The following is a 144179-nucleotide window of genomic DNA, read 5'->3' as shown; positions in this document are numbered from 1 at the left end:
AGAGACGAGACACCACCGGACGCTAGTGTAGAGGTGCGGTGTGCACAGTGGCCTAAGGTTTGCCACTGACTTGCGCTGACTCTTTCTATAGTTCCCTATCCACATGCATAATAACAGAGGGAGGGGAATCTTAATAAGTCAGTCACCAGAATCATACATCCATCATCATTCACACATCTAGCAAGAAGAGTCTATACTAGCGCATGGCCGAGCGGCCATGCGGGCCTTTTATAGCCGTGTGCTGCCGGGACCTTCCAGATCTCTGAGATGGACAAATCAGATCAGGAGAAGTACCTGAGCACGTGACTCCCGATCTCCGATGGGAGATCGTCTCGTGAGCATGCCCAGTAGCGGGACGAGAGGACTTAGCCTCTGGAGTGGCTTGCTGCAGGACAGCCTGTGCTGCTATTGCTGACCCAGAGGTGGCAGCAACAACCAGTCCTACAGAGCTGGTCTGAGCAGAGCATCTGGGACGCCGAGATTGCTGTGCAGGCTCCTTAGTGGTCATTGGAGAAAGGGAGACCACTGGATGCAAGGCTCTGGATTCCCACTGTGCAGCTGCAGGAACCCGACACCTAACATCCCCTATTATACAATTTTGCTAGACCACACATTATTGATTATTACATTTTATTATTTTGGATGTGATATAGTGTGGTTTCCATGAGGATTTTGTAACATATTCCTCACCTGTCTGACATGAAGACAATCCTCTGATGTGCCCTGTAAAAAAACAAAAATAATAAACAACCATTTTCCTCACCTGTCTGACGAGAATATAATCCATATCTGTCCCATGAAGATCTAGAAGATTTGGAGAGCAGTCTCAATAGTAACTGCTCTCCACGCCAGCCGTCTCACACTGAGACAGGATTGTAATCATGCTCCTGCAGTGTGTAGTGCTGAGTTGCCATCAGAAAGGTCACCAGAGTTCATAGCTCATGAAGCCCGGTCACCTCACCTATGTCTCTGCAGGCTGCGGTTTTATGAAAGGCTAAGGCTGGTTTCACATTAGCATTTTTTAGCGCAGCGCATCATGCGCGTCCATGCGGCCATGCCATGCCCCCTTATGTTTAACCTGGGGGTGCATGGTCTAGCGTTTGCACATGTTTGTATGCGTGTTCGTGCACATGCGTTTTTTTGCAGTGTGAACCTAGGCTCACCAGACGCAACCTGTTGCATTTTTGGTCCGTTCAACCCGTGTCAAAAAAGCGCAAGCGAACGGAATGCGCCAAAATAACACATTAGTCTATGGTAACGCAGACGTGCACATGTCCATGCACACGCCTGCATTTAAAATCACATGCATTTTAAGAGTTAACATGGCTAGAAATGCATGCCCCTAAAAAAGCAAACGCATGCAAAACGAATGATGCATTTTTTGCATGCGTTTCTATTGCGCATGAAGCGTAGCGCTAAAAAAACGCTAATAAGAAAGTAGCCTAACAGACAGCTGCGGGCTGATATTAATAGCCTAGGAAAGGGACATGGATATTGGCCCCCTCCCAGACTAAAAACATCAGCAGTCAGCCTCCTAAGAAATGGCTCATCCATAAGATGAGCCAAATCTGGCACTTAGCCTTTTTCTTCCCACTTGCTCTGGTGGCGGTGGCAAGTGGGGTAATGGAGTTGATGTCAGCTTTGTATTGTCAGCTGACATCAAGCCCAGGGATTGGTAATGGAGAGGTGTCTATAAGACTCCTCCATTACTATCCCCATAGTAAGTTTTGAAATAAACACACAGCAAGAATAAAATCCTTTATTTCAAATAAATACACTGACTCCTTTATTTGAAATAAACGCAAAAAAACAGTTATACTCAACTTTACGCCTAATCCATTGATGCCCATTTACCCTGTAAAAGCCCAAAAACAATAAACAACCATATCCCTCATGTGGTGCCCCTGAGGCTTCAGTCACCACAGAGGTACTGCACCTTCTCCTAAGGTGTAGTGCCCCACCATCCAGGTAAGGTGGGAACTCCTGACCACGCTCCACACCTGCATTCCACACACAGGATAGTTCAGTGGGGTCACCTAACAGCTTCAGGCTGGGGGTTAGCAGAGCACCCCTCGTGGAACCCTGCTTTGTAACACGAGATGTGCTGGGAGGTGGGTGGAGTGAGATGATATAAAAGAGTGGGAAGAGTGAGAGTTAGTAGGTAGTTGGTTGGTTAGTTGGAGAGAGAAGAGAGAAGATGGGTGTCTGAAGGACGTGCTGCAGCAGGTCCCAGTGATCTGGGCTGCTGGCACGAGAAAGACCAGAGAAAGAGACTGATAAGATTGATAACCTAACCTTCCATAAGAGAGATAGAACAGATGGGAACGAAGGAGAATAGAAGGACGGTGGGAAGCTGGTTGAAGAAAGATAGAGAACCCTTCCAGTCCAGAGAGCGCAAAGGCCGGGGCCCGGTCCCCGAGGTTGATTGGATCTTTATGTGCGGCAAAAGACACCGGAGGAGCCTTGCTCCCATCATAGACTTGGGACACAACAGCAACTGAATAGAGAGCCGGGACGCAGTGAGGAGTCCCCGAAGCAGGCTACAGCTGTCTGTCATACAAGTAAAGACTAGGAACACCTAGAGAGAGGCATTCCAGGGTAACTAAGTACTGGAGTGCTTCGCACCTAAAGGCGCATTAGAGGAGTCGTTCAGTAAGGTACATGTTGACGGAGTGTGGAAGGGAGAATCCTATCCTGCCTGGAGGTTGGCTGGAGCCCTGACCTGGAGAACACAGTACAGAGGCAGGCAGTGGAGTGAACTGCAAACAGTGAGTAAAGCTTTGGAACTGCATACTACGGTGTTCTCCAGTTATTCCTGCACCACTACACCTGGGTACCAGCCTCCATACCATTCTGCACCTCCCCTCATCCATTGCACCTACACTGCCCTGGGACTACAGCTCCACCTGTGGGGAGCTACACCATCTTTGCTGCACCACACCATCAGTCCCAGCGGATCTGCATGCAGCGTTGGCTCAACATCTTACTTGCCAAACACCACGGGTGGCGTCACAAGTAGAGTTGAGCGAAACGGGTCGAAAAAATTCAAAAGTCGCAGACTTTTGTCAAAGTCGGGTTTCATGAAACGAAACCCAACCCTAGGATGAGGTCGGCCACGAGGTCGGCGACTTACGCGCCAAAGTCGCGTTTCAAAAGTTTGTTTTGCGCTCTTTTTCAGCCAATCAGGATCCACGGACACTGTGGGCAACGTGATGACCTAGGCACGGGTCACCAACATCTTTCAGAAGGGCATGCAAGTGATTGGCTTGCTTTGGTGGGCGTCACAGGGGGTATAAAAGGGCATGCACGCCATCTTACTTCTGCCGATCTTAGTATAGGGAGAGGTTGCTGCTGATTCTGTAGGGAGAGCGTTAGGCAGGGAAGAAGACAAAAAAACTGCTTCTGCTGCTAGCGATTTGGCCTGCACAACACACAAGTCACTGTGTGTGCAGTGCAAGGGGAGGCTATATTGTGGTGTATCAGTGGTGTTGGTTGTTGGGCTGCCTTTTAAGACTTCCTGACACGCTGGCATTGCTGTTTACCCACTGCTCCGCAAACTGCTTTTTTAAAAGCAATCCAATCTCCCTTATCCTCTAGTCACTTTTGTCACAGCTGTGCCATCGAGCCTGTCACATAGCGCTCAGATATCAGTGGGCCTCACACAATCCACAAGTGTCCAGTGTCCAAAAGTGTGCGCAGAGGATCAAAATCTCCATTATCCTCTCGTCACTTTGGTCACAGGCAGCTGTGCCATCGAGCGTGTCACATAGCGCTCAGATATCAGTGGGCCTCACACAATCCACAAGTGTCCAGTGTCCAAAAGTGTGCGCAGAGATTCAAAATCTCCATTATCATCTCGTCACTTTGATCACAGGCAGCTGTGCCATCGAGCGTGTCACATAGCGCTCAGATATCAGTGGGCCTCACACAATCCACAAGTGTCCAGTGTCCAAAAGTGTGCGCAGAGATTCAAAATCTCCATTATCCTCTCGTCACTTTGGTCACAGGCAGCTCTGCCATCGAGCGTGTCACATAGCGCTCAGATATCAGTGGGCCTCACACAATCCACAAGTGTCCAGTGTCCAAAAGTGTGCGCAGAGATTCAAAATCTCCATTATCCTCTCGTCACTTTGGTCACAGGCAGCTGTGCCATCGAGCCTGTCACATAGCGCTCAGATATCAGTGGGCCTCACACAATCCACAAGTGTCCAGTGTCCAAAAGTGTGCGCAGAGATTCAAAATCTCCATTATCCTCTCGTCACTTTGGTCACAGGCAGCTCTGCCATCGAGCGTGTCACATAGCGCTCAGATATCAGTGGGCCTCACACAATCCACAAGTGTCCAGTGTCCAAAAGTGTGCGCAGAGATTCAAAATCTCCATTATCCTCTCGTCACTTTGGTCACAGGCAGCTGTGCCATCGAGCCTGTCACATAGCGCTCAGATATCAGTGGGCCTCACACAATCCACAAGTGTCCAGTGTCCAAAATTGTGCGCAGAGATTCAAAATCTCCATTATCCTCTCATCACTTTGGTCACAGGCAGCTGTGCCATCGAGCGTGTCACATAGCGCTCAGATATCAGTGGGCCTCACACAATCCACAAGTGTCCAGTGTCCAAAAGTGTGCGCAGAGATTCAAAATCTCCATTATCCTCTCGTCACTTTGGTCACAGGCAGCTGTGCCATCGAGCGTGTCACATAGCGCTCAGATATCAGTGGGCCTCACACAATCCACAAGTGTCCAGTGTCCAAAAGTGTGCGCAGAGATTCAAAATCTCCATTATCCTCTCGTCACTTTGGTCACAGGCAGCTGTGCCATCGAGCCTGTCACATAGCGCTCAGATATCAGTGGGCCTCACACAATCCACAAGCATCCAGTGTCCAAAAGTGTGCGCAGAGATTCAAAATCTCCATTATCCTCTCGTCACTTTGGTCACAGGCAACTGTGCCATCGAGCGTGTCACATAGCGCTCAGATATCAGTGGGCCTCACACAATCCACAAGTGTCCAGTGTCCAAAAGTGTGCGCAGAGATTCAAAATCTCCATTATCCTCTCGTCACTTTGGTCACAGGCAGCTGTGCCATCGAGCGTGTCACATAGCTCTCAGATATCAGTGGGCCTCACACAATCCACAAGTGTCCAGTGTCCAAAAGTGTGCGCAGAGATTCAAAATCTCCATTATCCTCTCGTCACTTTGGTCACAGGCAGCTGTGCCATCGAGCCTGTCACATAGCGCTCAGATATCAGTGGGCCTCACACAATCCACAAGTGTCCAGTGTCCAAAAGTGTGCGCAGAGATTCAAAATCTTCATTATCCTCTCGTCACTTTGGTCACAGGCAGCTGTGCCATCGAGCCTGTCACATAGCGCTCAGATATCAGTGGGCCTCACACAAACCACAAGTGTCCAGTGTCCAAAAGTGTGCGCAGAGATTCAAAATCTCCATTATCCTCTCGTCACTTTGGTCACAGGCAGCTGTGCCATCGAGCGTGTCACATAGCGCTCAGATATCAGTGGGCCTCACACAATCCACAAGTGTCCAGTGTCCAAAAGTGTGCGCAGAGATTCAAAATCTCCATTATCCTCTCGTCACTTTGGTCACAGGCAGCTGTGCCATCGAGCCTGTCACATAGCGCTCAGATATCAGTGGGCCTCACACAATCCACAAGTGTCCAGTGTCCAAAAGTGTGCGCAGAGATTCAAAATCTCCATTATCCTCTCGTCACTTTGGTCACAGGCAGCTGTGCCATCGAGCCTGTCACATAGCGCTCAGATATCAGTGGGCCTCACACAATCCAAAAGTGTCCACTGTCCACAAGTGTGTGCAGAAATTCTAAATCTCCCCTGTCCTATAGACACCTTGTACCTTGTTTTACATTACTATATAGTTTGTTGGATTTTGTCTACATTTCTACCAAAAATGAGGAAGGCTGGTGGAAGAGGCCGTGGAATTGGGCGGGGGTTGACAGCTGGTAATGATGGTGTTGGTGGTGGATCTGATGGTAGTGGCAAGAGCAAAATAGGACCGAATGCAGGAGGTGCTGACCCTGCGTCATCGTCTGGCTACATAAGGCCTCTAACGCTTAGTTTTCTAGGAGTTGGCAAACCGCTTTTAAAGGCAGAGCATCAGGAAAAAGTTTTGTCTTACATTGCTGACTCAGCCTCCAGCTCTATCGCCTCCTCTTCTTCAGTTGTAAAAAGTAAAAGCACTGAGTCGTCATTGGAGGCTCATGTTCATGAACCACACCTTTCCTTGTGTCCTTCACCCCAACCAAGATTGAAGGATGACGCAGGCCATACTACTGATTACTCCATGGAGCTGTTTTCACATACCATGCCTGGATTATCAAGTGAAATGGTGAATTACCCAGGCCAAGATGAATCTGACATGGAGTGCACTGATGCACAGCCGCTGATGGATGATTCTGCTGGTACATTCACTCAGAGCACTACATTGTCCTCGCAGTGTACAGAGCCAGATTTTGACCCTGATGAGACTCAGGTGCCCCTTCCCGCACACTATACCACCATACACGGTGACACAGAGAAAGGTGCACATGACATAGAAGAGGAGGTGATGGATGACCCAGTTGTTGACCCAGATTGGCATCCATTGGGGGAAGAGGGTGCTGCTTCCAATAGCTCAGATGAGGAGCATCCACAGCAGACATCGACATCGCAACAGCTGTTATCTGGCAGGCCCGGAGCACTCCAAAGACTGGTTCCAAACATCAAAAGAGTTGCTGGACAGCTTGTCCAGAGGGTCAAAAGATCACAGCGTGCTAGGCCGCAAAATGTCTGCCAAAGTAGGAAGAGTGCAGTGTGGCACTTTTTTGAACAAAATCCTCATGATCAGGCCAAGGTTATCTGTAAGAAGTGCGCAAAGACCTTTAGCCGAGGGAAAAATCTGAAAAATTTGAATACCAGTTGCATGCTTAGACATTTAACCAGCATGCACTTGCAAGCGTGGACACAACACCAAACCTCAAGTGCCACATGTGCAACTGATCACAACGAAGGTAGTCAGCAACGCTACATTGTTTCCCCCACTGTAAGCCCACCGGTTAGCACAGCAGCAAATGTTGAGGTGTCGTTGCAAGACCACAGCAGTCAGGGAATCCCACTGTTATATCAACGAAAGACTGATTCTAGGCCATCAGAAAGAACACCAACTCCATCACCATCATCAACCCTCTCTCAGTCCGCCCTGTCCACCGCTACTTCCACCATATGCAGCTCTCAAGTCCAGCTCACCCTCCCAGACACTATGAGTAGGTCAAGAAAGTACTCAGTCTCTCATCCGCGTACACTGGGTTTGAACGCCCACATTGCCAAACTAATCTCGTTTGAGATGATGCCCTTTCGGTTGGTGGAAAGCACAGCTTTCCGCGAACTCATGGCCTATGCAGTACCACGCTATGACCTACCCAGTCGCCACTTCTTCTCTCGCAAAGCCATCCCAGCCCTCCACCATCATGTGAAAGACCGCATTGTCCATGCACTCAAGCAGTCAGTGAGCGGAAAGGTGCACCTAACAACTGATGCATGCTCCAGTCGGCATGGCCAGGGCCGTTACGTGTCCATCACTGCGCACTGGGTTAATGTGGTGGATGCAGGGTCCACAGGGGACAGCTGTGGTGGGACAGTGCTGCCTAGCCCAAGGTATAGGAAACAGTTGGCTGTAGGCGTTCGACCCTCCTCCTCCTCCTCCTCCTCCTCCTGCTCCAGAAGCGAAAGCTCGTCCACAGAGCGCAGTCGTACGAGCACTCCATCTGCAGCTGCCACTGTTGCACACGATGTGTCCCCCTATCGAGCAGCTAGTGGAAAGCGTCAGCAGGCTGTGTTGCAGATAATGTGTTTGGGCGACAGACACACCGCCGAGGTGCTGGCCGAGTACTTGAAGCGACAAACTGAGTCATGGCTGGGCAGTGTACATCTTGAGGCAGGCAAGGTAGTTAGTGATAACGGCCGTAATTTTGTGGCAGCCATAGCCCTTTCAAAACTTAGCCACATACCTTGCTTGGCTCACACCTTGAACCTGGTGGTGCAGTGCTTCCTCAAAAATTATCCGGAGTTAACAGCCCTGCTCCAGAAGGTGCGAAGACTGTGCGCGCACATCCGCTGGTCGCCTGTACACTCCGTTCGTATGCAGAAGCTGCAGCGATTGCTCCACCTTCCCAACCACCGCCTCATTATCGACATTGCAACAAGGTGGAACTCCACCCTGCACATGGTGGAGCGGCTGTGCGAGCAGAGGCAGGCCATAATGCATTTGTGGGAGGATACACGGCCAGGCACTTTGAGAGCAGACATGTAGTTGACAGGCATGCAGTGGTCGAAGCTGAAAGACCTTTGTAAAGTCCTTCAGTGTTTTGAGGAATGCACACGGCTGGTAAGCGCAGACGACGCCATCCTAAGCATGAGCATCCCACTTATGCGTCTGCTCATGCAAACTTTGACGCACCTTAAGGAGCAGGCGTCTGCAGCCAATGTTGATGAGGAGGAAGAGGAGGAGGGAATCCTTGATGACATTCAGCCATTGTCTGCTCAGGGACCTCTCCTGGACGAGGTGGAGGAAGAAGAGGAGGAGGAGGAGGATGATGGGGATGATTACTTAGGGGAGGAGGATGCATCTCGTGGGGCAAGTGAAAATGTTGGCGTGGCAAGGTCTGGTACAGGGTTTGTGCGTGACTGGAGGGATGTGGATTTGCCAGAAAGTGCTCCTCCACCCAGCACTCGCAGTGCATCATTGACACCGGGAACATTGGCCCACATGTCAGATTATGCCTTGCGGATCCTAAAAAGGGACCCCCGCATTGCCAAAATGATGAACGATGACGACTACTGGTTGGCCAGCATCCTGGATCCACGCTATAAAGGCAAATTACAAAACATCATGCCACAGGAGAACCTTGACCTAATATTGGCTAATAAACAAGCAACTCTGGTAAATCGGTTGCTTGAGGCATTCCCAGCACACAGCAGCGGTGATGGTTCTCACACGAGCCGTACGGGCCGGGGGCAGCTTGGCAGAGGTGTTCGTGGTGCACACAGCAGAAGTGGTGTTGGAGACAGGGGTTTCATGACAATGTTGTGGACTGATTTTTCAAATACCGCTCACACAACTGGTAATACTGCATCGATGGAAAGTGACAGGAGACAGCAGTTGTCAACTATGGTTACAAACTACTTTTCCTCACATATCGATGTTCTCCCACACAGGTCATTCCCCTTTGACTATTGGGCCGCTAAACTGGACACCTGGCCTGAATTGGCCCAATATGCCTTACAGGAGCTCGCTTGCCCAGCTGCAAGTGTGCTATCGGAAAGAATCTTCAGTGCAGCTGGATCAATCCTGACAGGAAAAAGGACCCGTCTGTCAACCCAAAATGTGGATGATCTAACCTTCATTAAAATGAACCACGCATGGGTTTCCAAGGATTTTGTCCCACCTTCCCCTGATGACACATAGGGTGACAGAAAAATGGCTTGCTTTGGTCCACCTCTTCCTGGTACTTCACCTATTTCGCCTTTTGCATCAGCTGAATGTCCAACATCAACATATGCCACTTTCTAAAACTCCCTAACTGTGCTGCCTCCCCCCCCATGGCCGGGGTCACCACCTACCGCACGACGCCGTGCGAGTGCCGTTGCCCTGGACAGGTGGGTAGGCCGACTCTTGGGCGCGGGCACTGGCACAGGGTCTCTCATAGTGCAATCAAGTGTCTCTGACGGTGGTGGTGCACACCCGCCGTCAGACACACCGCTGTACTATGAGGGGCCCAGTGCCAGTACCGACGCCCAAGAGTGGGCCCCCCTTGCTTGGGCAGGGCCCCAGCATTTGCAATCTTTACCTCTCCCTGCTCCTCCGCTGTGTAATCTGGGCCGTCAAATCCATACTGTGCCTGACACCGTCTGAGCCTGCCTCCTGAGACATATATTTTGAATGTGTACGCTATCCATACATGTTATCCGGGGATACGGTACCCTTTCTAACCTTTGTGCAATCACGTGCAATCCATACTGTGCCTGACACCGTCTGAGCCTGCCTCCTGAGACATATATTTTGAATGTGTACGCTATCCATACATGTTATCCAGGGATACGGTACCCTTTCTAACCTTTGTGCAATCACGTGCAATCCATACTGGGCCTGACACCGTCTGAGCCTGCCTCCTGAGACATATATTTTGAATGTGTACGCTATCCATACATGTTATCCAGGGATACGGTACCCTTTCTAACCTTTGTGCAATCACGTGCAATCCATACTGGGCCTGACACCGTCTGAGCCTGCCTCCTGAGACATATATTTTGAATGTGTACGCTATCCATACATGTTATCCAGGGATACGGTACCCTTTCTAACCTTTGTGCAATCACGTGCAATCCATACTGGGCCTAACACCGTCTGAGCCTGCCTCCTGAGACATATATTTTGAATGTGTACGCTATCCATACATGTTATCCGGGGATACGGTACCCTTTCTAACCTTTGTGCAATCACGTGCAATCCATACTGTGCCTGACACCGTCTGAGCCTGCCTCCTGAGACATATATTTTGAATGTGTACGCTATCCATACATGTTATCCAGGGATACGGTACCCTTTCTAACCTTTGTGCAATCACGTGCAATCCATACTGGGCCTGACACCGTCTGAGCCTGCCTCCTGAGACATATATTTTGAATGTGTACGCTATCCATACATGTTATCCAGGGATACGGTACCCTTTCTAACCTTTGTGCAATCACGTGCAATCCATACTGGGCCTAACACCGTCTGAGCCTGCCTCCTGAGACATATATTTTGAATGTGTACGCTATCCATACATGTTATCCGGGGATACGGTACCCTTTCTAACCTTTGTGCAATCACGTGCAATCCATACTGGGCCTGACACCGTCTGAGCCTGCCTCCTGAGACATATATTTTGAATGTGTACGCTATCCATACATGTTATCCAGGGATACGGTACCCTTTCTAACCTTTGTGCAATCACGTGCAATCCATACTGGGCGTGAGAACGGCTGGCGAGCTGTTAAGCAAGCTACAGCACCTGTCCAGACAAGTACAGGGATTCCCTAGCGAGGAGACTTATTTGATTGTTTTCAATGTTGGGACAGCAATTTTTGGGGAGCACTATACTCTGGAGAATGATAGATGGGGCCCACCATACACTGGAACATTCCAAAGGTGGACATCAGACACTGGAGCAGCATTTACAGGGCCCATTATACACTAGAGCATTAGAAATGGGGCCCATTATGTTTGGAGCATTATTTGGGCCCATAAGACAGTGGAGCTTCATCCATGGGGACGAACATATACTGTAGCATTATGTGGAGCTCATCATATACTGTTTCAAACATTATATGGGACCAATGATTTGTATGGAGAAATAGATGGGCCTCGTCATGAGATGTTAAAAGTGAGGTATTTTTCATTGTACTATACCGCTATTTATCTGCCGTATCGGAGCATGATGAGTTGTGGTATGTGTTAAAGGGGTGCTCTTTCGCCCAGGGCACATGAAAACCTGCAGCCAGCCCTCCCCCCCCACAACTTTAGCCAAATAACCCCCATTTTTCAGTGCGTAACTTGTATTATGAAGTTAATTAAGGTTGACAAGCTTAAGTAAGAAGAATTGATGCTTTTGGCATTCAAATGGGCACTGTAGGTGTGTTTCCTGTCCTCCTCTCACTGCCGACTTTTATTCCCCATTGACTTACATTGGGTTTCGTGTTTCGGGACGACCCCGACTTTTCCCTATAATCGGACGATCTTGCTCGACCCGACTTTTGGAAAAGTCGGGTTTCACGAAACGAAACGCGACCCTAAAAAACCAAAAGTCGCTCAACTCTAGTCACAAGCTATTCTAATAAACTTTAACACCATTAACATCCCCGCCATTGATATTGGGCGCCCAGGGCCATGGACCGGGTCACCGCTGCTGTGACACATTCCCACCTTGACACCGGCCCGGCACGAGTACCCCGCTGCCCTGGGTGTGCGAGGGCGACCCACTCACCTGTCCAGCGTGAAGATAATCCTCAAATATCCATGTCCCTTGTAAAAGACCAAAAATAATAAACTATCATATTTCTCATCTGTCAGACGAGAAGATAATTCACTTGTGCTGCGACGAGTCTAGCTGTGCTACATCTAGATGCTGTGCTGAACGTTGGCATGATGCGAGCGTTCAGCTTGGCAGCCAGCAGACACTTAGCTGCACATGCTAGCCAACATCAGTGTCCTGCAGTCATGTGAATAACATGAGCGGAATTCATAGCTGATGAACTTCATGTTAGGCGTCGGATTTCTGCATTTACTCCGCAGGGATCCAGACCCTCACATTCTGCAGTCTCCTGCTCATTATCTACTGCAGAGATTGCAGAGGAGATTGCCTTGCAGCAAATCTCTCCTGAGGCTAAGTCCTTCTGTCCTCCTACTGAACATGCTCATGAGACGATCTCCCATTGGAGATCGAGAGTCGTGCTCAGGTCCCGCTCCAGATCTCATTGGTCCATCACAGAGATCTGGAAGCTTGCGGAAGGTCCCGGCTGCTATAAAAGGCGCGCATGGCTGTATAGTATAGTCTTACTTGATGCTGTGTGTATGAGGACGGATGTATGATTCTGGTGAATGACTCATTATAAAACCCCTTCCCTCTGATATTACGTATGTGGTTAGGGACTGAGTCAGAATCAGCGCCAGAGCTCCTCTGCTGCAACATCCACTGCTTCTAGCGTCCAACAATGCGCTTGCGCCTTAGCCTTGTCATTTAGCGGCAGTGTCCATGCCGCGCTGCAGTAGCAGCCCCTTTGCATCCGCAGTTGCGATGCTCCGCACACGGTAGGTCTAGATGGACGTACTGCCGCCGTCTTGGGCTACCCCTGTTACCTGATACCGTGTGTGCGTTTTTACTGAGTACTGTGACCTCAACAGGCTCAGTCTTTTGTGTTTGTACTTATTTGGTATCTCTGTGACTTAACAGAGATTGCTCTGTGCACCTGGGTGACGTTTAACCCTGTGCGCATTACCGCCATATTGCTCCTGCCACCACTTAGCAGCGGTTATATCACCTACTGCACGGTGGACCCCAAGCGGCGAACGCACTTTATTATTATTTTTATTTAGTGCGTTCCGCCGTTCCTAACACTTCATTCATCTTACTGATGTCACCACTAGGGCATGCGGACGTTCATCGTCTATGAACTCCGCTCACCTTATTCACGTCACCACGAGACACTGATACTGCACTATGACGCGCAGTTCATTGTCTTTGCTAGCTACCAGGCTGAACACTCGCATCATGCCAACTTTCAATATGGCATCTAGCTGTAGCAGAGCTAGACTCGTCGGGGGAGAATTGGATTATCTTATCGTCATATAGGTGAGGAATATGGTTGTTTAATATTTTGTGTCTTTTACAGGGGAAAAAAGCTTCAGTGAATTAAAGGCAAGTATAACTTTGCTATTTTAATTTTATTTCAAATAAAGGAGTCAGTGTCTTTATTTCAATTAAACACATTTTAAACATGTTGATGTGCATAGTTATCTTCAATTTGACAGTGGACATCTCCCTAAATGGATCACCAACATACCATATGGCCAATACTGGAGAATACGAAAAAATTGTACCAGTGATTCTTACTTTTTGGAAGAATCTAAAATCCTTAATAAGCGGATACGACAGGAAGGTTACTCTAAAATATTGCTCCGTGATGCTCCTTTAAAATTAAATGTTTTTCTCAAGAGTATTGCATTAGCAAAAATTGAGGCAAAGGCAGTTGAAGAAAGCAATCCTTCTGAGCTTGGCAGGTGGAGTTTGGTGACTACATATAATCTATCTCATGTGTCTATTCAGAGTTTGACTAATAAATTTTGGTTCATAGTAAAAGGAGACCCTATTTTCTCTGGTCATCTCTCTGACAAGCCTAAAGTGATCTACTGAAGGAATCGTAATTTGCGCAATTTGGTAGCACCAAGTAATATGATAGTTAAACCTCATTCTTTGAGGGTGAATTCTGTTTGTGTTGTCACACCATCTTGAATGTGGTAAATACTTTTGCATCGAATGCAACAAACATTACTTATACTATCAGTTGCCACTTCGATTGTCAGTCGACCTTTGTTGTTTATTTTCTACAATGCACTTGTGGCCTGCAACATGTAGGCCGGACGGTACTTTTAGGGTTGTGCATCAGAAAGATCTCAAATTTTTATAATTGATCAGGTTGCTGACAATGTTCCTGATTGTTTGAGAAGTCTCATTAATAGAGAAAGTCTATTTCTGTTTTCACTGATTATGATCTTTATAATTGTGTATTTTGTAGTTATTCCTGTATTTTATTCAATTTTACTTTTTATTTTATTTTTATTATATATATATATACTGTATATATATATATATATATATATATTCATATTTATTTTTTAGCATTTAATTTATCATTATCATTTTTATTTTCATGGTTTTCGATCTTCTTTGGCGCCCTAAGAGTGCTTTGTGGGATTAATTGGTTATTGTTCCCTATTGGTGCATTTTCCTATAAATATGTCACTTCCCCCCTATGTTTTTTATTCCACCTGAGGAAGATAGTGTTCCGCTATCGAAACGCGTTGTGAACTGTTATACAGTTTAATAAAGGTTTGTGCCTTTTAATTTTATCTGTTTTACCCTTCTTGCCTTAGCGCTCCTAAAGACCGCATCATCTTTTTGCTTCCATGTTTATTTCAATTAAAGGACTTTATTTTGGCTGTTTTTTTGCAATCTTACTAAGGGGCTAGTAATGGGAGCGTCTAATAGAGGCCTCTCCATTAATAACCCCTGGGCTTGGTATTAGCAGACTTAAAACAGCTGACATAAACACCAAACCTATTACCCCACTCACCACCGCACCATGGCAAGTGGGAAGAGCTGGGCAAAGCACCAGAATTGGCTAAACTAATAGGTGCGTCTTTTTTGGTTCGGATGTGGGTTGCTATTTTTTTGCTGGGGAAGGCCAATATCCATGTCCCCTTCCAAGTCAGAGAATACCAAGAAACGGGGGCACTACCAAACTATTAAGGGGATCCAACCTAGACCTATAGCAGAGTAAGTGATTAACAAAGAAAAAAGGAATATGTCCAGGAAGGATGGGAAATCTTGAAAAATGAAATTCTCAAAGCACAGTTGTTAACAATTCCGAAAAGAGGGAAGAATAGGAAGCATTTAAGGAAACCAGGATGGGTGAACACAGAACTTAAGCACATGCTAAAAAGGAAGAAAAAAAGTTTATAAAATGGAAAGAGGGAGGCATATCTAAAGAAGAATATAATGCTGTCTGCAGAACCTGCAGGGCACAAATCAGATTATCTAAAGCTGAAAATGAATTGAGGCTTGCAAGAGATGTCAAAAGCAATAATAAAGGATTTTGGGGATATGTCAAAAGTAAAAGAAAAGTCAAAGATGCTATAGGATTTTTACAGGATGAAAATAATGAAATGGTAAGACAGGATGTTGAGAAGGCTGAACTTTTAAATTCCTATTTTGCATCTGTTTTCTCTCAGAAAGGAAATGTAACACCAACTGTTATTCTCTGTCCTATTAAGGGAATAGAAGAATCCAGGATATCTATAAACAGAAAGATAGTGAGGAAACACTTAGCTAACCTAAATGAATTCAAGTCTCCAGGTCCAGATGAATTACACCCCAGAGTACTGAAGGAGATAGCAGAAGAAATTTTTGAACCCCTCTCCATAATCTTTGAAAATTCTTGGAGAACAGGAGAAGTGCCAGAAGACTGGAGAAGAGCAAATGTTGTTCCTATCTTCAAAAAGGGGAAGAAGGTGGACCCAGGCAACTATAGGCCGGTGAGTCTGACTTCTATACCAGGAAAGATCTTTGAACAAATTATTAAACAACATGTATGTCAATACCTGGATAAGAATGAAGTGATCAAACAGAGTCAGCATGGGTTTGTAACTAATAAGTCATGTCAGACTAACTTAATTTCCTTCTATGACGGTATCACTGATTGGGTGGATCAAGGAAATGCTGTAGATATAGTATATCTTGACTTCAGCAAAGCATTTGACAAAGTCTCTCATACAATCCTTATTGAAAAAATGACTAAGTATGGAATGGACAAGGCAACTGTTAGGTGGATTCATAACTGGCTTAGTGATCGGACCCAAAGAGTGGTCGTAAATGGCTGCATATCCAGGTGGAAGAATGTCTCAAGTGGGGTACCACAGGGCTCTGTCCTGGGCCCTGTATTGTTCAACATCTTTATCAACGATTTAGATGAAGGAATTGAGGGTAAACTGATTAAATTTGCTGATGACACAAAGCTAGGAGGGATAGCTAATACTAGAGAAGAGAGAGAGAGGATTCAAAAAGATTTAAATAAACTGGAGAAGTGGGCAGCAACTAACAGAATGGTTTTTAACAGGGAGAAATGCAAAGTACTACATCTGGGCAATAAAAATGAAAAAAGCATATATAGAATGGGAGGAATAGGGCTAAGTGACAGCACATGTGAAAAAGACTTGGGTATACTAATAGATCACAGACTGAATATGAGTCAACAGTGTGATGCAGCAGCAAAAAAGGCAAATGCAATTCTAGGATGTATTAACAGAAGCATACAGTCTAGATCACGTGAAGTCATTATTTCCCTCTACTCCTCTTTGGTCAGACCTCATCTGGAATATTGTGTCCAGTTTTGGGCACCACATTTTAAAAAAGACATCAACAAACTGGAGCAATTTCAGAAAAGAGCGACCAGAATGGTGACCGGTCTGCAAACCCTGTCTTATGAGGAAAGGTTGCAGGATTTGGGAATGTTTAGTTTGCAAAAGAGAAGACTGAGAGGAGACTTAATAGCTGTCTACATATATCTAAAGGGCTGTCACATTGTAGAAGGATCAACTTTATTCTCATTTGCACAAGGAAAGACTAGAAGCAATGGGATGAAACTGAATGGGAGGAGACACAGATTAGATATTAGAAAAAACTTTTTGACAGTTAGAGTGATCAATGAGTGGAACAGGCTGCCACGAGAAGTGGTGAGTTCTCCTTCAATGGAAGTCTTCAAACAGAGGCTGGACAGACATCTGACTGGGATGTTTTAGTGAATCGTGCTTTGAGCAGGGGGTTGGACCAGATGGCCCAGGAGGTCCCTTCCAACTCTATGATTCTATGATTCTATGATTCTATGCCACAAAGCAGGGGATCACCCTAGGCAGGAGATAGCATAAACAATTCAAATTTTATTCAACACAGAAAAACACACAAAAAATTGTTAAAAACATAAAAAATGGTCAAACATATGACCCATATACACACTGCACAAAGCTCAGAATAGAGCATACCACCTACCGCTAAACACTCCACAATGGGAAAATGACCCCCCTCAAATAGAAATATTTAGCCATGCAGAAGGTAAAAAACACTCTCTGTGTAGTAAAGGTGGACAATAAATCAGCACATGTTCACATGTCCTGATCATTGTAGGAGGCTATTTCAGCCTATACCTTTCTCTACATGGGTTTTGCATATCGCTAATGTAAACATGAGTTGACCATTGTAGGAGGCTATTTCAGCCTATACCTTTCTCTACATGGGTTTTGTATATCGTTAATGTGAACATGTGCTGACCATTGTAGGAGGCTATTTTTGCCCATACCTTTCTCTACATGGGTTTTGTATATCGTTAATGTGAACATGTGCTGACCATTGCAGGAGACTTTTTTAGCCTATACCTTTATCTACATGTGTTTTGTATATCACTAATGTAAACATGTGCTGACCATTGCAGGAGGCTATTTTTGCCCATACCTTTCTCTACATGGGTTTTGTATATCGTTAATGTGAACATGTGCTGACCATAGTAACATAGTTATTAAGGTTGAAGGGAGACTTTAAGTCCATCTAGTTCAACCCATATCCTATCCTAACTTGCCCTAACATGTTGATCCAGAGGAAGGCAAAAAAAACCCATGTGGCAAACAGTAAGCTTCACATTGGGGAAAAAAATTCCTTCCCAACTCCACATACGGCAATCAGACTAGCTCCCTGGATCAACGCAATATTAAGGAAACTAGTGAATATATCCTGTAATATTATACTTTCCAAGAAAGGCATCCAGTCCCTTCTTAAATTTTAGTAGGGAATCACTCATTACAACATCATATGGCAGAGAGTTCCACAGTCTCACTGCTCTTACAGTAAAGAATCCGCGTCTGTGAGTATGCTTAAACCTTCTTTCCTCCAGACGTAGAGGGTGCCCCCTTGTCCCCGTCACAGGTCTAAGAGTAAAAAGATCATTAGAAAGGTCTTGGTATTGTCCCCGCATATATTTATACATTGTAATAAGATCACCCCTAAGCCTTTGAATCTCCAAACTAAATAACCCCAGGGTGTAATAACCTGTCTTGGTATTGCAGACCCCCTAGTTCCCTAATAACCTTGGTTGCTCTTCTCTGCAATCGCTCCAGTTCAGCTATGTCTTTCTTATACACCGGAGACCAGAACTGTACACAGTATTCTAAGTGTGGTCGCACTAGTGACTTGTATAGAGGTAAAATTACGTTCTCCTCATGAGCATTTATGCCTCTTTTAATGCATCCCATCATTTTATTTGCCTTTGCAGCAGCTGCCTGACACTGGCCGCTAAATGTGAGTTTGTTGTCCACCCATACACCCAGGTCTTTTTCAGTGACAGTTTTGCCCAGTATTTTACAATTAAGCATATAATTATACATCTTGTTTGTTCTACCCAAGTGCATGACCTTACATTTATCCCCATTAAACCTCATTTGCCATTTATCAGCCCAAGCTTCTAGTTTACATAAATCCTCCTGTAATATAAAATTGTCCTCCTCTGTATTGATTACCCTGCAGAGTTTAGTGTCATCTGAAAATATTGAAATTGTACTCTCTATGCCCCCTACAAGGTCATTAATAAATATGTTAAAAAGAAGCGGGCCCAAAACTGACCCCTGTGGTACTCCACTGCTAACCGTGACCCAGTCCGAGTGTGCTCCATTAATAACCACCCTTTGTTTCCTATCCCTGAGCCAGCTCTTAACCCACCTATACATATTTTCCCCTATCCCAATTGTTCTCATTTTATGTATCAACCTTTTGTGTGGCACCATATCAAAAGCTTTTGAAAAGTCCATGTACACCACGTCCACTGCATTCCCTTGGTCCATTCCAGAACTTACCTCTTCATAAAAGCTTATCAGATTAGTCTGACAGGAACGGTCCCTTGTAAACCCATGTTGATATTGGGTCATAAGGTTATTCTTCTCCAGATACTCCAGTATAGTATCTCTTAGAAAACCCTGCAGGATTTTACCCACAGTTGAGGTTAAACTTACTGGCCTATAATTTCCAAGTTCAGTTTTTGTCCCCTTTTTGAATATTGGCACCACATTTGCTATACGCCAGTCCTGTGGTACAGACCCTGTTATTACGGAATCTTTAAAGATTAAAAATAATGGTCTATCTATGACTGTGCTTAATTCCTGCAGTACTCGGGGGTGTATCCCATCCGGGCCCGGGGATTTGTCAATTTTAGTGATTTTTTGACGCCGCCGTACTTCTTGCTGGGTTAAGCAGGTGACATTTAATGGAGAATTTTTATCCCTGATCATGTTATCTGTCATGGGATTTTCTTGTGTAAATACTGTTGAAAAAAAGTCATTTAGCATATTGGCTTTTTCCTCATCCTCATCCACCATTTCACCCAGACTATTTTTAAGGGGGCCAACACTATCATTTTTTAGTTTCTTACTATTTATGTAGTTAAAGAATATTTTGGGATTATTTTTACTTTCTCTGGCAATGAGTCTCTCTGTCTCAATCTTTGCTGTTTTGATTTGCTTTTTAAAGAATTTATTTAATTTTCTGTATTTATTTAATGCCTCATCACTACCTACTTGCTTTAATTCTCTAAATGCTTTATTTTTGTCCCTTATTGCGCCCCTTACAGCTCTATTTAGCCATAGTGGTTTCCTCCTATTTCTAGCATGTTTATTCCCATACGGTATATACTGTGCACAGGTGCCATTCAGGATGCTAATAAACGTCTCCCATTTTCTTTGTGTATTTTTATGTCTCAGGATATCGTCCCAGTTAATTGCACCAAGATCATCTCTCATCCGTTGGAAATTTGCTTTCCTGAAGTTTAGTGTCCTTGTAACCCCTCTACTACACATTTTTTTAAAGGATACATGAAAACTTATTAATTTGTGATCACTATTACCCAAGTGACCCCCAACCGTTATATTTGATATGCGGTCTGGCCTGTTGGTTAATATTAGGTCTAGCAGTGCCCCCCCTCTTGTTGGGTCCTGAACCAGTTGTGAAAGGTAATTGTCTCTCATAGTTGTCAAAACCCTATTACCCTTGCTGGAACTGCAGGTTTCGGTTCCCCAATGTATTTCAGGGTAGTTGAAGTCCCCCATAATAATGACTTCTCCTTGAGTCGCTGCTTCATCTATTTGCTTTATTTGTATGCTTCATGTGCATTTTTGAAGCAGTGCAATATATGTTCTTAAAGGGGGTGATTTAAACCGTTTGCCTTTAATATATTCTTTTTTATTGCATTCGGACAAGACACTTTATGAGTTATATATCTCTATCTGTGGTGACTTATGGTATTAGTGTTAACTCTCTTTTCAGGTAATGAATTTATTATCCACCTTACCTTTACTACACAGAGAGTGCTTTCTACCTTCTGCATAGTTAAATATTTCTATTTGAGGAGGTGTATTTTTTCACACTCTGGTATGCTGTTTACATGGACCTAGGGTCATTTTCCCATTGTGGAGTGTTTAGCGGTAGGTGGTATGCTCTATTATGAGCTTTGCGCAATTTGTATATGTGTCATATGTTTGACCTTTTTTAATATTTTTAACAATTTTTTGTCTGTTTGTCTGTGTTGAATAAAGCAGCAGCTGTCGGTTTTGCTTGCGCTGGTTACCAAGAATAGAAGAGACCCCACGTCATTTCTTTTTATTTATCTATAGCACAGGCACCGGCTGATGAATACTCTTATCATCGTACGACTGCTCTTGCTACTATCAGCAACAGCAGCATACACTGATGAGAGTAGTACTCTCTGATCAGCTGACACCTGTGAGCGGCAGTAACCTTTTTACTGCCGGTCACAGCTGCTGGCTCACATGCTGTCATCTCACAGTATGGAAATCGCAGTTCTCTTACCGCCAATCAAAGACATTGATGGACGCGGAACTTTACTGTTTGGGGTTGCCCATCACTACCTTTAATCAATGTGCAGCCACCATGAAAAAATTACAAAGGTGTCCTAAAACACATGATTCTATTGGCATGAGTGCTGCTTGTTTGTAAGTTGCTGTTAGTAGAGTACACAGTTGTTTGGGACCTTCATTGTACAGCAGGGAACATTGGCTAGCAATTATCTGCATTTATAGAGCCTGACACCTGAATGAAAATACCAAAGATACCACCACAACCACAGGATTTACTTCCCCCTCTTCCTGCCCTACTACCCCTGGTCCAGGCTATGTGCACATTATGTTCCTCATTCATTTTATTTGTGGATTTTTCCACTTCACTTTGTAGTTGTATGTTTCCATATTTTTTGTATTGATGATCTCTGTTCACTGACGATTGCGCACACAGCACAGGCACCTTATTATATATTTTTCTGAGTCATGCTTTACTTATGATTATAATCATGTCTGCTATACTGCTGTTGACACTTGATATTCAAACAATATTTTGCAGCCATTAATTATATCCATTGATTTGGTTTTGTTTTTTTATTGTAATGCTTGTCAGTTAGAGGTTAGGGACTATTGGTTTATTATAACCTAATTCTGGGATTTCTCTATGGTTTTTTTTACATTTTTATTGATTTTATAGTTAATTATTCTTTTTGTGCTTTGTTGTCAATAAACTATATACTATTTTTTTGATACGTGACCCTTTGTATGCACCTTTTCTTGTTTATGAATCGTAATTAGCCTACATTTAGGGTTTTTTTATATCCATTATAGTGCAGAATTTATTTTTTGTTTCTGTTTACAATGAATGAGGCACTTCCAATAACAATATTTTTTTGTCCGGCTCAAAAGATCATTTTACTTGATGAACAATCATTTTGCTCTTTCATCGGGTGATTGTCAGCTTGATAATAATGAAACAAGCGTTTTTTAACAGCTATCATTCATGATTATCTGTGCAGTGAAAATGCTGCCTAAAGGAAATCTATCACCAGGTTTATGCTACCTCATCTGAGAGCAGCATAATATAGGCAATGAGTCCCTGACTACAGTGATGTATCACTTACAGAGGGAAAAATACGTTTTTGATACACTGTCGATTTTGCAAGTTTTCCCACCTACAAAGAAAGGAGAGGTCTGTAATTTTTATTGTAGGTACACTTTAACTTTGAGAGGAAGAATCTTAAAAAAAAAATCGAAAAAATCACATTGTATGATTTTTACATAATTAATTTGCATTTTATTGCATGAAATAAGTATTTGATACAATAGAAAAACAGAACATAATATTTGGTACAGAAACTTTTGTTTGAAATTACAGAGGTCAGACGTTTCCTGTAGTTCTTGACAAAGTTTGCACACACTGCAGCAGGGATTTTGGCCCACTCCTCCATACTGATCTTCTCCAGAACTTTCAGGTTTTGGGGCTGTCGCTGGGCAACATTGAGTGTCAGCTCCCTCCAAAAGATTTTCTATTGAGTTCAGGTCTGAAGGATCTTGAAATGCTTCATACGGAGCCACTCCTTAGTTTCCCTGGCTGTATCTTTTCGGTCATTGTCATACTGGAAGACCCAGCCACGACTCATCATCAATGAGGGAAGGAGATAGTTGGCCAAAATCTCTCAATAATTGACCCCATCCATCCTCCCATCAATACAGTGCAGTTTTCCTGTGCCATTTGCAGGAAAGCACCCCAAAAGTATGATGTTGACCCCATCATGCTTCATGTTTGGAAGGTGAATTTGGGGTTATTCTTATCCTTCTTCTTCATCCAAAAATGGCGAGTGGAGATGATAGCAAAAAGTTCTATTTTTGTCTCATCTGACCACATGGCTCCTCTGGATCATTCATATGGTCATTGGTCAACTTCAAACGGGGCTGGACATGTGCTGGTGTGAGCAGGGGGACCTTGCGTGCCCTGAAGGATTTTAATTCTGTTACAGTAATGTTTGAGACTGTGGTCCCTGCTCTCGACCATGTCCTCCTGTGTAGTTCTGGGCTGATTTCTAACCTCTCTAAGAATCATCCTTAACCCACGAGGCGAGATCTTACATGGAGCCCAGACTGAGGAAGATTGACAGTCGTTTTGTGTTCCTTCCATTTTCTAATAATTGTGCCAACACCTGCTGTCTTCTCACCAAGCTGCTTGACTATTGTCCTGAAGCCCATACCAGCCTTGTGCCAGTCTACAATTTTATCCCTGATGTCCTTATACAGCTCTTTGGTCTTGGCCATGGTGGAGAGATTGGAGTATGTTTTATTGAGTGTGTGGACAGGTGTCTTTTATACATGTAATGAGTTCAAAAAGGTGCAATTAATACAGATAATGAATGCAGAGTAGGAGGGCCTCTTAAAGAAAAACTAACAGGTCTGAGTGAACCAGAATTCTTGTTGGTTGGTAGGTGATAAAATACTTATTTCATGCAATAAGATGCAATTTAATTATGTAAAAATCATACAATGTGATTTTTTGGATTTTATTTTTAGAGTTTCTCTCTCACAGTTGAAGTGTATGTACAATAAAAATTACAGACCTCTCCATTCTTTGTAGGAGAGAAAACTTGCAAAATCAGGAGTGTATGAAATACTTACTTTCCCCATTGTGGTTTACTGGGTGTAGCAGATGAGATAAAATCAGAGTTCTTAGATGTAGCAGAGCTCAGAACGCTGACCCTGCCCACATCACAGCTCTCTCTGTACATTGTCTATTGACACTGAGTAGCTTATGAAATGAACGGGCATGGACGTATCAGGGTTCACGTGCACCGTGGTCCAGGCAGTGATAATCTCGTAGTGATAAAACCTTCATTGTAAGTAAACAGCACTCAGCATAATAAATGACACATCGACAAATTCAGTTTCTCAACTACTACCTCATGCTGCCCTCAGATAACATAGCAAAAGCATGCTCACAGATTCCCTTTAAGACGCCCTTCTGTTAAAGGCTCCAGAGAACAGACTTCTCAGGAGCAAACTAAAACAACCCAATTTTATTTTGTAGTTTACGGTGACTTTACTTTGAAATTGAATTGCCCTCTCTATCTTGCATATTTCGTTTATGTTACTTTTTAGTGAACCTCTGTTGTCCTTCCCTACCCCATAAACAGTAGCCACTACCTTCAGCTCTTTTAGGATTAGCAGTACCGATATGTTTTGACTCTTTATTTCTGATGGCAGCTTTATATTAATACTGTGTTGCCTAAAAATGCAAGAATACTTGTCAAAGTAAGAGACAGGGAATTTTTATTTGTTATTCAAGGCCATATTTTATGTAAAACTGGCCCAGATTAGTCACTTCTCTGGCTTCCTAAAAAGTGGCTACCTACCCAATGTTACTAGTTACCTACCATATACCCAAAACACCCCTGCTCCCCCCTAGAATAGTCTTTGCAGTAAGTGCCATTAGATCTAACGTGAAGAGGAGTTAATGGCAGTGCTGGAAACGCGTTGTACTTTGCATTTCGTGACTAAATGTTAAATGCATGGTAAATGGCTATAAGTTGTTTCTGAAGGCGATATTCTTGCTAAGTAATCATCTGTGTCTGTTGTTCCATCTCTTCTTAATAATAAGAAATAGCGTGTTTGCAGTCTGGGTGATATTACCCTCAGGCTAATCGCAAACAAGAGATGGAAATGCCGCCTTGTAAAACATCACTCAATTGCTAAAGCACTGAAAGTAATGAATAAATAATCTGGACTAAGGATATTATTTCAAAATATCTATTCATTGCTATATATCAATTCTTTGCCAATTAATCCTCACATATAACCACTTGTACATGATTGGATATGAGAGCGGAGAGATTGCATCACTGCCGCAGATAGATGAAGGCATTCTACGCATCTTTATATAAATAATGCTCATATAACATAGTGGATTTTGCTTCTTCCAAACTCAATCCCCAAGAGATGATCTTAGGGATCACATCTGTTTGTTGGGGAGTTATTCATTACATGTGTCCACACAGCATGGATTATATGTGTCCACATGGTATGGGCACATCGTATGGAGAGAATCCACTTTCACTTGTGAACATAATAAGTCTTTGGCTCTGATTCATCAAGTTGTTTTCTGGGGGAAAACAGCTTGAGAATGTCAAAATACTTTTGCGTAGCTTGTAATTGATGCTTTTACCCCTGTCCTGGTCAGGTCGGAAAACTTTTTTAAATGTGGGTTGATCTCAGCTAAGAAGGGGCCTGGCCAAGAGCGGCCAACAAATTCATCATAATTTACATCTGTTTACACGCCCATGACCGAAATACATTTCTTGGATGGTGAACGGCAGCTGAAATAGGGGTCAAATTCATTAAGAGGAACGGTCCTCTTAAAAGATTTGGCAAATCCGTCTCCAGAACGCTCTTCACATACAAAATGACAGTCTTGATGGATTGGGACTTATTACCGTCACATATAGCTTTTTAGTTCTACCCTATTCTACTATTTCAAAGGCTCCCGTTATTCTAGTCTTCTAGTATTGTTAGTGTTCCCCATAAACCAGGACCTACATGAGATGCCTCAAAGCACTTCCAGGTTCCAAAATGGTGAATTTGTCACTTAAAGTGACTCTCCACCCTGGTACTGAACAGTGTCTATACATTTTGTCATGTAAATCAGCTTACCAAGTGTCTTTCACTTGCATCCTGCTTCCTCCTCCATGGAGATTGGCGCTCCAGTACTCCTGCATCCAAGATGGCTGCCCAGTGGCATAAGGACACTTTGAACACCAAAAGCAGGACAAATAAGCTTCGGCCCATGTCTGTCTGAGAAAGCCCACTTTAGGGAACAGCATGAATAAACCTCACCCCTTTGGGTCAGAATAAGGGATCAACTGATAGAACTCACACACAAATCAGTCCATTTCTAATTATTAGAGCTACGAAAACAGTTGAACCATTGCTCTTGACCATTTCCATATAGCTCATTTACTTAAATGATATAACAAAAAAATTTTCGGCTGCAGAGAACAGGGCACACCTGACCTCAGGATTACTTAGGATCCCAGCGTTTCGTACCCCGAGCAATGAGACCTGTCAATCAGAGGCGTAGTTAGGGGTTCAGCTTAGGGGGGGGGCGAAAAATATGAGTGGACCCCTAACCGGTAACCCTGATTACAACTCAGGTGGTGCACTCTAGTCGTGGGTATAGGGGAACCTCAGCAGATGACCGTGCTGTAACTGAAACAAATCTCTATACAAAAAGCAATGCTGATAATACCGCCATATGGTGAATAGTGGTAGATACCAGTCCTGCAGAATATACAAGAGTTTACTATACAGTTACAGATGATAGCTTACAGGAGACATTCTTTCTGATAATCGTTCACTTTTACATCTTACTCAGACCGACATCACGACTTCTCCAGCCAGGACTCGTCTGCTGAGATTACAACAAAGACACATTTGACTTCTCACATTTCCAGCTTAGTACACATATACAGTATCTCCAATCTGCACAAACTACAAACCCCGATACTGAGCCGCTGCTGCCGTATGTGTCCCTATTACTGCACCTGATACCCTAATGCTGAGCCGCTGCTGCTGTATGTGTCCCTATTACTGCACCCGATACCCCAATGCTGAGCCGCTGCTGCTGTATGTGTCCCTATTACTGCGCCTGATACCCCAATGCTGAGCCACTGCTGCTGTATGTGTCCCTATTACTGCACCCGATACCCCAATGCTGAGCCACTGCTGCCGTATGTGTCCCTATTACTGCACCCGATACCCCAATGCTGAGCCGCTGCTGCCGTATGTGTCCCTATTACTGCACCCGATACCCCAATGCTGAGCCACTGCTGCCGTATGTGTCCCTATTACTGCACCCGATACCCCAATGCTGAGCCGCTGCTGCCGTATGTGTCCCTATTACTGCGCCTGATACCCCAATGCTGAGCCGCTGCTGCTGTATGTGTCCCTATTACTGCACCCGATACCCCAATGCTGAGCCACTGCTGCCGTATGTGTCCCTATTACTGCACCTGATACCCTAATGCTGAGCCGCTGCTGCTGTATGTGTCCCTATTACTGCACCCGATACCCCAATGCTGAGCCACTGCTGCCGTATGTGTCCCTATTACTGCACCCGATACCCCAATGCAGAGCCGCTGCTGCCGTATGTGTCCCTATTACTGCACCTGATACCCTAATGCTGAGCCGCTGCTGCTGTATGTGTCCCTATTACTGCACCCGATACCCCAATGCTGAGCCACTGCTGCCGTATGTGTCCCTATTACTGTACCTGCTGTGTGGTACAAGCGCAGGGATCCTCTAACTGCCTCACATAATAATGCCACCATTGTGCCCTTTACAAATCAGAATGTCTCTTTTGTGCCCTCACAATAGCTCTCATACTGTACATAACCCCCAGTTTATGACAGACTCCACAGTAGCTCCCACACTGTATATAGGCCCCCATACTGTATAATGGCCCCCACATTAGCTCCTATACTGTATATTGACCCCTACATTTGCTCCCATGCTGTATAATGACCCCCGCATTAGCTCATCTTCTGTGTAATGGCCCCCGAATTAGCTCTAACACTAGCTATCACGCTGTATACTGGCCCCTGCATTAGCTCCCATACTGTATAATGACCCCTGCATTAGCTCCCATACTGTATATTGGCCCCTGCATTAGCTCCCATACTTTATAATGACCCCTGCATTAGCTCTCACGCTGTATACTGGCCCCTGCATTAGCTCTCACGCTGTATACTGGCCCCTGCATTAGCTCTCACGCTGTACACTGGCCCTGCATTAGCCCCTACACTGTATAATGACCCCTGCATTAGCTCTCCTGCTGTATACTGGTCCCTGCATTAGCTCCCATACTGTATAATGACCCCTGCATTAGCTCCCATACTGTATAACGACCCCTGCATTATCTCCCATACTGTATAACGACCCCTGCATTATCTCCCATACTGTATAACGACCCCTGCATTAGCTCTCATGCTGTATACTGGCTCCTGCATTAGCTCCTATACTGTATAATGACCCCTGCATTAGCTCCCATACTGTATAACGACCCCTGCATTATCTCCCATACTGTATAACGACCCCTGCATTATCTCCCATACTGTATAACGACCCCTGCATTAGCTCTCATGCTGTATACTGGCTCCTGCATTAGCTCCTATACTGTATAATGACCCCTGCATTAGCTCTCCTGCTGGATACTGATCCCTGCATTAGCTCCCATACTGTATAATGACCCCTGCATTAGCTCCCATACTGTATAACGACCCCTGCATTATCTCCCATACTGTATAACGACCCCTGCATTATCTCCCATACTGTATAACGACCCCTGCATTAGCTCTCATGCTGTATACTGGCTCCTGCATTAGCTCCTATACTGTATAATGACCCCTGCATTAGCTCTCATGCTGTATACTGGCTCCTGCATTAGCTCCTATACTGTATAATGACCCCTGCATTAGCTCCCATACTGTATAACGACCCCTGCATTATCTCCCATACTGTATAACGACCCCTGCATTATCTCCCATACTGTATAACGACCCCTGCATTAGCTCTCATGCTGTATACTGGCTCCTGCATTAGCTCCTATACTGTATAATGACCCCTGCATTAGCTCTCCTGCTGTATACTGGTCCCTGCATTAGCTCCCATACTGTATAATGACCCCTGCATTAGCTCCCATACTGTATAACGACCCCTGCATTAGCTCCCATACTGTATAATGACCCCTGCATTAGCTCCCATACTGTATAACGACCCCTGCATTAGCTCTCATGCTGTATACTGGCCCCGCATTAGTTCCTATACTGTATAATGACCCCTGCATTAGCTGCTATACTGTATACTGGCCCCGCATTAGCTCTCACACTGTATACTGGCCCCTATTAGCTCCTAGACTGGATAATGGCCACTGTATTAGCTCTACACTGTATAATGGCCCCCACTGTAGCTCCCATGCCTTTGATTCTGGTCTCTGTCAGTCCCTGTCTGTGGCTACAACTTGCACAACTCTGATATATAAGACAAAGAACTAAAGAGAAGAAAATAGAAACAGATAGTGGGTGTGTATAGGGGCCGACATATGGGTATAGTTCCCTGAATGCGTCCAGGTAACTCTAAAAGAAATACTCTTGTCTGGACAAGACCCCAAAGAGGGAACCGGAAAGAAAGAGGGAATTAGAAGAGATGCAGGTAAAATATTACTCATGTAAGGAAGAAACTGCGCCCCCGGTTCGTCTTCTTTTTTATTCCCTTTTCTGCCTTTGGGGGGGTCTTCTCCAGACTGAGTATACGTTCAGGGGTCTATATGTGATCAGCTATACGCACCTGCTAGCTGTTTGTATTTTCTTCTATTTGGCTCTTTATCAGATATATTCATCCTCAACTTTGTGGGGATTATTTTTGTTAATAAAAAGTTATATACCGTAAATGGATTTTCATGCTTGCCACCCTGGATTTACAATATGAAATGATAGGACCCTCACCCCGGCTACAAGACCAAGTCACAGGGTGTGCGTGTGTATATATATGTGTGTATATATACTGTATATATACATATATATGTAGAGAGATATTTGAAATATTCCAGGCATTTACCGATCTTCATTATAGCAGCAAAAAAATGAAGACAGCACACCATTTAAACAAAATGAAAAAAAGTGAGTTTTGGTTCTCCTGGGAGTTTTTGTCAGTGGTGCTCTGCCTTAATTTTTTTGCTACTATTTGTACATTTATATACCGTATATATATATATATATATATATATATATATATAAAGAGGGAAAGACACATATTCTATCTGTGCTGTCCTGCAGCCGGGGTGACTTCTATCATGGCAGAGCATGATACTGACTACTCATGTCAGTCCCTCTATCTGAGGCACAATGAGATTTATGGCAGCTGATTTGCACTGACAGAGACACCTTCTGAGCTGTTTAAAAGTTCAAGTAGCCGCCATTAGAGTTGAGCGACTTTGGTCGGATCGGGTTTCATGAAACAAAATTTGTTTCAGACGAAACTGGTCCGACTAGGGCAAAAAAAGTCGGAGTTTCATCCGAAACCCGACCCCAATGCAAGTCAATGGGGAATAAAAGTCGGCATTGAGTGGATGAATGTCATCTGCTCAATGCCGACTTTTATTTCCCATTGACTTGCATTGGGGACGGGTTTCGGACGAAACTTCGACTTTTTTTGCCCTAGTCGGACCAGTTTCATCTGAAACAAATTTTGTTTCATGAAACCCGATCCGACCAAAGTCGCTCAACTCTAGCCGCCATAAACCTACTGTCCCTCAGATACAAGACCGCAAACACAAGAAAATTGAAGAAATTAACAGTCCAGGACTTGTAAGGAGGTGAGCAGCTTCCTGCACTCTCCTCACTGCATAGACACCTCAGGGCCCCCAAGTTCTTACTCACAGCTCCATCTTGTCTTGCTCTGTGGTGACCTCTCTCCTGCAGACACACAGGCTGCAGTGTGGGCGTGTCTGCAGTTTGCTGGAGGAAGCTTAAAGCTTAAAGGTATAGCCTCCCTGCACTATACAGAGAAGTTTAACTACATCAGTGAGCTGTGTACGCTGACATGGCTAACAGTGGCAGAAGCTCTGGGTGTGGGTGGGCCCCCTCAGAGCAAGGGGCCCAGGGCGACCTCCCCCCTGCCCCCCTGCTAGCTATGCTACTGCTGTCAATGTTAGAAAAGAGTTGTATTTTTTTGCTGAAGCAATTTTCCTTAAAACTCTACATCTTGCAATTATTCCGCTATTTCTTCAGGAAATGCATGACCAAATTAACAACAGGATTTTTAAGAGAATGCTAGTATTTATTTTAAAAAGAAGAACATGCTAGATTTTAGGTTTCATTTGAATCATTCAGTATTCAGACCTTGTGGGAGACATTGTGTGCTTTTCTTGGGGCATACAGAATTGTACAAAAGTTTTACACAGGTGTGGAAAAATGCTGCAAAGTAGAATTACTTAGACGTAACAATAGTTTATGTTTATCAATTAACAAAAAGAGAAATCTAAATCAAATCAATATTTCGTGTGACCATGCTTTTCCTTTAAAATAGCATCAATTATCAGAGGTACACTTTCACAAATTCAAGGATTTTGTAGAATTATAGTCAGGGGTAAGACCATTAATACCAAACAGGTGATAATGAACATTATTTTCACATGTAGGTCATGACACATCCATTAACTGAAACATAAACAGCTGTGTAAAATGCTTAAAACTGGGTGAAGTTGTGAAAGACTAATCACAGCAACAAGACACAAGGTAGTTATACTGAATCAGGAAGGTCTTTCACAGGCAAATATGTAAGCAGACTGGGGTTTAAGGATCTGCTGTTCAAGCTCATTTGAAGAAAAATCAAGAAATGGGCAATGTTAAGGACCATAGACGCAATGTTCAGCCAGTGAAACTTAGTCCAGCAGATGACAGACTCCTCATGCTTACTTTCTTTTGAAATTCGAAGTTGCTAAGCAGTGAGATCAGCTAAGAACTGGCACAAACTAGTGGAACGCTACTATCCTTGCACAGAGAAGTCTGACCAAAAAGCCATACATTGTACAAAGAAACAAGATCAAACCACTCAACTATGCATGAAACCATAAGATATGGGGTGTAGAAAAATAGAAGCAGGTGCTCTAGATCTAGAATGATGAGCTAAAATTTGAAACAGAAGGCAGTTTCTGCAATGAAGGGCTGGACAGCAGTACAATATTGGTGTGTTTTCAGGAACAATGAAGCATGGTGAGGCTCCTCGCTAGTTTGGGGCTTCAATTCAGCAAATGAAGTTGGGTTCTGGTCAGAATTAATGGTGTCTTTAATACTGAGAAGAACAAACAGATATTTATCCGTTGCACAATACCAGCAGGAAGGCATCTGATTGGCTCCCAATTTATTCTGCAGGACAAGGACCCCAAACATACTGCCAAGATCATTAAAGGGAATCTGTCACCTATTTTTTGGCATATAAGCTGCGGCACCGCCATCAGGGGCTTATCTACAGCATTCTGTAAAGCTGTAGATAAGCCCCCGATATAACCTGAAAGAGAAGAAAAAGAGTTATATTATACTCACCCAGGGGCGGTCCGGATCCGATGGGTGTCACAGTCCAGTCCGGTGCCTCCAATCTTCTAGCAGTGACGTGCTCTTCTTTGCTTCCCGTCACGGCTCCAGCACAGGCGTACTGCTCTGCCCTGTTGAGGGCAGAGCAGAGTACTGCAGTGCGTAGGCGTCGAACCTCTCTGACCTGGTCTGGCGACTGCGAACTGCAGTACTCTGCTCTGCCCTCAACAGGGCAGAGCAGTACTCCTGCGCCGGAGCTGCGACAGGAAGCAAAGAAGAGGACATTATCGCTAGAAGATGGGAGGCGCTGGACCGGACCGCAACACCCATCGGACCCAGACCGGACCTGGACCACCCCTGGGTGAGTATAAAATAACTCATTTTTCTTCTCTTTCGGGTTATATCGGGGGCTTATCTACAGCATCAGGCGCCGAACCTCTCTGACCTGGTCCGGCGCCTGCGAACTGCAGTTCTCTGCTCTGCCCTCAACAGGGCAGAGCAGTACTCCTGCGCTGGAGCCGCGACAGGAAGCAAAGAAGAGGACATCATCGCTAGAAGATGGGAGCTGCCGGACCGGACCGCGACACCCATCGGACCCGGACCGGACCTGGACCACCCCTGGGTGAGTATAAAATAACTCATTTTTCTTCTCTTTCAGGTTATATCGGGGGCTTATCTACAGCATTACAGAATGCTGTAGATAATTCCCTGATGGCGGTGCCGGCAGCTTATATGCCAAAACAATAGGTGACAGATTCCCTTTAATAACCATCTTCAGTGTAAAGAAGAACAAGGAGTCCTGGAAGTGATGATACCACCACAGAACTGGATCTCAACATCATTGAGTCTGTCTGGGATTGCATGAAGAGACAGAAAGACAGACAGAAGTATTTGTGCATGCGACATCCACAGAAGATTTAAGGTTAGTTCTACAAGATATTTGGAACTACCTTCCTGCCGGGATCCTTCAAAAACTGCATGCAAATGTTTCCCAGAAGAATTGATGCTGTTTTGAAAGCAAATGGTGATCACATCAAATATTGATTTGTTTTAGATCTCTTTTGTTCACGTACTTTATATTTTGCCAATAACATTTTTACAATTCTATTTTTGAAATCATTCTTATTTTGCAATATTTTTTACATGCATGCCTAAAACTTTTCCACAGTTCTGTAAATCAGTTACTTTCACAATATAATGGATTGCAGAAAAAAAATGGCACTCAAAAGACACCACACAGGTCAATATTAAACACTAAAAATGAACACAGCACCATCTGCTGTCTGTTCAATACAGTCCCTCCAAAGACTAAGCCTGTAGCTGTTTTATGCTCCAACAAGGAGAACTGATATACTCAATTTTTGTTTAAGTTGAAATGTGTTAAAAAGTGCAGTAAACTCTAGGTAGTCACCCTCATTTAAGTGGCTTTGACATTGCCGTCACATCTGAACGTGGTAAGATTACATTGTATTTGTATGAGGAAAACAGTTAACATATTAGTCTTAGACCTGAAAGATGCTCTTTACAGCATATAACAGAGAAACTTCACAGCTCTGTCAATCGCTTTCTACATAAACAGCACAGTTTTACAACGCCTTTGTTCCTTAAATCCTCTGCGTAGGCAGCCTGAGCATGGAATAGTGGATTAATAGCAGAACAGAGAGGCTTTATCAGCATTGTACTGTCAATGAATGCAGCACCCAGAGATTTTATGTTGTTCAAAACGTAAGTGGATATTATACAGATTTCTCAATAATTCCCCAAACTGCATTCTTCCGAGCCAGCTTTTGCCTGACAATTGCTGGAATTATTCGTTATTTTTTATTCCTTGTATACTCTTTTGTTTTAAGCTTTTCTTTAGAAGAGATGCACACTATGTGACATCGAAATGTTGTCAAGGTCACTTGAATAGATGTTAACAACAATACAAGGAAAAGAATGATGATTAAATAGCGGGCCCAAGAAGAGATAACGTAAATGTGGTGGTTGTAACCTCAGCAAGGGACAGAGGTCAGGTCCGACATGGAGCAAAATGTTATATGATCATGACATGCCCTGATGGGAACACCACAAACACACACATCACTGCCAATACAAAGCTTGTACATTACTCTGCTGTTTTCAGGAGCTGATAAGATGTCAAGGAAGCCATCGCCCACATAACTAACTTATATACGCCAAAAATTCAGAAACCAAGCTGCTGCAATGGGATAGCGAAAATGTGGGCAATTATTTGTGACACGTGAAGCCAGTGTGTGATCCAGCGGTCACCTGGCCACATGTCTCAATGGACAGTCAGCTTAATAAGCTTGTTGTTACCTCCTTTCTGTAAGTGCCCACCTAAAGTGGGAAGCCATAGATGGGGGTAGTTGGCCTTGGAAGCCCTGAAGTTGCAGCTGGTTTAACCCACTGCGAGTCAGCAGAATGGTGAGACTCTAATTTTGCACCATATTGGGTATTTTGCTGGGACTGTTCTATATGCTATTGTCAGTTTGATGGTTCAATAAACTATTGCCAAGCTGTTTTTACCCTTACCCTGTGCTATCTGAGTAGTATTCGGCTTACAGAAAGGGTGTGCAGGTATTCAGTGGAATAAACAGCACGTGAGAAGTTTTGGAAACGGGAATGGGAGGTTTGGATCGTTGAAGATTTTTGTTTTAAGTCAAAAGCACAGGTGGGGTGGTATACTGAGGCGAGGGAGACGATTAGTGTGGTGCTGAACCATGAAGCGCTTTGTCGGCAAGAGTGATAAGTTTATATTACCTAACAGACCGGACATTCAGGGTCTCCCACTCACACACCACCTCCTCACCTCGCCCCCTATCTGTCGGAGTCCCACAAGGTTCAGTCCTTGGGCCCCTGCTGTTCTCTATTTACACCTTTGGCCTGGGACAGCTCATAGAATCTCATGGCTTTCAGTATCATCTTTATGCTGATGACACACAGATCTACATCTCTGGACCAGATATCACCTCCCTACTAACCAGAATCCCTCAATGTCTGTCCACTATTTCATCCTTCTTCTCCACTAGATATCTGAAACTCAACATGGACAAAACAGAATTCATCATCTTTCCCCCATCTCACGTGACCCCCCCTACGAACCTATCAATTACAGTAAATGACTGCCCACTCTCCCCAGTCCCACAAGCTCGCTGCCTCGGAGTAATCCTTGACGCTGATCTCTCCTTCAAACCACATATCCAAACCCTTTCCACTTCCTGCCGACTTCAACTCAAAAATATTTCACGCATCCGTTCATTCCTCACCCAAGAATCTGCAAAAACCCTAGTCCATGCCCTCATCATCTCTCGCCTTGACTACTGCAACCTCATGCTCTGTGGCCTCCCCTCAAACACTCTCGCACCCCTCCAATCTATTCTAAACTCTGCTGCCCGACTAATCCACCTGTCCCCCCGCTATTCCCCAGCTTCTCCCCTCTGTCAATCCCTTCACTGGCTCCCAATTGCCCAGAGACTCCATTACAAAACACTAACCATGACATACAAAGCCATCCACAACTTGTCTCCTCCATACATCTGTGACCTCGTCTCCCGGTACTTTCCTGCACGCAACCTCCGATCCTCACAAGATCTCCTTCTCTACTCCCCTCTTATCTCCTCTTCCCACAATCGCATATAAGATTTCTCTCGCGCATCACCCCTACTCTGGAACTCTCTACCACAACATATCAGACTCTCACCTACCATCGAAACCTTCAAAAAGAGCCTGAAGACCCACCTCTTCCGACAAGCCTATAACCTGCAGTAACCACCGATCGACCAAACCGCTGCACGACCAGCTCTACCCTCGCCTACTGTATTATCACCCATCCCTTGAAGATTGTGAGCCCTCGCGGGCAGGGTCCTCTCTCCTCCTGTACCAGTTATGACTTGTATTGTTTAAGATTATTGTACTTGTTTTTATGTATACCCCTCCTCACATGTAAAGCGCCATTGAATAAATGGCGCTATAACAATAAATAATAATAATAATAATAATAATAATAATAATATTGAATTCTGTATTGGATGGGCAACCAGTGCAATGACTGGCACAGGGTAGTGGCATCGGTGTAAGGCTTGGAAAGGAATATTTTCCTGACTACTGCATTCAGGACGGATTGGAGATGGGATAGTTTGGTAAGAGGGAGGCTGATTAGTAGACAGTTGCAATAGTCTAGATGAGAATGAATAAAAGCTACAGTAAGAGTTTTTGCAGAGTCAAAGGTAAGAAAAGGTTGAATTCTAGAGATGTTTTTGAGGTGCAAGTGACATGAGTGAGACGGTGATCGGATGTGGGGAGCGAACAAAAGATCTGAATGAAATATGAAACCGAGACAGTGGGTATGTTGCTAGGGAATAATGGTGGAACCACACACAAAAATGGCAATATCGCGGACATAGGTAGGTTAGTGGAGGGAGGAAACACAAGATGTTCAGTTTTTGACATATCCAGTTTTACATTGAGGGAGGACATAATGTTAGAGACATCAGAGAGACAATAACTGGTATTTTGTTGTGATGAAGGAGTGATGTCAGGAGACAATGTGTATACAGTGGGTACGGAAAGTATTCAGACCCTTTTACATTTTTCACTCATTGTTTCATTGGTGCCATTTGGAAAATTCAAAAAAGTTCATTTCTATCTCATTAATGTACACTTTGCACCCCATCTTGACTGAAAAAAAACAGAAATGTAGAAATTTTTGCAAATTTATTAAAAAAGAAAAACTGAAATATCACCTGGTCATAAGTAGAGTTGAGCGAAACGGGTCGAAAAATTTCAAAAGTCGCCGACTTTTAGCAAAGTCGGGTTTCATGAAACGAAACCCAACCCTAGGATGAGGTCGGCCACGAGGTCGGCGACTTACGCGCCAAAGTCGCGTTTCAAAAGTTTGTTTTGCGCTCTTTTTCAGCCAATCAGGATCCACGGACACTGTGGGCAACGTGATGACATAGGCAGGGGTCACCACCATCTTTCAAAAGGGCATGCAAGTGATTGGCTTGCTTTGGTGGGCGTCACAGGGGGTATAAAAGGGCGTGCACGCTGACCGCCATCTTACTTCTGCCGATCTCAGTATAGGGAGAGGTTGCTGCTGATTCTGTAGGGAGAGCGTTAGGCAGGGAAGAAGACAAAAAAACTGCTTCTGCTGCTAGCGATTTGGCCTGCACAACACACCAGTCACTGTGTGTGCAGTGCAAGGGGAGGCTATATAGTGGTGTATCAGTGGTGTTGGTTGTTGGGCTGCCTTCTAAGGCTTCCTGACATTCCTGCATTGCTGTTTACCCACTGCTCCGCAAACTGCTTTTTTAAAAGCAATCCCAATTTTTTTTTTTGTCCTGCTGAGAAGAAAAAAAACTGCTTCTGCTGCTAGCAATTTGGCCTGCACAACACACCAGTCACTGTGTGTGCAGTGCAAGGTGAGGCTATATTGTGGTGTATCAGTGGTGTTGGTTGTTGGGCTGCCTTTTAAGGCTTCCTGACAGGCTGGCATTGCTGTTTACCCACTGCTCTGCAAACTGCTTTTTTAAAAGCAATCCAATCTCCCTTATCCTCTAGTCACTTTTGTCACAGCTGTGCCATCGAGCCTGTCACATAGCGCTCAGATATTCATTGGGCCTCACACAATCCAAAAGTGTCCAGTGTCCAAAAGTGTGTGCAGAGATTCAAAATCTCCCTTATCCTCTAGTCACTTTTGTCACAGCTGTGCCATCGAGCCTGTCACATAGCGCTCAGATATTCATTGGGTCTCACACAATCCAAAAGTGTCCAGTGTCCAAAAGTGTGTGCAGAGATTCAAAATCTCCCTTATCCTCTAGTCACTTTTGTCACAGCTGTGCCATCGAGCCTGTCACATAGCGCTCAGATATTCATTGGGCCTCACACAATCCAAAAGTGTCCAGTGTCCAAAAGTGTGTGCAGAGATTCAAAATCTCCCTTATCCTCTAGTCACTTTTGTCACAGCTGTGCCATCGAGCCTGTCACATAGCGCTCAGATATTCATTGGGCCTCACACAATCCAAAAGTGTCCAGTGTCCAAAAGTGTGTGCAGAGTTTCAAAATCTCCCTTATCCTCTAGTCACTTTTGTCACAGCTGTGCCATTGAGCCTGTCACATAGCGCTCAGATATTCATTGGGCCTCACACAATCCAAAAGTGTCCAGTGTCCAAAAGTGTGTGCAGAGATTCAAAATCTCCCTTATCCTCTAGTCACTTTGGTCACAGCTGTGCCATCGAGCCTGTCACATAGCGCTCAGATATTCATTGGGCCTCACACAATCCAAAAGTGTCCAGTGTCCAAAAGTGTGTGCAGAGATTCAAAATCTCCCTTATCCTCTAGTCACTTTGGTCACAGCTGTGCCATCTAGCCTGTCACATAGCGCTCAGATATTCATTGGGCCTCACACAATCCAAAAGTGTCCAGTGTCCAAAAGTGTGTGCAGAGATTCAAAATCTCCCTTATCCTCTAGTCACTTTGGTCACAGCTGTGCCATCGAGCCTGTCACATAGCGCTGAGATATCAGTGGGCCTCACACAATCCAAAAGTGTCCAGTGTCCACAAGTGTGTGCAGAAATTCAAAATCTCCCCTGTCCTATAGACACCTTGTACCTTGTTTTACATTACTATATAGTTTGTTGGATTTTGTCTACATTTCTACCAAAAATGAGGAAGGCTGGTAGAAGAGGCCGTGGAATTGGGCAGGGGTTGGCAGCTGGTAATGATGGTGTTGGTGGTGGATCTGATGGTAGTGGCAAGAGCAAAATAGGACCGAATGCAGGAGGTGTTGAGCCTGCGTCATCGTCTGGCTACATAAGGCCTCGAACGCTTAGTTTTCTAGGAGTTGGCAAACCGCTTTTAAAGCCAGAGCATCAGGAAAAAGTTTTGTCTTACGTTGCTGACTCAGCCTCCAGCTCTATCGCCTCCTCTTCTTCAGTTGTAAAAAGTAAAAGCACTGAGTCGTCATTGGAGGCTCATGTTCATGAACCACACCTTTCCTTGTGTCCTTCACCCCAACCAAGATTGAAGGATGACGCAGGCCATACTACTGATTACTCCATGGAGCTGTTTTCACATACCATGCCTGGATTATCAAGTGAAATGGTGAATTACCCAGGCCAAGATGAATCTGACATGGAGTGCACTGATGCACAGCCGCTGATGGATGATTCTGCTGGTACATTCACTCAGAGCACTACATTGTCCTCGCAGTGTACAGAGCCAGATTCTGACCCTGATGAGACTCAGGTGCCCCTTCCCGCACACTATACCACCATACACGGTGACACAGAGGAAGGTGCACATGACATAGAAGAGGAGGTAATGGATGACCCAGTTGTTGACCCAGATTGGCATCCATTGGGGGAAGAGGGTGCTGCTTCCAATAGCTCAGATGAGGAGCATCCACAGCAGACATCGACATCGCAACAGCTGTTATCTGGCAGGCCCGGAGCACTCCAAAGACAGGTTCCAAACATCAAAAGAGTTGCTGGACAGCTTGTCCAGAGGGTCAAAAGATCACAGCATGCTAGGCCACAAAATGTCTGCCAAAGTAGGAAGAGTGCAGTGTGGCACTTTTTTGAACAAAATCCTCATGATCAGGCCAAGGTTATCTGTAAGAAGTGCGCAAAGACCTTTAGCCGAGGGAAAAATCTGAAAAATTTGAATACCAGTTGCATGCTTAGACATTTAACCAGCATGCACTTGCAAGCGTGGACACAACACCAAACCTCAAGTGCCACATGTGCAACTGATCACAACGAAGGTAGTCAGCAACGCTACATTGTTTCCCCCACTGTAAGCCCACCGGTTAGCACAGCAGCAAATGTTGAGGTGTCGTTGCAAGGCCACAGCAGTCAGGGAATCCCACTGTTATATCAACGAAAGACTGATTCTAGGCCATCAGAAAGAACACCAACTCCATCACCATCATCAACCCTCTCTCAGTCCGCCCTGTCCACCGCTACTTCCACCATATGCAGCTCTCAAGTCCAGCTCACCCTCCCAGACACTATGAGTAGGTCAAGAAAGTACTCAGTCTCTCATCCGCGTACACTGGGTTTGAACGCCCACATTGCCAAACTAATCTCGTTTGAGATGATGCCCTTTCGGTTGGTGGAAAGCACAGCTTTCCGCGAACTCATGGCCTATGCAGTACCACGCTATGACCTACCCAGTCGCCACTTCTTCTCTCGCAAAGCCATCCCAGCCCTCCACCATCATGTGAAAGACCGCATTGTCCATGCACTCAAGCAGTCAGTGAGCGGAAAGGTGCAACTCACAACTGATGCATGGTCCAGTCGGCATGGCCAGGGCCGTTACGTGTCCATCACTGTGCACTGGGTTAATGTGGTGGATGCAGGGTCCACAGGGGACAGCGGTGGTGGGACAGTGCTGCCTAGCCCACGGTATAGGAAACAGTTGGCTGTAGGCGTTCGACCCTCCTCCTCCTCCTCCTCCAGAAGCGAAAGCTCGTCCACAGAGCGCAGTCGTACGAGCACTCCATCTGCAGCTGCCACTGCTGCACACGATGTATCCCCCTATCGAGCAGCTAGTGGAAAGCGTCAGCAGGCTGTGTTGCGGATGATGTGTTTGGGCAACAGACACACCGCCGAGGTGCTGGCCGAGTACTTGAAGCGACAAACTGAGTCATGGCTGGGCAGTGTACATCTTGAGGCAGGCAAGGTAGTTAGTGATAACGGCCGTAATTTTGTGGCAGCCATAGCCCTTTCAAAACTCAGCCATATACCTTGCTTGGCTCACACCTTGAACCTGGTGGTGCAGTGCTTCCTCAAAAATTATCCGGAGTTAACAGCCCTGCTCCAGAAGGTGCGAAGACTGTGTGCGCACATCCGCCGGTCACCTGTACACTCCGTTCGTATGCAGAAGCTGCAGCGATTGCTCCACCTTCCCAACCACCGCCTCATTATCGACATTGCAACAAGGTGGAACTCCACCCTGCACATGGTGGAGCGGCTGTGCGAGCAGAGGCAGGCCATAATGCATTTGTGGGAGGATACACAGCCAGGCACTTTGAGAGCAGACATGGAGTTGACAGGTGTGCAGTGGTCGAAGCTGAAAGACCTCTGTAAAGTCCTTCAGTGTTTTGAGGAATGCACACGGCTAGTAAGCGCAGACGACGCCATCCTAAGCATGAGCATCCCACTTATGCGTCTGCTCATGCAAACTTTGACGCACCTTAAGGAGCAGGCGTCTGCAGCCAATGTTGATGAGGAGGAAGAGGAGGAGGGAATCCTTGATGACATTCAGCCATTGTCTGCTCAGGGACCTCTCCTGGACGAGGTGGAGGAAGAAGAGGAGGAGGAGGAGGAGGATGATGGGGATGATTACTTAGGGAAGGAGGATGCATCTCGTGGGGCAAGTGAAAATGTTGGCGTGGCAAGGTCTGGTACAGGGTTTGTGCATGACTGGAGGGATGTGGATTTGCCAGAAAGTGCTCCTCCAACCAGCACTCGCAGTGCATCATTGACACCGGGAACATTGGCCCACATGTCAGATTATGCCTTGCAGATCCTAAAAAGGGACCCACGCATTGCCAAAATGATGAACGACGACGACTACTGGTTGGCCAGCATCCTGGATCCACGCTATAAAAGCAAATTACAAAACATCATGCCACAGGAGAACCTTGACCTAATATTGGCTAATAAACAAGCAACTCTGGTAAATCAGTTGCTTGAGGCATTCCCAGCACACAGCAGCGGTGATGGTTCTCACACGAGCCGTATGGGCCGGGGGCAGCTTGGCAGAGGTGTTCGTGGTGCACACAGCAGAAGTGGCGTTGGAGACAGGGGTTTCATGACAATGTTGTGGACTGATTTTTCAAGTACCGCTCACACAACTGGTAATACTGCATCGATGGAAAGTGACAGGAGACAGCAGTTGTCAACTATGGTTGCAAACTACTTTTCCTCCCATATCGATGTTCTCCCACACAGGTCATTCCCCTTTGACTATTGGGCCGCTAAACTGGACACCTGGCCTGAATTGGCACAATTTGCCTTACAGGAGCTCGCTTGCCCAGCTGCAAGTGTGCTATCGGAAAGAGTCTTCAGTGCAGCTGGATCAATCCTGACAGAAAAAAGGACCCGTCTGTCAACCCAAAATGTGGATGATCTAACCTTCATTAAAATGAACCTTCCTCTGATGACACATAGGGTGACAGAAAAATGGCTTGCTTTGGTCCACCTCTTCCTGGGACTTGACCTATTTCACCTTTTGCATCAGCTGAATGTCCAACATCAACATATGCCACTTTCTAAAACTCCCTAACTGTGCTGCCTCCCCCCCCCATGGCCGGGGTCACCACCTAGCGCACGACACCGTGCGAGTGCCGTTGCCCTGGACAGGTGGGTAGGCCGACTCTTGGGTGCGGGCACTGGTACAGGGTCCTTCATAATGCAATCAAGTGTCTCTGACGGTGGTGGTGCACACCCGCCGTCAGACACACCGCCGTACTATGAGGGGCCCAGTGCCAGTATCGACGCCCACGAGTGGGCCCCCCTTGCTTGGGCAGGGCCACAGCGTTTGCAATCTTTTCCTCTCCCTGCTCCTCCGCTGTGTAGTCTGGGCCGTCAAATCCATACTGTGCCTGACACCGTCTGAGCCTGCCTCCTGAGACATATATTTTGTATGTGTACGCTATCCATACATGTTATCCGGGGAAACGGTACCCTTTCTAACCTTTGTGCAATCACGTGCAATCCATACTGGGCCTAACACCGTCTGAGCCTGCCTACTGAGACATATATTTTGAATGTGTACGCTATCCATACATGTTATCCGGGGATACGGTACCCTTTCTAACCTTTGTGCAATCACGTGCAATCCATACTGGGCCTAACACCGTCTGAGCCTGCCTCCTGAGACATATATTTTGAATGTGTACGCTATCCATACATGTTATCCGGGGAAACGGTACCCTTTCTAACCTTTGTGCAATCACGTGCAATCCATACTGGGCCTAACACCGTCTGAGCCTGCCTCCTGAGACATATATTTTGAATGTGTACGCTATCCATACATGTTATCCGGGGAAAAGGTACCCTTTCTAACCTTTGTGCAATCACGTTCAATCCATACTGGGCCTAACACCGTCTGAGCCTGCCTCCTGAGACATATATTTTGAATGTGTATGCTATCCATACATGTTATCCGGGGATACGGTACCCTTTCTAACCTTTGTGCAATCACGTGCAATGCATACTGGGCCTAACACCGTCTGAGCCTGCCTCCTGATGTATAGACATATATTTTGAATGTGTACGCTATCCATACATGTTATCCGGGGATACGGTACCCTTTCTAACCTTTGTGCAATCACGTGCAATCCATACTGGGCCTAACGCCGTCTGAGCCTGCCTCCTGAGACATATATTTTGAATGTGTACGCTATCCATACATGTTATCTGGGGATACGGTACCCTTTCTCACCTTTGTGCAAGCACGTGTAATCCATACTGGGCGTGAGAACGGCTGGCGAGCTGTTAAGCAAGCTACAGCACCTGTGGTTTGCACACGTAAGTTTTTCATTTTTTCAGGAATGACGGTTAGGCCTAATTCCGGAACTGCGGTTGACCTGCACTTACTGGGAAATCATTGTTCGCGGGTAATAATTGTAATCAGTGATCCCCATCACTAACGTTGTTCAGCGGGTTATCTGCACCTGTAAGCGACAAACGCTGGCCTTTTCAGTGTAGCGCACATGCAGCCACGGACATGTAAGGGCATGACACACCAGTTATTGGCCAATCTCATGTGCCAGAGCCTCACGTGTCCCTCTAGTAAGCCGGACTCGGACAGCGGGGCATGACGGAGTCTCGTTCGTTAACGGAATTAAGCTTGCAATGTGTGCATCTGTTCTGTAGCTGGCATGGTTGAGGTTTCCCAGGTGGAGTCGAATTTAACTGTAGGCTCCACTCCTGGTGGTGCCCTTCTGGACATTCCTTTAAGGTTCAGCTTTGCAACCATACTGCCCACGTAAAACAAACACTTTGCCTTCATGAACGCTGTTTGGAGGGTCATGACTCGTGGGAATAACGCCGCCCAATCAGTTAACCTGCTAGAGAGATCCTTCGTTGCTCCCAAGCATGACATCACACTCCCTAGGAAGAAGGTAATGCCACTGTGGCGACCGTACTCCTGGGGGAGACACAAGTGCACTGATGCCCAGCCACTGCTCGATGAATCTGCTGGTACATTGACCCAGACCTCTACATTCCCCTCGCACGCTACACGACCTGAATCTGACCCTGATGAAACTCAGGTTACCCTTCCCATATACAGTTCCATCTTACACGGTGACAAAGAGGAAGCTGCAGATGAAAGTGCAGGTTCGGCCCACCCGCCATCAGACACACCACCGTACTATCAGGGGCCCTGTGCCAGTGCCGTCGCCAACGAGTGGGCCCCCCCCTGCTTGCTCAGGATCACAGCACTTGCAAATTTGAAATACTGTGCAGTGAGATGGAAGATGGGGACGACGAGGAATCCAGACAAGTACAGGGATTCCCTAGCGAGGAGACTTATTTGATTGTTTTCAATGTTGGGACAGCAATTTTTGGGGAGCACTATACTCTGGAGAATGATAGATGGGGCCCACCATACACTGGAACATTCCAAAGGTGGACATCAGACACTGGAGCAGCATTTACAGGGCCCATTATACACTAGAGCATTAGAAATGGGGCCCATTATGTTTGGAGCATTATTTGGGCCCATAAGACAGTGGAGCTTCATCCATGGGGACCAACATATACTGTAGCATTATGTGGAGCTCATCATATACTGTTTCAAACATTATATGGGACCAATGATTCTGTATGGAGAAATAGATGGGCCTCGTCATGAGATGTAAAAAGTGAGGTATTTTTCATTGTACTATACCGCTATTTCTCTGCCGTATCGGAGCATGATGAGTTGTGGTATGTGTTAAAGGGGCGCTCTTTCGCCCAGGGCACATGAAAACCTGCAGCCAGCCCTCCCCCCCCACAACTTTAGCCAAATAACCCCCATTTTTCAGTGCGTAACTTGTATTATGAAGTTAATTAAGGTTGACAAGCTTAAGTAAGAAGAATTGATGCTTTTGGCATTCAAATGGGCACTGTAGGTGTGTTTCCTGTCCTCCTCTCACTGCCGACTTTTATTCCCCATTGATTTACATTGGGTTTTGTGTTTCGGGATGACCCCGACTTTTCCCTATAATCGGACGATCTTGCTCGACCCGACTTTTGGAAAAGTCGGGTTTCACGAAACGAAACGCGACCCTAAAAAACCAAAAGTCGCTCAACTCTAGTCATAAGTATTCAGACTCTTTGCTCAGTATTATGAAGAAGCACTCTTTTTAGCTTGTACAGTCATGAGTCTTCTTGGGAATGATGCAACAAGTTTTTCACACCTGGATTTGGGGATCCTATGCCATTCTTCCTTGCAAATTCTCTCCAGTTCCGTCAGGCTGGTTTGTGAACATTGGTGGACAGCAATTTTCAGGTCTCTCCAGTCAAGAATGGTCACAGAGTTGTTCTGAAGCCACTCCTTTGTTATTTTAGCTGTGTGCTTAGGGTCATTGTCTTGTTGGAAGGTGAACCTTCAGCCAAGTCTGAGGTCCAGAGCACTCTGGAAGAGGTTTTAATCCAGGATATCTCTGTACTTGGCCGCATTCATGTTTCCTTCAATTGCAACCAGTCGTCCTGTCCATGCAGCTGAAAAACACCCCTATAGCATGATGCTGCCACCACTATGTTTAACTGTTGGGATTATATTGGGCAGATGATGAGCAGTGCATCGTTTTCTCCACACATACCGCTTGGAATTATAACCAAAATGTTCTATCTTCATCTCATCAGAGCAGAGAATCTTATTTATCATAGTCTGGGAGTCCTTCATATGTTTTTTAGCAAACTCTATGCGGGCTTTCATATGTCTTGCACTGAGGAGAGCCTTCTGTCGAGCCACTCTGCCATAAAGGCCTGACTGGTGAAGGACTGCAGTGATAGCTGACTTTGTGGAACTTTCTCCCATCTCTCTACTTCATCTGTGGAGCTCAGTCACATAGATTTTGGGGTTCTTCTTTACCTCTCTCACCAAGGCTCTTCTCCCATGATTGCTCAGTTTGGCTGGACGGCCAGGTCTAGGAAGACTTCTGGTGGTCCAAAATTTCTACTGTGCTCTTAAGAACCTTGAGTATTGCAGAAATTCTTTTGCAACCTTGGCCAGATGTGTGCCTTGCCACAATTCTGTCCCTGAGATCCTTGACCAGTTCCTTTGACCTCATGTTTCTCATTTGGTCTGACATGCACTGTGAGCTGTGAGGTCTTATATAGACAGGTGTGTGCCTTCACAAATCAAGTCCTATCAGTTTAATTTAACACAGCTGGAAGGAGTAGAACCATCTCAAGGAGGATCACAAGGAAATGGACAGCTTGTGACTTAAATAATGAGTGTCTGAGCAAAGGGTCTGAATACTTATGAGCATGTGATATTTAATTTTTCGTTTTTTAATAAATGTGCAAAAATTTGTACATTTCTGTTTTTTTCTCCATCAAGATGGGGTGCAGAGTGTACATTAATGAGAAAAAAATGAACTTTTTGAATTTACCAAACGGCTGCAATTAGAGATGAGCGATTTTGCCTTTTTTCGCGTCGAGTCGGGTTTCATGAAGCCCGACTATCTAAAAAGTCAGGTCGAACGAAATCGGCCGACTATAGGGAAAAGTCGGCGTCTGACTGAAACACGAAACCCAATGCAAGTCAATGGGGAAGCCAAGTCGGCAGGGAGTGGAAGACAGTAAACACACCTACTGTGCCCATTTCAATGCCAACGACATCAATTCTTATTACTTAAGCTTGTCAACCTTAATTTACTTTATAATAATAGTTACGCATTGAAAACTGAGGGTTATTTGGCTAAAGTTGTGGGGGGGGGTAGGGCTGGCGCCAGGTTTTTGTGTGCCCTGGGCCAAAGAGTGTCAGTGCGCCCTTTTAACACATACCACAATTCATAATGCTCCGATACGGCACAGAAATATAGGTATAGTACAATCAAAAATACTTCACTGCTTACATGACATGACTGATATCTATTTTAAATTCTACAATAGCTCAAAAAACGGACTGTATATTACTCCATACAGTATTATGGCCACCACCTAGTGCGCCATACAGAATAATGAGCCCCATATATTTCTCCATACAGAATAATTGGTCCCATATAATGTTCCATACAGTATATGATGAGCTCCACATAATGCTACAGTCTATGTTGTTTCCCATGGATGATGCTCCACTGTCTTATGGGCCCAAATAATGCTCCATAGAGTTCATAAATAATGGTCCCCATTTCTAATGCTCTAGTGTATAATGGGCCCCGTAAATGCTGCTTCAGTGTCTGATGTCCCCCATTTGGAATGCTCCAGTATATGTTGGTCCCCATGGACGATGCTCCAGTGTGTTATGGGCCCAAATTATGCTCCATATATAATGGGCCCCATTTTCAATGCTACAGTGTATAATGGGCCCCATAAATGCTGCTCCAGTCTCTGATGTCCCCCATTTGGAATGCTGCAGTACATGATGGGCCAAATGGATGATGCTCCAGTGTATGATGGGCCCCATATATCATTCTCCAGTCTATATTGCTCCCCAAAAAATGCTCCCAACATTTAAAAAAATTAAATACCTCTCCTCGCTGGGCACTGCTCTACTCTGGACTCCTCAGCATTGCCATCTTCAAGCTCTCTGCACTTGTACTGTTTCGGTAGAGGGCATACAGACGTGATGTCATCGCACTCTGTAACCTGAAGGTCACTGTCAGGAAAGGTGGAAGACGTCACGGTGGTGGAGCAGGGAGAGGTAAGTATTGCAAGTGCTGTGGCCCTGAGCAAGCATGGGGGGCCCACTCGTGGGCGACGGCAGTGGCACAGGGCCCCTCATAGTACAACGGTATGTCTGACGGCGAGTTGGCCCTCCCACCGGCAGAGACACTTTTGCGTACTATGAGGGACCCTGTGCCACTGCCGTCGCCCACGAGTAGGACACCCCCACCTACTCAGAGAACCGGCACTTTCATCTGCACCTTCCTCTGTGTCACCGTGTAAGGTGGTATAGTATGCGGGAAGGGGCACCTGAGTTTCATCAGTGTCACATTCTGGCTCTGTAGAGTGCGAGGGGAATGTAGTACTGTGAGTCAATGTACCAGCAGAATCATCTAGCAGTGGCTGTGCATCAGTGCACGCTATCTCTCATTCATATTGGACTGGGGATTTCAGAATTTCACTTGATAACACAGGCATGGCATGTGAAAAGAGTTACATGGAGTAATCTGAAGTGTGGGCTGCCGCATCCTTCACTTTTAGTGGGGGTGAAGGAGACAAGGAAAGGGGTGGTTCCTGACCAGAAGCCTGCACTGACGACTCAGTGCTTGCATTTTTTTAAACTTCAGAAGAGGAGGCGATAGAGCTGGAGGCTTTTTCGGCAATGTAAGGCAAAACCAGTTCCTGATGCTCCGGCTTTAAAAGCAGTTTACCTACTCCCAGAAAAGGGAGCCTTAAAGGCCTTCTTGTGCCAGATGATGATGCAGGCGCAACACCTCCTGCCTTAGCTGCTATTGTGCTTTTGGCACTACCCGCAGATGTACCACCACCACCATCAGTACCACCTTGCCCCCCCACACCCACGTCCGCCGCCTCTTCCACCATACTTAATAATTTTTGTGAAGATGGACTCAAAATACCAGCAGATATATGGTACTGTTTCAGAAGCGGACAGCTTTATACAGTCTAGGAATAATTGTAAATCTCCGTATATATTTCATGAGTCAGACACAGACGGTCACAGGATCAGTATGGATTAGACAATAATATAAAAATTTGCAAAAGGGTACAGTATCACTAGATACAAGGTATATATAGTATAGTTTAAACATACTGAATCTCCGTATACATTTCAGGAGGCAAACACAGACGCTCTCAGGCCCAGTATGGATCCAACAACAATATAGAAAGTTGAGAAAGGGTACTATGGCGCCCCTGAGGGTACGGTCACCACAGTGGTACTGCACCTCATCCAAAGGTGTGTTATCCCACCCTCGGGTAAGGAGGGATCACCATTCAGGACTCCTAACCCTGCACTCAACACACACACTAGTTAGTCAGTGCTTTCTGGGTGTACCCAGCGGGAGGATGGCCTCATCCCAGACTGACTAGGAAAGGGTGTTGGGAGTTAGTGTGGAAGGTAGGTACAGTGGGAGGAGCTAAGTTAGTGGAGTGATTGTGGGCATCCAATCAGAGAAAGCAAGGTGACAGTTTGTGGGTGGAGCTAGTCTGAGGTAAATGGATCTTTCTAGAGAGTTGTCAGTCGCTGACAGGACAGAGTAAGAGCAGGATTGCTGTGAGAGGGCTGAGGGTCAGAGAAGAGAGAAAAATCTTGTCCAAGCTCCTAGACTGGAAGGAAGGGGTCCTTGGGGTACGGGAAGTGCAATAAACCACCTGTGAAGCCCGTTTCTGGAGAAGGAAGGACCAGGCCTCGTTGGGGAAGGTGGCTCCTGAAGGTAGTGGAGAAATACAGGGCTCAGCTAGAAAGACGGAGGCTGAGGTAACTTTAATACTTCAATACTCAAAAAGGCAGCAGTTTGAATAAAGGACCCTGGAGCCTGACCCACGTCACCCGGTGTGATCCGTGGCTGCCGGCTTCGGACACTGTTTGTGAAGGCGCACAGCAGGAAGTAAGGGAGAGATCAGCGCAGAGACATGACCTAGAAAGGATACACAAGGAGGAGTCTTGAACAGGTGTTCCTGATCTACCTTGGAGTTTGACGGACCCCTCCCTCGGAAGACATAGTACCAATCGGGTCATCTTGTGCACAAAACTTTTGAGGAAAAACTCAGAAAATGCACCCAACTGTGTCCTCGGTGTCTTTTACAACTCGCCTGCTACAAATGCTACACTCACCATCACCATCAACGACTCACAAACACCATCTGAGCTGCCCTGGGATACAGCTCTGCCCGTGGAGAGCTTCATCATCTTGGCTGGTTTAACACCGGATCAGATGATCTGCATTGCAGCGTCGGCTACCCTAGCCGAGTACCACGGGTGGCGTCACCATCCCCCTTTTCCAAATTAATTATCATGCCATCTTCCCCCTCATCTGAACTGTCATCTTCTTTATTGGACACCCAGGGCCACGGACCGGGTCCCGATCACCACCGTGACATACTTCCCCCTTAAAAGAGCCTGAAAGGCCCGGTACTGAGTAACCCCCGGCCCTGCGTGGCATTTCATTTTAGCACCAGATAACAGGGATATATTGTATAGTTTCAACATTATAAATCTGTGTATATATTTGAGGAGGCAGACACAGACGCTGTCATGGCCAGTATGGATTCGACAACAATCTAAAAAGTAGAAAAAGGGTGGGCTAATGTTCCAGGTGTCAATGATGCACTTTGAGTGGTGGGTGGAGGATGAATTTCGAGCACAAAGGGTACTGGATCAACAGATACAAGGTATATATAGTATACTTAAAATACCAAAAATCTCCGTATGTATTTCAGGAGGCAGACACATATGCTCACATGCTCAGTATGTATTTGACAATAATGTAAAAAGTTGAAAAAGGGTACAGTATCACCAGATACAAGGTATATATAGTATAGTTTAAACATTCTAAATCTCCGTAGACATTTTATGAGGCAGACACAGATGCTCTCAGTCCCAGTATGCATTAGGCCTCTTTCACACATCAGGTTTTCGGCTTCAGGCGCGTTCCGGCGCTTTTGACTAAAACTGGATCCGTCGAAATGCAATGCCGGATCCGGTTTCCCCCCCATTGACTTGCATTAGAGCCGGATCGAGCCGGATGGCCATGCGTTTCATCCGATTTTCGCCGGATCCGGCAATGTGACGCGATCCGGCGTCTGGAAAAAATGGAGACTGTAACGTTTTTTGTCTCCGCCGAAAAAGCCGGACACGCCGGATCCGGCGTGTCCGGCTTTTTCATACAATGAAAGCCTATGAGCGCCGCAATGCGCCGGATCCGGCGACAGCCGGATCCGGCGGCCGGATCCGGTTTCTTTGGTCTGAGCATGCTCAGTAGCTCTGCCCACAGGACATATATAAAAGCAAGACAATGGGACCCTCAGCCACACCCAACATGCCACCCAAGCCAAGAACCAGGAGCAGGAGAAGGCAGCAGACATCTGCAGCAGCAGCACCATCAGCACCACCCCAAATGGAGCAGCATGCTGAACAACGGGAGGGGAGTCCAGCAGCAGATGAGAGACGGTAATTATCAAATCCCCCATTCCTCCAAACTAGGGCTATGGAATATCAAGATATTCATTGGCCCTTTGTTTCTCTTTATTCAACAGCCGCCCAATAGATGCAGCAGCAGCAGCAATGGCAGCAGCAGAAACACCACCCACAGCCATGGAGTCTGGCCATGAGGAAGACAGCACATCTTCTGGGAGCCCTCCCTCGCATCGTCAGCGTTTGACGGTAAGTTTTTATTTCCAAAATCCATCATCTCTGTAATATATGTGTATTCATTGCCTTTTATTTCAAAACAGGAATCACAAGATGAAGAGGAGCTCCCAGAAGAAGAAGGAAGGGGTGGACAGACACTTGGAGTGGGCTCACAATTGGTAAGTTTTTTGCATCAAACGCAGAAACACAACATCACACTACACACAACACATAGAAAACAATGTTCTGCAGACCACACACAGCAAACAAATGCCTACATCCAAAGACATAACATTTTTTGTTTTCTTCTCTAGTCTTCCCAATCTGGTGCTCGGCCAAGAGGTCCTCGCAGTGCCTCCCAGGGTCGTCGGCGACAGCAACGCGGCGGTCACCAGCGTGTAAGTATAAATATTTTTGCTGTTTTTTTTGCACTTTTTATTTCATTTCTTTTGTGGAGGCTAATTATGTTATTTTTGTCTTTTTCTTTAACAGCCTTCACAGCGTGCTCCCGACTCTGACGGTGAGGATGGAGGGATTGATGTGGACCGCCTCATCGATCTCGTCAGAGAAAGGGAGCCGCTCTGGAATATGGCTGACCGACGCCACGCTGACCTGATCGTTACCCGACGACTCTGGGAGGAAATCTGTTCGCTCCTTGTGGACCGCTGGGAGGACCTCGAAGCTCGGGCCCAGATTAAAGAGCGTAAGTATATACAGTACCGGTTGCTTGATTTAAACCAGTGTTTCCCGAACTCCAGTCCTCGTGGTCCCCACGGATCATGTGTTCAGGATTTCTATTTACTTTGGAAATCCTGAAAACATGACCCCTGGGGACCATGAGGACTGGAGTTTGGGAAACACTGATGTTGTATACTAACCACTTTGTCCTTTCTCGTTTCAGGGGAGAGAATTGTGAAGCGGTGGCGGTCTGTGAGGGATCGTTTCAAGAAGGAGTTCAATAAAGAGATGCGGGCCCCGAGTGGATATGGAGGACGCAGGAGCAAGTACAAGTACGCACGAGCCCTGTCGTTCCTCTGGGAGACAATGCTCACCAGAAGGTAAATATTACACACCACATGTGACAAAAAAATGTTTAGATGTAACTTTTTTTTTTCAGCCAGGGCCATACCATGTCACTATTTTAATTGTTTTTTTTTCTCTTTATTCCACAGCACGGTGAGCAGCACTCGGGAGCCTGCACGATTGGACCCTTCTGAGGCGATCCCTGAGGAGACCGGCACCGAGGGACACTTCGACCGCCCCGGTACATCTGCACCTTCCCAGCCTTCCCACACATTCGACCCATCTGTCCCATCCACCAGCACAGGAGCATCGTGGCCGCCTACATTACATGAAGCTGCTGGTGAGAAGATCGCTTTCCCTTTACCCCACCCTTCTGCCCCTGCCACCTCTAGTACACCTGCGGGTACTGGGCGGCAGCGGCAGAGGGGTCAGGAAAAGAGTTATGCGCCAGAGTTCTTGCATCTGAATGCATCTTTCCAGAACTGTCTAAAAGTCTTGTCAGAGCAAATCTCCGCAGGCTTTCAGCAGATCAACTCCAGCATTCTGGAGGTGAAGACACTTCTGCAAACCATGCATTCAGAAGCAAGATCTTCGCCAAACCACACCTTTTTCAGGTCTGTTGTGGAGCACATGGAAACGCTCTCTCCTGCCCAGCAGATGCATGTAATGCATTCATGCCACGCTGCTCTCCAGCAAGTTACCTCCCAACCTCCTCCTCCCACCACAGTAGTTCCTCCACCTGCACCCCCTCCAGCCACTTTCCATCCTCCCCCTCCTATTACATCTACACCCCCTCCAGCCACTTTCCATCCTCCCCCTCCTATTACATCTACACCCCCTCCAGCCACTTTCCATCCTCCCCCTCCTATTACATACCATCCACCTCCCCAGCACCATCCACCTCCCCAGCACCAGCAACCTCCCCAGCACCAGCAACCTCCCCAGTACCAGCAACCTCCCCAGTACCAGCAACCTCCCCAGTACCAGCAACCTCCCCAGTACCTGCAAACTCCCCAGTACCAGCAACCTCCCCAGTACCAGACATCTCCCCACTTCCAGCAACCTGCCCCGTACCAGACATCTCCCCACTTCCAGCAACCTGCCCCGTACCAGACATCTCCCCACTTCCAGCAACCTGCCCCGTACCAGACATCTCCCCACTTCCAGCAACCTGCCCCGTACCAAACTCCTTCCCCATACAACTTGCCATCAACATCATCTGCTCCTACAGTCCCTGCCCAACCCTCCACTCCACCACCCACCACCTCTTCTGCTTCCCACATGTCCACCCATTCTGTAGTTTTTTCCACACCTTCACCTCTAACTGTTCCTTCCCCACCACGATCCCAGTCCTCTCTCCACACTCCCAGTGTCGAAGTGTCCCGCAGCCCCTCCAGCAGTATTTCCACCACACACTACACAGATTTATAATGTGTGTATTTAAATAAAAATGACCAGTTTTATGGTTTCAAAGCTTTATTAAACAAGTTTATTAAAATTTTTAAAAAGTTTACTAAAAAAAACATTTTTCAATAAAAGTTAAATTATTTTACACTGGTTGTCTGTCATTTCTTTCTGCGGCGAAAAAGGTTAAATACAGGGTATTTAAAAGGTGAAATGGTATTCAAAACTAGGTATATAACTGTGGGTAAATTTTAGCTTTTTGCCACAGTTGTGTTCCTGGTTGTGTTTGAAGCAAAGTATTTCACCTAAAAAGTTGTGTTTATTGTTGGTGATTTCATAACAATGTACACAACTTTTGTTAAAAGGTGAAATACTTTGCATAAAACACAACCAGGTACACACCTGTGGCCTAAAGCTAAAAATAGAGACCATGACAAGATAGCCAACTTTGGTTGGCAAAGGTATATACTGTTGGTACAGAAGGTACACAAGTTTGGTTGGGCACAAATCTTTCACACTCTGTCATCCTGCCAGTGTACTCTGCCTTGAGGTGACATAAAGTATAGTGCAAAATTGTCCCTCATTACTGAAACCGTCACAGAACTTCTAGTGGTAATGTCATGGTAATCTTGCAAGGTGGTTTCTTCAGAGGTGTCCTCAATGGAAATGGGTTCCTTGCAGATAACAAAATTGTGGAGTACCACGCACGCTTTGATCACCTCGTCCACAGTTTCTGTCTTGAGGTTGATCGCAGTCAATAGGACCCGCCATTTGGCTGTCAGAATACCAAAGGTACATTCAACCATTCTTCTTGCTCTTGTGAGGCGGTAATTAAAAATGCGTTTTGGTCTTGTCAATCCTCTGCTAGAGTACGGTTTCAAAAGGTGTTCTGACAGCTGGAAGGCTTCATCCCCTACACAGACAAATGGCATAGGTGGACCAGATGTTTGCGGCAGCGTTCTAGGTGGTGGGAACTGGAAGGTGTTTCCATACAGTTTACGCCCCATGGCAGACAGTTTGAAAACTTGAGAGTCATTGGAGCGGCCATAGGCCCCAATATCAACCGCAATAAATTTGTATTCCGCGTCAGCGATGGCCATGAGGACAATTGAAAAATATTTCTTGTAATTGAAATATTCCGATCCCGATCCAGCTGGCTTTACAATGCGGATATGTTTCCCGCCCACAGCGCCCAAGCAGTTGGGAAACTGACATATCTGTTGAAACTTGTCAGCAATTTCAATCCAACTCTCTGTTGTGGGCTCTGGTAAAAACTCTTCAGCTAAGGAGTCCCACAGTGCACGGCATGTGTACTTCACTATTCCAGATATGGTGGAAATCCCGAGTCTATACTGGAAATGCAGTGACGAAAGGGATTCTCCAGTTGCAAGAAATCTGTGGGGAATTAAAAAACAATAAATTAGTTTTAAATCACAGCATTACATACCAAAACTGAGCTATAACACTTGGAGATACAAACTACCACCAACAAGATTGCAGTGAAAGTGTGCTCTGATGCGATCACATCCAATAAATGTGGCTTACCTTAAAGTCACCATCAGACGCTCTGCGGGTGAAACAGAGAAGCGGCAATAGGTGTCCGCTTTTCTTATGAGGTGTGCAATGCGCTCCACCAAGTAATCAAAATTCTCCATTTTCATCCTAACATATCCAAAAAATGTATCCGGGTTTCGTCGAAGGTCCATGCAGAGTGTAGAATAGACCCCACGCGTCATTCTCTTGGCTGTGATGGGGTGGATCCACAAACGTCGTCTACGATGCCTGATGCGCTGCTGTCTCGCTCTCTCCTTCTCCAGAACAATCACCCTCAAACGATTCGCCTCCGCTATAAAATCCGCCAAATTCTTCAAAATATTTCCAATGACAACATCCATCTTCGCCAGTAACTTGCTCTTCTCTCCAACCTGCACTTTCTCCTCTACAATCTGTCAAAGAAGGGCTGTAGGAACATGCTATATATAGTTTTCCAGTAGCCAATCCCGTTCGGAAGGCCACAAGGGTCAATTTTAAAAACTGGATCCGGCGTAATCCGTCGAAAAACGGATAGAAAAACGGATGAACCGGATGAGACGGATCCGGTTTTGTCTGTCAAGAAAAAGACGGATCCGGCAGAAAACCGGATCCGTCACATCCGGTTTTACTAAACATTTGCCGGATCCCGCGTTCCGGCACGACGCCGAATCGCGCCTGACGCCGAAAACCTGAAGTGTGAAAGTAGCCTAAGCCAAGAATATAAAAAGGTTACTGTATCACCACATACAAGGTACATATAGTATTGTTTAAACATTATAAATCTCCTTATTTTTTTCAGAAAGCAGACACAGACGCTCTCAGGGTCAGTATGTAATACACAATATAAAAAGCAGTAAAAGGGTAATGGATCAGAAGCGTACAGCTGCATACAGTGTAGGGGTCATTGTAAATCTCAGTATATATTTACAGAGTCAGAAATAGACTCTCACTGGCTCAGTATGGATTAGACCACTGTATAAAAAGCAGTAAATGGGTAAGGTATCACATGCGTACAGCTGTATACAGTGTTGGGGTAATCTTAAATCTACAAATATATTTCTGGAGTTACAGACAGATGTTCACAGGCTCAGTATGGATTACACCAGAATCTAAATAGCAAAAAAGGGTAATGTATCATTAGCGTACAGCTTTTTCCAGTGTTGGGCAAATTTTACAACTTGGGATTTATTTCCATAGTCACCCTCAGGCGCTCACTCACTATGGATTTGATCGTAATACAACATGGTGATCAAAGGTACTGTATCACAAGATAGGAGGTGCATATAGTATAGGGTAAACTTGTTATCTACGTATATATTAAAGGACTAAACCACACACGCTCACTCACTATGGATTATACCGTACTAAAAAATTTAGAACAAAGGTACTGTATCAACAGATACCAGGTGTGAAAATGTAAGTCGCCCTATATATTTCCGGAGTCACATACAGATAGTCAGCATGTATTTCTCCGTGATGCCAGTCGGGACACGGTACTGTGTGAGGAGCGTACAGCTGTATACAGTGTGGGAAATAATGAACGTTCATTAACTGTGCAGAAAAAAAAGAATAAAAGTATTAGTGCTATGTAAAAAGCAGTCTGCACAGCAGTGTGCACACAGTAATACTGCTATAAGGCAGGCTAATAATCGGCGCTGCTGCACACAAGAAAATCCTCCCCTGTGACTGCACCCTAACTATACCCAACAACTGCGTTCAACACAAGCACATAAGAACTTCTGTTTGTCATGGTTTGAACAGGGTTCTTGCCCTGCACTCACAGGGTTAAGTGTTCGTGGCCTCTTTCTGGATCTGGGAGGGGTATTTATACTCACTCTTTACCAGGGTTCTCTGTCAGCTATACTGTTGTTCTGGTGTGTCTGACCCCTGGTGTGCGTGTATTCTGCGTTGCTTGTTTGCTTCCCGTGTATGACCCGGTCCGTTCCCTCACTCTGTACTCCGTCTCTCATTTTGGCACTATTGTCTTTTCCGGTTCTGACCTCCTGGCTTGGCTATCATTACTCCATTACAGTTTGTCCCTATTGTACCGTCTATTGCCCGTTCTGGTTTTCTGATCTATTGCTACGTCCTGACTATCCATTCTGTCTAACCCTTTGGTACTGTATTGCTATCTAGTGCTTTGACCCAGCTTGATCTGGTTTCTGTCTCTGTCTATGCCCCTTGGTTACATTGTCCAGTAGTTACCTTTCTAGGAGTTTCCCTGCAGCTCCTGGCTCTGTGTGCACTGAGGCCATGCCCCCAGCAGTCACATGCTTCAGGTCCTGTGAGCTTGGAGCATGCATTGTCACCACTGAGACCCTGCTCCGCAGGTATCTTTGGGCACAGTCTTTGTACTCAAGACACGCACACTGGCTCAGTGAGCAAGTGCAGTGTGGTGTTCCTGACACTGTTTACAGGCCTAAGTGTCTCCCTAAAGACAAGGGCCAGAGTGAGCCAAACCCCCGCTCCCCAGAGGCATAAGTGGAGGCCCACATCACAGTGGGTTGGAGGGAGGGTGCTAACTGTCCCTGGGGGGTGGAGTATGGAAATAAGGGGGGTATTTGAAGTCAGCTTATGGGGTGGTTACCTCATTTCCCGCTACAGAGCTGTAGAGACTGTCCCACACCCAGATGGCATGGAGTCCATATCAGCTGGATTGGAGAGGCTGCGCGCTGCAGCGTAGTTACAGCCTGCCGGCGTGGATCGAGGAGCAGGTCGTGGGGATCATCAGTGGAAGCGGGTCGACTGCTGGTGTCTCTTCCCATGTGAGGTGACGGTCAATGGCCACAGAGCATTTATCCCCCAATGCAGATCCCAGGACCCAGCGCTGGCGACAGAGCCCCTTCCAGGGACCCTCCGGGTCGGGTGCCTGCTGGTAAGCGTGCGGGCAGGCCCCGGGCTGGGAGGAATCCACGAGCCGGGCTGGGTCCAGTGGCGGTTGCAAGTCCTTCTCCCAGAGCAGAGCGGGAGGCGGGGCCTGCACTCGCCGGGTCGGTGATGAACAATGACGTCACGGCAGGCCGTCATGGAGCAGGGCGGTCTGCCTCCTCTTCTTGGGGTGGCGTTGGGAGTTACCCGGAGGGGGGTCATCGGGCAGCAGCCCCTGTGGCCCGAGGCTGTCAGCTATGCCCAGTACCTCTGGCACCCTGACTGGAACAATAGCGGGGGATCAGAATGGACGGTGTGTCAGACAGTCGGTGGAGGTTGCGGGGGGTGGGTGTCCGCAGGCAGAGGCCCCCGTGGCTGTGCAGCCCGCTTGCCTCAGCAGAGGGCCGGAGAAGCAAACAGCTCTGAACGGAGTTCCCCGTGGGGCAGCGTCGTCGAGAAAGCCTGTTTCACAAGGTGGCGGACCTCTGGGGACAGAGGGTCTGAGGGGAAGCTCTGTAGTCGACGCCCAGCGGGATACGGGTTTGGAGGCTGGAGGAGTCACAACATCATCGCAGCCCAGTGAGTATGGCTCCATGTCTTGTTTGTCCTCATCTCTAGTGAGGTCCCCTGCGGTCGGGAGTGAGTTGGGGTGTCGGCCGGTGGCGTTAGGTCAGGGAGTTGTGGACCAGGTTCCTTCATGGATTGGGGGGCTGGGGGAGATGTTGACTTCCATGCGGGATTTGTTGTCACGGATGGAGGGATTTGGAGCGCACCCGGTGCATTTAGCCGCTTGGGTGGGATCGCAGGAGCGAGGGACCAGTTTGTCGGGGGCGGTTACTGGGGTGTCAGTTGGCCGAGCTGACCCTGTGTCTGTTTCGGTTCAGATTGAGAAGGAAAAAGGAATGTCGGATCAATGTAGATGACACGGCGCATGGGGAGGTATATGTATGCTTTGAGGGCCCACTGGGTGCTCATCGTAAGAAGGAAATGCGGGAAAAGATATAGAAGGACGAATATGTCGCGATTTTGTCACTGCTTTCTTTGGAAAAGTTGAACTTGGACAAAGGGAAGAATGATGATAGCCAAAAAGAGGAGGAGGAAAAACGGAGATGGCGATTGATTCCGCACAGATTATCTAATTGGCATTCGATATTTTGGCTAACGTGTTTGGAGAGAAGGCGCCTGAGAATTGTTCTCTTTTTTTTTTTTTTTTTTGGATTCGATTGGGGAGGCTTATAGGGTGTAGGGGGTTCAGGATTGGCTCCGTTACGACAAACAGTTTAGGCATAGAAAGGAGTTTCATCCGGCAATTCGGTGGGAAAAGAAAGACATACGTCTGTGGTTGAAGATTATTACACCGACTAAGTTCGGCCATTCCTTTCCTGGTGGTGCCGGGGGTGCCATTTCGTGAAATGCACAAAGCAGTGGACAAGGTGCAAGGGGGTCAGTCAGGGCAATCGGTCAGCCAGAAGCAGGGTCTCTGCTGGCAATTGAATGATAACCAGTGTAAATTTGGGGCTACATTGCTGCAAATTCAAGCACCTTTGATCCCATTGCAAAGGAACCTCGCATGGTGCTTCCAGATGCTTTAGGAAGCTGAAAGGAGAAGCAGAGTGAGAGTGCTAATTCAAAAGGGGTATACGCCATTGAACCTGGCCGCGACGGTCCCTTATGTAAGTAGGTTTCTGGATGGGGTTAAGTCGGAACTGTTGTTGTCCGTTTTCAGTGACGGGTTTAAAATTCCCGCCCCTCCTTTTGAGATACCACGGGTGATTAACAATCTGAGGTCAGCTGACCAATATGCTGAGGTGGTGTTGTAACAGTTGGGGAAGGAGATTCACAAAATGTATTTGTCCGTGATACCAGCCGGTACATGTTAGTGTGTGAGGAGTGTACACCTCTATACGGTATGTGCAAAAATTTACGCTCAGTAACTACTGTGCAGAGAAAAGGAATAAAAGTTTTTTTGCTTTTAAAAAAGCAGTCTGCACAACAATGTGCAAACAGCAATGCAGCTATCAGGGAGCCTTATAAGGCAGCCTAATCATCAACAGAGCTGCTGCACACAAAAGTGTGAAAAAATGAACGCTTGGTAACTGTGCAGATAAAAGGAATAAAAGTTTTTTTGCTTTTAAAAAAGCACTCTGCACAGCACTGTGCACACAGTAATGCAGCTATCAGGGAGCCTTATAAGGCAGCCTAATAACCAACAGAGCTGATGCACACAAATATAGCCTCCCCTGTCACTGCACACTATACAGTTGTGTTGTACAGTGAAAATCGCTATCAACAGAAGCAATTTTTTTTTCTTGCCTGCCTAAACACTCTCCCTATTGAGAACGAGCAGCAGCAACCTCTCCCTATGCTAAGATCGGCAGAAGTAAGATGGCGGTCGGCGGTCACGGCCTTTTATAGCCACTGTGATAACACAAAAAGCCAGCCAATCACTTGACTGCCCTTCTCTAAGATGGTGGGAGCCACTGCCTATGTAATTACGTTGCCCAAGGGGACGTCCTTGATGATTGGCTGAAAAAAGGCGCAGGAAGCATTATGGGAAACGCGACTTTGGCGCTCAAGTCGGCGACCTCATGGCCGACCTCACGCTATGGTCAGGTTTCGATCGGCGAAACCAGACTTTAGCAAAAGTCGGCGAATTCTGAATTTGGCCAACCCGTTTCGCTCAACTCTAGCTGCAATGAAACAAAGTGAAAAATTTAAAAGGATCTGAATACTTTCCATACCCATTGTAATTGAGTGTCATCAGCATAGAGATGGTACTGAAAACCAAATCCACTGCGTATATGTCCTGTTTGGCAGTGTATAAGGAGAAAAAGAGGGGACCTAGGATGGAACCTTATGGAATCCCAAAACCCCAACAGTATGGGGAAGAGGAGCAAGCAAAAGATACAGTGAAGGAGTGGTCAGAGAGGAAGGAGGAGAACCAGGAGAGAACAGTGTCTTTGAGGCCGACAGTGCAGAGCATAGTGAGGAGGAGCTGATGATTCAATTCAATTCAATTCAAATTCAATTCAAATAGGCTTTATTGGCAGGACCAAAATACAATTAGTGTTGCCAAAGCAAGAAAAGAAGTGTGGCAGGGGAGGGGATTAGGGTAGTGGGGATGGGGTGTTGGGGGCAAAATTTGGGGAGTGATTGTCCATTTGGAGGTCTTTAGTTCCTCTCATCTTATGACATGTGGTGACATATTGGGCGGCGACCTCCACCGTTGATTCTTCTTCCCCCAGTAGGATGCAGAGTTTCCTCTCCTCGTCCATGGATGGGAAGTCTGGGGTATGGGTGGTAAGTTTCTGGAAGTGGGAGTCCCTCACTGCTGAGTATTTGTTGCAGTGCAGCAGGAAATGCACCTCATCTTCCAGAGCCCCCTGCTGGCAGTGCTGGCACAGTCTGTTCTCTCGTGGCTTGTATGTCTGTCGGTGCCACCCTGTTTCCACCTCTAGGTTGTGGGCGCTTAATCTGTATATACTCAAGGTCTGCCTGTCTTTGTGGTGGTGTAGCCTTTCCAGGTATGGAGCCAGTGTGTAGTCCTTCCGCAGTGACCGGTAGATGGTGAGTTTCTCGGAGTTCTCCAATTCACTCTTCCAACCCTCTATGTATTGCATCTTGCAGCTCTCTGAGATCTCTTTTATATGGGCTTTAGTTAGGGTGTGTTGCTGACTTTGGTTGAGCTGGCTGCCGAGGTTCCTGGCTTGTTCTTGGCTCTGGCTCAGCAGGGCTTTATGATGGTAGGAGCTGGGGTTGCTGTTCTGTATATGCGCCTGGTGTGATAGCGCCCTCTTGTGTATAGTGAGCCATAAGGGGAATTGGCCCAGCTCTGCCCGACAGGCTATATTTGAGGTGCTGCGATGTACCTGGAGGAGATATTTGCAGAACTCCAGATGGAAGACTTCGGTTGGGCTGGAATCCCACTTTTTCTGGTCTGGATAAGTTGCTGGACCCCATACCTCGCTGCCATATAGCAGTATAGGTGTGATGACGCTGTCGAATATCTTGAGCCAGACTCTCACCGGTGGTTTGAGGTGGTACATTTGTCTTCTGATGGCATAGAAGGTTCTGCATGCTTTCCCTTTCAGGGTCTCTGCTGCTTGCTTGTGGCTCCCGGTTTGGCTTAGCTCCAGACCGAGGTAGGTATAGCTGCTTGTCTTCTCTAGCGTGGCACCATTTAGTGTGAGGGAGGAAGTGGAGGTTTCTTTAGAACTCCTCTTTTGAAACACCATGACTTTGGTCTTCTTTTGGTTGATGGGCAGCGCCCATGTGGTGCTGAATGTTTCCAGCACGGCCAAGCTATCTTGGAGGCCTCTCTCGGTTGGGGAAAGCAGCAGGAGGTCATCTGCATACAGCAGGATCTTCACCTCTCGGTCGTGCAGGCTGAGACCTGGGGCAGAGGAGGATTCCATGGCCGCTGCCAGTCCATTTATGTAGATGTTAAATAGAGTTGGGCTCAGGCTGCAGCCCTGTCTTACCCCACGGCACTGCCGGAAGAAGGCCGTCCTCTTTCCATTCACCTTCACGCTGCACCGATTCTCAGTGTATGAGCTCTTGATAACGTCGTAGGTTCTGCCACCTATTCCGCTCTCCAGGAGTTTCAGGAACAGACCTGGGTGCCACACTGATTCACAATGTTGAATCTCACACAGAGATCGAAGAGAATCAGCAGGGAGTAGTGATCATTAGATTTAGCAGTTAGTAGATCATTAGAGACTTTAGTAAGGACCGTTTCAGTAGAGTGTAAAGAGCGGAAACCAGATTGGAAAGGGTCAAGAAGAGAGTGATCCAAGAGATAAGTGTTCCTGGAGTTTAGAGATGAAGTGAAGAATAGAGACAGATCTGTAGTTAGCAGCGCAGTTCTGGTCTAAGAATGGGATTTTTTTTTAAGTAATGGATGTTTAAATGAGGAAGTAAAAATGCTAGATGAGAGAGAGATTAAATATTTTAGTTAGGTGAGTGGTGGCAGTCAGGGAGAGGGACTGAAGAAGAGGTGAAGGAATAGGATCACTGGTGCAGGTAGTAGGGTAGAAGTTGCAAGGAGCAAAAGAGAAAGGAGAAAGTGAGCTAGATGCAGTGCAGAGGGGAGACAAATGTATAATGTTAGGGGATTGGGAGAAAATTTCCTTTCACATACAGTTGTGGCCAAAAGTATTGACACCCCTGCAATTCTGTCAGATAATACTCAGTTTCTTCCTGAAAATGATTGCAAACACAAATGGTGGTATTATTATCTTCATTTAATTTGTCTTAAATGAAAAAACACAAAAGAGAATGAAGCAAAAACCAAACATTGATCATTTCACACAAAACTCCAAAAATGGGCCAGACAAAAGTATTGGCACCTTCAGCCTAATACTTGGTTGCACAACCTTTAGCCAAAATAACTGCGACCAACCGCTTCCGGTAACCATCAATGAGTTTCTTACAATGCTCTGCTGGAATATTAGACCATTCTTCTTTGGCAAACTGCTCCAGGTCTCTGATATTAGAAGTGTGCCTTCTCCAAACTGCCATTTTTAGATCTCTCCACAGGTGTTCTATGGGATTCAGGTCTGGACTCATTGCTGGCCACCTTAGAAGTCTCCAGTGCTTTCTCTCAAACCATTTTCTAGTGCTTTTTGAAGTGTGTTTTGGGTCATTGTCCTGCTGGAAGACCCATGACCTCTGAGGGAGACACAGCTTTCTCACACTGGGCCCTACATTATGCTGCAAAATTTGTTGGTAGTCCTCAGACTTCATAATGCCATGCACACGGTCAAGCAGTCCAGTGCCAGAGGCAGCAAAGCAACCCCAAAACATCAGGGAACCTCCGTCATGTTTGACTGTAGGGACCGTGTTTTTTTCTTTGAATGCCTCTTTTTTTCTCCTGTAAACTCTATATTGATGCCTTTGCCCAAAAAGCTATACTTTTGTCTCATCTGACCAGAGAACATTCTTCCAAAACGTTTTAGGCTTTTTCAGGTAAATTTTGGCAAACTCCAGCCTGGCTTTTTTATGTCTCGGGGTAAGAAGTGGAGTCTTCATGGGTCTCCTACCATACAGTCCCTTTTCATTCAGACGCCGATGGATAGTATGGGTTGACACTGTTGTACCCTCGTACTGCAGGGCAGCTTGAACTTGTTTGGATGTTAGTCGAGGTGCTTTATCCAACATCCGCACAATCTTGTGTTGAAATCTCTTGTCAATTTTTCTTTTCCGTCCACATCTAGGGAGGTTAGCCACAGTGCCATGGCCTTTAAACTTCTTGATGACACTGCGCACGGTAGACACAGGAACATTCAGGTCTTTGGAGATGGACTTGTAGCCTTGAGGTTGCTCATGCTTCCTCACAATTTGGTTTCTCAAGTCCTCAGACAGTTCTTTGGTCTTCTTTCTTTTCTCCATGCTCAATGTGGTACACACAAGGACACAGGACAGAGGTTGAGTCAACTTTAATCCATGTCAACTGGCTGAAAGTGTGATTTAGTTATTGCCAACACCTGTTAGGTGCCACAGGTAAGTTACAGGTGATTGTTAATTACACAAATTAGAGAAGCATCACATGATTTTTCAAACAGTGCCAATACTTTTGTCCACCCTCTTTTTTATGTTTGGTGTGGAATTATATCCAATTTGGCTTTAGGACAATTCTTTTTGTGTTTTTTCATTTAAGACACATTAAATGAAGATAATAATACCAAAGAATTTGTGTTTGCAATCATTTTTAGGAAGAAACTGAGTATTATCTGACAGAATTGCAGGGGTGTCAAGACATTCGACACACCTGGTGCACCACTGGAGAGAATAAGTTTGCAGCGTGTGCCAGGGTTATGATGAGGTGTTCTAAATGTAGGTGGTGTAGCTTCTTCTAGGGTACATTGCAGTGTTTCATTATAATGTTTCTGTGCAGAGTCAGGAAATGAGTCATAAGCTTGATAAGCTTCTGGGTATTAATTGTACGTATATTTCGATAAGTTTGGAAAGTGGGGTATCCTGAGCTTTACCAATCTGGATAGTCTTATTCTGTAGACGAGATGTAAACAGTGCTGCCTTATGTATCCTATTACTAATAAGTGGTCACTGTATAACTGGCCCTTGTAAAGATTGTGCAATATAACATTGAAATCACTTTGAAAATAGGTCAGTTTTATGTGCAGTCCATGGGAGAAGAGACGGCAATTAATACCTGAAAAGCATCTGAAACGTTATCATAGAGAACATTAAAACTCTAAACTGCAAGTTTCCCAAAGGAATGCATACGCTGATTTGGACTGGCAATAATTCAACTAGCTTCATGTTTAATAAAAAGGGCTTCATGGACCAATATGACAAATTGCCAGAGTATCATGGGGAGAGCTTGTTTGCATCTCAATGTAAAACGGTGACACATTTTATTCTAACATAGACTGACATATTAGCCCTAGGATGGTAATTTTCTTTTTTCTCGTCTTCCTTATTTTTTTCCTCCAGTCTGAGGTCACTGAGGACCACTGTTAAGAAAAGAAAAACTCATTACTATAGTAATTACAGTATATATTCTATATTTCAGACATAAATATTTGTATTAATTGAAGTTACAATATAATATGTTATAGCATATAGAATAGAAAATATGAAGACTTTAGTAACTACAGGTTATTGCACTATTACTACTTTCTGCATGTACATAAAAGTACGTTTAAAGCTGAAGTGTGATTACATACAACCATGTTAAGAATGGACTTACAAATAATACAGTAAATAATATTCTCATTTATTCTTCCTATAGTATTTAAAGAAGCACTCTTCTTCCAATCAAAGTTTTTATCCCCTTGATATATCGCAATCATCATATTATATACCCCTATGTACTTATAATTGCTCATTTGCCTTTCTACACAGATAATTCTTCTCTTTTCCATTTAGTCTATGTTATTACATGATTAAAACAGACATCCTAAAAAGCTCTAGGTAAAAAACAGAAAGCCTATTTTTCCTGCATTTGCCATCATTAGAACTTAAATTCTACACACTGCAAAGTTCTTGGCAGGGGAAGGTGCAAATGTGGAGCTACGCTGCCAGAGACTTCGCAGTAATGTAAAATTGTAGTTCTAATGATGACTCATGCAGGAAAAAAGAGACTTCCTGTTTCTACATAGAGAAATCACGTAATGGAAAAGAAAAGTATTAATAATATTTATAATAATTAATAATAATAATAATTTTATTTCTATAGCACCAACATATTCCACAGCACTTTACATTACAGAGGGGACTTGTTCAGACAATAGACATTGCAGCATAACAAACACAGATCATAACAGATACCAAGAGGATTGAGGACCCTGCTCGCAAGCTTACAATCTATGAGGAAAAAGGGGAGACACGAAAGGTGGATGGTAACAATTGCTTTCGTTGTTTGGACCAGCCATAGTGCAAAAATTGAGTGTTCATGTATTGATGCATGAACCGGTTATCGGCGTAAGTATGTAAGAATACAGACACAGAGGGCTATTAAAGGCATAAAGCATGTGAGAACATGACTCGAGGAGCCTGGTCATGGTAGAAATTTTGAATGGGTCACACAGGGATAGTTAGGTTAATGCGTTGAGGTGATAGGCCAGTCTGAACAAATGCGTTTTTAGGGCACGCTTAAAATTGTGGGGATTGGGGATTAATCACATTAACCTGGGTAGTGCATTCCAAAGAATTGGCACGGCACGTGAAAAGTCTTGGAGACGGGAGTGGGAGATTCTGATTATTGAGGATGTTAAACTCAGGTCATTAGCAGAACAGAGGGCACAGGTAGAGTGTTAGACTGAGACGAGGGAGATGTAGGGTGGTACTGAGCCATGGAGGGCTTTGTGGGTGAGGGTAATAACTTTGCACTGGATTCTGGAGTGAATGGTTAACCAGTGTAATGACTGGCACAAGGTAGAGACATCGGTATAATGATTGGTGAGGAATATGATCCTGGCTGCAGCATTCAAGACAGATTGGAGAGGGGAGATTTTGGTAAGAGGCAGACCAAGTAGTAGAGAGTTACAATAGTCGAGACGAGAATGAATAAGAGAAACAGTAAGAGTTTTTGCAGAGTTGAAAGTAAGAAAAAGTCGAATTCTAGAAATGTTTTTGAGGTGCTGATAACAAGAGCGAGCCAGTGATCGGATGTGGGGGGTGAATGACAGCTCGGAATTGAGTATAACCCCAAGACAGCGGTCATGTTTCTGGGGAGTACCACACACAGAAATGGCAATGTCGGACATAGGTAAGTTAATAGAAGCAGGAAACACGAGGAGTTCAGTTTTTGACAGGTTCAGTTTCAGATGCAGGAAGGACATGATGTTAAAGACAGCGGTAAGACAATCACTGGTATTTTCTAAAAAGGCAGGTGTGATATCAGGAGAAGTGTATAATTGGGTGTCGTCAGCATAGAGATAGTACTGGAAATCAAACCTACTGATTGTTTGTCCCATAGGGGCAGTATAGAAAGAGAAGAGGAGGGGGCCTAGGACTGATCCTTGAGGAACCCCAACAGTAAGGGGATGATAAGAGGAGGAGGAACCAGCAAAAGATGCAGTGAAGGAGCCATCAGAGAGATAGGAGGAGAACCAGGAGAGAGTGGTGTCCTTCAGGCCGATGGAGCGGACCATAGTGTAGAGGAGCTGTTTAACTGGGTAAAGAGGCAAAATGAGCAATTGTATTTACACAGTACCATATAATATGATGATTGCAATATATTATGAGAAAAAAAACTTTGATTGGAGTGCTTCTTCAATAATGGTCCTCAGTGTGGAGTAAAGAGACCCGTACAGAATCCTCGTCATCAAGGCCAGTTTTAGACAAAGTGGGGCCCCAAGTCCTCATATATTTCACCATCACACAGAAAAATTTCTGCTGTATTTACATGTGCTGAGTTCAGGCTGCTAAACGAATGCGACCACCAATGTTGAAGTCATTCGTTTCTTTTCCGGCCTCTTTACTCTGGCTGAGGATGAATGATGGGTACAGATAGTCCTTGATACAGTATAATGCAGGTCCCATATAGTACATATAGTAAAATGCACTCCCCATGGTCTTTGATAGAGTATAATGCACCCCCCCTCAGAGTACACTGCAGCCCCCTCACAGAGTATAATGCAGCCCCCTCAGAGTATCATGCAGCCCCCACACACGCACAGTATAATGCACCCCCTTCAGAGTATAATGTAGCTCCCTCAGAGTATAATGCAGCCATACACACACAGTATAATGCAGCCCCCCCATAAACACACACATAATATAGTGCAGCCCCCAATACACACAGTATCATGCAGCCCCCCACTCACACACAGTATAATGCAGCCCCCTCATAGTATAATGCAGCCACACACAGTATAATTCAACCCCCCACAAACATACAAAGTATAGTGCAACCCCACACACAGAATAATGCAGACCTCCACACACAGTATAATATAGCCCCCACTCACAGTATAATCATAGAATCATAGAATCGCAGAGTTGGAAGGGACCTCCTGGGCCATCTGGTCCAACCCCCTGCTCAAAGCAGGATTCGTTAAATCATCCCAGTCAGATGTCTGTCCAGCCTCTGTTTGAAGACTTCCATTGAAGGAGAACTCACCACTTCTCGTGGCAGCTTGTTCCATTCATTGATCACTCTAACTGTCAAAAAGTTTTTTCTAATATCTAATCTGTGTCTCCTCCCATTCAGTTTCATCCCATTGCTTCTAGTCTTTCCTTGTGCAAATGAGAATAAAGTTGATCCTTCTACAATGTGACAGCCCTTTAGATATTTGTAGACAGCTATTAAGTCTCCTCTCAGTCTTCTCTTTTGCAAACTAAACATTCCCAAATCCTGCAACCTTTCCTCATAAGACAGGGTTTGCAGACCGGTCACCATTCTGGTCGCTCTTTTCTGAACTTGCTCCAGTTTGTTGATGTCTTTTTTAAAATGTGGTGCCCAAAACTGGACACAATATTCCAGATGAGGTCTGACCAAAGAGGAGTAGAGGGAAATAATGACTTCACGTGATCTAGACTGTATGCTTCTGTTAATACATCCTAGAATTGCATTTGCCTTTTTTGCTGCTGCATCACACTGTTGACTCATATTCAGTCTGTGATCTATTAGTATACCCAAGTCTTTTTCACATGTGCTGTTGCTTAGCCCTATTCCTCCCATTCTGTATATGCTTTTTTCATTTTTATTGCCCAGATGTAGTACTTTGCATTTTTCCCTGTTAAAAACCATTCTGTTAGTTGCTGCCCACTTCTCCAGTTTATTTATATCTTTTTGAATCCTCTCTCTCTCTTCTCTAGTATTAGCTATCCCTCCTAGCTTTGTGTCATCAGCAAATTTAATCAGTTTACCCTCAATTCCTTCATCTAAATCGTTGATAAAGATGTTGAACAATACAGGGCCCAGGACAGAGCCCTGTGGTACCCCACTTGAGACATTCTTCCAGCTGGATGTGCAGCCATTTACGACCACTCTTTGGGTCCGATCACTAAGCCAGTTATGAATCCACCTAACAGTTGCCTTGTCCATTCCATACTTAGTCATTTTTTCAATAAGGATTGTATGAGATACTTTGTCAAATGCTTTGCTGAAGTCAAGATATACTATATCTACAGCATTTCCTTGATCCACCCAATCAGTGATTCCGTCATAGAAGGAAATTAAGTTAGTCTGACATGACTTATTAGTTACAAACCCATGCTGACTCTGTTTAATCACTTCATTCTTATCCAGGTGCTGACATACATGTTGTTTGATAATTTGCTCAAAGATCTTTCCTGGTATAGAAGTCAGACTCACCGGCCTATAGTTGCCTGGGTCCACCTTCCTCCCCTTTTTGAAGATAGGAACAACATTTGCTCTTCTCCAGTCTTCTGGGACTTCACCTGTTCTCCAAAGAATTTTCAAAAATTATGGAGAGGGGTTCAAAAATTTCTTCTGCAATACTCTGGGGTGTAATTCATCTGGACCTGGAGACTTGAATTCATTTAGGTTAGCTAAGTGTTTCCTCACTATATTTCTGTTTATAGATATCCTGGAATCTTCTATTCCCTTAATGGGACAGTGAAGAACAGTTGATGTTACATTTCCTTTCTGAGAGAAAGCAGATGCAAAATAGGAATTTAAAAGTTCGGCCTTCTCAACATCCTGTCTTACCATTTCATCATTTTCATCCTGTAAAAATCCTATAGCATCTTTGACTTTTCTTTTACTTTTGACATATCCCCAAAATCCTTTATTATTGCTTTTGACATCTCTTGCAAGCCTCAATTCATTGTCAGCTTTAGCTAATCTGATTTGTGCCCTGCAGGTTCTGCAGACAGCATTATATTCTTCTTTAGATATGCCTCCCTCTTTCGATTTTATAAACATTTTTTTCTTCCTTTTTAGCATGTGCTTAAGTTCTGTGTTCATCCATCCTGGCTTCCTTAAATGCTTCCTATTCTTCCCTCTTTTCGGAATTGTTAACAATTGTGCTTTGAGAATTTCATTTTTCAAGATTTCCCATCCTTCCTGGACATTTTTGTCTTTAAGGATATCCAGCCATTGGATCCCTCCAATTCTCTTTCTGAATCCCTTAAAATCTGCCTTTCTGAAATCTAACCTTAACGTCTGAGTCTTCACAGGTCTTCCTCCTCTAGTTATCCAAAATTCTAAAATAGCATGGTCGCTGCCTCCTAGGGTCCCAGCCACTTTTACCTCCTCAACCATTTCCTCCCTGTTTATAAGGATTAGATCCAAGGTAGCAGTTCCCCTTGTTTTCTCCCCTACCTTTTGGAAAATAAAGTTGTCAGCAAGAGAGGATAAGAATTTCCTTGACCTGTTAGTTTTGCCTGAGAGAGATTCCCAACAAATGTCTGGATAGTTGAAATCTCCCATGACAACTATGTCATATTTTTTGGAGAACTTGGCCATTTGATGCATAAAGAGTTCATCCATATCTTCAGCTTGCACAGGCGGTCTGTAGTAAATGCCTACAATGGTGTCCTTTCCATTGTTCTGTCCTTGTATTCTTACCCAAACAGTTTCCACAGAACTCCCAGTCTCTGAAGCTTCAATCTCTGTGCAGATATACGCGTTTCTAACATACAATGCGACACCTCCTCCTCGTTTATCAAGTCTGTTTCTTGCAAATAAGTTGTATCCTTCTAGTCTTGTATTCCAATCATGTGTAGCGTCCCACCAAGTCTCAGTGATTCCAATGACATCATATTTCTTTTCCTGTGTTAGTAGTTCCAATTCTCCTTGTTTGTTGCCCATGCTTTGTGCATTAGTATAGAAACATTTTAGTTTGTGATTGTTTTCTCTTTCTCCAATATTTGTATTAATTAGTTTCTTTTGTCTTTGTTCTTCCTTTCCACTTCTAATAGCAGAGTTTTCAATAGCATTTGTCAGGTGTTTGGCTTTTTCTGGTCTTTTGCTTCCCTTCCCATGTTGTTCTAGTTTAAAGCTCTCCTTACAAGTGTAGCAAGGCGACTTCCAAATACATGATTTCCAGTCTTCGTAAGGTGCACCTCATCTCTAGCAAGTAGTCCATCGTAAAGGTAATTCAATCCGTGATCCATAAATCCAAATCGTTGCTGACGGCACCATCGACGTAGCCAGTTGTTCACCTGCAGAATCTTATTCTTATAATGCAGCCCCCCACACACACAGTAAAGTACAGCCCACATACAGTATAGTGTGGTCCCCCACATACACAGTATAGTGCAGTCCCCCCACACACAGTATAATATAGCCCCCACACACAGTTTAATTCAGCCCCCCACCAGGGCCGGTTTTAGACAAAGTGGGGCCCTAGGCAAAAGTTTAAAGTGGGGCCCCAAATGTTAACATTGTAAAACCACACATTTAGGTTACATTACATGAGCAGGAAGTGGATACAGGTGGCAGAGGGGCCTGGAGCCAGTGCTGGCACTGTGGCCCCCATATTCAGGGGCCTTATATCGGTCAATGGGTCTGCCACTATTAGCATTACACAGGAGCGTGGCTAGGATCAGAAAAGATTGGAGGGCCAGGCCCCAAGACAAAGAGTTGTCCCCCAACCCCCTCTTAATTTTTTTTTAACACTGTAGATAACACAGCAGGGCTCCCAACTGTCCTGGATCCAGCTGAACAGTCCTGATTTTGACACTCTCACCCGATATCCAGGCCGGGATTGCAGTTTTCCCGCACTGCGAATCAGCCACCATGCCCACCTGTCATTTCAGAAGGGGCTGTGTACCGATCGCCATACAATTCCCTCTATGCATAGCACACTCCAGAACAGAAGCCCTCCCCGGCTCACGTGACCAGTCACATGACTGTGACCTTATCCTATGTAACACCAGAGATAGCAGTAATAACTCTTGGAGAACAGATAATGTAGTAGATGTCACCTGCAGTCCTATGTAACACCACAGATAGTCTTACTCTGAAACGCTATGGCTATGTTCACATGCATTTTTTTCAGTAGCCAAAACCTGTTCAATTGGCAGTAAAAATGTTGCGTTCAAAACACCTGTTTTTCAGCTTGTTTTCTGGGGTTATTTACACTTTTCTCAGCTGTTTTTAAAGTGAGGATGATTGCTTTGTCTACAGTATGTTTAAGGCCACGTTCACACATTGAGTATTCGGTCAGTATTTCACATCAGTATGTGCAAGTCAAAACCAGGAGGGTGAGAAATCCAGAAGTGGTGACCTGTTTCTGTTATACTTTTCCTCTGATTGTTCCACTGCTGTTTCTGCATTACAAATCCTGATGTGAAATACTGACCAAATACTGAACGTGTGAATGACACTTAATAGTTTAATTCACCAAAACCATTTCAAAAATTGCAGCAAAAAATACCGATGCAATATCTGTAGCTTTCTTTTTTATTCTTTCATTGCTTTCTAAAGGTGAAAACACACTGAAAGAAGTGACACGTAGATTTAAAAAGTGCTACAGTTCTGAAATTCAGTCAGAAAAAAATCAAGCGCATGCAGGAGATTTCGGAAATCTCATATGTTTTGCTGGCACTTTAAAAAGCCGCTCTTGGCCACGTTCATATGCAGAATTTCTGCAGCTTTTTCTTCTGCAAATAAGAAGCTTACAGCATTTTACAGCACAAGCAAAGACTGAGATTTTCAGAGATCTCCCGCACCCCTTTTATTTTCTCCTGACTGAATTTCACAACTGCAGCGTTCTTTAAATCTGCAGCGTCACTTCTTTCAGCAATTTTTTGCACCCGTAGAAAGCAATGAAAAAGTTTTAGAAAATCTCACCCCTACCATGTACTGGACGCAGTGATTTCGCACGGTTCAGTGACCACATGTGGAATCACCTGCGTTCAAAAGATGGCAGAAGTTTAGACGGAGCACAAGTCCGCTACGTTCAAAGTGCTGCCATTTCCGGATCGTCTGCACATACCCTAAAAAATGGGCATTTTGAAAGCAGTGTTTTTACTGCCAAGAGAGCCAGCTTTAACATAGTAACATAGTTTTGAAGGCTGAAGGAAGACCTTATGTCCATCTAGTTCAGCCTATTTTTAGTGCAGCTGTTCTGCATTGTTGATCCTGGGGAAGGCAAAAAACCCACAGAGTAGAAGCCAATTTTCTCCATAGGGAAAAAAATTCCTTCCCCTAAGCTGCGTCAACCATCTACCTATAATATTATGTTATTCATAACCTTCTCTACTGTTACTCACAAGAAAAGCATCCATTCCTTTCTTAAATTCATTCAGTGAGTTGGCCATCACCACTTCCTCAGGAAGAGAATTCCAGAGCCTCACTGCTCTTACCGTGAAGAATCCTCTTCTATGCTGGTGCAGAAATTGTCTTTCCTCCAAACGAAGAGAATGCCCCATTGTTCTTGTCACAGTCCTTGGTACAAACAGTTCATTGGAGAGATCTCTGTATTGCCCTCTGATATACTTGTACATATATATTAAGTCTCCCCTAAGTCTTCTCTTTTCTAGAGTAAATAGACCTAATTTTGATAACATTTCTGGGTATTGTAGTGAACCAACTCCATTTATCATTTTAGTAGCCCACCTTTGAACCCTTTCAAGTTCAGTAATGTCTTTCTTGAGCACCGGCGTCCAAAATTGCACACAATACTCCAAGTGTGGTCTGACGAGTGATTTGTACAGAGGGAGAATTATGTTTTCATCTCGTGTCCCCAGACCTCTTCTAATGCATCCCATGACCCTATTTGCTTTGGTGGCAGCTGCCTGACACTAGGCACTCCAATTTAGCTTCTTATTGACTAAGATGCCTAAGTCTTTTTCCATGTCTGATTTCCCCAGCAGTTTCCCATTTAGTAAGTAATCGTAGCATCAGTTTCTCCTTCCCATGTGCATAACCTTACACTTATCTGTGTTAAACCTCATTTGCCATTTTTCAGCCCAATTCTCCAATTTACTCAAATCTGTCTGTAGTTGCAAACTGTCCTCCTTTGTGTTAACTACCTTACATAGTTTTGCATCATCTGCAAATACTGATATTTTACTGTGTAAGCCATCCACTAGATCATTAATAATTTTTTGGCTGCAAAAAAAAAAGGCACCAAAAACGCTGATTCCTATGCAAACCTGTACTAGTACTATATATATGTATGGTTTACCCTTGTTATTTCACATGGGAATTCATTTATTTCTATATCATAAATCCCCTGATTCAGCAGACAATATCCTTGTCGTGTCACCCAGACAGTAGTGACAGGAGGTCGCCCTGTCACATTACAAGCAGTGATAAGTGACTGTGGTCAGAGCTGATGCTGATCGCTGCTGTATGTGGCTGTGAATCCTGATCCTACAGCAATCAGCACAGAGCTCTGGGACCACAGTGAGTAAATCACTGCACTTTGACCTGATATTGCTGCTCTTACCAGGTTCTGTGGCTTCACTTAGGCATATCCATTCTCAGGTCAGTGCTAGGAGCAGCCATGACACAGGAGGAGACATAGAGCTGCAGTCATCTGCTGTGCTGTAATCGGACCCTCCCCCTCACTCTCAACTTTTAACCTAACTGCAGGGAGAGACAGGGGGGCTCAAGGGGCTTTGCGAGAGACACTCCAAGACTTCAGAGCAATGCACAGCGTTATTCACTGCTGTACACCCTCTGGGCACTTCATAAATGGACTGCAGATGCAGGGGGCCCCCTTTGTAGGTGGGGGCCCCAGGCATCTGCCTGGTCTGCCTGGTCCAAACGCCGGCCCTGCCCCCCACATACACAATATAGTGAAGTTCCCCCACACACAGTATAATGCAGCTCCCACTCACAGTATAGTGCAGCAGTCACACACACACTATAATGCATACACACAATACTTACCTCTCCTCCTCGTTTCCCCGATGCTCTGGCTTCTGCAGAGCGTCTGTGTCTCATTAGCTCCACCGCTGGCACACGCTTAGTCAGAGGCAGAGGGGGGAGTGATGGAAGAGGGAGCGTCATCTGATGCTCTCTCCTCCATCACTGCTTTCAACTGTACTGGCATCTATGATGCCGATAAGTTGAATGCGCAATGTGGAGGAGGTAGCTGCATCTGAAATCTAAAAATTTGAATTGGATGTTGCTGCCACCTCCGGTGCAGCAATGGTAGCGCAACCTGCTTTGCAGGGAACCGCTCCAGAGGCTAAGTCCTCGTGCCGTGCTACTGGGCATGCCCGCAACGTGCCCTCTCAGTGACGCTAACAGGGCCTGCGCCTTTGCTTTAGTGTTCGCCAAGCGACTCTGTGTTGGTACGGAGCCGCCCTTAGCGTTCGGGTGACGTTAACCCGAGAGCAGTACTGCACCTACTAGGTGCATCTGCCATTGTTCAGCAGCGGTCTTGTCACCTACCACACAGTGGACCCCGGGCGGCGAACGCACCTACTATTATTTATATTTGGTGCGTTCCGCCGACCCTAACATTACACCAGCGCCAGGGTCTGGCTGGCAATGGCAGACGTGCAGCAGCTGCAGCGCTACATTCGGCAGCTGGAGAGCAGGTTGGCGGCTATTGAGAGCACCAACTCAGCTGCGAATGCTGCGCTAGCTGCTGCTCAGACAGTCGCCGAGGTTGTCTCACGTGCGCCCACACTTTTGCCCTCGCCAACAATTTCTCGCCTCCCGCTCCCCGATAAGTTTTTGGGTGACAGCGCCACCTGTAGGGGATTCGTTAGCCAGTGCTCCATTCAGCTGGAGTTGCTGGCTGCACGGTTTCCTACAGAGCGGGCTAAGGTGGGGTTTATTGTCTCCTTGTTGTCTGGCCGGGCATTACAGTGGGTCACGCCATTGTGGGAGCATGATGATCCCGTGGTTCAGGGACCTGCTCAGTTCCTCGCGGCTCTGAAGCAAGTCTTCTTGGGACCACGGGTCACACACGATACGGCTCTCCAACTGTTATCCCTAACGCAAGGCTCACTCTCGGTTAGCCATTATGCTGTCCGGTTTCGGACACTGGCTTCCGAATTAGAGTGGCCGGACAAAGTCTTAGTCCCGGTGTTTTGGAGAGGCCTGGCTGAGCACGTCAAGGATGCTCTAGCCACTTGGAGATTCCCACAAGTCTGGAGGAATTGATCGCCGTTTCCACCGGCATCGATCTCCGCTACACGGAGCGCGGGTTGGAACGAGCGCAATCTAGACGTAGGGTTAATTTGGCCCCCACCTTTACCGTGCCGCTGGAGGACCCCGCACAAGAGCTCTCTTCCTCTGAGCCTATGGAGGTGTCTCGCACCGGCACTAAGCCGCGTCTGATGCGAAGGTCTATGCGCTGTTATCAGTGCCGACAGTTTGGCCATTCGGCTGGCACATGTCCTCAGCGACTGAAAAGACGACCACATCCAGTGGTCGTAGGTGGTGGTCAATCCAAAATGGGACCCTTTTCACCCAAACCGGTGTTCCGGGGTACTTTAGATAGTGGGTCCTCCACCTGGGAAGCAGAGGTCACTCTGGATTCCAGGGCTGAGGGGAACTTTATATCCTCGACTTTTGCCCAGAGTCACGCTATGCCTCTGGTGTTACTCTCGCACCCTCTGTCCATTAGGGTGGTAAATGGGGCACCGTTATCATCTCAGGTGACCCATCAGACAGTCCCACTCGGACTCTCTATTTCACCCTCACATCAGGAGACTCTGTCCCTGCTTATCTTGCCCAATGGCATCGATCAGGTGCTCCTCGGAGTTCCCTTGCTTCGTTGCCACTCCCCTCACGTTGACTGGGTTTCAGGGAGGATACTGGGCTGGGGCAAGGACTGTGAGGGAAGGTGTCTGAGGGGCAGTGTTCAGGTGGCTTCCACTGAAGTGCCTGCGGATTTCTCCGCACTCCCCAGGTCCTACCACCAGTACGCGGACGTCTTCTCTAAGAAGTCAGCAGAGACGCTCCCGTCACATCGTTCCTATGATTGCCCGATTGATCTCCTGCCAGGTACAGAGCCTCCCCAAGGCTGTGTTTATCCGTTATCACTCCCTGAGACAGAGGCTATGTCTCAATATATCTGGGAGAACCTGGCTAGGGGTTTTATCAGGGAATCTGTATCACTAGCTCGTGCAGGGTTCTTCTTCGTACAGAAGAAGAATGGAGAGTTACGTCCCTGCATTGACTACAGAGGTCTCAATGCTATCACGGTTAAAAACAAATACCCCCTACCGTTGATCGCGGAGTTATTTGACAGGTTGCGGGGAGCCCGGATATTTACAAAATTAGATCTGCGGGGGGCATACAACCTGATCCGCATTCGCGAAGGAGACGAATGGAAGACAGCTTTTAATACCAGGGATGGCCATTATGAATACCTGGTTATGCCCTTTGGCCTTTGTAATGCGCCAGCTGTCTTCCAAGATTTTGACAACGACGTCTTCCGCGACATGCTCTCTACCTCGGTGGTGGTCTATCTGGATGACATACTCATCTTTTTGCCAGATTTGACCAACCACCTGGAGAGACGTCTGCAGGGTCTTCGACCGTCTGCGGGCGAACTCGTTATTTGCCAAGCTGGAGAAGTGCCAGTTTGAGCAGGAGTCCTTGCCGTTCCTGGGCTATATCATCTCGGCCCAGGGGCTGGCCATGGATCCTGCCAAACTACAAGCGGTAATGCACTGGCAAGAACCCCATTCCCTCAAAGCGGTGCAGCGCTTTTTGGGGTTCGTGAATTACTACCGCCAGTTCATACCACACTTTTCCACACTGGTGGCTCCTTTGGTTGCTCTCACCAAGAAAGGAGCTAACCCCAATGCTTGGTCGGAACAGGTCTCCAAAGCCTTCTCGGCTATAAAATCGCATTTTGCTGGTGCTCCCATATTACATCGTCCCGATGTGGATAAGCCGTTTATCCTTGAGGTAGACGCTTCTTCCGTCGGTGCAGAAGCAGTCCTTTATCAAAAGGATGCTCAAGGTCGAAAGCATCCCTGCTTCTTCTATTCCAAGACCTTTTCACCGGCGGAGAAAAATTACTCCATCGGCGACAGGGAGCTGCTAGCCATGAAGTTGGCTTTTTCCGAGTGGAGACATCTCCTGGAAGGAGCCCGGTTCCCCTTTCAGGTATATACAGACCATAAAAACCTGGTCTACCTACAGACGGCCCAACGCCTGAATTCCCGTCAGGCCAGGTGGTCACTCTTCTTTTCCCGATTCCGCTTCACCCTGCACTACCTCTTTGGAGAGAAGAACGTCCGTGCGGATGCTCTATCACACTCGGTGGTCTCAGCGGAAGAAGGAGAAGCTGAGCCTCGGTTAATTCTCCCACCCTAGAGTTTTACGACCGTGGCTCCAGTTGCTCTCGAGTCAGTACCACCGGGCAAGACCTTGGTGCCTCCTCAGCTACGGCCGGAGGTCCTCGCCTGGGCACATGCCTCCAGGGTGGGTGGCCATTTTGGCAATAAACGGACCACCGAACTCCTGGCAAGGTCATATTGGTAGCCACATATGGCTCGAGATGTCAAGGAATACGTGCAAGCATGCGTCTCGTGTGCTCGGAACAGACCCCCTAGACAGAGGCCGGCGGGGTTGTTGTTTCCCCTGCCAGTGGCGGATAGACCATGGGACATGGTTGGCATGGATTTCATAGTTGGCCTGCCCAAGTCTGGTGGCAGTACGGTCATCTGGGTGGTCACTGACCATTTTTCCAAAATGGTGCATCTGGTGCCACTCGCACGCCTGCCATCCGCTCGAGGTCTGGCCACCTTGTTCATTAAGCACGTATTCCATTTACATGGCATGCCAGACAAAATTGTGAGTGACCAAGGTCCTCAGTTTGCGTCTCGGTTTTGGAGGGAGCTCTGCAGTTTACTTAGCATCGAGCTAAATCTATCCTCCGCCTATCATCCCGAGACAAATGGCTTGGTCGAAAGAGCCAATCAGACCTTGGTCACCTATTTACGGCATTTTGTCTCTGCCAGGCAGGATGACTGGGCATCCTTGCTACCTTGGGCTGAATTTGTCCTAAACAATGCGGTGGCTGATTCCACTGGTCAGACGCCCTTCTCCTAAACTATGGTCAACATCCACGAGTCCCTGTCCCGATGCCAGTGTCCTCCACTGACTCCAGGGTGGCAGACTGGGCAGTGGAGGCCCGGGACATTTGGGATCGCACTCAGGATGCTATCCAGGCATCTAAAGAAAGGATGAGGGCGTCCGCTGACACACATCGGCGGCCCGCGCCAAGCTTCTCCCCTGGCGACATGGTATGGCTCTCTACCCGAAATATTAAACTGCGGGTCAAGTCTCCCAAGTTTGCACCGCGATACATTGGACCATTCAAGGTCCTCGAGCGACTTAGCTCGGTGGTCTACCGCCTGGCTCTTCCTCCACATTTGACCATTTCGGACGTGTTCCATGTGTCACTCCTCAAACCAGTTAACATGATCCGGTTTTCTGAGTCATCTGCCGGGTCATCAGACTTATCGTCTGACGAGTTTGAGGTTAACGCCATCGTGGGGCGCAGGTTTGTCCGTGGCAAAAAATTTTATTTGGTGGACTGGAAGGGTCATGGTCCCGAGGCTCGGACCTGGGAGCCGGTAGAAAACATTCATGCACCGCTCCTGATCGCGGCTTTTCAGCGCAGTGAGGCTCAGAGGGGGGGCCCTAGGAGGGGGGGGTAATGTTAGGCGTCAGATTCCTGGCACTGTACAGCGGGAATCCAGAGCCAGACATCCTGCGGTCTCCCATTCTCCTCCTCGGACTCCTGCTCAGCAATCACGGCGAGCCAGGCATTCTCCTCAGACTCGTTCTGTGAGCCTGGATGTTGCTGCCACCTCCGGTGCAGCAATGGTAGCGCAACCTGCTTTGCAGGGAACCGCTCCAGAGGCTAAGTCCTCGTGCCGTGCTACTGGGCATGCCCGCAACGTGCCCCCTCAGTGGAGAGCAGGGGTCACATGTGCAGGTCCTGTGTCGGATCTGATTGGTCCTTCCCAAAGTATTGGAAGGTCCCAGAAGCGCATGGCTATAAAAGCTCCGCATGGCGGCTCGGCCATGCGCTAGTGTAGCATATTATTCCGTGTGTGTATGGTGATGGATGCATGGACTGGTGTCTGACTCATTATGAAACCCCTACCCCCTGATATTACGAGTGGTGACCGAGTGTGTATAGTCAGCTCCAGGATTGTGGCAAGCTACACGCCACTTGCTCCACGCCTACACTAGCGTCCGTCGGCGCCCAGTCCTCGGCACCGACGCTTGCGGCTTTCTCTGCGGCTGCGCTGTTGTAACAGCAGCTATTGGTGTTCGCGGCTGCGACGCCACACGCAGGCCTCTGTGACGCTAACAGGGCCTGCACCTTTGCTTTAGTGTTCGCCAAGCGACTCTGTTTTGGTACGGAGCCGCCCTTAGCATTCGGGTGACGTTAACCCGAGAGCAGTACTGCACCTACTAGGTGCATCTGCCATTGTTCAGCAGCGGTCTTGTCACCTACCGCACGGTGGACCCCGGGCGGCGAACGCACCTACTATTATTTATATTTGGTGCGTTCCGCCGACCCTAACAATCAGCAGTGATACTGCTGAGGTTTCGTGCCAATGGGTTAGGGAGAGCTACCTACAAATCCACCCAGGGGTGTGGCTAGAGCGCCATAGTAAAGAATGTATGAATGCTTGTAGGACCTGTGATGAGGTCATAGCAATGTGACCCAGTGGGCGTAGCTACGGACCATATAAGGTGGCCAGGGTAGGTCACATGAGAGAATGCTTGGACCCGGTTGGTATGTTGTGGAAGGTCCCACTGGGAGATGGGGCTTCCTGCCTGACAGCACGTGAATGCTGTGAGTAATGGTTGCAAGTGCCTGATAGTTCCCTGGAGGGAATGGATGTCTGAAGTGTGGAGTATGAAGCAGCCATGAGGTAACCCTGACAGGGGATATAACTGTGTGGCTCGAGAGCCTGTATGCTGGACATTGCGCAACCTGTATGACTACAGGATAAACAGAGGGAAGCTCTGTCATGGACGCTATGCTGTTTAGATGAACTTTATGTTGCTGCTGTGGGTTTATGATGCCTGAATAAACTGCATGGATTGTTATTGTTTTATGGAAAACCTGTGCCGGACGTGATTATTTGGCTGCCAAGCGAGTATCCCCAACCTTGAATGACAGCGCTACCTTAAAGTATCTATACTGCATGACTTGGAGTAATACTGTTGTTTGTACAACATCTCTTAGGCTACATCCACACTTCCATGTGAAATGTCCGTGTGCTGACAAATTGTTTTTATCAATTGCCACCTGGACTCATAGACTCATAAATCCATTCAAATATCCGTGAAAAGCACAGATCCCTGAATGAGATTTGCAAAACTAAGAACATGTCCCATTGTGATTACATTTTGAGGACTAAAATAAGACTTGCTGAATGGGTCCGTGTGCTCTCCAAGAAAAAAATCCCTAAGGTCTCCAACACTGCACACGGATGTAGGAATGTAGCCTTTCTTGAAATGTAGAACACCATTAATTAAATAGTTTCCTTTCTTATTATGTATAACACCATCTTTTATTAGGTGGCATCCTCTCTAATTCTGTATAGCGCTGTCGCTTAATATATGGCATTCTCTGTTATAACACCATCCCATTATTATATAGAATTTTCTCGCATTATGTATAGCATTATCCCTTCCAGTGCGTATTCATTCTCTCATTGTTTTTGCTATGTTTTTGTTATTCCTAGCATCCTCTCTTTATTACATAGAGTCTTCTTTTGTTAGAGGTAAAATAAAATGTTGCTGTCAAAAATTGACAGCAGCACCTACAGTAGCTATTGGATCTCAGCATTGGCCACATCTGGTTTACATAAATGCCACTTTTGAACTCCCTTCACACTTTTGGAACCCAGCGCTGTAGTACATGTAAGTCAATTTGCTCTTAAGGGCTAAACTTTGAAAAACAAACCAAAAATATTACTTTATTTCTTTACTTTATAGTACTTTAATTTTACAATTTGCTTTCTTTCTGTAGGTAAATAATTCTAAATCACCTTGTAAATGAATATTTCTAGAACTTTATAATGTACATTATGTCTTCTTAATTTCAAGCTATCAGTTTTCCATCAATGAGAACAAACATTTCTTACATACAGATGCAGCAAACTCAACCCACCTAGTCCTGAGTAGTGGACACAATTGGTACCTACTAGGCATCTACTTCTTAGCACAGAGCCATATTACTCTAGGTTATATCACAATTCATTTACTGAATCCCCATTATCACAACTGTGGATAGATTCCAAGGTACATTCCTGGCACCAGGACATAAATTCTCTAAGATGGTCCAGTATTTGATTCAGGATCATGATGCGGCTCAATGGGAAATATTGAGATTCCTGAGGTAAGACAGATAGAGCAGATCAATGAGCTTGGGTTCAAGATCACAGGGGAGTAAGTCATATCACAGGCACAAAGGCCAGTGTGGGCAGAGGTGGATCTAGGTTTTCCTTTACTCATGGCAAAAATTCAGATTGGTGCCCATTCCTACAGATAAAGTGGTTTGAGTAGTCATCCTGTGACAGGTCATATGAGAATTGCATAGCTATAGTAAAGTGCTGACTAGCTGCTCTTTCTAATTCTCTCAATGGTCCGTGAAATACTACAGTCCCTGCCTCATTGAGAAAAGTAGAAAGAGAAGTTAATTGGCCCATGAACATACTGTAAGTATGAAAATCGCATTTCCCCTTTCCCATACTGTCATCCCCACAAAAGATTCACCCGCCAATACCGCTTTTTCTTCAACTCAATCGAAGCACTTACCTTTCGGCCAACCAACTCCTCTGCAGAAAAAAACAAAGACAGAAACATAATGATTGAATACCCTGCAATCTAATACTGTATATAAAGCTCAAGTGTGTGTATGTATGTATGTGTGTGTATGTCCGTGATTGGCATCCGCACCGTTGCAGCTACAGCCACAAAATTTGGCAGTCACACGTCTGGACCCCGAGAGCGTCCTAAGCTATGTTGTGAGGCGAAATTTTAACCCCGCGCGTTCCAATTCACCAAACAATTTTGCCCCTATCTATATAATGGGGAAAAAGTGTGTGTGTGTCAAGCCCCGCCCCTCATTATGATGTCATAATGGTTGCCATGGCGACGCTGATGTCATCATAGGTTGCAAGCCCCGCTGCTCATTATGATGTCATAATGGTTGACTATGGGATGGAGGATGTGTGATGGGTATATGGGCACTGGACTATGGGATGGAGGATATGTATGACGGGTATATGGGCACGGGACTATGGGATGGAGGATGTGTGATGGGTATATGGGCACTGGACTATGGGATGGAGCATGTGTGATGGGTATATGGGCAAGGGACTATGGGATGGAGGATGTGTGATGGGTATATGGGCACTGGACTATGGGATGGAGGATATGTATGACGGGTATATGGGCACGGGACTATGGGATGGCGGATATGTATGATGGGTATCTGGGCACGGGACTATGGGATGGAGGATATGTATGATGGGTATATGGGCATGGGACTATGAGATGAAGGATGTGTGATGGATATATGGGCACTCGACTATGGGATGGCGAATATGCTTGATGGGTATATGGGCATGGGATTATGGGATGGAGGATGTGTGATGGGTATATGGGCACTCGACTATGGGATGGAGGATATGTATGATGCATATATGGGCACAGGCCTATGGGATCGTGGATATGTATGATGGGTAAATGGGCACGGGACTATGGGATGGAGGATAATTATAATTTGCTATAACTAACCACAGTTAGTTACTATACCCGGGCAGCGCCGGGCTCTTCAGCTAGTAAATAAATAAACAACAATAGTGCATGAAAATTATATAGGGTACTTAGTTAGCATGTTTTTTTGATTAAAAAAATGTAAAAGCCATCCCACCACTTCACGGTGACCCTAATTGGGACAGTCCTAACTCTAATATTAAAATCCTTACTGTTTGTCAAGTGACATGCATGTGGATAATGGCTGAGAAGGACTGAGCCCAACTAGTGGACACACAGCCATGGGGAACCACATCAGTATAATGTCCAGCTCAAAGAAAAGAAAGGCCACATCTTTATATGCACAAGATGCAAACAGACTGAAAAAAGCTTAAGGATATGAACTTGGATATAAACTGGTGTGCAGGCAGCATGTAGGCGCACGTTCACACTGGCCACTGAAAAGCTAAAAAGCAAAGGAGTGATGACAGAAGCATGATAAACTGACCCAATCATGCTGCTGTTGTTGACCTAACTCAGAAGTGCTGGTGGCCAGGGCTTCAATTGTAATCATTTCTAAAAAGGGAGTGTACAAATGTATGCTGGGAATATTTTCTCCTTGCCGGCTCTCACCTCCGTAGTTGTGTCTATTCCCTGGGACTTGTGATGCAGTCCAGGGAGTATAAGGGTTATTTCTGTTTCTAGTTTGCATTCACTCCCTGATGATAACTCTGGGTTTGGCTGTTGCTATTTAAAAAAGACTTTTAACCAGTATTAGCATGTTAAAATGGCCGCAACATAAAATTGTGACTGCAGAGCTGAGTAAAACATTGTTTTAGTATTTAAGTTCTCCTTTCCATTGTAGAAATATTATCTTGTAAAGTTTAGGTTATAGTTTATGTTACTACAGTTCAACTTGGTATTACCAGAAATTTGTCTTTTAGGTGTGTACTTCTTTCCCTGCATGAGGCTGACCAATCATAAGCTGGCAGCAAAATACAGGGAAAAAACACACCCAGCTCTGTCAAGTCACTAGGTTCTCCTACATCTTTACTTGTGAGTGTTGTGAAATACCAGATCTGCTGTGACGCTAGTCTCTGCTATTAAAGGTCCCGTTACATTTAGCGATGCACCAGTGATCCCAACAAGGATTGTATGACCCGGTCAGGATCACTGGTGCATCTCTAAATGGTCGCTAGTGAGCTGCCAAACAGGCAGATCTCACCAGCGATGTAGTAGCGGTCAGCAGTCATTACTTACCTGTCAGACGACAGCTCTGGTGACGACTTATTCCTGCGTCTATGGAGTCGCTTGTCAGCGCCAGCAGGAAGCCAATGAGAAATGGACCAGGCCGATCTCGCGCGATCAGCGATATCCAGCGGGGAGCTGCATCAGAGGTAAGTGTCACATGTAGCGATATCGCTAGCGATATCGCTGTTGCGTCACAAAATCGGTGACGCTTTAGCGATATCGCTAGCGATCTCGCTATCTGTGAAGGGGTCTTTACAATCAACTCTGCTCTATCACTATGATAAGTCTCCTTAAGTACTCAGCTCTGCCACATCAAACGGTTCCATGAAAAATGCCCACAGAAAAAGCCCACAGTCATAAATGCTCACAGGAAAATTGCCCACAGGGAAAGTTGCCCACACACAAAATTACCCAAATGAACAAAATAACAGCAGTTTGTTAAAATAGTTTATTGAAGAGAACTAAGCGTGCATTCAGGGAGGTGATAATAACATTATACCGGTACAGTCAGGGTCACACTGTACACAGGCTACAGAGTGATATAACATATTACTAGTGATGAGCAAGTATGCTCGTTACTCAAGATTTCCAAGCATGCTCGGGTGTTCTCCGAGTAGTTTGGGTGTGCTCGGAGATTTAGTTTGTGTCACCACAGCTGCATGACTTGCAGCTGCTAGACAAGCCTGAATACATGTGGGGATTTCCTAACAAACAGGCAATCCCCACATGTATTCAGGCTGTCCAGCAGCCGCAAATCATGCAGCTGCAGCAACACAAACTAAATCTCCGAGCACGCCAAAATTACTCGGAGAACACTCGAGCATGCTCGGAAATCTCGAGTAATGACCTTACTCGTCCATCACTACATATTACAGGTCGAAGGGGTGATAATAATGTTATATCACTACATTCAGGGTCACATTGTACACTGGCTCCAAAGCGATATAACATATTACAGGTCGGGTGGGGTTAATATCAGTATATTGGTACAACCAGGTTCACGCAGTACACAGGCTCCAGAGCGATACAACATATTACAGGTCAGGGGGGAGGTGATAACAACATTTCATAGGTACAGTCGGGGTCACACTGTGCACAGGTTCCAGAGAAAATATAACATTATACAAGTTGGAGGGAGATGATATTAAGGTTTTATCAGTAGACAGACTCCAGAGCAATATAACATATTACAGGTCAGGGGAGGAGGTGATAATAACATTACATCAATACAGCCTCGGTCACACTCTACACAGTTTCCGAAGCGATATTAGGGGGCTGCGTCATAGGGATAGTCAAGGAGTCCTAGATCAAAAGCCAGGTGAGTACATCATAAATAGAAGGAAGAGACCAAGGTGTTGTCAAGTAACAGTCCAAGGTCAAAATACCAGTAGGATAATGGATCAGAGCAAAGGTGTTAAACAGACGGATGGTCAGAACAAAGTCCAAGGTCAGGCAATGAAAGATCAACAAACAGAACACAAGACACAGAGAGACAAACCACACAAAAGCTGAATGTACATGTGGCAGAGGTCTGGAACTACCCAACAAGTTAAGTAGTCTGGCAATCACCCGGGACAATGAATACATGGAGACAGCCAGCACCTTTTAGTCTCAGATTGCACAGCCAAGCTGTCAATCAAAGCAAAGACAGCTCAGCACTCCCCTGCACCAGACTAAAATACTGACAGCTTCAGCACACCTCTGTACCAGTAACTGCATCCCAGATATACTGAGGGGTAAAATTGTGACAGATATACAGGTAGGGGGAAAATGATACCAGTACAGCCAATGTAATAGGTCAAATTAACCCCTGTCCAGATTAAACCCAGGTATAATTTGACCCCAGGGGACAAACTGTCTCAGGCCAAACTATACCCGGGGGTGTAAAATAGCCTAGGCCAAACTATACCCCTCCAGGCTAAAATATACCCCTGTATGTTGTGAGCCGTTGTAAATGAGATTATTTAATAACTTTAAACTGAGTTACATGTAGTGAGAAGTTACTAGTGTTGTTAATCTCATGATGAAGATTGATCTTACAATACAATCTGACTGGTAACGGACAACAGTCATTACATCTGAGATTACAGTGTTGTCCATTAAGATAAGTGCTTTTATCTTAGAATGAAATTGCAACTTGATCTTATCACTTCACTGGTTTTCTTACCCTGTCTCTGATTGGTTGAAAAGTGTGCAGATCTTTTTCTATCATGTCTCCAATGTGTAACTACTGAGAAGTGCTATAGATTCTTTACCTCATTATATCTTTGTGGAAGTCTAATATTTTTACCAATTGAAATTTTTCTGGTTCAGTCTGTGTGTTAGAACTTTAAGATTGAGTTCAGCTATCTTCTCACATAACTTACCTGACAAACCTGAGCCCTCAAAAAGATGTGGAAAATTTAAGTATTTTGTAGATTATAGTATTCTCCAGATTACAAGTCGCACCCCAAATTTTGAGGAAAAAAATAGGAAAAAACTTTTTTTTAATAAAATGGTGGTTCTTCTTATAATCCATGCACATTATTTCTTACCGAGGGTGGTGGCTGCGGTGAAGTGGGGTCCCAGGGTCTCAGCGCTGAGATCTCATCTCCCAAGATCTTAGTGCTGAGATCTCCATCTGCACTTACTCCGCCCCCAGCAGCCATTTTCCCAGAGTCCACCGCATAGAAAACCAAGGAACTGCATGAGCTCTGGCCTTTCACAAAATGTCAGCAGAGACCCCGCTGCACCAGAGACACCCACTGCACTGGAGACACCAGCAGCACCAAAGACACCCACAGTGTCGCGCCTCACATCTGAACACCACCTTATCCCAGTCTGCGGCCTGCAGCAACGCTCCAATCTTTCCTCCTCCAGCAGCGACCCTGGGACCCTGCTCCACCACGGCCGGTAAGGTATAGCTACGTTATAAGACGCACCCCCATTTTCCTCCAAAGTTTGGGGGGAAAAAAGTGCGTCTTATAATCCGAAAAATGCGGTAATTCTTGTGTATGTCACTCAACAGTGCAAAAAAAGAAAGAAAAACAGCTCACCAACAGCCACAGCAGGTGCACAGAACTCCATCCAGGCTTAATGTAAATGGAAAATAAAAAACTTTAAATTGTTCCAGCTCCATCAATAAAATCAGAATTTATTAATAAATTGTTAAAACATAAGCAATGCTGACTGCTCATACCTCAAGAAAAACCCTTGCCCCTTTTCCCCAATGCAAAGAAAGAATCCAGTCATTAACGAAAACTTATCTTTAATGGAGAGTAACACATTTACAATAACTCTCATCTTCTCAAAAACCCATTGTTGGAGGTGTAAGGTCGCAGCTCTGGATTAATTAGACACCGGAAGCTGTGGGTGATATGCCACCGGACTCCCGGCACATGTTAACCCAACTTATTCTTCCGCCAACTGCTGAAACTTTCATTACCTTGAATAATAAACATCCAAACCATCAATACCGGAAGCTGTGGGTGATATGCCGCCGGACTCCCGACGCATGTTATCCCGACTTAATAATAAACATCCAAACCATCAACCATCAAATTACCTCAATAACAAACAAAGAAAAACAAAAGAAAGGGAAGAGCGGGTGGGAAGCTCCTTGCTCCCAGGTTCAAAAGAGGCCCAGCAGCCTCAGGCTCCGCCTTATATACGCCTTAGGGGGAGGAGGAATGATCCACATACAAAAATTAAAGGGGGGTGGAGTTTTTGCTTCCTTTAACCCTTTCCCTGCACCTAGGAAAAGAGGGCAATGCACATTAAACCCACAGGCTGATCAGTAAGGGGCCCCCGGCAAATAAAGCCGGGTTCCCACAGACTGCTCATACCTCAAGAAAAACCCTTGCCCCTTTTCCCCAACGCAAAGAAAGAATCCAGTCATTAACGAAAACATATCTTTAATGGAGAGTAGCACATTTACAATAACTCTCATCTTCTCAAAAAAAAACAACCCATTGTTGGAGGTGTAAGGTCGCAGCTCTGGATTAATTAAACACCGGAAGCTGTGGGTGATATGCCACCGGACTCCCGGCACATGTTAACCCGACTTATTCTTCTGCCAAGGAGTAGCGAGGCGCAGTAGAGCTACGACCCCCCACACAGAACAAATAGCGCCTCTTGAATACCATCTTGTAAACCTGAAAGAAAATCTGTCCAAGCCTAATATCCATTAAATGTAACCCATCTCGATGCATCAGCCCGGCATTGTTACCTTCCAATTGCCTGTGCCGAACTATAACACCCCCCTTAAAATGAAAAAATGAGATATTCGGTGATTTACTGTATAGCTCTCCGAGAACATTCGATGCCAGCCCACTCTGGAGCACCGCGCCACACCACCCTGGGGATTATTTCTGACCAAACTATGATGAGTTGGGAGAAAAACCTGGAACTTTATCAATATCCGCTCGCATTAGTGTGAGAAGCTCCGTCAGTTGTATCGCACCTAAATAGTTTTCCCCCGCATGCAGCACCAAGATAACTGTGGAGGCCGTCAATCTAGAGATGTGAACCACTTCAATCAGCACTTGCGACCATGTTAGCCCTCGAATTCACATCGGCATTGAAGAAACCAAGCGATCTCCCGTCAGGACGCAACTTCACCCTCAATTCGGCCCACCAGACATAAGAATGACCCAAAATCCATACACTTGGTCTTGCACCACCTATAATGAGAAAATTGAAATTCAACTGTACATTAATTAATATGACATTAGTAACTCTGGCCTTATGTAATGAAAGAAACACGTGGAATGCCATCTGCGTATGGTATGATTTCCTCAACCGTGAAAACCCACCTGAGCCGCTACCGTGGCCGCACCAATTCTGAAAGAATGGGTACAAAAATCCCCCCGATAGAAGACACAAAGCTATAAAAATTTAGACGCATGACTGCCAAGAAATGAAATCTGATTTCCGGGGACCCGTCAGTCATGCGCAAAAATGCTTGGCTGTCTGGCCTAAACGCCAAGTACTGAGTAATCAATTTAATAGGGCACACCGGGCCTGAATGAAAAATAAAGAAAACCAAGCTCCTTTAACTATGATTAGTTTTTGAACGCCGAATACGAACACGAATACCACCATTGCAAAACGATACATCATTATGCTGCAATCCCCCTTTGTATACGTGCCGAAGGTGCAGTCACTCACTAATAAGCAATGCCCCAAAAACTGCAATTCCGAATGCCGCAGAAAATAGAGCAGATACACCTTGGGAGCTACAAATCGTATTTGTGCCATTAATAATTCTGACCAATCGAGAAAAAGAGATTGGCTGTCTAAGAAAATTAAGATTTTTTTTTTGTGTGTAATTTTCCCAACCCTTAATACCCGGTTGTAAAATAAAAATTTTTTAGTGACGTCTTCCCTCCCACATATCTTGAACTGAAAAGACAACCCTGCTAACTTGTTCCTGGCAACCGCTGCTGAGGAACTGCGAATGTGTGTGCTCTAAATAAATCTCTATCACTTCCAACCTTGCCTCGTTAGAGGATCCACTGGGAGACTTCTTGCAAAAACCCCCCACTCCTGCCACGCCTTACCATACGCTGACCATGTTGCCGGAGCCGCCGACGCCCTGACCAATGGCATTAAGTGACTTCCGGAATTTTCCACCAGTATCCTGGACACTGAATTCCTTGTTGCCTATCCGATGGGCGAGATCTTGAAATTTCTGAAAGTCAAAACTTAAAAAGGGCATAAGCAATAGCATTTTTACTACTTGGTACATGCCGTGATCGGAACCAGATATTAAAATGCCAGCACCTCAATACTAGGAAACAAATCAACTTTTGGACAGGAATAGAAGATGACGACAAATGATCTATTGTCTGAACCACTCTTTCATTGTCAGACCAAAAGCGAATGCGTGAATTGACCAACTGATCACCACAACTCCACACTGCCACCACCAAAAGGAAAAACTCAAGAAAAGTAAATTTCTTTGTTCAACCATTTTGAAACCAGTTAAGCAGCCAATGTCCTGCACACACTGATCCCAGAGGATGAACAAAGACCGACAGACCCGGCAGAGTCTAAAATAATGAAATATCCTAACTCACCCTTTCTTCCCTTTGAAAGGCAGTGCTATCATGATAATTCAACAACAAAAACTCCACACTTGCAGATCTTCATTCAAAGGAAGCCCAAGCTGAATCATATGATGAGGAGCTTGGCACCCCGCGTGGCAATCGCCAGCCGGTGAGAAAAATTCCTGCCCATAGGCATAACATGTCACGCAAATGCCAATAAAACCAGCAGGGATTGCATTTGTATACAGAGTCACTTTTTTTTTTTTTTTATAGAAATGAAAACATCAATCAAACCTAACAAATTGCCAATAAGTCATGGGGCAAACGGAACACCATATTAACCGAATCAATCTTAATGCCAAGAAAAACAAAGGTGAGTAGACAGACAAACCGCTTCTACTCCGATAACTGTACCCCAAATACTTTCATTACTCCCGGAAACTGTCCCAAACTTTTTTTTTTTTGCAACTCTCTGACTCTGCTGGCCCTACAAAAAAGGAAATCGTCCCAATAATCAGTCACCCATCGCGATCCTGTTTCCCATATTAACCACCATTCGAGGAAACTACTAATAATTCGAAATAGCTGCATAAATAACACAACCCATGGGAAGGCAAGTGTCATAATAATGGATACATCCACAAAACAACCTAGCAACTGATAATAATCAAGAGAAACTGAAAGACGAAAAAACAGAAGCGATATCCGATTTAGCCATCAATGCACCATGCCCTGCCTGACGCAACAGCCTAACTGCCTGATCAAAAGAAGCATATGCCACTGAAGCCTCTTTCGCACTAATGCCGTCATTCACCAAGCGACCCTAAGGGTGCGACAAGTGATGTATCAGTCTGAACTCACCAGTTTTTGCTTTTTGTTTTGTTTTTTTTGTTTTCTTAATTAATGACACCTAACAGGGCTATCCTGAGGTTGAAAAAAGGTGGGGAAGGAAAAGGCCCATCATGTGACCTATAGAGACTTCATTTTCAATTTTATTTGGCAAAACTAGCGGGAGCTCCTTAGCCGATTTTAAATATCAGAAAAAACAATTAGCTTTTGGAAAATTTAAACAGTATGAAGCAACTATACGTGAACCCCACTCGCAACTCAGCTGCCGCCACTTTATTGTGGCATTTGCTATCTACCGCTCCATCGCAGTGATGCTCAGCAGGGTCCTTGCTCTCATGCTGGGGGTTTTGCCTCATGATCATAGTCTTTTAGGGAGGGCAGGAACATTTTGCCGCTACTTGCAAAACAAGCATTATTACTTATACTTGCATAGTCCCTAGTATCTGCAGTGGCAATCATTGAACACACCGCTGCCTGTCCACCGAGCCTTGCTCTGACTAGGGGGAACAGCTGATATCCCAGCAGGTGCTGGGCATGACTGGCCTGCTCCGTCAGAGGAAGCCAGCAAACCTTCCTTGCTGCTGTGAGAAAAAAACAAGGGATCAAGAGACACACACAGAGGTTGAATTAACAACCAGGTCTGCACTGCAGCCCTCAGCAATGAGAAATTAAAAAGATTCATCAGAATTCCTGATGCTTGTGAAGTATTAAATAATGCAGCTGGTACCAGAGGTGTCAAATAAACTAAAGAGAGTTAGGTAGCTGATATACCTGGGAACTAGTAAAAAACTATCAGCTGCTGATTAGCATGAGGTAATTGTCTAGGGACATGTTGTGTGAAAACTGACTCATAACTAGCAACTAATGTGGTCAGGTGGGGGTTAACTACCGCAAGTAGATTATCTGTAGCCACCATGTCCACTAACAAAACGCTCCCCAATAGTCTGAGGTAAAAGTACTGGCTGCTGAATAGCAGCACTACTACTCCCAGCATCATCCAATGAGGATGAACTGGCGCTATGCATGCCTCCCATATGACACAACTGAGCAGCCTCCTTGTTATATAAAATTAGGGCTAAAGCTGTGACAGGCACTATATTCTGGGCTGACTGCGCTGCGCTCTGTGAGGCGACCTGGGGCTGCCTGGGCACAGGACCTGACAAGCCCTTGAACCGTGCTCAGCAATTTCCCGCCTTTGCCTCTCCTGCCTCTGCAGTGAGGCGAGGCCACACACGGAGGACATGATTCCTCCCCCAGCGTCTGCAAAGTTAAAGGAGGCGAGCATGGGCTTAATCACTCTGGGGGACGCAGCCTCCGCCGTGACCTCCGTTCACTGGAAGCTGACTGACCCGACGGCACACTTGGACCCAGCTCCAGCAATAATGCTGCCAACCACCCACTCCTTCCCTGCAACCCTTTCTCTAATGACGTCTTCTAATGGTAAGGACATCCCTAACCTCAATTACCTCACGCACCTCTGGGAGTGTGAAAGCTCCTTGCTCCCAGGTTCAAAAGAGGCCCAGCAGTCTCAGGCCCCGCCTTATATACCCCTTAGGGGGAGGAGGAATGATCCACATACAAAAATTAAAGGGGGGTGGAGTTTTTGCTTCCTTTAACCCTTTCCCTGCACCTAGGAAAAGAGGGCAATGCACATTAAACCCACAGGCTGATCAGTCAGGGGCCCACGGCAAATAAAGCCAGGTTCCCTCACTTTAACCGGACTCATACAGATGAGGTACAGCAATGCGTTTCAATTGCAGAGCTATCTTTAACACAGCTGTGTTGGCAACTTTCTGTGTAAGCAACTTTTCTATGTGGGCAATTTTCCTGTGGTTATTCATAGTTGTGGGCTTTTTTTCTTTGGGCATTTTTCTTTCTGGAATTTTTCTGATCACCCAATGGGACTACTGTACTGTGCCTCATATGTCTTGCTGCTCTGAGTCTAGAGCCTTCATTCCTGTCATCCAGCCTGTACAGCCTCTGTTCCTCCACCTGCCATCCAATTAGTTCACCTCAGTGTAACAATGTCATTAGTCCTTGTCAGATTGCTTTTGCTTATCCAGACCAACAGATTCAAGGATCCACTTCACCTGGTGAGACATAAAAAGGTGGTTAATTTAAATAGGTCTCATTTGAATATTTTTGGCATATTGCAACTTCGCATTCCAGCCTACCCTTCCGGTTTAAATACTTATTTCAGTTTTGACTAAGAGGAATCCTGGAAACCTACATTTGTGAAAACAAAATACTCTGTATTTAGGCCAAACTGGAATCCTCTCTAGTTTCTAGCTGCAGTAAAAGAATCTAATTTCCTTAACTCTATTTCAAAGTCAAAATATATGCTTTCTCGCCATTTGTCTTCATTTTGTCACATTCATTTTTCATCTCGCTAACTCTGCCTTTCTGTAAGACGGTACAGAGGCGCAGACATTAGTGCGTCTTTCAATTAAACAGTAGCTCCCAATGAATTAAAACCACCCTTTGGAAAACATCAAATGAAGTTGTTCAGGGCTTTTTCTCTCTTTAATCTATGATGGATTTTTCACTCTATGAAGAACTAAAGAACCATAAAAATTGTCTAATGTTTAAGCTAAATTACTATATAGTTAATGTGTCTTCTGATTAGGTACATGGACGAGATTACAGGGTTGTAAATGAGAGCTTTCTCACTTAATGCAGCCTTTTAGTTATGGATAAGCGAGTAAGTGACAGAGTATTGCAGAATGTCCTGAATCTATTTTATCAGTCTAGATAGTTATATGCCCCATAATGGGCAAAAAGACAATTCACTGGGCTCGGCTTCTAATGCTCGGGTCTCAATTTCAATAAATGTTATGATTACTTATGGAGGGATTTCTGAAGTTTAGAAAAAATTGTAGGGCAAATCAGAGGTCTTGGGCAATTGTGTGTCTGTGCAAGAACAGCATATGCCCCTTTTTAGGCCAATAGTTCGCCATAATGCACAATTCCACCTGCTTTGAAGGTGAAAATGGGCCCCTTTACCCCTTGGGTCCATGTGCTCTCCCTCAAAGTCTTCTCTGCAAATAGTTTCATAAATTATTAGAAGCACAAATGAAAAAGAAATCCTAGTCTGCGGAAAAGTAAAAAACAGAGCAAAAAAATTAAAAAAATTTGTTGTCGGAAAAGTACAAATAGTTTATCAAAAACACAGTACAATACATTTAAAGCTAAACATAAAGATGAAAAGAATATTGTGGAAAAAATGTTTCAGATTAAGAATGATTTCAAAAATAGAAGATTCCATTTTGAAGGTAATCGGCGGTCACACCAAATGTTGATTTGATTTAGACTTTTCTTTTATTCACTCACTTTGCATTTTGTTAATTGATAAAAATAAAGTATTAGCATTTCTATTTTTTGTAAGGATTCCTACTTTGCAGCATTTTGTCCACATGTGAGAAACTTTTGCACAGCACAATATATGTATAGCCAATGACAGGTCGACTTGGCCTTGTGTTTTGGATCTTTGTCATGTTAGAATGTTCAAGTACGTCCCATGCGCAGCTTTTATGATATAAAAAGAAAAAACACAGCAGTTTGACAATAAATGGCCTCACTCAACCACTAACCATGAGTGGGGAAAAAGTTTTGGTGTTATCATTCATATTCTCTGAAAAAAGGCCAAGAAAGTAAAAATTCTTCCGGGGTATGTAAACTTTTAAGCACAACTGTATGTAAAATATTTACCGGAAAGCGACATTCAGCAACATTTCTATTCATGTCACTTGTACCCATTCTTTGAGATTGAATAATATATAATATTGCATATTTGATTTTTAAGATCATATCTATAATAAAATGAATGCCTTTGCACCTACTCTCAAAGGAAGCATATTGTAAGATGAGAGGGGCCAACATCCAAAGTTCATAGTGATGTAAATGTGAGTTGAATAAAAGGAATGTTCACACAAATTCATATTGTTGATCAATACATTTTATACCAGGCTATTTGCGCTCACGTAGGTGTATGATCCAAGGCTTCTTATTATCCAAAAAAGGTTTTTAATATTTCTCAAGAAAAAGCACATACAACGTGTTTCGACAGTATAAAATGTCTTCCTCAGGTATATTGTGAGAAGTGTTCCAAAATCGTAGATAGCTTTATAAGAAGTAGTATTATGCTAAATAGGGTGTGGACCACTGAAATGAGTTCCTAACACACCCATTATATAGCTGCTATACAAGTTAGAAATCTACAAGAGGACATAATGATAGTAAAAGCAAATGCATTATATAAATATATAAAAAACATGATAAAATTAGATAGCAACAGATAATATATAAAATATGTGTTAGGAGTCAGATTTCTGCCCTGGCTATGCAGAGAACTAGACCCTTACATCCTGCAGTCTCCTGCTATCCGTCCACTGCAGGAGAGATTGCATAAGAGTTTGCTTTTCAGCAACTCTCTCCGGAGGCTAAGTCCTTCATCCCATACTCTGGGCATGCTCCTGGGACAACCTCCCATTGGAGTTCAGGAGTCAGGTGCTCAGGTCCTGCTCCTGATTCCATTGGTCCAGCTCAGGGTTATGGAGACTTCCGGAAGGTCCCGTACACTATAGAAAGTGCGCATGGCTGTTCCGCCATGCGCTAGTATTTTCATACTGCTGCTGTGTGTATGGTATTGTATGCTTGGACTGGTGGATGACTTATTATGAAACCCCTTCCCTCTGACATTACGATTGTGTGAGTGATTGGGCAGCCGCCAGTAGCAGCGCTAGCGCCAATGTGCTCCAGCCATACCTTGTGCAGCAGCTAAGCGTCCTGCATTGCGCCAGCGTCCTTGCAGCGCCTTGCTTGCGTCTCTGTTCACGCCACGCTGCAGTTGCAGCTTATTTCTGCGTCCGCGGTTGCAACGCCAGCACGCTTGCTACTACGGTAGGTGTCGGACGTAGTGACATTTTAACTACTCCGGTTTTTGCCCACCGCATGAGTGTTGCTGAGTCCCTGTGTTACTAACAGGCTCAGCGTTACTTTGCTATTTTTCCTGTAGCAGCTCTGTGCACTTAACAGAGACTGCTTGACTGCACCTGGGTGATATAGAACCCCGTGCACATTACCGCCACAATGCTCTGTGTCTTCTAGCTGCGGTTTTTCCATCTGCCGCACGGTGGACCCCGGGCGGCGAACACGTTTATTTATATTTTTTTAAGCGTGTTCCGCCGCCGTAACAATATGTTGATGAATATCATAAACTTACAATATAATTACCGTATTTTTCCGACCATAAGACGCACTTTTTTCCCCCAAAATTTTGGGGGAAAGTGGGGGGTGCGTCTTATGGCGCAATACGCGGTACTAACCTGGTGGCTGGTGGCAGCGGGCGGGGCTCTGCGGTGCGGTGGTGGCAGGTGCTCCGGTGCAGGGGCGGTGGCTCCGCCGGCATTTCTTCGCAGCCCGGAGGCCTCCGCACTTCCCTTGCTGGCCGCCGCCATGTTGCGGTGGCCTCCGGGAGCATGGACACCGGGAATATGGCCACCGGTCCGGGGACGGCGCATGCGCAGCTTCAGATCTCGTCCTCGGGACAAGATCTGATCCCGCGCATGCGCCGTCCCCGGACCGGCGGCCATCTTTCCGGCGTCCATGCTCCCGGAGGCCACCGCAACATGGCAGCGGCCAGCAAGGGAAGTGCGGGGGGCCACCGGGCTGTGAAGAAATGCCGGCGGAGCCACCGCCCCTGCACCGGAGCACAGCCCGCTGCCACCACCGCACCGCAGAGCGCCGCCCGCTGCCACCACCGCAGAGCCCACCTGCCCCAGCCCCAGCACAGCTGCCCCTGCCTCAGCACAGCTGCCCCAGCCCCAGCAATGCTGCCCCTGCCTCAGCACAGCTGCCCCAGCCCCAGCACTGCTGCCCCTGCCTCAGCACAGCTGCCCCTGCCTCAGCACAGCTGCCCCTGCACCAGCACTGCTGACCCTGCCCCAGCACAGCTGCCCCAGCACTGCTGCCCCTGCCCCAGCACTGCTTCCCCTGTCCCAGCACAGCTGCCCCTGCCTCAGCACAGCTGCCCCAGCACTGCTGCCCCAGCCCCAGCACAGCTGCCCCAGCACTGCTGCCCCTGCCCCAGCACAGCTGCCCCTGCCCCAGCACTGCTGCCTCTGCCTCAGCACTGCTGCCCCTGCCTCAGCACAGCTGCCCCAGCCCCAGCACTGCTGCCCCAGCACTGCTGCCCCTGCCCCAGCACAGCTGCCCCTGCCTCAGCACAGCTGCCCCAGCACTGCTGCCCCTGCCCCAGCACAGCTGCCCCAGCACTGCTGCCCCTGCCCCAGCACAGCTGCCCCTGCCCCAGCACTGCTGCCCCTGCCTCAGCACTGCTGCCCCTGCCTTAGCACAGCTGCCCCAGCCCCAGCACTGCTGCCCCATCAATGCTGCCCCTGACCCAGCACAGCTGCCCCTGCCTCAGCACAGCTGCCCCTACCCCAGTGCAGCTGCCCAATCCCAGCACTGCTGCCCCTGCCCCAGCGCAGCTGCCCCAGCACAACCAACCTGCCCCAGCTCAGCTGCCCCTGCCTCAGCACAGCTGCCCCAGCCCCTGCGCAGCTGCCCCAGCACAACCAACCTGCCCCAGCACAGAGCCGCCACCACACGAGCCTGGACCACTGAATGACCCCTGTGACTACTTCTCCACCTGTGCCGGATCCCTTCCCAGGTAAGCTGAATTCGGACTGTAAGACGGACCCCCATTTGACACATTATTTTTTTTTCCCTATTTTCCTACTGAAAATTGGGGTGCGTCTTATGGTCCGGTGCACCTTATAGTCCGAAAAATAAGGTATATAGCGAATTTAAATGGTTATATGTGACTAAAATACATTTAAAACACATAGATTGTAAAAGAAGTGCTAATTAGAGTTATGGAAAACACCTTTTTTTATACTCCCTCAATGGCTTCATTTAATCCGTCCGGATGTAAAGTCCCCATTTTAAAAATCCAATAGGATTCTTTGTGATTTAATTTATAAGTGCGGCTAGAGCAGTTCTCCAGAATTTGCTCAGCTGGTGTAACTTTTATGTTGAATTGTTTGTTGTGCTTTAAACATAAATGTCGAGACAAACTATGTTTCATGAAGACATTTTTTGCATTGTGCCTGTGGCCATTCATACGTGTTCGCAGGGACTGTGTAGTACGTCCCACGTATTGAACGCCACAGGCACATGTAATAACATATACCACAAAATGGCTGTCGCAGGATAATCTTTGTGTAATTGGGAAAAATTCTCCCGTGCTGTTACAGTGAATCCCAGTCGCATTGTGATCTATGATTTTACAGCAACAGCACTTTTTTGAATTACATCGCAAAGCACCAGTTTTTTTGTTTGTTATTTTTATTCATTTTATCAATTTTTTTTTGTTAGATTAATTTTGTCCCCCCTGTGATAATTGTTTTAAGTGGCTGGGGGCAATAATGCCTCTTATAGTTTGTGCCCTACGGAACATGATATTAGGTTTTTCTGGCAGAATATATTGTTGATCAGAAATCCATTTTCACTTTGAACTAGTAGCCAACACATGACAGCAATTTAACAAAAGTCTCATATTCTCTCATCTTATTCATTAGTAGCCAGGATTCTATTTAGTTTGTAGCTTTATACAAGAATATACAGACAAAAGACCAATACCCCTTACAGACCTGAGACAAAATCCCTTAAAAATAAAAACTGTGAACCAGATGTTCCATTTACAGACAGCAAAATATTGAATATGTCACCAATTATCTAAGTTAATATATGTCTGAAGGTGTTAGTGACATGAAATTCTCACCAGATGTCTGCAACAACTCACTCAATCCACACAGGCAAAGAAATCACCATAGATGGCCATAAATTGTGCAATAATGAGAAATGACACAGGGAAAGAGTACTGAACACGCTTTCTTCATGTGTTCAATACTTTTTCCCTGTGTCATTTCTTATTAGTACACAATTTATGGACATCTATGGTGATTTCTTTGCCTGTGTGGATTGGATGAGTTGTTACCGACATCTAATGAGAATTTCATCTCACCACCTTTAAAGATACAGTGGGGCAAAAAAGTATTTAGTCAGTCAGCAATAGTGCAAGTTCCACCACTTAAAAAGATGAGAGGCGTCTGTAATTTACATCATAGGTAGACCTCAACTATGGGAGACAAACTGAGAAAAAAAAATCCAGAAAATCACATTGTCTGTTTTTTTTTCATTTTATTTGCATATTATGGTGGAAAATAAGTATTTGGTCAGAAACAAGCAATCAAGATTTCTGGCTCTCACAGACCTGTAACTTCTTCTTTAAGAGTCTCCTCTTTCCTCCACTCATTACCTGTAGTAATGGCACCTGTTTAAACTTGTTATCAGTATAAAAAGACACCTGTGCACAACCTCAAACAGTCTGACTCCAAACTCCACTATGGTGAAGACCAAAGAGCTGTCAAAGGACACCAGAAACAAAATTGTAGCCCTGCACCAGGCTGGGAAGACTGAATCTGCAATAGCCAACCAGCTTGGAGTGAAGAAATCAACTGTGGGAGCAATAATTAGAAAATGGAAGACATACAAGACCAATGATAATCTCCCTCGATCTGGTGCTCCACGCAAAATCCCACCCCGTGGGGTCAGAATGATCACAAGAACAGTGAGCAAAAATCCCAGAACCACGCGGGGGGACCTAGTGAATGAACTGCAGAGAGCTGGGACCAATGTAACAAGGCCTACCATAAGTAACACACTACGCCACCATGGACTCAGATCCTGCAGTGCCAGACGTGTCCCACTGCTTAAGCCTGTACATGTCCGGGCCCGTCTGAAGTTTGCTAGAGAGCATTTGGATGATCCAGAGGAGTTTTGGGAGAATGTCCTATGGTCTGATGAAACCAAACTGGAACTGTTTGGTAGAAACACAACTTGTCGTGTTTGGAGGAAAAAGTATACTGAGTTGCATCCATCAAACACCATACCTACTGTAAAGCATGGTGGTGGAAACATCATGCTTTGGGGCTGTTTCTCTGCAAAGGGGCCAGGACGACTGATCCGGGTACATGAAAGAATGAATGGGGCCATGTATCGTGAGATTTTGAGTGCAAACCTCCTTCCATCAGCAAGGGCATTGAATATGAAACGTGGCTGGGTCTTTCAACATGACAATGATCCAAAGCACACCGCCAGGGCAACGAAGGAGTGGCTTCGTAAGAAGCATTTCAAGGTCCTGGAGTGGCCTAGCCAGTCTCCAGATCTCAACCCTATAGAAAACCTTTGGAGGGAGTTGAAAGTCCGTGTTGCCAAGCGAAAAGCCAAAAACATCACTGCTCTAGAGGAGATCTGCATGGAGGAATGGGCCAACATACCAACAACAGTGTGTGGCAACCTTGTGAAGACTTACAGAAAACGTTTGTCCTCTGTCATTGCCAACAAAGGATATATCACAAAGTATTGAGATGAAATTTTGTTTCTGACCAAATACTTATTTTCCACCATAATATGCAAATAAAATGAAAAAAAAACAGACAATGTGATTTTCTGGATTTTTTTTTCTCAGTTTGTCTCCCATAGTTGAGGTCTACCTATGATGTAAATTACAGACGCCTCTCATCTTTTTAAGTGGTGGAACTTGCACTATTGCTGACTGACTAAATACTTTTTTGCCCCACTGTATATTTACTTAGAAAATTGGTCATGGGCTCAATACTTATTATATCGCTATATATTGGAGATTCATCGTGGCAGTGACACACAATTTTTCCCTTTCTCCAGCTTATACTTATGGAAACCATCTTCACGTCAAGGAATGTTTTCGTCATCAACATAGGAAAGAGTTCTTTAATTTAAGAGCTGTCAAATTCCGCAATACCTACATGTACGAGGTAGTAATTAATGACGAGCAGATTGATCTACATAGGATCGAGTTTGAGTCGAATTTCCTGAAATTTCCTGAAATTCGAAGTTTCATGTGAATTCAAATCATTTTGAGATTTGATTTACAATTTGTATAAAAAAGAACACTTGCCCAGCATCATTTCCCACACTACTGAAGCATCACAGAGCATCTTTTTGAGCTGTCCGGCCGGCTTCCCTATAATGCCATGCATCTAGCGGGTTATCATATCTTGTACAGTGGTGGTCAGTATCGGGGCCTTCACAGATCAGCAGATCCCAGTGGTGCAGCGTTTGTATGACAGAGTCGTTTTCTATTTCCCGAGTCACTGGGTAATTCTCTCTCTCTCTTGTAGAGCGGAAATTTTAATGGTCAGCGGAGTCCTCTCTGTCCCACTTTTTGGCAGAGTGTAAGCTCTTATAATCATCAGGGTCCTTTTTCTCTCTCTCCTATAAAGTATAAGCTCTTAAGGGCAGAGGAGTTCTCTCTCTCCTGTTGTATGTAAGCTCTTTTGGTTAGCAGTGTCCTCTCTCTCCCACTCTTTGGCAGATTGCAAACTCTTATGATCAGCAGTGTCCTCTCTTTTTATCTCCTGTAGAGTGTAAGTTCTTATGATCATCAGGGTCCTCTATTTCTATCTCCTGTAGAGTGTAAGCTCTTAATGGCAGCAGAGTTCTTTCTCTCTTCTGTTGTATGTAAGCTCTTATGGTTAGCGGTGTCCTCTCTCTCCCACTCTTTGACAGAGTACAAGCTCTTGGGTTCAGCAGAGTCTTCTCTTTCTCTTTCCTGTAGAATGTAAGTTCTTAAAGGAAGCGGAGTCCTCTCTCACTCCTGTTGTATGTAAGCTCTCATGGTTAGCGGTGTCCTCTCTTTCCAACTCTTTGGTAGAGTGTAAACACTTATGATCAGTGGGGTCCTCTCAATCTATCTCCTGTAGAGTGTAAGCTCTTAAGAGCAGCTGAGTTCTCTCTCCTGTTGTGTGGAAGCACTTAAGTTAGCAGGGTTCTCTCTCTTTCTCTGTGGTAGAGTGTAAGTTCTTAAGTGCAGTGGGGTTCTCTCCCATTTTTCTGTAGAGTGTAAGCTTTTATGTTCAGCAGGGTCTTCTTTCTTTATCTCCTCTCCTCCATGTGTATTTTCTGAGCAATTATATGCTTTCAAGTATTGAGTTAAACACAAATTTATTTGCAATTATATTATAGACTCAGTGTTGGTTTACAGCACTGGCAGCTTGGGTTCAAATCCCACCAAGGACAACGTCTGCAAGGAGCTTACATGATGCCTCCATGTTTGCATGTGTTTTCTCACACACTCCACAGACATAATGGTAGGGAATATGGTAGCACTTTATGAGCAAAATAATAGATAATTATCTGTGAATCATATTTCTGGGGGGAAAAATTTCAAATTTGAATTTCAAAATATCTGCTCACCCCTAATAGTAACATAAAAAATGTAATTACAAAAGTAGTAACATGAGTTGTGGTCTCTAATATATTCTTTTCACACTTCACGGCCTCTTCACTGGTAGAGGCTGCTGTTCATCAAGAATTGTCGGCAAACTCCTTAAAACTGGGGCATCTTTTTATAATGGGTCACACAATTTATACAACCAAGAGAGCACTTTCATAAAACTCCCTTTAAACATAGATACTGGGTACTCTCAGCTTTTAAGTTGCTACAATTTGGGGTCATTGCCAAGGCCAACAGCCCATACCATTACCTAATACTTTTCTCTTTCACTGTCCAGTTCAATGGGACACCAATACCATTCACAGTCAATACATTTACACTATTTTACTTTATAATTTACTTTAAATTATTGTTTTTTTTTCTTTATTTTTTAATACGAGCATGAAACCATATCTCAGAATTGGTTAAATAATACTTAAAATGTAATTTTGTCTATAACATTAATCAGAATTAAGCTTCAAGTAAAATTATACTGGCAGATTATCCCAGTCTGTGAATGATCCATAGCGCCTAGTGCAGACCATGACAGCTTCTCATTTTATATAAGTCTTTGCTGGATTTAGCATTGATTGAAGCTACACTTAAGTGTACACCAATTAATTCCCGCTATGTAATTAATATCTTGCTGAATTACTGCCAGAAGCCGTACAACTAATGAACTGTGATTCCAGGTTAATACCTTGCCTTTCACTTTAACACTTCATCAAAAGCAAAAGTCACTTCCATCAAATATCCCTTCAAGGTAAAAATCAGAGAAAGACATGAAGGGGAAGAAACATACGGTAGGAGTAGTAGGAAAAGGAGAATGATGAATGAAGAGATAGTAGAAGAAGAAATTAAACCTACGGTAAAAAGGAAATTAAATAATCTCAGTAATAACAAGACAATATAATATGGAAGAATGATCGGGCAGAGAAATTCAAGGAAGGATGAAAAATGGTGGTTGGGCAAAATAAAGACTTACAAGGACAAAAGAGGCATAATTTATGGGAAATATACATGTATATAATTTTACATTTCCATTGACCTCCCCCTTTCCCTGATGACTCTCCCCCACCTCTTCATTCCTCCATCCATCAACACAGTGTCGGTTCATTATTCTATGTAGAAGGGTCCTTTATTCCACATATCAGGTTTCTAAGATGCAATCTGCATGCCAATTACTGCAACGGACCCTTGATACCAGGGAATGGAAATAACTGCGGCTCGGTGGATCGGGCTTAGAGAAAATTGTCACAATTTGCACCATCAGTGGCTGAACATATACACTTCTCTAGGTACTTTCTCAATGTCACCATATATATAATTTGCACAGGGACAATCATATATGGCATTTATAGCTTATAAAGCAAATTTAGCAGGGTACAGTAACTTTTTAGGGGGATATTTCACTATGTTTATGGATGTTTAATTTTATAGGATAGCTATGTTATAAATTTATTAAGTGCATCTATTAAAACAAAAAGAAACAAATTACCATTGCATTAGGGTGATCAAAACTCCGGAAGTGGCAAGGGTAGCGGCACATGACCGTTTCCTCTGCACCCAAGACAAAGGATTTGATTTTTCTGGTCAGAGTGGCACCAGTTTCACCACCTCCTCCGTTTTGTCTGTCCTTGAAAATCAGGCCACACTCTGATGTGATCCAAGTGAGGTCCGATGTTTTCCAAGAAGCCATGGACTTGCATGGCCGATTTTGTATCAGAATCGGAAGTGTCACAGATTGTTTTCCTCGGTCTGAGAAAAGAAATCTTACATGTGCACAACCTCATAGAATAATATGGGTACAAGTGTGTTCCGTGAAAACCATGGAGAGCACTCGTCCAAATAATCAGTTGCATGAACGAGTCCTACAGCTGTAAATTCAGATAGTACATTCCCAAAGGACGTGTTTCAGAAGCATAGGATACTGCATAAAAAGTGCAGATTTTCAGCATAAGTCACCTTTAGAATTACAAAATATATGCACAGACGTCCACATTATAAACTGACATGCTGCGGATTTCAAATGTGCACCGCAGGTCAATTCATGCTGCGTATTTTCTCATAGTATATTGAGATTTCTTGAAATTTCCAACGCTGGTCCTGCATTACGCAAAGAGTATTTTGCACACATTGGCAGTGGGAAATCCACTGTGTAGTCAACCCGTGGCTATGAACACTAATGGAAGGTTCACACCGCACAAATTTGGAGCAGATTTTACAGATATTCTGTACTTAAAATCCACAGCATTTTGCTGCAATTTTTTTTCTCAGTCAATTTTTAAATCTGCAGCATGTCAATTTCTGTTGTGGAAACACACCATTTTGGAATTTCCACAAGAAATTGTATCCATTCATTTCAATGGAAATCCTAAATCCATGTTTTAACTCCGGCCCTGGCATTGTTTTGTTGCATTTTTCGTACATTACCACAACAAAAAGCACAGGCAAAAATCAAGATTAATTGCAGAAAACAGCTGATGCAAGTGCAAAAATTATGTGGATTTCATTTTACATATTAGGGTTTAAAATCCACATTAGATAAGCAAAATGTAGGGTAGGTCCACATGGAACATTTGTTCTGCTCATTTTCTTTGGCAAAAAAAAATACAGCAGATCTGCAATGACAAAATGTGCACAAAATACGATTTTACAGTGGTTTCCGGGAAGTAAATGTTGCATACGCTGTCAACGGTGCTGTCGGTAAAAAACAGACATGTCTCAGTCTCAGTTTGGTTTACACTGACACACGGTTCATGCAAAAACACAGACATTTGCACAGCAGCATAGGTTATAATGGATACATGTGGGATCTGGGTCGCCCTCCCAGGGCTGCGGGGTACTCAGTACCGGGCCGGCGTCAGCGGGATGTGTCACAGCAGCGATGACCCGGTCCGTGGCCCTGGGTGCCCAATGTAAAAAGGGGGGGAAATTGGAAATGATGGAATGTAGTTAATGGAATAGTTTGTGATGCCACCTGTGGTGTTCAGCAAGTAAGATGTTGAGCCGACGCTGCATGCAGATCCTCTGGGGCTGGTGGTGTGTTGCAGCTAAGATGGTGAAGCTCCTCACAGGTGGAGCTGTAGCCCCAGGGCAGTGTAGATGTAGGGGGCAGAGGAGAGGCACAAGCGGTGTAGAAGCTGGTACCCAGATGTAGCGGTGCTGGGTGCATTGGCGCAAGAATGAATGGAGGACACCAGGGCTTGTAGTTCCAAAGCTTTACTCACAGTCTGTAGTACACACAGGTGCCTGCCTCTGTGCTTTGTCCTCCGGGTTAGGGACTCAATCAACCTCCAGGCCAGATGGAATGCTCCCTTCCAACACTCCGGCAACATGTGCCTTTCTGAACGTCTCCTCTTTAGCGCCTGTACCCCTAGTACTGAGTTACTCTGGAGTGCCTCCTGACAGATGTTCCCAAGAACTCTACTTGTACGGCAGACAGCTGTAGCCTGCTTCGGGGACTCCTTACTCCTGAGTCCCGGCTCACTATCAATGTTGCTGTTGTGCCCCTAAGTCTTAGATGGGAGTAGTGCATTTACAGCCCACTACTCCACCGGTGTCTGCTGTAGAACCATTAGTATCCATGCAACCTCAGGGACCGGGCCCCGGCCTTGCACTTAGAACTTCTAGGCAGGGTTCTTCCTCTAACCCACGTCCTCTGTTTCCTTTTACTCCTACGTTCCGTACTAGTCTTTCCTTCTTATGGAAGATCAGGTTTCGGTTCAATGTCCTTTTCCTTCTTTCCTTTCCCGTGCCAACAGACCCAGGTCACTGAGGTCTGCTGCAGCACCTCCTTCCTCCATCCCTCTTCCAGGGATCTTCTCTCCTCACTCCTTTCTGAGTGAGTCTCTGACTGACTAACCTCGAACTCCTCGAAATTCTAAACCTTCCCACTCTTTTATGCATTCTAACTCCACCCGCCTCCCAGCACGTTTTGTGTTCCAAGCAGGGAGCCACCAAAGGTGCTCTGCTACACTCCAAGCAGGGAGCCGTAATGTGGCTTTGCTGAACTACTCTGCTGTGTGGGATGCAGGTGTGGCACCACACTTCAGGAGGAGGTGCAGTACCTCTGTGGCTACTGAGCCTCAGGGGCGCCACAGATCCGTGAAAAACAAACAGATACCACAGGTACTACAAACACGGACATGTGAAGAGGCCTAAATCAGCAGCTTCTTAATTCTTTGAGTGAATTCATGATCCCAGGTGGGCCAGGAATGGACTTAAATGTCTACCGAAATATTGGCAACTAGGTATACTTTCCCCAAAAAATGACATCTACCATGACTAAGCTTCATGGAACCCATAATTAGTCAATGGGTCCTGCTGAGTGTCACAGGCGTCTGTTGTGTAATGGACCAGGCATAGTGCTGTGGCTTTCAGAAACCACAATGTAGATGTGAGCAGAGTCATGGTAAGACAAGTGTTTTACATTCTCCAGCTTCTCCAAATCCGAACTATCATGTTTATCTAACGTAATGATATTCTCACGACCAAAAATGAAGCGTCCTGTTGGTGCTGGTAATGTAGTATGCGGCTACGTCAGGAAGAGCAGAAATGGAAATAATAAACCAGCTATTGTCTAAAACTTATTACAATGGCATCCTGCCGGGGACATCATGCGCCATTAAAACATCTAAGAGCTGAAGAATGTGGAAGTGCATTAAGATTAATGATATGTTTATGCCTAATGCAGCTGAAGAGAATGAATTGTTTAAGTCCGTTCCCCCCATTAAAGATATATCAATTTCTATCTGGTGTTTATGGTCTGTAGAACAACGAGACACTTTGACTATCTCACGTACACAAATCAGCGGCGACACCCTGAGCTGCACCGCTCCGGAGCTGTATCTGGGGACTCGTGCTCCTTGAGGCAAAGAGTAGGTGACAGGCTCCACTTAGCATTCATTACCTGCATATAATAACCTAATATATCAAACTGGAATTGACCGAGAAGCCCCATGGTAGTAGGCCTTCTGTTATACATGGCAAACACCATTAACCAACAGTCCCTTGTTCCCTTGCTTGATATGCAAAATCGGTTGTGCCGTAGAGAAGAAATGGCTCGCACAATGAGTATTTGTTAGCACTATACATAATATGAATGAATTATGCAAAGTAGTCATAACTCCGTCCTCAGATGCTTTGAGAAATAAGACCCGAGCTGACACCCGGTGGCCCGGAAAATAATGAGGCTCGGCTGAACAAAATTATAAATAAAATAAATTAATTTAAAGTGGACACTGATGCATGGAGAGGGGACTGGGTAAAAGCTCCATGTTCATTCACCCGGGAAGTGTATTCATTGCTCGCAAGTGCAAAACCCCAGGGGTGAACACTGCTATTATCGAGTGGATAAAGGTTGAATAACTGCTGGCTATTCGGGTGGAGTGTTTCTTTTAATTGCTTTTTCTTTCTATTGGGGAGAGAAATGCAAAGAGAAGTCTGCTCATTGTATGGTGAAAGGGGCATCCCTGACGGAAACTATTGATACCTTTAGCATAAGTGTGCCCTGCTTAAAGGGGACAAGTACCACGCCAATTACAACTCCCTGGGGATCTGAGTAATGCAGCTTCTAAGGTCCTCTCAAAATTCCATCATCACAACGCTGTTCAGAAGATTGTATAGCCAGGGAATGGGCTCCGGCCCGAAGATGGTAATAATAATGATCTCTTTATTTATATAGCGCCAACACATTCCGCAGCGCTTTACAGTTTGCACACATTATCAGCACTGTCACTGATGGGACTCACAATCTAAATTTCCTATCAGTATGTCTTTTTGGAATGTGGGAGGAAATCCACACAAAACAGGGAGAACATACAAACTCCTTACAGATGTTGTCCTTGGTGGAATTTGAACCCAGGACCCCAGCGCTACAAGACTGTAGTGCTAACCACTGAGCCACCGTGCAACAATGTGTACTTGATTTTGGGTTTTCAATGCACTGACAGGAAAAAACTCAGATATTATTAAAATTATTACATTGCATTTGCAAGACTTTAGCCTCAATTCATCATTTGTTGATTTTGTAAAGGGGTTGTCCGGTCTAAAATGAAAAGTCTGCAGTCACACTGTGCAACATAGTTGTCATGATCCATGCTGGATTATGTCAGATAAAAGCACTGGTAACCTTTTTTTTCTCTCTAAGGCTGGTTTCACATTTGCGTTTTTTTTCGCGGTAATTTAGCGCTAAATAGCGCATGCGTTTTTTTTCCCTATACTTTGCATGGGATGCGCTTATGTGCGCATACACATGCGTTTGTACGCATTTTACCGCGCATGCGTTTTTTTGCGGTATGCGCTCGGGCGCACAAAATGCAACTTGTTGCATTTTTTGTGCGTCCGATTTGCCTCAAAAAAACGCATGCGCGCGCAATGCGTTTTTTTACAGCAAGACACCCAATATAAGTCTATGGGTGCGCATATGTGCGCATTGGCATGCTTATGTATGCGTTTTTTTGCACATGCGTTTTTTTTTTGTTAACCATGGAATTTAGGGGTTTGGGTTAGAGTTAGGGTTAGTTAAGGGGGTTTAGGGTTATTGTTAGGGTCAGGGTTAGGGTTAGGGTCAGGGTTAGGGTTAAGTATGGTTTGGTTAAGGGTTAGGGTCAGGGTTAGGGTTAGGGTTAGGGTCTGTGTTAGGGTTAGGGTTAAGTATGGTTTGGTTAAGGGTTAGGATCAGGGTTAGGATTAGGGTTAGGGTCAGGGTTAGGGTCAGGGTTAGGGTTAAGTATGGTTTGGTTAAGGGTTAGGGTCAGGGTTAGGGTTAGGGTCAGGGTTAGGGTTAAGTATGGTTTGGTTAAGGGTTAGGGTCAGGGTTAGGGTTAGGTTTAGGGTTAGGGTTAGGGTTAGGGTCAGGGTTAGGGTTAGGGTTAAGGTTAGTTAGGGTTTGGGTTAGGGTTAAGTATGGTTTGGTTAAGGGTTAGGGTCAGGGTTAGGGTTAAGTATGGTTTGGTTAAGGGTTAGGGTTAGGGTTAGGGTTAGGGTCAGGGTTAGGGTTAGTAAAGTCATGGTTTGGGTTAGTGTGAGGGGCCACCTAATGTTGGAAAAAAACGCAAACGCGGTAAAAACGCACTAAAAACGCATACAAACGCATAAAAACGCTGCGTTTTTTTCATGCATGCTCATAAAAATGCTTGAAAAAAACGCAGCAGTTGTATGCTTTTGTATGCGTTTTTCAATGCGTTTTTTTGCGGGAAAAACGCGCTGCAAAAAAAAGCAAGTGTGAAACAGGCCTAAGCTTTGTGCTTAGAGATAGTTTTGCCCCCGGTGGCCAGTATGGTCATTGCACTGGTGTTTTTAGAGATAGTTTTGCCCCCGGTGGAGGTTAGTGTAATTGCACGGGAATCACTAACAGGTGTGTTAACTCAATAAAGTTGTGTCAGTTGTTCTCACTCACGTTGGTGATATTGTTGGTCTTTTCCAACCATCCTGGGTGAAGATAGGAGCTGAGGAGAGTCAAGGGCAGCTCAGTCAGAGCCCTGGAGTGGTAGCAATGGTGTCAGCAAGGAGTTCATGTAAAGCATGGTGGAGTGGCAGTTATGGTGTCAGTGAAGAATTCTTGCAAAGCTTGGCTGAGTGGCAGCTATGGTGTAGAGCTGCACTCAGGTGCTGGACTCTGTTGCTGGAAGTTGCACTCAGGTGCTGGACTGCATTGCTGGACAGTTGCACTCAGGTGCTGGACACTGTTGCTGGACAGCTGCACTCAGGTGCTGGACTCTGTTGCTCCAAGACGGCACTCAGGTTCTGGATGCTGTTGCTGTAAAGCTGCACCCAGGTGTTGGACACGGTGGGAGGAAGATGCACTCAGGTGTTGGACTCTGTTGCCAGGAGCAGGTGCATCAGAGCAAAGCTAAGTGTTTCCCTGTTTGTCACTTTTCCTCATCTTGGTGTTAGTACAGCGGTGGGGCCAGTGCCTGCACCACCCAGCTCCCTAGTAAGGAATAGGTGTAGGGTGTGCTAGGGTGACATGTATCCTGATCGGTGACAGGTGAGGAGCCTGTATAGGGAACGTTAGGAGTGTTAGGGACACTGACTCAGGGGAGTGCAGGAGGTCTCCACGTTCCCAGTTCCCTATCGCAGGGCCCACCGTTGTAAATGTTTCCCTATCCCTTGTGTCTTGTTGTATTAGTTACCGACCTGCGAGCCGCACACACTGGACAATTACACGTGCTGTCCTGTTATATTAGTTACCGGCCTGCTGGCCATGTCACACTGGACGGGGCACGTGACAATAGTAACATAGTAACACAGTTTTTAGGGTTGAAGAAAGACTTTAAGTCTATCACGCTGCAGCTATTCAGGTAGATGCAAGCTCCACTAGATGGCAAAAGAGTGGAGGGAGGACTGCACACAGCAAGATCAGACCTGCAGTGCAGCAGCAAGGCTGCCACCAGGTGGCAGGAGAATAGTCAAACAAGCCAAGTACGGTAGATTAGTCTGTAGCGCAGCACCAAAGGAATAAAGAAACACAGAGTCAGAAGCAAGCCAAATGGGTTAGTACCGGTCAGGAACAGATATACCATAGGCAAGAGACAAACAGCAGGTCAGGGTACAAACCAAATCAAATACCAGGAAGTCTGAGTCGGGACGGGGAGTGGGGAATAAACAGACTAATCAGGGTACTACAAGAGTCAGATACTCACGCCGTAGGCATAAAATATAACTGACATGGCCTGCAGGATGCAGCAGGAAGAAATAGCAAACCTGAAGCCAAAATGAGGCCAAGTAAAGTTAACCCTTGACATGATCAGCCCGGGAAAAGGGCAGACAAGACTCAAATCCCGAACTGGATCATGACAAAGTCCATCTAGTTCAACCCATAGCCTAACTTGTTGATCCAGAGGAAGGCAAAAAAAAACATGTGACAAACACTAAGCTCCACATTGGGGAGAAAAATTCCTTCCCGACTTCACATACGGTAATCAGACTAGTTCCCTGGATCAACGCCCTATCAAGGAATCTAGTATATATAACCTGTAATATTATTCTTCTCAAGAAAGGCATCCAGTCCCTTCTTAAATTTCAGTAGGGAATCACTCATTACAACATCATATGGCAGAGAGTTCCATAGTCTCACTGCTCTTAGAGCAAAGAATCTGCATCTGTGATTATGATTAAAACTTCTTTCCTCCAGACGTAAAGGATGCCCCCTTGTCTCCGTCACAGGTCTAAGAGTAAAAAGATCATTAGAAAGGTCTTTGTACTGTCCTCTCATATATATATACATTGTAATAAGATCACCCCTAAGCCTTCGTTTTTCCAAACTAAATAATCCCAAGTGTAATAACCTGTCTTGGTATTGCAGACCCTTGGTCGCTCTTCTCTGCATCCGCTCCAGTTCAGCTATGTCTTTCTTATACACTGGAGACCAGAACTGTACACAGTATTCTAAGTGTGGTCGCACTAGTGACTTGTATAAAGGTAAAATTATGTTCTCCTCATGAGCATCTATGCTTCTTTTAATGCATCCCATTTTTTTATTTGCCTTTGCAGCACCTGCCTGACACTGGCCACTAAATGTGAGTTTGTCGTCCACCCATACACCCAGGTCTTTTTCAATGACAGTTTTGCCCAGTGTTTTACAATTAAGCACAAAGTTATACATCTTGTTTGTTCTACCCAAGTGCATGACCTTACATTTATCCCCATTAAACCTCATTTGCCATTTATCAGCCCAAGCTTCCAGTTTACATAAATCCTCCTGTAATATAAAATTGCTCTCTGTATTGATTACCCTGCAGAGTTTAGTTTCATCTGCAAATATTGAAATTCTACTCTCTATGCCCCCTGCAAGGTCATTAATAAACATCTTAGAAAGAAGCGGGCCCAATACCGACCCCTGCGGTACCCCACTGTTTAGAGTGACCTAGTCTGAGTGTGCTCCATTAATAACCACCCTTTGTTTCCTATCCCTGAGCCAGCTGTTAACCCACTTACACAAAAGCTTTTGAAAAGTCAATGTACACCACGTCCACTGCATTTCCTTGGTTCTGTCCGGAACTTACCTCTTCATAAAAGCTTATCCGATTAGTCTGACAGGAATGGTCCCTCGTAAATCCTTGTTGATATTGCGTCATGAGGTCATTCTTCTTCAGATACTCCAGTATAGTATCTCTTAGAAAACCCTCCAGGATTTTACCCACAGTTGAGGTTAAATTTACTGGTCTATAATATCCAAGTTCAGTTTTTGTCCTCTTTTTGAATATTGGCACCACATTTGCTATACGCCAGTCCTGTGGTACAGACCCTGTTATTATGGAATCTTTAAACATTAAAAATAATGGTCTATCTATGATGGTACTTAATTCCTGCAGTACTTGGGGGTGTATCCCATCCGGGCTCGGGGATATGTCAACTTTTGTGATTTTTAGACGCCGCCGTACTTCCTGCCTGGTTAAGCAGGTGACATTTAATGGAGAAGTTTTATCACTGATCATGTTATCCGTCATGGGATTTTCTTGTGTAAATACTGTTGAAAAAAAGTAATTTAGCACATTGGCTTTTTCCTCATCCTCATCCACCATTTCACCCAGACTATTTTTAAGGGGACCAACACTATCATTTTTTCATTTCTTACTATTTATGTAGTTAACCATTTCCCGACCGCCAACGGTAGATAAATGTCGGCGCTTGCTGTGCAGCGCCGACGTTTATCTACTGTCGGCGGTTTTGTGCCCCCCGGGACCCCCACGTACCTTATAATGCAGGGATCCTGGCGCACAATGCATGCTGCGACCCCTGACCTCATCGAGACCTGATTGGTTGGATAGCAACAAACTTTCCCAGCGATCTGCCTTATAAAAATGCTGTTTCTCCTCAGAGCTCCTGTCAGTGAGAGATTTGAGGAGAAACAGTGTTACAAGTGCTGCTGGCAACAGCTGTGCCAGGCAGCAATTGTGCTATAAAGTAAAAAAAAACAGTTGAAAACACAGATAAGGCAGGTTAGGGCTAGTAACAGTTAGGGTTACTGTTAGGCTAAAGTTAGGGTTCAGTCACGTCACGTCAGTCACGTCGCGTCAGTCACGTCACGTCACGTCAGTCACGACACGTCAGTCAGTCACGTCACGTCAGTCACGTCACGTCATTCAGTCACGTCCCATCAGTCACGTCACGTCAGTCAGTCACGTCACGTCAGTCAGTCACGTCACGTCACGTCAGTCACGTCACGTCAGTCACGTCACGTCAGTCACATCACGTCACGTCAGTTAGTCACGTCAGTCACGTCACGTCAGTCAGTCAGACACGTCAGTCAGTCACGTCACATCAGTCAGTCACGTCAGTCAGTCACGTCACCTCAGAGTTTTCTATTTCTGGAAAAAAAAATAAAAACTAATAAAATGGCCTGTCCGTATTATAGTACAGAGGAAGCTTATGCAGTGTTGTGTTCTGAAAGTGAAGAAAGTGCAGTGTCAGATGGCGATGTGGATTTCGTGGGCTTTAGTAGCAGCGACAGTGATAGCTCAGAAATGAGCAGTGATTCTGGTCCATCTTCACACACAAGGACCAGTACAACAAGAAGGACAAATAGCGCTTCTGGAGAAACGTCTCCAACTCAGGGAACAATGCCCAGTACTAGCGCTGTCCCTAGTGCTCGTGAGTTGGCGCACGTCAGTGTCCAAGGGGCTTTGCCTCTTGATGTAGCATTTCCCAGATGGGAGGCTTCGGATTCGGCTACTCCATTCATCCCTAATTTTAATGCCATTCCTGGTATAAATGTGGAGGTGGAAAATTTTGGACCAATTAATTTTTTTAATTTGTTTATGACAGATAGCTTGCTAGAGCATATTGTCCTACAAACAAATTTATATGCGTCCCAATTCATCAGCCAGAATCCACGATCCTATTATGCTAGGTCAAATTTATGGACACCAACTAATGTCCTAGAAATGAAAACATTTTTAGGACTTACATTCGCTATGGGGCTTGTAAAAAAACGAGCATTCGGTCCTATTGGTCCAACCGCCCTGTTCAAGCCACCCCTATGTTTTCTGCAGTTCTTCCTAGGACCCGTTATGAAATGCTCATGAGGTTTTGGCATTTTAACGACAATAGTCAATCCCTGCCCAGAGATGCCTCAGAACATGACAGACTATTCAAAATCAGACCCATCATCAAAGACTTAACAGAAAAGTTCTTGAGGCTCTACACCCCAACAGAAAACATTTCCATTGATGAGTCCCTTGTAAAATTCAAAGGAAGACTGCACCTCAAGCAATTTATTCCTTCTAAGAGAGCAAGGTTCGGAATAAAGCTCTATAAAATGTGCGAGAGTTCAACCGGATACACAGCTGCTTTTTGCATTTATGAGGGGAAAGATAGCCAACTAAACCCACCAGGATGCCCTACTTATCTGGGGACATCTGGAAAAATTGTTTGGGAGCTGATAACTCCATTTTTACAAAAAGGCTATAATCTGTATGTTGACAACTACTACACCAGCATACCCCTATTTAAAAGTCTGGTTGACCATAACATAGGGGCTTGTGGGACCATTCGCAAAAACCGTCAGGGGATTCCATAATCGTTGGTCAACGAAAAGTTCCGAAAGGGGCAGTCAGGGGCTTTACGCAATGGAGAGCTGCTTGCCCTTAAGTATAAAGATAAAAAAGATATTTTTATCCTGAGCTCGATCCACACAGATGCCACAAAGGCCACTGCAGACCATCAGGGATCCACTACTCCAAAACCTGTGTCTGTCATTGACTACAACAAATATATGGGGGGTGTGGACCTTGCAGATCAGGTTCTACAGCCATACCAGGTATCAAGAAAATCATATACCTGGTATAAGAAGTTAGTCATTTATTTGTTTCAGGTGGCCACATATGATTCCTTTGTGTTGTACAGAAAAGCCGGAAATACAGATACTTTCCTTGATTATCAGGAAAAGGTCATTGAACATCTAGTTTTTGAAAATTTTGTCCCCGCCAATCCTTTAGAATCTGAAGATGTTAGAAGACTCACTGAGCGACATTTTATTGCACTCATTCCAGCAACTGAAACAAGAAAGAACCCCCAGAGAAGATGTCGTGTATGTTCCAAGAGAGGAATGAGGCATGATACCTGCTATTATTGCCCACAATGCCCATCATTGCAGCCTTATGCCTCCACGACTGCTTTAAAATCTTCCATACAGAACCACGTTTTTAAACTTTTTTGACATTCAATGCAGTCACTTTTGGGGGCTTATGCTGTTCTGGCACCTCAGGGGCTCTGACAATGTGACATGACATCCTCAAAACATTCCAGCAAAATCTGAACTCCAATATGGCGCTCCTTCCCTTCCAAGCTCTGACATGCGCCCAAACAGTGGTTTATCCCCACATATGGGGTGTCATCATACTCATGACAAATTGCACAACAACTGTTGGGGTCTAATTTCTCTGGTTACCCTTTGGAAAAAAAAATTGAGGGCGAAAAGGTAATTTTTTGTGGAAAAAATATGATTTTTTTTATTTTCACGGCTCTTCGTTATTAACTTCTGTGTAGCACTTGGGCGTTCAAAGTGCCCACTACACATCTAGATAAGTTCCATGGGGGGGTCTAGGTTCCAAAATGGGGTCACTTATTGGGGGTTTCCACTGTTTAGGCACGTCAAGGGCTCTGACAATGTGACAGGTCACCCACAAACAATTCCAGCAAAATCTGCTCTCCAATATGGCTCTCCTCCCCTTCCAAGCTCTGCCGTGCACCCAAACAGTAGCATTCTCCCACATATGGGGTATCGGCATGCTCAGGAGAAATTGCTCATGTTACCCTTATGAAAATTCAAAATATGAAGCTAAAACAATTTATTTGTGAAAAATGTTGCTTTTTTTTATTTCCACGGCTCTACGTTATAAACTTCTGTGAAGCACCTGTGGGTTCAAGGTGCTCAATACACATCTAGATAAGTTCCCTAAGGGGTCTAGTTTCCAAAATGGGGTCACTTATTGGGGGTTTCCACTGTTTAGGCACGTCAAGGGCTCTGACAATGTGACAGGTCACCCACAAACAATTCCAGCAAAATCTGCTCTCCAATATGGCACTCCTCCCCTTCCAAGCTCTGCCATGCGCCCAAACAGTAGTATTCTCCCACATATGGGGTATCGGCATGCTCAGGAGAAATTGCTCAACAAATTTTATGGAGCAATTTCTCCTGTTACCCTTATAAAAATGCAAAATATGAAGCTAAAACAATTTATATGTGAAAAATGTTGCTTTTTTTTATTTCCACGGCTCTATGTTATAAACTTCTGTGATGCACCTGTGGGTTGAAGGTGCTCAATACACATCTAGATAAGTTCCCTAAGGGGTCTAGTTTCCAAAATGGGGTCACTTGTTGGGGGTTTACACTGTTTAGGCATGTCAGGGGCTCTCCAAATGCAACATGGTGTCCGCTATCGATTCCAGCCAATTTTGCATTCCAAAAGTCAAGTGGTGCTCCTTCTCTTTTAATCTCTGCTGTGCGCCCAAACAGTATTATTCTCCCACATATGGGGTATCGGCATGCTCAGGAGAAATTGAAAAGCAAAATGTATAGACCATTTTCTTCTGTTACCCTTGCAAAAGTAAAGAAAAAAAAGTCTAAAGGAAAATTTTTGTGAAAGAAAAGGAAATGTATATTTTTCCCTCCACATTCCATTCATTCCTGTGAAGCACCTGAAGGGTTAATAAACTTCTTGAATGTGGTTTTGAGTACCTTGAGGGGTGCAGTTTTTAGAATGGTGTCACTATTGGGTATTTTCTGTCATATTGACCCCCCAAACTCACTTCAAGTGTGAGGTGGTCCCTAAAAAAAATGGTTTTGCAAATTTTGTTGCAAAAATGAGAAATCGCTGGTCAACTTTTAACTCTTATAACTTCCAAACAAAAAAAAATTTTGATTCCAAAATTGTGCAGATGTAAAGTAGACATGTGGGAAATATTATTTATTAACTATTTTGTGCGATATAACTCTCTGATCTAAGGGCATTAAAATTAAAAATTTGAAAATTGCAAAATTTTCAAAATTTTCACCAAATTTGCATATTTTTAACAAATAAACACAAGTCATAGCAAAGAAATTTTACCACTGTCATGAAGTACAATATATCACGAGAAAACAATGTCAGAATCAGCAGGATCCGTTGAAGCGTTCTAGAGTTATGACCTCATAAAGTGGCACTGGTCAGAATTGAAAAAATTGGCCCGGTCACGAAGGCAAAAACAGGCTCGGGTGCGAAGGGGTTAAAGAATATTTTGGGATTATTTTTACTTTCTCTGGCAATGAGTCTCTCTTCTCTATTCAACCTATATACAAACAGAAGTCTAAGCCACAAGTATTAAAAAATCAATTTTTATTGAATAATGTTTTAAAAAATAATTACCGTATATACTCGTGTATAAGCTGAGATTTTCAGCACATTTTTTTGTGCTGAAAATGCCCCCTCGGCTTATACATGATTCATTGTGCAGAAACCAGAGGGGAAGGGGGAGCAGCGGCAGGAGCCGGTGGCTGCTACATCATACTTACCCTCCTGTGGCATCGCTGAACATTCCCCGCCATCCTCCATTGTCCCAGGGCTGGCAGCTTCTACCTGCGTTGAGCGGTCACATGGTACCACTCATTAAGGTCATGAATATGGACACAACTCCACTCCGATAGGCGCGGTGTCCATATTCATGACCGTAATGAGCGGGGTACCACGTGACCGCTCAACACAGGAAGAAGCTGCCGCACCAGGACAACAGAGGATGCAGTGACATTCAGCGATTGCACAGCAGGGTGAGTATGGATGGGGGGAGCACGGAGGAGGACGGGGGAAGCATGGGGGTGAATGGGGGAAGCACAGGGGAGCAAGCAGCAGGATGGATGGGGTGAGCACAGAGGAGGACGGGGGAGCTTGGAGCAGGATGGGGAGCACTGAGGAGAATGGGGGAGCACTAATGAGGACAGGGGAGCATGGAGGAGCACAGAGGAGGATGGGGGACCACAGAGGAGGACCGGGGAGCATGGAGGAGGACGGGGGAAGCACTAAGGAGGACAGGGATCATGGAGCAGGATGGGGAGCACAGAGAAGGATGGGGTGGACCACTGAGGAGGACTGGGTGGAGCACTGAGAAGCATGGAGGAGGATGGAGGAGTACTGAGGAGGACGGGGGAGGACAGGGAGCTGAGCCATACATAGAAGGATGGGATGGAGGAGCCGAGCTATGCATACTGGGAGGAGGGAGAGCTACACAGAGCAGGACAGGGATGAGGGGACAATGTACACCCGGCTTATACTCGAGTCAATAAGCTTGCCCAGTTTTCCGTGGCAAATTTAGGGGCCTCGGCTTATACTCGGGTGGGCTTATACTTGAGTATATAAGGTATTTCTTGATTTAAAAACATATAGAAAACACATGGGGAAAGAAATATAGAGACAACACCCACAGGTATGTTACCACTCTTGAATATACGGTTTTTTCTTGTTTAGATTCAAAAACCATTGGTTAACACAGCCGAATATGCACCAGGAAAAATATTTCAACCAATTATCTAGTAGATAAACCTACAGACAAATGGCCTAGGTTGTTGGCACTTCCAAACAAATACAAATCCTAATAGAGCATGGAAGTATAAGCCAAAAATTTGAATAAAATAGAATACCTTTATTAATAAATAATAAAAGAACGTAAAACATGGAGATACAGAAATATAAAGAATTACTGCCTACACAAGGTCATATACCCCTATTTCACCAGAATAGTGTCATAAGAATTAAAAAAATTATGCAAATAGCCAAGAATTTGTAATACCAATATCAGGATAAATAACGTTCATCTGTGAACAACATGGCTACAGTAAACTGCATCAAGCATAAATCTAAGTAAATAGGAGAAAAAAATCCTTATATAGCCAATCTAAATGATGCATAGAAAATATCTCGGCAGTAGTGTTGAGCGACTTTTTGCTTTTTAGGGTCGAGTTTCGTTTCATGAAACATGACTTTTCCAAAAGTCGGGTAGAGCAAAATCGGCCAACTATAGGGAAAAGTCGGGGTCGTCCCGAAACACGGAACCCAATGTAAGTCAATGGAGAATTAAAGTCAGCAGTGAGAGGAGGACAGGAAACACACCAACAGTGCCCATTTGAATGCCAAAAGCATAAATTCTTGTTACTGAAGCTTGTCAACCTTAATTAACTTCATAATACTAGTTACGCACTGAAAAAGTCTTAGTTACTCACCGGTTAACGGTATTTTTCGGAGTCCATGACAGCACCACCTGAGAGAGGGGATCCGCCCTTCAGGAACAGGAAACCTACAGATACAAAAGGGCGGCACCTCTCCCACGCATCAGTTGGATTACAGAGCACAGAGGACCACAATGGTTAATAGCATAACTTATATACAATACTATACACGACTATTTAAATTACCCGTGTACGTATAAGAGGAAGGAGTGCACACCCAAAATAGACTAAAAGGGAGGGAATATACGGGTGCTGTCATGGACTCCGAAAAATACCGTTAACCGGTGAGTAACTAAGACTTTATCGGTCGTCCATGACAGCACCACCTGAGAGAATTACAGAGAGTAATAACTATTTAGGGAGGGACTACAGCCTGCAGCACCCTTATACCAAAAGAGAGGTCTGTGGAAGCACCCAGGTCTAGCCTATCTACACTTCCCTGGGACTCCAGCCCCACCTGTGGGGAGCTTCACCATCTTTGCTGCACAACACCATCAGTCCCAGAGGATCTGCATGCAGCGTCGGCCTAACATCTATGTTGCTGAACACCACAGGTGGCATCAAACTATCTATATAAACTCTTTACCAATATACGACGCCATTTACATGGGCACCCAGGGCCACCGTCCGGGTCACCGCTGCTGTGACACATCCCACTGACACCGGCCCGGTATCGAGTACCCCACAGCCCTGGGAGGGCGACCCATATGCCGACTGCTGATCGGGCGGCGTTATTCCCACGAACCTCCAAACAGCGTCCCTGAAGGCAAAGTTTTTGGTTTCCGGGGGCAGTATGATTGCAAAGCTGAACCTTAAAGGAATGTCCAAAAGGGCACCACCAGGAGTGGAGCCTGTTTCTTAATTGGACTGCACCCGGGAAACCACTACCATACAAGCTACAGAAAAGATGGACAGATTGCAAGCTTTGTCGATTCTGTGTGTGGTGTGGTATGTCCGTTTGTAGTTGCGCTAGTGATTTCTCAGCTTTATTCCGTTAACGACCGAGACTCCGGCATGGTCCCGCGGTACGCGCCAAGCTTACTAGAGGGATACGCGAGGCTGTGGCATGTGGGGTCGAGCAATAACAGGTCTAGCATTCCAGTACATGTCCGGGGCTGCATGCACGCTACACTGAAAGGACCAGCTTTTGTCGCTTACAGGTGCAGATAACCTGCTGAACTCCGTTAGTGATGGGGATCTGGGATTCAGATTATTCCCCGCGAACGATGATTTCCCAGTAAGTTCAGGTCAACCGCAATTCCAGAGTTAGGCCTAACCGTCATTCCTGAAAAAATTACGTGTCCAAACCACAGATGCTGTAGCTTGCTTAACAGCTCGGCAGCCGTTCACAGGCCCAGTATGGATGCAACAACATTGTAGAAAGTTGATAAAGGGTACAGTTTCACCGGATAACATGTATATATGTAGCCTAGTTACACATTAAAAATATATGTCTATAGATCAGGAGGCAGACTCAGATGTTCTCAGGCCCAGTATGGATTTGACCAGATTGTACCAAGTTGAGAAAGGGTACTTTATCACTGGATAGCAGGTATATATGGCATAGTTTAAACATGTAAAATCGCCGTGTTCTCAGTATCGATTACACAGCAATCTAAAAAGTGGATAAAAGGAAATGCATTTGAGGCGTACACAACTATATACTTTTGGTGTTATTTTTAAATCTTCATATATATTTCTGTCTCAGTAATACAGTCCAGCCTCTCCGCACTAGGAAGTGAGATGCATACAATTACTGACATAAAGGCTAGTGATTGCAGAAATCTAGGAATTATTATTCACGGGAAAAACTTCCATCACAATTCTCATAGGCAATGCTGACCCTCAATTAATTTGTGTGTTGAGACAGTGAAAACATTTTTTGGTGAATAAAGTATTGCTGTATCGCACTTCCGTTGATTCCTTCACTGTTACTCATCTCAATCCAAATTTTATCACAGGAAGCGATGTAAACATGGTGCTCACTGGCTATCATGATCTGTCACGTAACTTTGGAGTGCAAAAGACAGAAGCCACAGGCCATAGGTGATTCTATTTGATTGGCATGAGGGCACATTTTGAAATGTGCGCCGGAATGTCAAACGTTTGTGAGTAGGAAAACTGTGAAAGCTGATGATAAACCACCACTGCATGTAATTGTGAGTCGACGTCCAAAAGAAATGGAAGCCACTGATCATCTGGAGCTAGAGCCCGGCCAGCAGGACAGGGCATAGCTACATCTTAACCATCATATTTCAGTTCAATCAATTTGTAGTGGCAGTCCCAGTGAAGGATTTGACAGCCCAGACTACACAGCGGAGGAGCAGGGAGAGGTAAACATTGCAAATGCTGGGGCCCTGCCCAAGCAAGGGGGGCACACTCGTGGACGTCGGTACTGGCACTGGGCCCCTCATAGTACGGCGGTGTGTCTGACGGCAGGTGTGCACCACCACTGTCAGAGACACTTGATTGCACTATGAGGGACCCTATGCCAGTGCCCGCGCCCAAGAGTCGGCCTACCCACCTGTCCAGGGCAACGGCACTCGCACGGTTTTGTGCGCTAGGTGGTGACCTTAGGGAGGTTTACAAAGTGGCATATGTAGATGTGGGTCATTCAGCTGCTGCAAAAGGCGAAATAGGTCAAGTTTGCGGAATAGGAGGATGACCAAAGCAAGCCATTTTTTCTGGCAACCTATGTGTCATCAAGGGAAGGTGGGACAAATTCCTTGGAAACTCATGCATGGTTCATTTTAATGAAGGTTAGATCATCCACATTTTGGGTTGACAGACGGGTCCTTTTTTCTGTCAGGATTGATCCAGCTGCACTGAAGACTCTTTCCGATAGCACACTTCCAGCTGGGCAAGCAAGCTCCTGTAAGGCATATTGTGCCAATTCAGGCCAGGTGTCCAGTTTAGCGGCCCAATAGTCAAAGGGGAATGACCTGTGCGGGAGAACATCGATATGGGAGGAAAAGTAGTTGTTAACCATAGTTGACAACTGCTGTCTCCTGTCACTTTCCATCAATGCAGTATTACCAGTTGCGTGAGCGGTCCGTGAAAAATCAGTCCACAACATTGTCATGAAACCCCTGTTTCCAACGCCACTTCTGCTGTGTGCACCACGAACACCTTTGCCAAGCTGCCCCCGGCCCGTACGGCTCGTGTGAGAACCATCACCGCTGCTGTGTGCTGGGAATGCCTCAACCAACCGGTTAACCAGAGTTGCTTGTTTAGTAGCCAATATTAGGTCAAGGTTCTCCTGTGGCATGATGTTTTGTAATTTGCCTTTATAGCGTGGATGCAGGATGCTGGCCAACCAGTAGTCGTCATCGTTCATCATTTTGGCAATGCGTGGGTCCCTTTTTAGGATCTGCAAGGCATAATCTGACATGTGGGCCAATGTTCCCGGTGTCAATGATGCACTGCGAGTGCTGGGTGGAGGAGCACTTTCTGGCAAATCCACATCCCTCCAGTCACACACAAACCCTGTACCAGACCTTGCCACGCCAACATTTTCACTTGCCCCACGAGATGCATCCTTCTCCCCTAAGTAATCATCCCCATCATCATCCTCCTCCCTCCTCCTCCTCTTCTTCCTCCACCTCGTCCAGGAGAGGTCCCTGAGCAGACAATGGCTGAATGTCATCAAGGATTCCCTCCACCTCTTCCACCTCGTCAACATTGGCTGCAGACGCCTGCTCCTTAAGGTGCGTCAAAGTTTGCATGAGCAGACGCATAAGTGGGATGCTCATGCTTAGGATGGCGTCGTCTGCGCTTACCAGCCGCGTGCATTCCTCAAAACACTGAAGGACTTTACAGAGGTCTTTCAGCTTCGACCACTGCACACCTGTCAACTCCATATCTGCTCTCAAAGTGCCTGGCCGTGTATCCTCCCACAAATGCATTATGGCCTGCCTCTGCTCGCACAGCCGCTCAACCATGTGCAGGGTGGAGTTCCACATTGTTGCAATGTCGATAATGAGGCGGTGGTTGGGAAGGTGGAGCAATCGCTGCAGCTTCTGCATACGAATGGAGTGTACAGGCGACCGGCGGATGTGCGCGCACAGTCTTCGCACCTTCTGGACCAGGGCTGTTAACTCCGGATAATTATTGAGGTAGCACTGCACCACCAGGTTCAAGGTGTGAGCCAAGCAAGGTATGTGGCTGAGTTTTGAAAGGGCTATGGCTGCCACAAAATTACGGCCGTTATCACTAACTACTTTGCCTGCCTCAAGATGTACACTGCCCAGCCATGACTCAGTTTGTCTCTGAAAGTACTCGGCCAGCACCTCAGCAGTGTGTCTGTCGCCCAAACACATCATCTGCAACACAGCCTGCTGACGCTTTCCACTAGCTGCTCGATAGGGGGACACCTCGTGTGCAACAGTGGCAGCTGCAGATGGAGTGCTCGTACGACTGCGCTCTGTGGACGAGCTTTCACTTCTGGAGGAGGAGGAGGGTCGAACGCCTACAGCCAACTGTTTCCTATACCGTGGGCTAGGCAGCACTGTCCCACCACCGCTGTCCCCTGTGGACCCTGCACCTACCACATTAACCCAGTGTGCAGTGATGGACACGTAACGGCCCTGGCCATGCCGACTGGACCATGCATCAGTTGTAAGGTGCACCTTTCCACTCACTGACTGCTTGAGTGCATGGACAATGCGGTCTTTCACATGATGGTGGAGGGCTGGGATGGCTTTGCGAGAGAAGAAGTGGCGACTGGGTAGGTCATAGCGTGGTACTGCATAGGCCATGAGTTCGCGGAAAGCTGCGCTTTCCACCAACTGATAGGGCATCATCTCTAACGAGATTAGTTTGGCAATGTGGGTGTTCAAACCCAGTGTACGCGGATGAGAGACTGAGTACTTTCTTGACCTACTCATAGTGTCTGGGAGGGTGAGCTGGACTTGAGAGCTGCATATGGTGGAAGTAGCGGTGGACAGGGTGGACTGAGAGAGGGTTGATGATGGTGATGGAGTTGGTGGTCTTTCTGATGGCCTAGATTCAGTCTTTCGTTGATATAACAGTGGGATTCCCTGACTGCTGTGGCCTTGCAACGACACCTCAACATTTGCTGCTGTGCTAACCGGTGGGCTTACAGTGGGGGAAACAATGTAGCGTTGATGACTACCTTCTTTGTGATCAGTTGCACATGTGGTACTTTAGGTTTGGTGTTGTGTCCATGCTTGCAAGTGCATGCTGGTTAAATGTCTAAGCATACAACTGGTATTCAAATTTTTCAGATTTTTTCCCTCGGCTAAAGGTCTTTGCGCACTTCTTACAGATAGCCTTGGCCTGATCATGAGGATTTTGTTCAAAAAAGTGCCACACTGCACTCTTCCTACTTTGGCAGACATTTTGCGGCCTAGCACGCTGTGATATTTTGACCCTCTGGACAAGCTGTCCAGCAACTCTTTTGATTTTTGGAACCTGTCTTTGGAGTGCTCCCGGCCTGCCAGATAACAGCTGTTGCGATGTCGATGTCTGCTGTGGATGCTCCTCCTCCTCATCTGAGCTATTGGAAGCAGCACCCACTTCCCCCAATGAATGCCAATCTGGGTCAACAACTGGGTCATCTATCACCTCCTCTTCAATGTCATGTGCACCTTCCTCTGTGTCACCGTGTATGGTGGTATAGTGTGCGGGAAGGGGCACCTGAGTCTCATCAGGGTCAGAATCTGGCTCATGTACACTGCGAGGACAATGTAGTGCTCTGAGTGAATGTACCAGCAGAATCATCTATCAGTGGCTGTGCATCAGTGCACTCCATGTCAGATTCATCTTGGCCTGGGTAATTCACCATTTCACTTGATAATCCAGGCATGGTATGTGAAAACAGCTCCATGGAGTAATCAGTAGTATGGCCTGCGTCATCCTTCAATCTTGGTTGGGGTGAAGGACACAAGGAAAGGTGTGGTTCATGAACATGAGCCTCCAATGACGACTCAGTGCTTTTACTTTTTACAACTTCAGAAGAGGAGGCGATAGAGCTGGAGGCTGAGTCAGCAATGTAAGACAAAACTTTTTCCTGAAGCTCTGGCTTTAAAAGCGGTTTACCAACTCCTGGAAAACTAAGTCTTCGAGGCCTTGTGGAGCCAGACGATGACGCAGGCTCAACACCTCCTGCATTCGGTCCTATTTTGCTTTTGCCACTACCATCAGATCCACCACCAACACCATCATTACCAGCTGCCAACCCCCGCCCAATTCCATGGCCTCTTCCACCAGCCTTCCTCATTTTTGGTAGAAATGTAGACAAAATCCAACAAACTATATAGTAATGTAAAACAAGGTACAAGGTGTCTATAGGACAGGGGAGATTTTGAATTTCTACACACACTTGTGGACACTGGACACTTTTGGATTGTGTGAGGCCCACTGAATATCACAGCGCTATTTCACAGGCTCGATGTCGCAGGTGTGAAAAATGTCACTAGAGGATAACGGAGATTTTGAATTTCTGCACACACTTGTGGACACTGGACACTTTTGGATTGTTTGAGGCCCACTGAATATCACAGCGCTATGTCACAGGCTCGATGTCGCAGGTGTGAAAAATGTGACTAGAGGATAACGGAGATTTTGAATTTCTGCACACACTTGTGGACACTGGGCACTTTTGGATTGTGTGAGGCCCACTGAATATCACAGTGCTATGTCACATGCTCGATGTCGCAGGTGTGAAAAATGTGACTAGAGGATAACGGAGATTTTGAATTTCTGCACACACTTGTGGACACTGGACACTTTTGGATTGTGTGAGGCCCACTGAATATCACAGCGCTATGTCACAGGCTCGATGTCGCAGGTGTGAAAAATGTCACTAGAGGATAACGGAGATTTTGAATTTCTGCACACACTTGTGGGCACTGGACACTTTTGGATTGTGTGAGGCCCACTGAATATCACATCGCTATGTCACATGCTCGATGTCGCAGGTGTGAAAAATGTCACTAGAGGATAATGGAGATTTTGAATTTCTGCACAGACTTGTGGACACTGGACACTTTTGGATTGTGTGAGGCCCACTGAATATCACAGCGCTATGTCACAGGCTCGATGTCGCAGGTGTGAAAAATGTCACTAGAGGATAACGGAGATTTTGAATTTCTGCACACACTTGTGGACACTGGACACTTTTGGATTGTGTGAGGCCCACTGAATATCACATGGCTATGTCACAGGCTTGATGTCGCAGGTGTGAAAAATGTCACTAGAGCATAATGGAGATTTTGAATTTCTGCACACACTTGTGGATACTGGACACTTTTGGATTGTGTGAGGCCCACTGAATATCACAGCGCTATGTCACAGGCTTAATGTCGCAGGTGTGAAAAATGTGACTAGAGGATAACGGAGATTTTGAACTTCAGCACACACTTGTGGACACTGAACACTTTTGGATTGTGTGAGGCCCAGTGAATATCACAGCGCTATGTCACAGGCAGAAATTGGCTAGTGTATGACAAACTACAAGGTTTATATAGAATTGGGCAGAATAGGAATCTCCCTAGAGTGTAGGTCTGTAAGAACGGAACAAGTCCTCGACTTATCCTTACAGAGCGACACACAGATAGCTTCACTGTGGCCGTGATAACAGCCGTTACACGGTACTGAGAGAGGAGCGTGCATGTACACGGCTGTCCGGTGTACGTAAAATTGTCAAGCTCCGTGTTTTTTAAGTATACGGACTGACACACGCTGTCTCTCTATAGTTTTGAATGTGATCAAACAGCAAATATATTTAACTGCTTGAAAACTAGACAAAACTAGAAGGTGCAGGTCTGTAAGAACGGAACATGTCCTCGACTTATCCTTACAGAGCGACACACAGATAGCTTCACTGTGGCCGTGATAACAGCCGTTACACGGTACTGAGAGAGGAGCGTGCAGGTACACGGCTGTCCGGTGTACTTAAAATTGTCAAGCTCCGTGTTTTTTAAGTATACGGACTGACACACGCTGTCTCTCTATAGTTTTGAATGTGATCAAACAGTAAATATATTAAACTGTTTGAAAACTAGACAAAACTAGAAGGTGCAGGTCTGTAAGAACGGAACATGTCCTCGACTTATCCTTACAGAGCGACACACAGCTTCACTGTGGCCGTGATAACAGCCGTTACACGGTACTGAGAGAGGAGCGTGCACGTACACGGCTGTCCGGTGTACGTAAAATTGTCAAGCTCCGTGTTTTTTAAGTATACGGGCTGACACACGCTGTCTCTCTATAGTTTTGAATGTGATCAAACAGCAAATATATTTAACTGTTTGAAAGCTAAACAAAACTAGAAGGTGCAGGTCTGTAAGAACGGAACATGTCCTCGATTTATCCTTCCACAGTGACACACAGATAGCTTCACTGTGGCTGTGATAACAGCCGTTACACGCTACTGTGTGAGGAGTGTGCACCGCTGTATGGTGTGAAAAAATGCACGCTCAGTACCTCACCAGGACAAAAAAAAAATTGGGATTGCTTTTAAAAAAGCAGTTTGCAGAGCAGTGGGTAAACAGCAATGCAGCCGTCAGGAAGCCTTAGAAGGCAGCCTAACAACCAACACCGCTGATCCAGCAAAATATAGCCTCCACTTGCACTGCACACACAGTGACTGGTGTGTTATACAGGCAAAATCGCTAGCAGCAGAAGCAGTTTTTGGTGTCTTCTTCCCTGCCTAATGCTCTCCCTACAAAATCAGCAGCAGCAGCAACTCTCCCTATTCTGAGATCAGCATGAGTAACATGGCGGTCGGCATGCACGCCCTTTTATACCCCCTGTGACGCCCACCAAAGCAAGCCAATCACTTGCATGCCCTTCTGAAAGATGGTGGTGACCCCTGCCTATGTCATCACGTTGCCCACAGTGTCCGTGGATCCTGATTGGCTGAAAAAGAGCGCAAAACAAACTTTTGAAACGCGACTTTGGCGCTTAAGTCGCCGACCTCGTGGCCGACCTCATCCTAGGGTCGGCTTTCGTTTCATGAAACCCGACTTTGCCAAAAGTCGGCGACTTTTGAAATTTTTCGACCCGTTTGGCTCAACTCTACTTGGCAGTGTTCAGTTATGCTGATTAAACCTGAAAAGAGTCACTAAGTGCTGAACATGTAAATAAAAATATGCATATCATGGACTCCTAAAGAAAATAAGTAAATAAAGTGTATAGTGCTAATAAATAGTGCATAGCAATCAGAAGGGCTACTGCCTCAGACATAGCAACAAATAACAATAATGATGTTTATGGAATAAAACGTAAAAACCTTCACGTATAAGAGCAATATTAATTTTAAAAAAATTGCCATAAAAATGGCACAAACCAAAACATTGTGCTTGTGGCTACAACATTGGTGGCTTGTAAAAGTGGCTGAAGAAAAGTTGTACACACAATAAAATATGTCACATAAATGCTACGTGTGAATCCTCACAAAATAATAGTTGTAGAGAAAACTGTTCTTGGCGGCAAGATGGTAGAATAGTTGCCAGCTGTACCAGTGATATTTGCTTAGGATCATTTCCGGCAGTGTATCAAACTGTAAAGCCCCCGTTACACATAGCGATATCGCTAGCAATATCGATGTAACGTCACCGATTTTGTGACGTAGCAGCGATATTGCTAGCGATATCGCTATGTCTGATACTTACCTCTGACCGGCTCCCCCGCTGCTCATCGCTGGTCACGCGAGAACGTCCTGGACCATTTCTCGTCGGGCGCTTCCTGCTGGGCTTCCTGTGGCACAGACGAGCGAAGCATTGACGCGGGCGGGAGGACGTCTGGATCGCCGCGTCTGACATGTAAGTAGCGACCCCCGACCCCTGCTATGTCGCTGGTGAGATCTGCCTGTGTGGCAGCTCACTAGCGACCACTTAGCAATGCACCAGCGATCCATATCGTTGTCGGGATCGCTGGTGCATCGCTAAGTGTAATGGTACCCTAACAAAGGAGAAGCAAACTTCCAGAGGCAGCACAGTCATCCGATGAATGGCTCACAATGCCCAGTGCCATCATCTGATGTCTACCACACAATGCAGAGCTCCTACATTATATTGACAGAGGGATGAATGGCTCTTAACATCTTAACATTCATTGAAGGAAAGTCAATTGGGTGAACCATGTTGACATAATTGTAATTGTCATTTGTAAGTGTCAGCAAGAATGTGGAGATTAGACCTGGAAGGGCAGGTTAGATCAACATTGATAGATATTGCAGCATTCCGGCGTGTTATCATAGACAAATCACATGCTGAATGTGCTGTAGTATCAGAATTGTATTATCATTTTATAGTTCTACAACACAATAATTCTGGTTAAATGCAATCTGTGCCCTGAAATATTTTTCAGAATTAAAAAAGTAAGTCTGCTTGTCATTTGAAACAGCTCCATGCCTGGCCCAGGGTTGCGACAGGTATTGCAGCTCAGAACTATTGAAGCAAATAGGACAGAGATGCAATAGGGCACACAACCTGTGCAATATATTTCATTACTTTATTTTGCCTCCTCTCTAAAATACAATGCTGCAATGCTCTTTTAACTGCCGAATACTGACGGGTGAATGGTTTGAAATTCTAAAATTTTGGCAAATTTTCCCAAAAATTTGATTTGCAGAGAATGAATTCACCAAGAATCACATTTATTGTAATTGTCCAGAAAAGATGTGTATAACAAGCTTAAGATTTCCTAGGGCTCTATCCAACCCCTTTCACTCTCTTTAACACAAATACAGCTTTATTTATGTCAAAGTGAACTCACCATAGAAATGGATGGAATTCCGGTAGTAACTAGAGATGAGTGAACTTGTTCGTAAAATTCGCCAATCTCAAATTCAGCTCGAACGTTGTATATTCGGATTCATGTTTGGATTCCCAACCTGTTTTCATAAAAGTCGTCAAAAGTTCAGTAAATGACCGCGTTCACTAAGGGCTCTTTCAGATGTCAGTATTTCCGGCAGCAGCACAGGTCACAAAATGTCCCGCACATGTGCACATTAGTGACACACGGATGCCATCCCTGTGTCATCAATGTGACACGTACCGGCATCTGGGAATTAGCGGTACTATTTGCGCCGTTCTCCGGTCTGGGTGCTGAAGTGAAGATAGCTCAAATTACTGTCCCCAGCTCGCACTGTGTTCAGCTCTAGTATGGGACAATGTTGAGAGTTGTATTAAACTGTTAACAATGAGAACAGGTGGCGGCTGATGGGAGTATTCATCAGCCGCAACCTGCACTATAAGTAAATACCGTATTTTTTGGATTATAATATGCACTTTTTTCCCCCAAATTTGGGGGAAAATTGGGGTGCGTCTTATAATGCGTATATACGTTACCGGTACTGTTGCTGCAGACCACAGGCTGGGATGAGGGGGTGTCCTGCAGTGCTGCGGATGCCCAGCGGTGCTATGGGGGTGTCCGATGATGCGGGGGTGTCCGGCGGTGCTGCCCAGTGTTGCTGCGGGTGTCTCCAGTGCTGCCAGAGTCCACCACACAGAAAACTATGGAACTGCTGGGGCTCTGGCCTTTCACAAAATGTCAGCAGAGCCTCGGCAGCACCAGAAACACCCGCACCAGCACCGGGCAGCAGCACCGGACACACCCATAGCACCGCCGAGTACCCGCAGCACCTGAGACACCTGCAGCAGCACTGAGCAACACCCCCAGACACCCTGTATCACTGCCAGCCTTCCACAGCACCGGAGACACTCGCAACAGCGCCGGACACCGCAGCAGCAACAGACACCCACGGCGGCGCGCTGCACATCGAAACACCCCTTCATCCCACCCCACTCCTGCCTCCTCCAGTAGCGACCCTGGAACCCCACCACAGCCACCCCCCGGTAAGCAATAAGACACATGGGTTTATTAAAAAAAATCCTATTTTTTACCTCAAATTTGGGGTGCATCTTATAATCCAGAGCGTCTTATAGTCCGAAAAATTTGGTACTTTTTTTTAAACAATGATGTACTTTTGATAACCAGACAGGAAAAACTGACAACTGTGGACTGCAACTCTCAGCAGTCAGCTTCAGCAAGGTTATAATCCAGAGCGTCTTATAGTCCGAAAAATTTGGTACTTTTTTTTAAACAATGATGTACTTTTGATAACCAGACAGGAAAAACTGACAACTGTGGACTGCAACTCTCAGCAGTCAGCTTCAGCAAGGTTGGTTATCAAGAATAGAGGGGTCCCCATGCTGATTTTTAGTTATTTAAATAAATAATTTTAAAAAATAATGTGAGGCTCTCCCCATTTTTGACAACCAGCCAGGCTAAAGCTGACAGCTTGGGGCTGATACTCTAAGGCTGGTAAAGGGCCATGGATATTTTCCCACTCCAGCCTAAAAATAACAGCCCGCAGCTGCCCCAGAATGGGTACATCTAGTAGATGTGCCAATTCTGGTGCTTTGCCAGGCTCTTCCCACTTGCCCAGTGGCAAAAGGGTTTCATATTTGTGGAGTTGATGTCACCTTTGTATTGTCTGGTAACATCAAGTCCACGGCTTAGTAATGGAGAGGCAGCTATAAGACACCTCTCCATTACTAATCCTATAGTTATATGGAAAATAAACACACAGCCAGAATAAAGTCCAGTAAATGGAACCTGTCTGCAGTATTGTGCACAGTAACCTGAATTTTTTCTGAATAAATTTATATTAGCAAATAAAATAGTTAAATGCATATTATACATGTGAGCATGTGATTTTTTTTCAATACATATTACATTCAGTATGTAAAATAGAGGGCAGGTAACTGAGGGATCATTGACCTGTTATAAGACATCAGTATGAATATCTAATCAGAACACACCATAAAGATCCCCCCAAAGGCCGCCCTGAAGCATGAGCATATCATTAACTCAAAACTGAAAATAAAGATTAAACAACAATCACAAGACGGATTTCATCAGCCAAGGTATCAATTTAATCTGTATAATGGAACCAACCTGATTGTATACGTAAGTTACTGTGCACAATCCTCATGACAGGTTCCCGTTAATTGAAATAATGACACAGACTCCTTTAATGATTCTAAATTAAATCACACATGCATCATCACCCATTCCACTGAAGCCATGGTCTCCTATAATTAAACAAAAATTAAAAAAACAACCATATCCCTCACCTGTCCATCGCTCTGTCCATGTCTGAGAATAAACTGTTTTCAACCTGGATGGTGTCAAGATGCAACCATCCAGGCTGAGAACCAATGAGGAATGAGCTACTGCAAGCGCAGCCTCAGTGACTAGCGGTGATGTGGTTGTCCTGATGATGAGGTTGCATACTTTGACAAATAAACTACATACTACTGGATTGGTATCTTCCATACTTCCACTGCAGCATAGAACAACCCATTTGCTTTTTCTTTTCATGTATTTATCTCCTCTTGGGTCTGTAGCAGCCTAAAATGCTATCAGTGGTTAACCCAACCAGGTGAGCACAATTTGTGCATTTCTGTTAATATTGCTATCCAGATAAGACCCTGTTTTGCGCTTTGTCTCCTTTCAATTTTCTCCTTCATGTATGTAAAGGTGGCAGTAATTTTTGGGGGGATTCAGGAGAAAAAAGGCAGAAATGTTTACCCGCCCAGGCCTCCAAACAAATGCACTAACAGGATGCAGTGGACCCATTTAACACAGGAGCAAAAACGTCGATGAGACAACCACTCACAACTGGGGGGCTGTTTGCCATATTAACATGGATTGGCAGGTTGTGAGTGACTGTCTCATTGGCATTTTTTCTGGTGGCTTTTCAATTTTTTGGAGAATCTTTAAGTCCTCTTTTTGCTGCTTAGTGAAAGAATTAGTGATAGGACTCGCAAGTTTTAGGAGTCTGAGGACCCGTGACGTGGGTTACGAGCTTGCATATTTTGGCCATAATATCAACTAATACCTCACATAAAATCATATAGAAAAGGTCCTCGAAGAAGCTCCGCACAAAAGAGTAAACTTTATTGATTAAAAAATAATGCACAAAATATAAGGAGAAAAACGGTAGACCATACAGAAACTGGAAAACAGCAAAACACTGGATGGATAAAAAATATACTGGTGGCAGAAATAATTTTTTATTTAAATAGACTACATCAGATATAACATACAAAAAAAATGCAATAATATGTAAATTTTCATACAACTTGGCCTTTGGTCATTCTCTTAGCTTTCTTTCCGTAATTACATGAAAATGAGCCTTTTCTTAATAGGCTTGTATATGCATAAAACCTTTCAATCTGTCCATCACATGTATTACTGGATAAGTTTGCCCTGTTTAAGAAGTAGCTTTCTATAGGGCATATATGGCTTTTTCTATTCCTTCAGTGAAGATCAGTTGATGAGAGAAAATAAATGTAAAACTGGAATTTAAAAGATATTTCTTCTAAAGATCATTTTTTACCACTTCACCATTTTCATCCTGTAAAAAAATGTTACAGCATCTATGACTTTTCTTTTTTCTTTTCACTTACTCCCAAAATCTAAATTATTGTTTTTGACATCTCTTGCAAGCCTTAATTCATTATCAGCTTTAGATAACCTGATGTATAACCTGCAGGTTCTGCAGACAGCATTATATTCTTCTTTACATATGCCTCCCTCTTTCCATTCGATAAACATTTATTTCTTCCTTTTTAGTGTTTAATTTCTGTGTTCATCCATCCTGGCTTCCTTAACCCCTTTGGGACATAACCTGTTTTCACCGTAATGACCGGGCCAATTTTTATAATTCTGACCACTGTCCTTTTTAAAATGTAATAACTCTGGAACGCTTCAACAGAACCTGGTGATTATGAGAATGTTTTCTCATGACATATTGTACTTTATGATAGAGGTAAAATTTCTTCGATATGACTTGCGTACATTTGTGAAAATATGGAAATTTGACAAAAATTTAGAAAATTTTGCAATTTTCAAATGTTTAATTTTTATGCCCTTAAATCAGAGAGTCATATCGCACAAAATAGTTAATAAATAACATTTCTCACGTCTACTTTGCAACAACACAATTTGGAACCAAGTTAGGAAGTTATAATGGTTAAAAGTTGACCAGTGATTTTTCATTTTTTTCAACAAACTTTACAAAGCAATTTTTTTAGGGACCACATCACATTTGAAGCCACTTTGACGGGTATATATGAAAGAAAATATCCCAAAGTGACACCATTCTAAATACTGCACCCCTCAAGGTGCTGAAAACCACACTCAAGAAGTTTATTAACTCTTTAGGTGCTTTTAGCTGAAGAAACGTGGAAGAAAAAATGAACATTTAACTTTTTTGTCACAAAAATTATCTTTCAGCAATGATTTTTTTATTTTCACAAGGGTAAAAGGAGAAAATGGTCCTCTAAAGTTGTTGAGCAATTTCTCCTGAGTATTTCGATACCCGATATGTGGGGGAAAACCACTGCTTGGGTGCACGGCAGGGCTCTAGAGGGAAGGAGCACCTTTTGACTTTTCGAATGCAAAATTGGCTGGAATTGAGAGCAGATGCCATGTTGTGTTTGAAGAGCCCCTGAGGTGCCTAAACATTGGAAAAACCCCACAAGTGACCCTATTTTGGAAACTAGACTCTTCAAGGAACTTATGTAGCTGTGTGGTGAGCACTTTGAACCCCCAGGTGCTTCACAGAAGTTTAGAACGTAGAGCCGTGAAAATAAAAAATCATATTTTTTCCTCAAAATTGACCTTTCAGCAACTTTTTTTTTATTTTCGCAAGTGTAAAATGAGAAAATGGACCACCACAGTTATTGTGCAAATTCTCCTGAAAACACCGATACCCCATATGTGGGGTTAAACCACTATGTGGGCGCAAGGCAGGACTTGGAATGGAAGGAGTGACGTTTTGGATTGCAAACTTTGATGTAACAGTCTGCGGCCAACATGTCGCGTTTGAAAAGCCCCTGATTTGCCTAAACAATGGAAATCTCCCACAAGTGAACCCATTTTGAAAATTAGACCATTCAGGGAACTTATCTAGCTGTGTGGTGAGCACTTTGAACCCCCATTTGCTTCACAGAAGTTTAGAACATAGTCATGATAATAAATATCACATGTTTTTCCCAAAATTGATCTTTCAGCAACAATTTTTTTATTTTCACAAGTGTAAAAGGAGAAGATGGTCTGCTAAAGTCGCTGAGTAATTTCTCCTGACTATTCCGATACCCCATACGTGGGGGAAAACCACTGTTTGGGCGCACAACAGGGCTTGGAATGGAAGGAGTGATGATTTGGATTGCAGACTTTGATGGAATGGTCTGTGGGCATCATGTTGCATTCTCAGAACCCCTGATGTGCCTAAACAGTGGAAACCCACCACAAGTGACCCCATTTTGGAGACTGCACCCCTAAATGAATTTATCTAGAAGCATAGTTTTACAGTATTGATTATAATGCTTTTGGTTTTACTGGTGTATGAATTTATAATATGGTGTTATGTGTAAGATGTGCGGGGTACATCAAATTATAAAAGTGTGTTGTGTCAACAGGGTAAAAACTAAATTTAAAGGGGTTGTCCACTACTTTTTATTATCCCCCCATTGTATCCCCCCAGGGCCCCTAATGAATATTGTCATTACCTTGTGCTGCCAATACTGCCTGTGAGCGGCGCTATGCAGGCAGCTGAGTCCAGGTCACGTGACCCCCAGGCTGCAGCAGCCGCTCATATCCGCCAACGTCACGTCCAATTGCTGACTCTGAAAATTGACGTGACGTCAATAGCAGGCGTGCCCCACCCTCTGCACACTGGTGTCACTCATCAAGAGTGTCAGCAGTGTATGGGCGGAGCTGCACCGCACATCACAGGCAGCCCTGTCACTCTGCAGCTTCTGTCTCTACCATCCAGAGTGATGAGGCTGTGTGTGCGGGTGAGGGAGGGGGGCTGTGTGCCGGGGGCTGTGTGTTTGCCGGCTGTTTGTGGGGGAGCTGTGCAGTCTGCGAGGGGGGGCTCTGCTGGCTGTGTGGGCTGTCTGCTGGTCTGTGCAGGGCTGTGTGTGTGTTTATGTGTGCCTGTATGCAGGCATTGTCTGATGGGACTACAAGTCCCATCCGGCTATGCCTGCTACCCTGACAGTGTGACACATTAGGCCTCTTTCACACATCAGTTTTTTGCCTTCAGGCGCGATCCGGCTTTTTTTTGTAAAACCGGATCCGGCAAAATGCAATGCCGGATCCAGTTTTTCCCCATTGACTTGCATTAGCGCCGGATCGTGCCGGATGGCATTGCGTTTCATCCGTTTTTTGCCGGATCCGGCAACTTGTCTCATTCCGGCGTCTGGAAAAAACGGCTACTGTAACGTTTTTTGTCTCCGGCGAAAAAGCCGGAAGCACCGGATCCGGCGCTTCCAGCTTTTTGCTACAATGAAAGTCTATGGGCGCCGGAATGCGCCGGATCCAGAAAAAGACGGATCCAGCCACCGGATCCGGTTTTTTTAAGTCTGCGCATGCTCAGATCCAATTGGCCAGCCCCCAGGAACAGATATAATCTGCTAGACGGATCCAGCAAAAAAACGGATCCGTTTCTACAGTTCTCCAAAATTTATGCCGGATCCGTTTTTTCTAAAAATAGCCGGATCCTGCCTGACGGCAAAAAACTGATGTGTGAAAGTAGCCTTAGCCAATGATGGGACAATAGTAGTCCCATCATCCGGCTAATGTGTTGAATGTAAAAAAAACACATACAGAACATACAACATATAACATACAGAAAATACATATAACATACAGAACATACAACATACATATAACATATAGAACATATACAGAACATACATATAACATACAGAACATATAACATACAGAACATACATATAACATACAGAACATATATAACATACAAAACATACAACATATAACATACAGAACATACATCTTACATACAGAACATACATATAACATACAGAACATATACAGAACATACATCTAACATACAGAACATACAACATACAGAATATACATATAACATACAGAACATATAACATACCTATGACATACAGAACATATAACATTCAGAAGATACATATAACATACAGAACATACATATAACATACAGAACATATACAGAACATACATCTAACATACAGAACATACAACATACAGAACATACATATAACATACAGAACACACAGAACATATAACATACAGAACATACATATAACATACAGAACATATAACATACATAACATACATATAACATACAGAACATACATATAACATACAGAACATATACAGAACATACATCTAACATACAGAACATACAACATCCAGAACATATATATATATATATATATATATAACATACAGAACATATAACATACAGAACATACATATAACATACAGAACATATAACATACAGAACATACATATAACATACAGAACATATAACATACAGAACATACATATAACATACAGAACATATATATATAACATACAGAACATACATATAACATACAGAACATATACAGAACATACATCTAACATACAGAACATACAACATACAGAACATACATATAACATACAGAACACACAGAACATATAACATACAGAACATACATATAACATACAGAACATATAACATACATAACATACATATAACATACAGAACATACATATAACATACAGAACATATACAGAACATACATCTAACATACAGAACATACAACATACAGAACATACATATAACATACAGAACACACAGAACATATAACATACAGAACATACATATAACATACAGAACATATAACATACATAACATACATATAACATACAGAACATACATATAACATACAGAACATATACAGAACATACATCTAACATACAGAACATACAACATACAGAACATACATATAACATACAGAACACACAGAACATATAACATACAGAACATACATATAACATACAGAACATATAACATACATAACATACATATAACATACAGAACATACATATAACATACAGAACATATACAGAACATACATCTAACATACAGAACATACAACATCCAGAACATATATATATATATATATAACATACAGAACATATAACATACAGAACATACATATAACATACAGAACATATAACATACAGAACATACATATAACATACAGAACATATAACATACAGAACATACATATAACATACAGAACATACAGAACATATATATAACATACAGAACATACATATAACATACAGAACATATACAGAACATACATCTAACATACAGAACATACAACATCCAGAACATATATATATATATATAACATACAGAACATATAACATACAGAACATACATATAACATACAGAACATATAACATACATAACATACATATAACATACAGAACATACATATAACATACAGAACATATATAGAACATACAGAACATACATATAACATACAAAACATACAACATACAGAACATACATATAACATACAGAACATATACAGAACATGCAACATACAGAACATACATATAACATACAGAACATACATATAACATACAGAACATATACAGAACATACATCTAACATACAGAACATACAACATACAGAACATACATATAACATACAGAACACAGAACATACAGAACATATAACATACAGAACATACATATAACATACAGAACATATAACATACATAACATACATATAACATACACAACATACATATAACATACAGAACATATACAGAACATACATCTAACATACAGAACATACAACATCCAGAACATATATATATATATAACATACAGAACATATAACATACAGAACATACATATAACATACAGAACATATAACATACAGAACATACATATAACATACAGAACATACATATAACATACAGAACATACAACATACAGAACATATATATAACATACAGAACATACATATAACATACAGAACATATACAGAACATACATCTAACATACAGAACATACAACATCCAGAACATATATATATATAACATACAGAACATACAGTATAACATACAGAACATACATATAACATACAGAACATATAACATACAGAACATACATATAACATACAGAACATACAACATACAGAACATATATATATATATAACATACAGAACATACAAAACATACAACATACAGAACATACATATAACATACAGAACATATACAGAACATGCAACATACAGAACATACATATAACATACAGAACAAACAGATACAGAACATACATATAACATACAGAACATACAACATACAGAACACACATAACATACAGAACATATACAGAACATACATATAACATATAGAACATACAATATACAGAACATACATATAACATACAGAACATATACAGAACATACATATAATATGCAGAACATACAACACAAAACATAGAGTACGTACTCACCGCACACACCTAATTCCCCGAAGTCATCGATCTCCTGTAATAAACATAAAATATTAAACCAACCTATATTTACCTTTCCGTCATAGTCCAATTAATATCGAGGGTCCCACGACAATCTCCCGTGGAGAGCGGCCGCATCAGCTGATACGACCGCTCTCCAGGGGCTCCAGCACTGAAATGACAGGAGAAGGTAATCCTCCACTGTATATCCCTCCGTCGGGAAAGAGGTCCCGTAACCCTAGCCCTAACCCTAACCCTAATTCTCACGCAGCAGTGCTGTAAAATGAGACTCTGAACTCGGGTAACCTCAGTGATGGACTGCAGGAGGCATTGTCTCCTGTCAGTTCATCACTGGGAAGCCCCATAGAGCAGTGACATCACCTGATGTCACTGTTCTATAGGGGAGATCGTCGTGGGACCCTTGTTATTAATTGGACTGAGTCGGACAGGGAGTATATGGTTGGTATATTATTTTTCGTTTTTTTCTAGGAGACGAGGGCGTCGCTTGGATCTGGGAGTTAAATAAAAAGATGAAAACCGTGCTGTGTTTTATTTCATTAAAATACTTTATTCTTATGTGTGTGTTTTTTAACCCTTTGTTAATATAAGATTAATAATGGATCGGTGTCTTATTGATGCCTCTCCATTAGAGAGGAGCGACTTTGCCTTTTTTAGGGTTAAAGGGATTGGAGGACAGTAAACACACCTACAGTGCCCATTTCAATGCAAAAAACATCAATTCTTATTACTGAAGCTTGTCAACCTTAATTTACTTCATAATAATAGTTACGCATTGAAAACGGGGTTATTTGGCTAAAGTTGTCTGGGGGTAGGGCTGGCTCCATCTTTTCGTGTGCCCTGGGCCAAAGAGTGTCAGTGCACCCCTTTAACACATACCACAACTCATGATGCTCCGATACGGCACAGAAATATAGGTATAGTACAATGACAAATACTTCACTGCTTACATGACATGACTGATCTATTTTAAATTGTACAATAGCTCAAAAAAAGGACAGTATATTACTCCATACAGTATTATGGCCACCTGTGCGCCATGCAGAATAATGAGCCCCATATATATTTCTCCATACAGAATAATTGGCCACATATAATGTTCCATATAGTATATGATGAGCTCCACATAATGCTACAGTATATGATGGTCCCCATGGACGATGCTCCAGTGTGTTATGGGCCCAAATAATGCTCCACATATAATGGGCTCCATTTCTAATGCTCCAGTGTATAATTGGCCCCGTAAATGCTGCTCCAGTGTCTGATGTCCCCAACCTGGAATGCTCCAGTATATGATGGGCCTCATCGATGATGCTCCAGTGTATGATGGGCCCTAATAATGCTCAATACATAATGGGCTCCATTTGTAATGTTCCAGTGTATAAAGGGCCCTGTAAATGCTGCTCCAATGTCTGATGTCCCCCATTTGGAAAGCTCCAGTATATGATGGGCCTCATGGATGATGCTCCAGTATCTTATGGGCCCTAATAATGCTCCATATATAATGGACCCCATTTCTAATGCTCCAGTGTATCATGTGCCCCATAGATGCTGCTCCAGTGTCTGATCTGCCCCATTTGGAATGCTCCAGTATATGATGGGCCTCATGGATGATGCTCCAGTGTCAGATGTCTCTCATTTTGAATGCTCCAGTATATGATGGGCCCCATTTTTAATTAACCCAGGCATAGTATGTGAAAAGAGCTCCATGGAGTAATCTGAAGTGTGTGCTGCCGCATCTTTCACTTTTGGTGTGGGTGAAGGACACAAGGAAAGTGTTTGCTCCTGACCAGAAGCCTGCACTTACGACTCAGTGCTTGCATTTTTTTAAACTTCAGAAGAGGAGGAGATAGAGCTGGAGGCTGTTTCAGCAATGTAAGCCAAAAACAGCTCCTGATGCTCTATTGGATTGGCATGAGAGGAGACATTGAAAAATGGTGGCAGGAATGTCACACGTCTGTGACTATCACAACTGTGAAAGATGATCATAAAGCACCACTGCATACGCTTGTAAGTTGACATTCATTACAAATGGTAGCCATTGATCATCTGAAGGTAGAGGCCAGCAGGACAGGGCATAGCTACATCTTAACCATCATCGATCAATACACCAAATTTCTAGTGGCCGTCCCTGTGAAGGATTTGACTGCCCAGACTACACAGCGGTGGAGCAGGAAGAGGAAAGTATTGCAACTTGCAAGTGTTGTGGCCATGACCAAGCAGGGGGGCACACTCGTGGTCGACGGTACTGGCACAGGGCCACTCATAGTATGCTGGTGTGTCTGACGGCGAGTGGGCCCCCCCACCATCAGAGACACTATATGGTACTATGAGGGGCCCTGTGCCAGTGCCGTCGGCTATCTGTGGGCCCATCCACCTGTTCAGAGCAACGGCACTTGCCCACGTGCACCAGGTGTTGACCCCAGCCATTGG

This window comes from Dendrobates tinctorius, unplaced genomic scaffold (assembly GCF_039654945.1).
Source record: "Dendrobates tinctorius isolate UK_male_01 unplaced genomic scaffold, ASM3965494v1 ptg000049l, whole genome shotgun sequence".
NCBI classification, from domain to species: Eukaryota; Metazoa; Chordata; class Amphibia; order Anura; family Dendrobatidae; genus Dendrobates; species Dendrobates tinctorius.
This window is presented reverse-complemented; position numbering follows the sequence as displayed.